Raw genomic sequence first — 144179 nt, forward strand, 5'->3', positions numbered from 1 at the left:
GCTGTGATGGAAAGGATGCGAGCAGTTAGCCAGATGAAATAGGCTAGAGAGGGTTCCGGGCAGTGGTGCAGTAGTTACGAAGTCCCTCAGGTAGGAAGGAGACAGCTGGGAGCATTCAGTGAATTAGAAGGCCAGGGTGCTGGGCACTATTGGTTGCCTCACTTCCACTCCTGACCTCACGCTCTGGGATCCCTCCTGCTTCTGTGTTTGCTGCTAGCAGCTCACCTACTCCTGCAACCTTCAGAGGCTTGTTCGGGGCACTGGAGACACCACACGCATACAGAAAGCCAGCAGTGCCTGGACGTTCACGTGCTCCTCAGGTGTCCAGCTCCAGTAACTGGCTAGCATGGAAGAACACAGGGCAAATTCTGGGATGTGAGTTCTACACCAGAGCTTTTTGCTAGATTGAGTCTGAAACTTCACCTAAATCACTCTCTGACTTGGCTTCTTCCTGTTCTTTCTCCTGCTTCTGTCGCTTTCTCCTGAGAATAGTTGGAGAAGAAACCATTTGCATTTGAATCTGTGGCTTAGAGTCCACTTTGGAAGAACTGGACCTAAGACAGCCAGTGTGGGCGAGGCAGCATGACATAGGGTGGGTGGCATGAGGTGAGACTGAGAGGGGCAGAGGCCAGGATCTGGGAGCTAATGGGTTCTCTATAGGATTCAGGTCTATATCCCAAGCAGCAGAGTTACCATTCCCCACCTACCCACCCAACATCATAACCTCATCATGCTTTTCAACATTTCTCAAACGGTCCTTTCACTACTCAGTTATCACCTTAGGCCCAAAATATGTCCTTTGTCTGGAAAGCTCTCTCCTACCTTCTCTACTCAGTTAACTGATGTATTCCACATAACTCACTTCAAGTACCACCTCCTCCAGGAAGCCTTTCTTGACTTCCACTGGTCACTATCCCCAGGGCTGGGCTAGATACTGCTTCTCCATGCTCCCCAGCATATTTCTCTTAGTTTGATCATTCATCTCCCTTCAATAAAGAATCATTTATTGGGGAAACATGCTCAAGATTTTTATTATAAATGGGGCACATAATCAAAAAAGTTTAGCAACCTTAACCCTAGATTCTGAGCCTCTTGAGAACAGAGATTGTCTTAATCCACTCTATTCCTTTAAGTGTTATTTAATGCCTGGTAAAATCTAGCAATTGCCTGCTTGCTTACTCTGTGGGAGACCACTGTCCCAAGCATTTTATATGCTATTTATTTATGTAATCCTGTGAGGAAAGTAGGTATCATGCCCATTTTACAAGTAAGACAAGTGAGGCACAGAGAAACTGGATAATTTGTCCAGGATCACACAGCTTGTAAGTGACAGAGCAACATTCAGACTGAGGCAACGTTGACTCATTCTGTGGGTTCTTAAATATGTTGAGGCCAGTCTGTATACAGCACGAGCACTCAAAAGAGCTGGAGGTGATTATGAACACCGCTATCATTAAAAGATCTCTATTTTCAGCTTCATTAACCCACTTTTCATCTCCTGCCTGCTTTTTCTTATTTTTTTGTAGCAGTCCTTGGAAGCTTCTGCCAGTCCAGCATGACTTCACAATGGAGCAGTTACGGTGATGAGCTTCCCGCTTATCTCTACATGGTCACCTAGGAGATCCTTGTCTTCTGACAAGATTTTAGGGATGACTAGACACCTTGATGAAATTGTGGAACCCCCCAAGAGACCCATCAACCATATTTACAAATCCTGTCTGTAGCAGGAGTGGGAGAAGAGAATTTCCTGGGAAGATTTCCAAGATGCTTCCAGTTGAAATCTGAAGACCCTGAGACAGACGTTCACGCTGGGCTTCAGCCTCTGCCCGCCGCCACAGCTTACACGCTGCTTGGGTTTGTTTTCTCATTTATTTGACACTCACCAGAACCTACTATGTGCTGGGCTGGACGCTGAGGTTTCAGAGATGCCTAGCTCACAGCTGAAAGGAACAATTCAACAAACAGGAGGCCCAGATTAATACCCTGAAGCAAATGCTGTGGCTGAGATTGTTGGAGCACAAGAGGAGGGACCCTTGACCCAGACTGGGAGTATTGAGAAAACCTCCTGGCCGAAGCAAAAATGGAAGAAACTTTGAAAGTGAATTTGTGCGTGGCTCTTAACATTTTCTTTAAACCGCATGTCTTCGGGAGAAGTATTTAAACCTCTTTGAGAGTGGATGATCTTACGGTAGTAATAGTATATACAGTATGGCTTAATGAGATAATTAATGAAATAAGTGTTTTACAGACACATAGCTAATATTTGAATTCTCACTAAGTGGCAGACATTATTCTTTGCAGTTTAGGCCATTTAATCCTAACAACTCTGTGATATAAAAACTCTTATTATCACCGTTTTATAGATGAGAGAGCTGAGGCACTGTCTGATCTTGAGCTAACCAACCAGAGGCAGATCCTGAGACAAGAATTCAAATGCGAATCATTTCTGGAGAGGTGCAAAGAGCATGAGTCACATCAGGAAAAGGAAGCCAGCCGATAACTGCATGATTAAGCCGGCCACTACGTGGGTAACTAGTGCTTAATCATGCAGGGGATCTGTGGAAAATGGTGCAAAACACATGCCTTGAAACTATCGCAGTCAAGAGGCAAGGGAGTTGGGGCATTTATACCCTCATTAGCTGTCAGCTATTGGTTAAAAGCTGCCCCCAGAAGACTGGGCCTGCATTGCACATTGACAAACGGGGTTCCAGAGGTCCAAGCACAGCCCTCCAACAAAGATGCAGGTGCTGGCCATAGAAAGTGGGGCTGGATCAGATACTGAAGGGAACTCACAATGTCTGCTCTAAATCCCAAAGGTCAAGGAACTTGCCCTCTGGCCACACAGCTATTAAATGGTAGAACTGGGATTTAAACTCAGGCAGCCTGGCTCCAGAGCCCACTCTATTAAATCCACACTGTTCGGCCTCTCTCAGCGCTGGCCACATACAGTGTAGCTCTTGCAGTTGTCATTGTTATCATGACTATTGTTTTCTTGTTCTACCTCTAGAGATTAAACCCAAGGTCAAGTAATCAAGTCACTCATCCTACCCTTGTGTTGTGTTGGGAAGAGTGAATTTGGGAATTGGGGCTCTTTAGTTCAAGTCCTAATTCTGCCCTGCCTAGCTAGACAGATCGTTTTTCCTTTCTGGCTCTGATTTCCTCAGTTATAAAAGAGGTATCAGATTGGATGATCTCTAAGGAAGTTTCTGTGTCTGGCATTTCTCTCATATGGTTTTTCTACTAACGTTCAAGACGTCCTCCTGGTAGGTCCCGGTCAGTGGGTGTCTCTGGATTGATCGTCTCCACCCCTTTAGACGGCCAGTTCCTGATTAAGCGGGACTGACGGTAATTTATGTACTTACGAAACCTCCTCATTGGGAACAAGAGGAAATTAAATTGCTCAATGGAGTCGGTAACAGATGGTTGGCTCCATCTTCTTTCTGACTGGGACCCCCCCAGAGAGAGTAATTGAGGGCATCCTGTCACATGAAAGAGACCAAGGGGGTGAGGGAGGCTGAGGGATGGTCGGGAGGCCTCTCTGGCACATCACTCATTCTGATGTCTCCCCATTTCTCAGTGAAGGAGAAAATCAAATAACACCCGGAAGGAAGGAAGCGGTTTGTAAATAGGGCACACCGGGGTGCCTCCAGCTTTTTTATTCTACTTTATTTATTGTGCATGCGTGTGCATGTACATGTGTGTGTGAATGTGCATGCATGTGCACATGTGTGCGCATGTATGCATGTGTGAACCCTCAAACCCATGTTGGAGGTTTCCCAGGGGTCTGACCCAGGAAACTCAACTTGGCCAGTCCCAAGGGAACCCCTGGATGCACCAGGAGGCTGACTGGGCCCTGCTTTCTCGTTCATGCACATGCTGGCCCTTCTCCAAAGCCTCCAGAATGCTAGTTTTAACCAAGGGCTGACACAAGATTTCTTATTATTGCTCAGCTGAGGGAGAAAGCGGCGAGAGATTCAAATCTACATCAACTCTGCAAACAAACATCCACCTGCAAAACTCCATTGTGCCTCCTGAAACCTTCTTATTCTTTCTCTAGGTATCCCTTCTGGCATCTCAGCCAAATGCCCAGTAGAATGATAGGACCTCCCTTTGATGTCAAATTCCAAAAAGGCTTTTTTTTTTTTTTTTTTTTTGAGACGGAGTTTCGCCCTTGTTACCCAGGCTGGAGTGCAATGGCGCGATCTCGGCTCACCCAGGCTGGAGTGCAATGGCGAGATCTCGGCTCACCGCAACCTCCGCCTCCTGGGTTCAGGCAATTCTCCTGCCTCAGCCTCCTGAGTAGCTGGGATTACAGGCACGCGCCACCATGCCCAGCTAATTTTTTGTATTTTTAGTAGAGACGGGGTTTCACCATGTTGACCAGGATGGTCTTAATCTCTTGACCTCGTGATCTGCCCGCCTCGGTCTCCCAAAGTGCTGGGATTACAGGCTTGAGCCACCGCGCCCGGCCAAAAAGGCTTTTTTTTGAGGAGATGTCAAAGGAGTATAATTTGGAATACAAAAAAAATAATAAGCTCAGAAAAACCTAGGTTTTAATCCTTGCTGTGTCACTGACAAGCTGTGTGTTTTTGGGCAAGTCACCTATCATCTCTGACCTCTCTTTGATCTTTAAAATGGGAATATGGGCCAGGCATTGTGGCTCACTCCTGTAATCCCAACACTTTGGGAAGCTGAGACAGGAGAATCACTTTAGCCCAGGAGGTTGAGGCTGCAGTAAGCTGTGTTCATGCCACTGTGCTCCAGCCTGGGCAAGAGAGTTGAGATCCTGTCTCAAAAATAAAAAAAATAAAATAAAATAAGTAATATAGATATCTTAGTTTGAGGATTCTAGGGGACAGTATATGTAAGGCAGCCAACAGAGAGCTTGTCAAACTGTAGATGCTTAATTAATGTTTGTTCTAAGAATCGTAGAAACCACTTTTGAAGAAATCTTTGAAGTTACTTCCAGATTTACCAGTTACTGGATTACAGACCAACAGGGCAGAATTAGGTACATTCAGCCCCTGCCTCTTCCTGCTCCTCCTTAGTGACAGATGTTGGATCAGCTCCCCCATCACCTGCTCCACTCAACACATACTCACACATGCTTTTCTCTCCTGCCATGGGTCCAGTAGATAATTTAAGGACCCTTCTAGTGCACAATTTGGTTTGAGTTAGACAACACCAGCCTCTCACAGTATAGGAGGCTTCCAGTAATAACATCTCCTAAATAGTTAATGTAACAAGTGTTAAAGCTTTAAACATGGGAAAAAATATCACCTATAGTTATACTGCCCTAATATCAAATCCTTATTCTATTAGCAAACAAACATTTGCATCATCACCAAGGCTTTTTGTGCACTTAGTATTTGGTAGTCTTTGGATGAGACCCTGGAATAGACAAAGAGCATTAGTAGAAAAACTGGTGAAATCCAAATAAAGTCTGGATTTTAATTAATAGTAATGCAACAATGTTAATTTCATGGTTTTGACAAGTGAACCACTGTAACGTAAGACATTAACCTTCGGGAAAGTCAGGCAAAGGGTAGGTGGGAATTCCTGTACCATCTTTGCAACCTTTCTGTAAATCTAGGTATTCTTAAAATTAAAAGGTCACTTTACAAAGAGCAAAGTAAAAAATAGTGTATGTTGTATGCAATACATGTGTAAATAAATTAGCAATCATGTTTACTCTTCTAAAAAGAAACTAATCATTAGCACATTGTTTAAACATAGTAATTACAGTTCCCATTTTTGTTGCTAAATAATAGCTCATCTTAAAATATCAAATTTCTATTTTTTCTAATTCTGCCATTACCTACTAACTGTAAAACTTCATTTCATCTTTTTTGGCCTCTATTTCCACATCTATAAAATGAAGATAATAATAACATCCAGCTCAGTGCCTAGTGAATAGTAATTGCTCACTTGTTGTTATTACTGTCGTCCTGTCTTGGTTCTCATTCAAACTCCAGTATCAAGCATCGTGTGATGCTGAAGAAATTGCTCAGCATCTCTGGAATTTGGTTCTTCACATGTTAATCAAAATTGTCTTTTGAGCAGCATATGAGGAACCTTGGCTTGCACTGTCATATGACTCTAGAGAACAAGTAAAGCAGGAGAAATAAGAATAGCCAACCTCAGAGCTTACTACATGCTAAACTGTTACAAGAGTCATACAAACATTACTCACATAATCCTCACATCAACAGCATGAGGTAGGAATTCTCCCTTACAGAGATAGGAAAATTAAGGCTCAGAGATGTCAAGCAACTTGCCCAGGGGCACACAGCTTTTCACATCAGAGCTGGACTTGAACTAGATGGTCTGACCCTGGATTTGGTGCTCTTAACCCTGCTGAGCAGAGACAGCTATGATCTGCTAGCACCTCAACTCTCACAGCAGCCGAGGAGTGTGTCTCAGCCAGCAAAAATGATATGGGAGAGGCACCAATGGCATTTACTGCAAAGAAGATGAAGAACTGCACCCTGGTTCTTGCAGGTTTCTGCCCTGAAGTGATGCACATCTCTTGCACTCACATTTCATTGGTCAAATCAAATCACCTGGTCATGCCTGACATCAAAAGATCTGGGCTCAGAAAGAAGAAAAGCGTAACTACTGATGAGTAGCACTAATGGCAGATGAGCATTATTAATAGAAAGGGGTTTTCTTAGAAGGCTAGAAGCACTTTGTTTATATTGAAATGGCAGTTCATCAAATAATGAATGTTCCTATATTAATAACATGATGCATCTTATGTATATGTTATATATAGGTATATGATAAATACATACGAATAAAATGGCAATAATAATTGTTGTTGGTTGTGTTTTTAGCAATTTTAACAAGTAATCTTCTACCTCAAATGTATATCAGCTCCACTACTTGCTAATTGTATGAATTTCTAGCTTGATCAACCATCTCAGGTTCCCTGAGGCTAAGGGATTGCCCAGGATGTGGGACTTTTGGTTCTGGGCAAACTATGACAGTTGGCCACACTACCTTGGCAAGCCTCTTAACTTCTCCAAGCCCCATTGTTCATATTTGTCAGATGGAAGATAATCAAATCCACTTTTTGTAGTGATTAAATTTAAACACATGGCATAATATCTTGTGCATGGTAAATTCATTAAATTCTGACTATATTACTACTAGTAGTAGTAAGTTCCCAATAACTGGAGGAAATAAATATCAATATTCCCACCTCACAGATGAAGACATTGAAACTCCAGCAGGTCATGAGACATGCCTGAATACACAAGCCCACTGCAAGCCTGCTCTTTGGTTCTGCAGAGGCCAGGCACTGCCCTCTGGCCCCACCCTCACCAGCAGGAAGCTGCTCTTGGGCTGAGGGCTTCTCTGGCCTAGAGGAAGTGCTGTCCTGCAGCACCCCACTGACTCCCCTCTGTGATTTACACCTCCCACAGTGAACCTGTGCAGGAGTTCCTGTTCTTGCATCTGTGAAATATGCTTCTTACTGGAAGATTTAGAAACCTGGATGTGTGGCGAGAGATGCTCTCTGAAAAACCTCTCTTGGAGAAATAGGGACTTTCCTTCAGGGAGTGACAAACTACAGTTTCCCTAAAGGAATACTCACCCCTTGTACTTAGGAAGCACGTTATATCTGGCAAAGGCTTTCCACAGGAATCACTCCACTTGTTATTCCCAAAAAACCATAAGAAGAGCGGCCAGGCGCGGTGGCTCACGCTTGTAATCCCAGCACTTTGGGAGGCTGAGGTGGCCGGATCATGAGGTCAAGAGATCAAGACTGTCTTGGCTAACACAGTGAAACCCCATCTCTACTAAAAACACAAAAAAAATAGCTGGGTGTGGTGGTGCATGCCTGTAGTTCCAGCTACTTGAGAGTCTGAGGCAGGAGAATCACTTGAACTCGGGAGGCGGAGGGTTGCAATGAGCCCAGATTGCGCCACTGCACTCCAGCCTGAGTGACAGAATGAGAATCCATCTCAAGAAAAAAAAAAAAAAAAGAGAAAGGAGACATCATCACCTCCATTGCCCAGAAACAGAAAGTCATACTCAGGGAGGTGAAGCAATCCCAGAAAACAGGTCTCCAGCATAGCAGAGTTCTCTCTGCCATAATAAGGTTTTCAGATGGCACCTCAGATGTCAGGGTCTATTAGGATAAGCAACCATTCTGATTTGCCCAGGACTATCTCGATGTTAGAACTGAAATTCACCCATCAAAGGACATCCCCAGTCCTGAACAAACCAGGATGGCTTCCCTGGTTACCCATAACCATCTCTTTTCTATCATTATTTCAATTTACATATATCTTATGCTCCTCATTATAGACTCATCATGGTAATAATAAAGAAATTAATTGAGAAATTGATTTTGTCTTGTCTACTAGACTATTATCTTCATGCAGGCATTGGCCAAATCTATATCCTTTGCTCCCAGCCCATGACATCATACAAAGTAGTCTCTCAATATATCTTTCTCTAATGAATGAATGAATAAATAAATTTCTCAGTAAATATTAGATAAGAATACCTAGAAACCACCATTGCTCACATCAGCATTTCCTAAAATATCTTTCTTCCAGAAGCTTTTGATATTAATTTTAAAAATAAGGGTTTCCTTGGTGAAATGAACACCAGAACACTGTGTTAGACAAAGTCAATTGATTTATTTATAATGCAGGGACCTTCTTAGTTACTGAGCAAATTACAGTCAAAAGGGCTGGGGGTGGGGTGGTAGACCAGTAAGTACACGCTGTTCTTCAAGAATAGTAATTTAACCACGAACCCTTTTAGCAAAGGGCATGTGAGAGACTTGTGCTCTCTTAAACATCTTCTGAGAAATGGTGGACTAGATAACTAACCATGTGCACTCTCTGCCAACTCCACTTCCTTTGAGCCTGTAATAATCATTATTGTTACTAATGCCATCCTTGTTGCTCCTTGTAAATGGATAAGAGAGAACTAAAGATAGGCTCTGCCTCTCTCCCTGTAAGCTCTAACTCTCCAAACTCCCATAATTTCTCCCTCCAAGGAAAACTAATGCATCATAAAAATAAATTACCATGGTGTGCTGGCTTGTTTTCAAAATATTCCTGAGGGATGACAAGCTGTTCCAGTTTATTCTTCCCTAAACCCTCATATCACCTTCCGTTCGTGATCCCCATGATCCCTGCTGAACAGTGGAAGGAAACTCTTTGGACATCCTATTAGGATGGTTGTTGGTGGCAAAATTGCTGTTACCTTACTATCTGAGAGCTGAGTGCTTAGTGGCGAGGTGGCCAGATTCCTCCATGGCTCAGCAACCTCCCTGGCCATTATTCACAAGTAATGACTAATCAGTCACCTAGAGGCTGCAGAGGAAGAAAAATCAAAGAAGGGGTTTGCTTGGCTGTCATGAATGCTAAAAGAATAGTAGCAAGGGGTGGCGGGAATAGCACTGGCTCCTGAGGGGATGAAATAATGGTGCATTTCAAAGTAAATTTAAAGTTGTTTTGAAATACATCAGCCAACGATTGGGTACAAAGTCATTTGTCAAGATGAAAAAAAGGAGAGAGCTGATCAACTTTCAGTCTCAGAAAGGGCACAGAGACAAACTTTCCTGCTATGCACCAGGTTTTCTTCTACTGATATTCATGTATTAATTTTCATTTTTTATTTAACAAATACTACGAATCCATTATATTGGGCGCCATTCTAGCCGCAAGAGACACAGTGGTCAGCAATAAATAAATAAATAAAATAAAAAATAAAACACTGCCAGCTTCCCCAGAGATTGTAGATTAGTGAGAGAGAGTGTGAATAACCAAATAAACAAATGATCATATGTGCTATGAAAGAAAAGAAGGAAAGATACATAGCGTTGATGGCAAATGTATGACAGAACAATATGACTTCGGATGATCAATCAGGGAAGACTTTCTTGAGGAGATGACATTTGGACTGAAACCTAAAAGATGAGCAGAAAGTCTCTTATTTGAACATTGTTTTGGCTGTGAGTAGCATTAACTCAACTGAAAATGACTTAAAAACAAACAAACAAAAAAGGTCTCGTGCAATAAGAAGACTGGAGGAGGCAGTGTTTCAGGCGTCAGTGGCTTAACAATGTTATCCAGACCTAGGTTTTCTCATTATTCTTCCCTGCCGCTCCCCTGGGGCTATGGCCCGTCCTTTTTGTCCGCCACAGGCAGCCTCATGCAACGGCTACCACAGCTCAGGCGTCACATAAGATAACAACATTCTGGAGCAGAAAAGTATGTGTTTCTTCCCCGGAGTCTCCTTTTTCTTTTGCAGAAATACTTTCCCTATGTCTCCCAGCAAACATACCCCTCAAACCTCATTGGCCAGAATTTCAACACATGCGCATTCCTAAAGCAGTTGTTGGCAAAGGAAAGGAATTACCATGATTCGCTGGGATCAAGATCAACCCACTGGGGGCTTCAGCCTCCTCCCAATATCGAGTTTGTGATTCCTTGATATCTATATAAAAATAGGGTTTTGTTACAAGGTAGATGACAGACATTTTGCCCGTGATGAATTTTACAATTAGAAAACTGAGATCAAAGAGTTGCACAACTTGCCTCATACAATTTTGGGTTGGAGCACAGATGAATCTGACCCCAAGATCATGCTTTTCTCTTTACACTGAAGCATGCAGTGAGGGCTGAACCAGATCCAGAGGGAACTGATTCTGTGCTCCAAGAGGTGGGGCTGGCCCTGGTGTTGAGTTTGCAAATGAAGGAGCTCCAATTATAGGAAGAAACAAAAGGCTAGGAGCAGCAAGGGCCCAACGCATTTTCAAGGGAGAAATCTGGGGACAGGGGGCACAAACACAAGAAATGACTATAACTAGGGATCCCATTGATGTCTCAGAAATAAGGGGAAAATCCCAGCTACTAGAATAGAGGATCAGGCAGGCAGACTAAGTGACTAACACTCCTGCATTCCTTCCCTGTCTCAACACTGGACAGCACAGCTGCCTCAGCTGTGAGGGCAGCAGGGTAAAGAATGTAGGACTAGGCCGGGCGCGGTGGCTCAAGCCTGTAATCCCAGCACTTTGGGAGGCCGAGGCGGGTGGATCACGAGGTCGAGAGATCGAGACCATCCTGGTCAACATAGTGAAACTCCGTCTCTACTAAAAATACAAAAAACTAGCTGGGCATGGTGGCGTGTGCCTGTAACCCCAGCTACTCAGGAGGCTGAGGCAGGAGAATTGCCTGAGCCCAGGAGGCGGAGGTTGCGGTGAGCCGAGATCGCGCCATTGCACTCCAGCCTGGGTAACAAGAGCGAAACTCCGTCTCAAAAAAAAAAAAAAAAAAAAAAAAAAGAATGTAGGACTAGGGCAGATTATGAGAACAGTTCAAAGGTGATCCATCCATGTGTATAGAGTAGAGAAAGAAATAGAATCCACCAAAAGAAAGTGGAAGCAATGGTTATAGAGGTAGAAGAAAATGGAAATAGCATAGAAGACAAAACAAAATTTTCATAGGAAAAGGATGATCAAACCAAGGTCTGGCATAGAAGATGAGTGGAATACACTTGGAGACATCCATGAGTGCATGAATGAATGAATTGGCCAAGCATACAGGAAGGACCAGAGAGACTGTAGGACCTGCAAATATCATGGGAATGAATCTTAGCCCCTCCAAGAGTTGGAATTGAGTAGAAAAGAGACAGATGGAAGACCCTTAGGGATAGCTGGTCCATCTCAGGACTTGGGTCCTCTTGGATTTGAACATGGGTGGTAGCCAGGTTACCCCCATCCTTTTTCAGATGCAGCTGCAAAGTCAGTCTCTGCTGCCGTTCTGCCGTTTATAGACGCTGTGTATGTCCTCTGACAAACTGGCCAGAGTCTTAGAAACAAAGCCTACACTATTGCAAATAATAGAAAACCAAGTAGATGGAACCTCCCAGGATGGGTGAGAATAGGATAGAAGAGACCAACCACCAAATGGAAATTTTTCTAAACTCAGGGATGGCCTCGGAAGAGTCCTTGTGCTCCACTCTAGGGTTGTTTTCAGTCACACCCCTGTCCTGAAATCTCAGGAATACCTAGGTCGGTGGTAAGACAGCACTTCTTCAAACGTGCCCCCTTGATTTCCTGATCCAGTGCCTCAGTGCATGCTGTCCCCCCGAAATATAGACTTGTCCCCAAAAAGGACAACTTCTGAAGCCAGGCTGTTTTCTTACATATCCCCTCATTTAAGGTTGTTGGTGCTTCCATATAGCGTAGCGGTCATTCCACCGTATTTACATCTAATAATTCATCTGTTTTCCTTCCAGTCCAAGAATCGTTTGAGATAGGAACTATAGTTCATGTATCTGCAGTGACTAGCCTAACACCTGATTAAGTGGTCAAATTAGGGGTATTGATTGACATATATATGATTTTATGAGCAAGTATATAACAATGCATACAAGGATGAGGGCTATGTGAATGAGTGAATGGGAGTAAGTGATGTGATTGGAGAATAAAAAATAAATGAGGGGTTTCCGGTTCCAATCAAGATGGTGTATGCACCCTCCACTCTGTATAGATCCTACTAAAAGCAACTGAAAACCCTGCAAAGAAATCATAGAGCAGCTAAAAAGCAAATGATAGCAGGTAAATCTGCAAAGAAAACAACTTCAAGTAACAGCAAACTGTTGGTGAGCTTCTGTTGATCTTTCCTCCAGGATTCCCCCATTGCGCCCTTGACTCAATGGTGGCCTGAAATCTAGAACCATGCACTGAGTGAAAACAGAAGCCCTCGGAAGTCTTCTAATCCTGGTAGCAGGAGTGGCTTCCCACTCTGGGAGGTGGAGCTCCATTTCCTTCCCCCGCCCCCAAGTGTGGGCTGGCTTTAGTGACTCACTTCCAAAAAACAGAATACAGAAAGGAAAAATAAAACAGTAACTTGACAGAAGAGAAATGTGGCAGACAAGTCTGTAACCAAGTGATCAAGGTTAATGTCAGCAGTCATGTTGGTATCCAGTATCCCCTGAGATGATACAATGAGGAGGGCACTTCACCTGTGCAACCCTAGCCTATCATAACAAAGTGTCAGACAACCCAAATTGAGGGAGATTTTACAAAATACCTGACCAGTACTCATCAAAATTGCGGAGATCAGGAAAAACAAGAAAAGCCAGAGAAAGTGTTACAAATCGGAGGAGACAATAACTTTTTAATTTTTAAAATTTTCATTTATTTATTTTTTTAAGGATGTGATTTTGCTCTGTCTCTCAGGGTGGCATGCCATGGCACAATCATGACTCACTGCAGCTTCAGCCTCCTAGACTCAAGCAATCCTCCCACATTAGCCTCCCGAGTAGCGGGGACTGCAGGCATGTGCCATACACCCAGCTAATTTATTTTTATTTTTATTTTTTGTACAGTCAGTGTCTCACTGCTTGCCCAGACTCATCTCGACCTCCTGGGCTCAAGTGATCCTCCCACCTTAGTCCCTCAGTGTGCTGGGGTTACAGGTGTGGACCACTGAGCCCATCCCTGACAAATGATAACTAAATGTAATAAGAAATCCTGAACTGGATCCTAGAGGCCAAAAATGTCTTTAGTGAAGAAATGAGTGTATCCAAATTAAAGTCTGTATTGGTTAACAGTATTGTGCCAGTGTTAATTTCTTAGTTTTGACAAACATATCATCATAATGTAACATGTTAACATAGGGGGAAATGAGTGAAGGATATAGGAGAGCTCTCTGAATACACAAAATTATTCCAAAATTAAAAGTATATCTTAAAAGATAAAGAATAAGAAGAGACATACTATACAAATACCAATCATAAGAAAGCTAGAGAGGCTTTAGTAAACATCAGGATAGAAAACATTACCAAAGATAAACAGAGGAAGAGACAGTGAACAATAAACGGAGCAATAGAAAACAAAAGACAAGTTAAGACTGGAAGAAAATATTCGCAACTCACATACTCGACACAAGACTTCCATTCAGAAAAATATAAAGAAGCCTCAAATCTCAACAGTAAGAAGCAAAGCATTCATTTTTCTTAAAGGGCAAAAAAAAAATGACATATCACCAAAGAAATTATTCATATGGCAAATATGCACATAACAAGATGACATTATCAGCCTCTAGGAAAATGCAAATCTAAACCACAAGGAGATAGAGATACCACTATAACCGTATTAAAATGGCTAAGAAAAAAGAAGACAAAGTCAAGTGTTCCTGATCGTGTGGGTCAGCTGGAACTTTCATTCACTGCTGGTGGAAATGCAAAATCATACAGCCACTCTGCAAAAAGTCTGCAGTTTCATACAAAGCTAAACCTACACTTGCCGTATAACTCACCAGTCCCATTCCTAGGTATTTAGCGTGAAAAAATGAAAAAGTATGTTCACGCAAAATCCTGCACCTAAAAGGTATTACTTCTCTTTTCCTAATTACCAAACACTGGAAACAATGTTGAGTGGATAAACAGATTGCAGTTTATCCATACAAAAGGATACTACTTAGCAATTAACAACAACAACAAACAACATGGATGAATCTCAAAGGCATCACGCTGAGTGAAAAGACCATCTCAAAAGATGACACAGGGCATGATTCCATTTATGCGACCTTCTGGAAAAGGTGAAACGCAGTGAGAAAGGACAGTCAGTAATCACCAGGGGACCAGAGTTGGGGGAGTGGGATTACAAAGCAAAGGGGCACCGGGAGTTTTGGGGATGACAGGCTCCTCTGTGCCCTGCAGGTGATCGTAGTGTCACTAATCTATACATGTTTTCACAGGGAAAGGAAGTCAGCTTGACTACATGTAAGCTCATATAATAATTATAATTGAGAACAGCAATAGCAATGGTGAATGACTGTATTCCTACTTGTAAGCCTTTGCTCATACTGTCCCAACCTGAAAGGCTCTCCCTCACTCCTCGCAGCCTATCTGTATCTATAGCAATCTCAACTGATTACTGGAATCCCGCCTCTGACATATCCTCTCCTTTTGAATCTCGCTGTCCCTGGTGGCCCGTGACCCAAGGGGTGCCGCAAAGGCTTTGTGAAATAAGCCCCTCTGGAGTCAGCCTCCCTGGTGTGCTGGCGATGCCATCCTTGCCTCTGCAGACACACTGCTCACTGCGCTCGGGTGCTCTCCAAGGGCTGCAGCTACCTTGGATTCTGTTTCCACCAAGATTCTTGGCTGTATGGAGGAGAACCTCCCCCACCTTGAGCTAGCTTCAACAGAAGGCGTTTATCGTAGGGCTTCACAGAGATCTCACAGAACCTGCGACAGAAAATCGAGGAGAGCCAGGCCTCAGGAATTGGAGAACTGGCCTCTGGCTCCCAGGCCTGCCTGACCTCTCCTTTTCCCCATGGGTCTGCTCCACGCCCCTGCTCTGTCTCACACCTGCTTTCTCCTGCTTGCACATCAGCTTGTATAAGACCCCCACGTCCTCCAACTCCAGGTCTACATAACCTTCGTGCTACACACTAGCAGCAGTCTCTTTCAGTTTCCAATTCCAAAGCTTGGAAAGAAAAATCAATTGGCTCAGCCCAACTTTTTAAACATGACACACACTTCTGGGCTTGGATTAGGCATTCACCTCTGGCCCAATCAGCAATTGGATAAAGAACCAGATCAAATGGCCTACGGGCTGCTCCATTGAGGGGCTGTGGCAAGGGCAGGCAATACAGTAATTGCCTCGGGAATTAACTCACAGAAATGGCAGGCTATAAACACACAGCTGTCCCTGGGGTACAAAATCAAGACCACACATCCAGCTGCAGGGGCAATTGCAGTTTGGGGGCAGCCAAAGAAGCTTCAGCTTCAGACGCATTCAGCTGGGCCAGGGCAAGAGGAGGCCCTGGGTGGGTGAGGTCAGGAGGCCTGCTAGAGCCAGAGGCTTGCAGGAGTTGTTGACCCAAACTCAGAGCTCACCTTGAGCAAGAGACAGTCACAGCAACAAAGAACAGCTTTGCAGACAGATGTTGGGGCAGGCTAGGGGCGGGTGCGGGGGCGTGTCTGTGAAGGGCACTCAAGGAGGCAAGGAAAGGAACCCCCATCCAAGGGCCACACCTCCTTGCTTTCTAAGTAGCATCAGCCTCCCCCTGCTCCCCACGACCTGGGGACCCTCCCTCCTCACCCAGGGCTTGATTGAGAGGCGGCTGCCTTGTCCCCTCTGCTCTAGGCCTTTCTGAGATTTCATCAGTTTCACCTCCTCCCAGACAAAACAATCCTCCAGAACCAGTTTGTGACAGAAAAGTGCTTTCCTCCTTTCTCAGGAAAGAAGATATGTGGTCACACACTCTCCCTACCTTTGAATATTTATTTTTTTCTGTAAAACTGGAATCCCTGCCTTCTCCTACCACCCGAAGAGCAGATTTAGCCTGACCTGCCCTTGTGCCACCTCCAGGTCACTTAGTGGTGACTTGTACCATTCTCCCCTGAATTCAGGGTAACACTGTAAGGGAGGGTCAAGTGGGAGAGAACAACTGATTTCAAAGACTGGGATGCTGGGGATTCCCATACACCTAAGAGGGAACTGAAGCTCAGAGAGGTCATGAAATCATCCCAGATCACACAGCTCAGTGTGGGATTAGAACCCAGACTGTCTGGCTACAGACTCTGCCCTCATCATCACTATGTTTTACTGCTTTGTCTGAGAAGGGGTTGTGTGAGTTGAATCCTAGAAGTGGGAAGGTGATGAACTAGGTTCTTTCTAAGGTAATAACGCAGAAGTGCAATAACTATGGTCCAAAGCAGAGCAGGCAAGGGTGGGAGTGGAATGGAGGCATGAATAGGAGGGATGTGGCAATGGAGGAGTGTGAGGACTGGGGAAGGCTGAGGCAGCAGGGGAGAAGAAAGAAAGGATCAGTGAGGGTTTGAATTTGGCAAGCCTGTGGCTGGGTTTTGGCATATTTAATTTAGGGCCAGAGAGCAAGGTTTGCAAAAAGTTGATGACACAAATGATTTTTAGAATATCCATTGAGTCACCAAATACGAAATTCCAGCTACATGTAAGCTCCACCACCTCAAATTAGGCCTTAAGTATAGCTCAGAAATACCTGAGGAGCTCACTGTTAAAATGCTAGCACTCTGATGTTACTTTAGACAATTAATATCTCCGGAGGTGAAGCTATGGGCATTGGTATTTTTGAAAAACATTCTGGGTGATTTTAATATGCATTCAGGGTTGAGACCCCTGGAATTCAATATCTCATTTAATACTTACATTTAATTCTCATTTAATCTTTAAGGTTCTATTATTATTATCTCAGAGAGGCTATGAATCAGCTTAGAAGGAGCAGAGCCAGGGTTTCATTAGGCTATGTGACCACAAAATCCATCCTTTCTGCCACTGCAAGCTTAGAGCTTAAAGGGGTCTTAAAGGTTGCCCTGTTCCATCTCCTCCCATTTTGCACAGTAGAAACTAGAGGTCCTAGGATTGGAAATGAATTGTCACAGGTCACCCATACCAGTAATGTCAGAGGCCAGACTCCAACTTGCCTCTCCTGGCCCTTGGCCCAGAATTCATTCTTCCCAGCCAGGTCACATTCTGTTTTAGACTAGAATATTGATCCAAGAAGTAGTGAGGAAAACTGCCTGAGAGTCAGACATGCTCTCTCACTCCCAAGGCTGGAAAGACAGGCACCATATTTCAGGGAGGTAGTGAGCAGAGAAGTCCCAGCTGGCCATCTCCTCATGTTTGCACAATAGCTGCATCTCAGTGACAGCCAAACCCCTTATTAAGCGGCCTGTGCCATCTCACCTCCTGCCCTTGCTGAACTTACACAGCGCATGTTGTAGAGATTAGGGAAAAAAACATCCCTCAACCCTGAGGCAGAGCAATAACAACATGGAAGCCAACAGGGAAGGCAGGTCGTCGTGTTGGCTTGAAAAATAATGAAGGTGACATTTAGGGCTGCTCTGGCCTCGCTGTCATGGAGTCTCATCATTAATTCAACCGTCTCTGTTACAGACAAACTTCCTAGTCAGTCTTGGAGTGGGGGTGGGGTCATCCTGTCCTCTGTGGCCCATTAAAGATGTAGGGGTCTTCTTTTATTTCCCTCTGTCCCCCCAGTCACCTGAAATTTAGTCTCTGTCCAATTCCTGGCGCTCACATGACATTTCTGCAGGAGAGCATAATTGGCTGCTGTTGACGGGGAAAGGTGGGAAGAAAAGGCAAGAAGGGTCCACTACACATCAGTGCTCTGCCTGGCTGATAAATGCTATTCATTGAAAGCCCATGATGGACCACTCACACATTCATACATTAATTCATTCAACAATTGATTACAAGTAATTAATTTGTGTCAGGCACTGTACTAAGTGCTGAATATGCATTTGATCCAAATAGGCATGGCTCCTGTCTTCCTGGAGCATAGAGTCTAGCGCTACCCAATACAGTGGTCACAAGATTCAGGTGGCTTCTTAAATGCAAATTTATCTAAATTACATATAATGAAAAATTCATTTGTACTAGCCACATTTCAAGTGCTCAGTTAGCCACATGTGGCTAGTGGCTGCCATATTGGATAGAGAGGAAACAGTTCCATTGTCACAGAAAGTTCTATCAGACAGCGCTGGTCTAGTGGGATAGGCAGGCACTTTCTGTATATTCTTGCCTCTACCCCTCATAGATCCTTTTGAGATGGGTGTTGTTTTCCCTGTGTTAGAGAGAAGTAAACAGTGATCAGCTGGTCAATTTAGAGCCAGGATTTGAACTCAGGTTTGTTCTACTCCAAAATCTGTAAGCAACTGAAAGGTACCAGGATCAAAGCTACAGATAGCAAAGTGGTTAAAAGAATATGGTTTGCAGGCTGGGTACAGTGGCTCATGCCTCTAATCCCAGCAATTTGGGAGGCCAAGGCAGGTGGATCACTTGAGCTCAGGAGTTCAAGACCAGTCTGGTCAAAATGGCGAGACCACTTCTCTACTAAAACCACAAAAATAAGCCGGGCATGGTGGCATATGCTTGTAATCCCAGCTATTCAGGAGGCTAAGGCAGGAGAATTGCTTAAACCCAGGAGGTGGAGGTGGCAGTGAGCTGAGATCGTGCCATTATACTCCAGCCTGGGGGACAGACCAAGACTCTGTCTCAAAAAAAAAAAATTAAAAATGGTTTGCAGTCCATTTATCGAAGTCTAAATATTAATGTGCATCAGGTTTTTTTTAGCCTCTCTGAGCCTCCGTTTCCTCATTATGTAAGAATAATCATATGGTCACCTCATAGAGATGAGAAGTAAGATAATATATGTGTGCATGATACCTGGAAAGGAGAAAGTCCTCGATGTATGGTAGCTGTTGTTTTGGATGAGAAAGCTGAGCTTAAGAGAATTAATAGCAGTTTAGGACCAGAACAAGATTATCCCAGAAACCATTGCTTTGGAAAACTTAAGAAGACAAAAATTAAAACCACCGATGAACATGGAGCGTGAACATGGAGAGTGAGCTCCGATGAACATGGAGAGCGGGCTCAGGATTTTGAGCATTGTATTATCTACTACAGTGTTACAAAATTGCCAAAACCTAGGATCTTAAAACAAGAAACATTATCTCACTGTTTCTGAGGTTCAGGAACTGGGGAGCAGCTTAGCTGGGTAGCCCTGGCTGAGGATCTCTTACAAAATAACTGTTGACTGGGGCAGGAAAATCAACTTGCAAGAGGACTTAGTGAGCAGGCTGTTGGCAGGAGGCCTTGTTCTCTCTTGGGCTGTTGGTGATCATCCTGGATCTTCACCACATGGGCCTCTACACAAGGCTCCCTAAGTACTATTAAGAATGGCAGCTGTCCTCTTCCAGGGCAAGAGGTCCAAAGGAGAAAGAAAGAAAATGAGAGGGAACAAAAATAGGAGTGCAGAGAGAGAAGAATCCAGTCTTTTTATAATGTAATTTCACAAATAGCATACCATCATTAATGCTGTATTCTATGTATTAGATGCAAGTCACAGGGCCAAGTATGGTAGCTCACACCTGTAATCCCAGCACTTTGGAGTGCCAAAATACAAAATCAGCTAGGTGTGATGGTGCATGCCTGTAATCCCAGCCACTCAGGAGGCTGAGGCATGAGGATCACTTGAACGCAGGAGTCAGAGGTAGCAGTGAGCTGAGATCATGCCACTGCACTATGGCCTGGGTGGCAGAGTGTGACTGTGTCTCAGAAACAGAAAAAGAACCAAGTCACAAAGTCCAGTTCAACCTGGACTAAGAGAGGATTTACACTCCACATCTTGAAAGGAAGTATATCAAAGAATTTGTGAACATATGTTAAAACTACCACAAACATGAACTGGGATAAGTACCCAGAGTTCCCTTTGAACAGAGAGCATGGATGAATCCACCAGAGATGAAGCACAAACTCTAGGCATATATATACCACTTTACTGTCCAGGAGCTCTGGGTCAGACCCAGAGGGTATTAAGATGCCCAACCCTATCAGATGAGGAAACTGGCACCAGTAGGACATATCTGCGGTAGAGATGCATGTATGTGGGACTGGGCAGGGAAGGAGGGTGCATGATCAGTATTTTAATAGGATATGACATTCAGTACCCACACAACCTTTCTTCTAATTGGGGTGTTATATTTGGAGAGGTGGGCACCAGAAACACAGCTACTGAGAAACATTTCCAAAACTGCATCCTTTTTTTATTTCTGGCCAGAATATCTGGTCCTGAATTTCTGTCTCCCTTCCTTCACTTGGCATCAGGTTGAATAGTGAGAAAGAGAGGAAGAAAGGAATAGTTACTGAACACTTATTGTGCCGTTTTATTTATTTCTCATGACTATCTTATCAGATAGGTGTCACAGGCAGATTATTAGAAACAGGGTCCCCTCCCACGCATGTGTGTAGCTGTCCGTAGTCCTGAATCTCATTTTTCTCTAGCTCCAAACGCTGTTGACCTACCCAGACAGTGTGTATAATGATTCATGGGAGCTATGGAGGAAAACGTATTGGCCTTCCAATTTAGATATTTAAATTTAAAGACTATGAAGGTTTACTAAGATGCAATTTACAGACGAAAATTAATGCTCAGTATTTGTCACCTACTGTTAGTGAGAGACCCCAGAGAAAGCCTAAGTGCCCCATAGTGCAGAGGAGTCACCCAGGACAATCTCACTCCATGTTTGGCTTTCAACATTTTATGGTTGATTAGGGTTGACTTGTGCCCAGTTAAATAGAGTTACAGATTACATTATTTAAAATACTAGAACTGAGAAAAAATTATGAAAACCTTCTCTACCAGACAGAGGTTGTTCACTGGTTATCCCAGCGGACTGGGTACTTAAAAGAGTCATCTCAACATAAAGATAAGAAAGGTAACTGTCTTTCAAAAAGACATCGGTTCACAGTTTCCTCACCCTTTCTGTGACGAAACTCATTGTTTTCTGTGAATAAACTAGTCTCTTACAGCTAAGACAATAACTAAACTCAGCCTTTGGTATGCACTGAACTCTGAACTAGATTTTTAAATAATTGTTTCAGAAAGTGTTGAATGCAGGTTTTCAAAAACATAGTATTTTAGTATCAGCAAGCATTTTTCTTTCATTAATAAATTATTTTAAATTACTATTTATTTTTATCTCATGCTTTAAAAAATCTCCAACTTAAAAATGTCCACTTATGTATGTTTTAGAAATAAAATATTAGTACAGAAGTTAACTATGTACTGTGTTAATAACGACATACATATACATTGGTACTAGAAGCTCAAACTTTTTACAGCCAGTAGAGGAATATGACCAAAAATGAGTGAAGACCACTGCCTTAGAGTCTAGTTTTTTCTTTTAATGTGATTGAAACTTGCTTTCATTCTTTTGAAGCAATTAAAAGGAAGGAAAAGGCAGGGGTAGTTCGAAGGGAGAAAGCAAGGATGGAGACACAGAAGGAATGAAGGCTTTGGAGGGCCAGCGCAACTCAGGAATGGCCCAGGAGAAAGCAAGAGAAAAATCTGTCTGAAGCTGTTTTCACGTAATCACAGTCGCCAAGGACAAAACCACAGTCAACTCCTACTAACCTACTAAGCAGCTAAAAAAGGGTCAGAAAGGTACACGTCAAAGGATGCAGAGCCAGCAGGTGTGGAGATGAACAATGGTAGTTCTGCGAGCACCCCAAAGAGCAACGATGAAGACACTGAACTCTCTCTGTGGCTGAATTATTCCCAGAGGCTCTGATTTTTTCCTGTTTATATTTTCTATCCTGATGAGAAATGCACTGATTTTCACCCTGTCTCAGGACAAATAGAACTTTGACATGTACTTCACAATGTATGTAACTGATTTCATATACTTCTGCCAGCTCTATCACATTTCTGACAATTACAAATATTTCTCTCCTCACTCCAAGGAATTGTGGGGCATCCATAATCATGCTGCTATCCCTTGAACGCTACAGTCTGGGTGCTATTATTTCCATCTGACACTGCAGGCAAACAGAGGCTCAGAGGGGTGATGTTGCTTACCCAAGGACCCAGGGGGATAATTGGTAGAGCCAGGATTGGTACCCAGGTCGAACTGAGAAGGTACCTTAACTAAATTCTTTTCTGTGTTCCAGGTGTCAGTCTGGATACCCTCAATCCCAAGGTATCTCAACCAGTAGCAATTTTTAGAGGTTCATGGTACCCCCAACTGTTCTCAAAACTTCAAAAGTCTCATTAAAATGACACAATACAGGTTATTTCTTAATGAATACAGTGTTTGTATTGGATGAAATCTTTCAAGGGTGGAGTTAATGATGTAAGAAAATCAGATGTGTGGTCATCGGTAGTCAGAATATGGGGAGCCACTGCTTTAGATTTTCACCCAGAAGACAAATATCCCGCATTAAATCCCTTTAACTTCAAGAGTATACGACTTAGCCAGACTGCTTCCTAAGTAGAAAACCTCAGGCTGTTAATATGACCTTAGGTGCTTCAGTTTCCTCCTCTGTAAAATAGGGGTGAAGACAGACATACCTCTGAGTGTTATCGTAAGGACTAAAAAAACTGAAACATGTACGGCCCTTAAAACTGCCGACACACAGCAGGAAGTCAGGGACAACTGTTGCCCTTGTTGTTGTAACCTCAGTTTCCTTGTCTGTAAAATGGGGATAGTTTATGTACTATATACGCCATAGAATGATTGTTAAGACTCAAATGAAATGGCGAAAAAGTGTTTCATAAGCAATATCATGCTCTGAAGATGAGAATGCATGCTCTAATTTTCACTCGTATATCTCACATATGAAACAAGTCTAAGAACAGTGTATTCCAGCCAAGAAATTAAAAGCTTTGTTCCTTTGGAGTCAGAGTGTGGCCCTGAACAGATCAATGTCACCGAAGCGAAAAGAGAGAGATTTAATTACCTTGAGCCTTAGTGCCTTCCCCACTGAGAGCTCCTGGTGAGAGGAGTAGCTGAGTGGAGAGGTGACAGGTCGTCATATGAGTGCCTGGGGACTCCCAGACATAAGCTCCGTCACCTTCCTAGGGCCAGACAACTTGACAAAGGAAGAGCTGGCTCCAAGGAGAAGGTGTGAACCTGTGTCTTTGAAAGGCCGTGATCTGTGATGAAATCTGTTTGAGGGTGGCACCCTGGGGAGAAAGAGGCTAAGGCTGCTTTTTTGGCTCTTGCATGGCTGTGTGTAAATCTTCATGTTCAAGGCATATGGTGTTTGCATACACTGGTATCCACATTCTAAGAGGTATGTACACTCACATACTGAGTCTTATATGCATAAGGTTGTATGCATACTTGAGTCTGTGTGTACATGTATCTATGGCCTGGGCACATTACTGCATGCATAAATGGGTTTGCATGTGGATGATGGTTCTGTCTCCATGGGCAAAAATGTTCATCTGTGTCTCTGTACTTGGTCTGGAGGATATGTACATATCTGGATGGCCATGTGGACTCACGTGTGTAAGTCCCTGGCTTCGCAGGTATATGAGTCTGTGTACGTCCTTGCCATGTGTTTCAGTAGGGCCTGAGAATCTGAGACAGGCTGTGGGGCTGTCCACTGGGACCATCTGGGGAGCTGGGTCTCCAAGACTGTGGGTGAATGACCCAAAGCTAGGAAGAGATGGGAAGGTTTGCATGAGGGAAGCTGAGCTCACAGCTCCAAGCAAATGGATCCTGCATCCAGCCAGAGGGGTCAAGGAAGACCAGATACTAAATGACAGGAGGTGCAGAGCCTGGGCTGTGAGGAGGAGAGTTGAAGAGCAGGGAGAGCACACTGCAGAAATGTGGAAGCTAATGCTCTGGCCACCAATCCACAGTTGCTAAGCAGGCACAGGCAGAATAGCATTTTTGTTGTTTAATTAGAGATGTTTCCTTAAAGGTATCATACCAGCTGCACCATGTGTATGCATGGAAGACATCAATGTGTGTATTGTCATGCATACACTGAGGTCTGTATTTGTACAGGTCCTTACCAGGGCTTGACATATGATGCGATTGCATCTCAAGGATTTCCACTGTTACTCAGACAGCATTTAGACAGCGCTTACCGTGTGCATGCTGCATTCAGGAGAGAATGGAATGAAGTGGAATCATGTCCCTTGTCCTTGAGGTTTTTATATTCTAAATGGGGCCAGAAACAGAGAAATATGCAATGCAGAGAAACATTATAAGCAGCATAAATAAGATGAGTAGGAATTCTTCTGCCTAGATTTGTGTTCAAGCCTGAACCTGGCCTTGTACTAGCTGTGTGGCCTTGGGAATGTTATTTAACTTCTCTGAGTTCCTTTTCCCTCATCTATCAGATATAACACCAATATAACACCCAGGTCTAGCACTAGGTTGCTGTGAAAATTAAAGGAAATAACATATCAAAGTCACCTAATAAAATATAAAGTACAAAGCAAATACGATGGATGTAGGCTTGCTCAGGGAGGCTCCTTGGAGGAGGAGGCAAGAGCTGACCAGGGTGATGGGCAAGGCTAACTATAGCCCAGGAGAGGATGCGACTATTCTGAACTCCATTTCGGGCAGCGCTTGTCCTCACACCTCAGCGGTATCAGGGCAGGAGAGGAGCTTAGAAACATGAATCTAAGGTCAGGCGTGGTGGCTCACACCTGTAATCCCAGCTCTTTAGGAGGCCAAGGTGGACGGATCACAAGGTCAGGAGTTCAAGACCAGCCTGACCAATATGGTGAAACCCCACCTCTCCTAAAAATACAAAAATTATCTGGGCATTGTGGCAGGTACCTGTAGTCCCAGCTACTTGGGAGGTTGAGGCAGGAGAATCACTTGAACCCAGGAGGCGGAGGTTGCAGTGAGCTGAGATCGCACCACTGCACTCCAGCCTGGGTGACAATGTGAGACTCTGTCTCAAAAAAAAAAAAAAAAAAGAAAGAAAAGAAAAGAAACATGAATCTAACCCATCATATTGCTAAGGCAGAAACACTCAGAAATGCTCATCAAAGCCTTTCCAGAAGTTTGCAGGAGTACCTGACACAACGTGAGACACATGCTGGTGCTTTTGCACACATTCTCAGCCTGGCTTATTGACAGAGCTGTTGTTAACCAAGACAGTATCTTTCTCAAATAAGAAAAGGACCTTCCTCTGGACAGATGCAGTCCATCAGAGACTCATATGACACACTTTAAGCAATGTTGTATGAATGGAAACTAGAACACTGTGCCTCCTTCAGGCAGGCACAGCCCCTGAGCACACCACTGGGCCCCCAGCCACCAGGTGGACTGCAGCCCTCCTCTCCTCTCAGGCAAGCGCCCTGCATGACCCTAGAGAGTGGCCCTGGGTTTGAGGCAGGGAGGGCAGGGGTCAGCCAACATGTAGGCACTGATGATGTGGCAGGAAACAGGACATCATCCTCACCCCCACAGGAGCTCTCAGTTTATTTCAGGAAATGAAAACAACAACAAAACATGCAACTAATCATTGTAAAAAATTCGGTGGGAAAAGGAGGCTACAGGTTCAGAGGAGGACCCCAAACCAAACCTCAGGGTCAGGAGCAGCTTCGTGGAGAGATGGTGAAGCATTCAGGACAGAGTGACATGCAGGTATATTCGGCACACAGCAGTGGTGGGAGTGCAGGGCTTTTACATTTTGATGTAGCCCCATCAAACCAACGCACTGAAATGGCCCCTAAATAAAAAATGGATCCATTAAAATAATAATAGATATCATTTATTGGGCACTTACCATGCATTTTAAGTACTTCTGTAAAAACCTTAGGAGACAGGAACTGTTATTATCCACACTTTCTCACAAGGAAACTGGGGGGATCAATGCCTTACCTGCAGCACCCATGGTCAGTGGCAGAAATGGGGGCTGCTGTGAAGCTGTGCCCTTCATCACTGCCCAATGCCACCTTTGCTCAGGACTGTTTCTCTTGGCAGAACCCAGGAAGAGGGGCTGAAGCTGAAGCCAGATTTGGGAGTATATCAAACCTAGGGCAGTATGTTGGCCATGGAGAATACTCCTCTCAGATACCGAGCTTCAGGGAGCATGACTGCCCAGTGGTCCCCACAAATGCTTTCTGAAATTGAGCACAAACTGCATCCTGACTGCCCCTGGCCACCCCCAGCCAATGAAGGAGCAGGGCAGGGATGCTGAGGAAGGGCCCTTCCTGGAGACTTGGGACTCCTCTCTTGGGCAACTGTGGCTCCAGGACTCCCAGCCTTGCCAAAGTTTCCTTAGGATTGTCTGAAAACGCTTCGCTTGTCCCTCCCTCCCCTCCTTTGCTCCTTCACTGGGAGTCAGGCCTGCACTGTGGACTTGTGGCTTTTCCAGCCTCCCCCGGCCTCTGCATTTTTTCCCACGGGCATTTCCTCTAACAGATTTCTTGCATGTTTAATCCTATCTTGTTTCTGCTTTCTCAGAGGACCTGGACGAACACAGATGGGATGGGTAGGTCTGTGTGGAAGTAACGTGGGGGCCCAGGGGAGGTCCCTGAAGCCAAGGACTTGGAGCCTGGAAGGCAGGTGAATAGGATACTCTGAGAGAATGCACTATTGGCTATCACAGGAAGCCCTGGCACTCTGCTCTTTCATCTTCAGGCCTCAGAGAAGATGCTCTTTCACGAAAGGGATAATCCTCCTCCCCTGCCAAACACCCTCCTGTCTTCCCTCCACCTACCCTCACCTGGGTCTCATCTGGAGGTCATTCTTCCAGGAAGCCTTGACATTCAGCACTGGTGACGTTTTTCTGCCTTGTGCCACCACGGCCCCGTTGACCAGCACCTGTCCCAGAACCAGTCTGTGACTGCAAGTGTAGCCGTGGTTGTGCATCTGAGCCCTCGCTAGTTGGGGGGCTCCCTGGGGTGGGTCTCAGTCTGAGCCATTCATCATTGTATCCTAGTACCTGGCGCAGTAGTGCCCGGAATGCAGGTGCTGTTGAGTGGACGAATACACGAATACCTGAGTGAATGGCCTCACCGCAGATCCGCAGCTCGCCTTGTGTGACGCAGATACAAATTTGCTGACCCTTAGTTTCCTTATCTGTGAAAAGCAGTGATAATGCAGAACTCTCCAAGTTGTGAAGATAATGCCCAACTCTGTCTGAAACATATAACCAAGTGGCTGCCACTGTAACAGGACCTCACACACCTCAGACCCTCTGGCCTAGCCCCCAGCTGCCCCACTGTAGCCCTACTGCCCATATGTAGCAGCACTCAAACAAAAGTGGAAGCTCTGCTTTTTCGATTATACTGAAAAAATAGTGACTTAGGTTTTGCCATCTGTACTACCTGCCATCTCTCTCCCCAGTCCCTGGTTTCTCTTCTCCTGATTATTAAAAACATAATAAACACATATTGCTCCCTTGCTACTGTCATAGCCACTGGGGATTCAGAAATAAGGAGATGAGAGTCTTCTTTCTTAGAGCTCATGGTCCAGTGAGGGTTGGGGAGAGAAAGAGAACAGAAACAAACATAAAAATAAATAATTGCTTCTTGGTGTAGTAAAAGCCACAGTAGACTAAGACTCAACGGATGGCATGTAACAACACATATCCAAAATTTCCCAAAACATAGCCAATTTCAAATTATTTTATCATTTTTCACTAGAGACAATTTGTTGGGTATGACTTAATATGTTTAAATTTTTTATTATGAAATATTTCAGGCATATAAAAAGCATAGGTATCATGAACAACTGTGCACCAAGCACACACAGCTTAAAATACAAAACCCGTTTGCATTTTTCTTTTTCTCCCCAGTGGTAACCTCTCTCCTGAATTTGGGTTTAGCTTTCGTGTGTGTGTGTGTGTGTGTGTGTGTCTGCTTTGTTTTGTTTTTTTGAGACGGAGTCTCACTCTACCACCAGGCTGAAGTGCAGTGACATGATCTCGGCTTACCGCAACCTCCGCCTTCCAAGTCTAAGCACTTCTCCTGCCTCAGCCTCCCGAGTAGCTATTACTACAGGCAGGTACACCACGCCCAGCTAATTTTTGTATTTTTAGTAGAGATGGGGTTTCACAATGTTGGCCAGGATGATCTCGATCTCTTGACCTCATGATCCGCCCACTTTGGCCTTCCAAAGTGCTAGGATTACAGGCCCGAGCCACTGCCCCGGCCCTTAGTGTATTTTTATGCTTTATGTACTCATCTACAAATTACATATGACATTGTTTGACAAGTTATAAAACTTTATATAAATGTTACATACTGTATGTATCACTCTGCAACACTTTGGGTTTGTTCAACATGATGTTTTTCAGATATATCCATGTTGATGCCTCTGTCTCTGATTCATTCATTTTCACTGCTCTATAGTATTCTGTTGCATGATGATATCACAGAATTGATCTGTTTTCCAGGTGATAGACATGTGGGTTGGAGAAACAGAATCACTGTGTCTTTCCATTAGTGTTCTTCAGGAAGTAGACACCAAGATGGGATTAGCTGTGCATGAGATGTATTGGAGAAGTTCTTGTACATGGCAAAGGAGGGGCTCAGGATGAGATAGGAAGAGCCTTCAGACCATGATGTGGGTCTGACACATGAGAAAGGAGAGTGGGAAGGAAGGAGAAGGAAGTAGGAAGAGCTGTGACTACAGTGCAGTTCTAAGAATATTCTGGCCAGGCCAACAGGGAGTCCTCATGCAACAGTCATCCATGACACCATCTCAAGTGCAGAAGGAATGGCCCAGCTTTAGTGCCCCTGACATACCCAGTTACTGTGGATCTGAAGGTGTGGCAGCTGGAGCATTTGTCAGTTATGCATGCCACAGAGGGCTCTCTTGAAGAGTGATCTGAGTGATGTCCCTCCATGGCCGTTACACGGTATATGAGCAGAGAGGAAGCAGACACATTCTTCCTGGTGGACCTTCTTTCATTCATGCATCCTCTATCTTATGAAAAAAAAAGTTGAGATATTAGAGGCGGCCATCACAGGACAGTCTCATTAAAGCTGGGTCCTAAGGAACTGTCTCAGGCATCATTGCTGGCCAGCAATCACAGCAAGCATTATGTGATTCATTTATTTTTTTGTATCTATGTCGAGTTCTGCTTCCAGGGATCTGCCATCAATGATCCAAGAGGCTCCTTGCTAAGGCTTTGGAATCACACAGACCTGCATTTTATCCATCTCAGCTACCTGGGCATTGCATAACATTGTGTAAGTCTTTTCACCGATTTGGGTCTCACTTTTGTTATCTGATAAATGAGGATAGCCAGACCTATCTCATGGTGTTATTATAGGGATTAAAAAACATGATATAAGCATACAGTCTGGCACACACAGTTAGGTGCTTTTAAAAAGAAAATGTTAATTCTTCCCCATCCCACTGTGATATTATTAGGGGAAAAGAAATCTACTCTTAGATGTTGTAATTTTTCTCAAACTGAGAAATGTTTAAAAACTTAGGGCCTTAGTTCTGTAAATTCCAGCTATCTATAGCAATTGGGGTGAATCAGAATGATCTCCACGAACCTTCTAATTCACACCCATCACTCTTTCTAAAGCAGCAATTTGTGATTAATCTCACTCTAGGGCTAAATCAGTCCCAAGCGCTTCCAAGGCACTTGATAAAGACGCTCTCTGATTTATAGCAAACACCATTATTGAGCGGTGGCAGGGAGAAGCCATTGGGGATTTGTCTTGCTGGAAACTCTGTCTGTCGGAGCCGTTTCTTCTATTTTCCTGGGTAAGAGCTCAATTTATTTCAAAATAGATGAATGGAGTCCCTTGGTAGGGTAGGAGAAAGAAGAGGACTTAGATTAATTTTTAAAAATAAATAATAATACTTAATATTTTAAATTTGTGAAACTCTTTCACCTTACACAGACATCAGGATTTGAAAGAAGGCGAGGCATATAGCAGGTCTTCAATAAACATTTGTAGATGTGTACAATTATCTCATTTAATCTTCACAGCAGCCCTAGGAAGTACCCTAAGCCATTCTTCCCATTTGACAAAGAGGAAATTTGAGCTTGGTAGCTAAGAAATAGCAAAGCTGGGACTTATTTATTTATTATTTATTTTTATTTTTATTTTATTTATTTTTGAGACAGAGTCTCACTCTGTCACCCAGGTTGGAGTGCAGTGGCGTAATCTCGGCTCACTGCAACCTCTGCCTCCCAGGTTCAAGCAATTCTTGTGCCTCAGCCTCCCAAGTAGGTGGGAATACAGGTGCGCAGCACCACACCCAGCTAATTTTTTCATTTTTAGTAGGGATGGGGGTTTTGCCATGCTACCCAGGCTGGTCTTGAACTCCTGACGTCAAGTGATCCTCCCACCTCAGCCTCCCAAAGTGCTGAAATTATAGGCATGAGCCACCATGCCTGGCCAGAGCTAGGACTTTCATGCAGATCCAGGCCTGACCCTTACCTTTCACATTGCCATTACCCTCAATGCCATTACCCTCAGTTGCCCAGGCAGGGCATACTGTCACCTAAACAAAATGAAAAACAAGAGGAAGAGTGGTTGTTGGCTGGTGATACGGTTTGGATCTATGTCCACATCCAAATCCCATGTTGAATTGTACAGAATCCTCAATCCTTTTTTTGGAGGTGGGGCCAATGGGAGGTGATTGGATCATGGGGTGGGTTCTGATTACCCAGGATCAGCACTGTCAACCCCATTCCTGGACCACAGATGTCTGAAGCACTGTCTCATCACCAAACTGGAAACCTGGTCAGCCAAGACCGCAGTTTCTTTTTTTGCCTATTCTTTGGGCCCATGTTCTATTACAGAACACATTATAACACATTAGCATCTTGCACGCAGTCCATCTTTCTGACTCCTGTCTACTTAGAGCCTCTCCTTCCAGTGACCTTCCTGGATGGCTGTCTTTTCTTTGCTTCAGTATCTCCTATGACCGAGAGCTCCCTACTCAGTTGCCCAGTGTCAAGAGCTCTTCTTACGTGATTGAACCAACCTATCACCCCTGGAATATAATTCCTTGGACTGTAGACTTGGATCCAGGCAGAATTGTAGTAGTAAAAGCTTATTAGGCCTTCCCACTTACAAGCTGGGTGACAGAGGGAAAGTGATTTAATTTTTTTATGTCCTGGTTTTCTCAATTATAAAATGGAACCAATACTATTTTATCAGTAGGAATACTTTTAGGAACAAGTAAGAAAATACCCAATTAATAGTGGCATAAATAATAAAGACATTTACTATGTCACTTCATGAAAAGTTTTGAGGCAGGCAATGCCAGCATTGCCCCAGCAACCCAGTGACACTGGGATTCTGGGGTTCTGGGTTGGTATCCCCAGGATTCCCTAGGTCATCATATCTTTTATCCCTGGCAAGGCAGGGATAAAAGACATAGGTGAAAATAAGCAAACAAACAATTTAAACAGAATCTTCTGTGCCCTCTTTCTTCTCAGGGAGGAAAATATTTGCTATCCATGGAAAGTACTTGACTTTGCTTTCCTTCCTATTCACCATATCTAGCTACACATCTGTTCTTAGACCTGGCCTTGGCTTAGGTGAACAGCGTTAGACAATTGACTTCGATATTCGCAGGCAGGGCATACTGTCACCTAAACAAAATGAAAAACAAGAGGAAGAGTGGTTGTTGTCTGGTGATACGGTTTTGATCTGTGTCCCCATCCAAATTTCATGTTGAATTGTATGGAATCCTCGATCCTTTTTTTGGAGGTGGGGCTAGTGGGAGGTGATTGGATCATGGGGTGGGTTCTGATGAGTGGTTTAGCACTATCCCCTCAGTGCTGTTCTTGTGATAGTGAGTGAGTTATGAGATCTGGTTGCTTTTAAAGTGTGTAGCACCTCCCCACCCCTCCAGCTCCCACCACGTGAGACACCTTGCTCCTCTTTGCACTTCTGCCATAATTGTAAGTTCCCTGAGGCCTTCCCAGAAGCTGATGCCACCGTGCTTCCTGTACAGCCTGCAGAACTGTGAGCCAATTAAATCTATTTTCTTTAGAATTTAGTCTCAGGTATTTCTTTATAGCAATGCGAGAACAGACTAATGCAGCTGGGCAACAACAGCATTATGGCGGGTGCAAAACTGGATAATATATGCAAAGTGTTTAGTAGCATCCCCAACACCTTCTGCTTCATAAATGCTAACTATTACTATTGCCTACTAGTATCATAAACATTCATAAAAAGTAACTAGGGTCTTCTCCCATCTAGGACTTCTGTTCACCTTCAATTATGCTCTACCTTGCTAGTCATGTTAAGAGAGGAAGTAGTCCCAGGAGAACAAAATAAATCAAATGACATTTCCCCACACGGCACTGTATTGTCATGCTTTACAACCCATCCAACCAGCCAGAGCCAACCTCCCAACACTTAATGCCTCCAAATAGCATTTCCTCTGAGACCCAAGAGCTTGCAAGGTCAAGGTAAGTCTTACCTGGGAGGCCTGAGTCAACTCACTCACACTCTCTGAGCTCGATTTCCTCATTCATAAATCAAGTGGGACAATTTTATCTGCCTCACAGAATTGTTGCAGGAGTCAAGCGAGCTACTGCATGTCAAGTGCTTTCAGAGCTTGGTTTGTAAGAGGTCTCAATAATGAGTGGTGGCCATTATTATTGCTCTTGTTACTGCTCTTATTGTTAGGGACTTGATCTTACCAAGCACTAATGACCTCATTGCCAGAACAGTCTGACCCAAGGGCACTCTGCAGAGAAAGTCTGAGCACCGCCAAGCATGCCTCCCAAGACTGGTGTGTCTTCCCAGCCTGCGTTTCCTTCACATTTCAACTCCGACAGATTTCTGTGTTCTGGATGAAGCTGTTGAGTGTTAACTCTGCAATCTGTTCTGGCTGTTCAATAAACGTCTGCTCCCAAACGAGCTGTCACATACATGTAAATAACACTTTATGTCTGGATTTTGATTTCCAAGTCAAACTTCTACTTCACAGAGGCTATTAGGGTCATTCCAGATACAGAGACTAGGAATCACTGATAAAGTATCAAGCATTCCTGTGGACTCTGAATGAAAAAGATGGGGATGCCAGAGCTCCTGCTTTCTAGGAGCTCCCAGGCCGACAGCCAGCTTGCAGGGGTAGGTACACTAACAGAGCTCTTTCCATTGCCACAACATACAGGTAAGGATAAATTGAGCTTTCAAGAGGCGTAGTGACTTGCTGGATCCCACAGCTGGTAGGGAAGGCAGGATGTGAACTCAGATCTTCTGACCTTGAATCCTCAGTGGTTTCCTAAACTATAGGTTGGTGCAAAAGTAATTGCCTTTTTTTTTCCCGCCATTTAAAAATGGCAAAAAATGCAAGTACTTTTGCACCAACCTAATGGTTCTCCTGAAAGGAGGAGTTAGTTCTTCGTAATGCACTCAAGTCAAAGATGGTGGCTCATGTGACTTTGGGTAGCTATTAGGGTCCAAAAAGTGCCCTAACCCCTGCATTGTCAAGGGTCAACTGTAGGTTCCTGAGGCTGCTGGGCCTTTTTCATGAATATCTTTTAGTCAGCTGATTGGCTTATTGCAAAGGGAGCTGGTGTTTAGAGAGGAGACTGTGGAAAGTTTCACGGACTATGGAGGAGAAATGCTCTAGGCACTTGAACAAAGCAGGGGTCCCAAATAAATGTTTCCCACATTGTCCTGCCAATCGCTCCCATTTCTTTTGTGTGAGGGTAGGCATATTAAAGACAGTGAAAGCCTCTGAGTCTCATAGACCTAGCTAAATTCCTGGGCTACTGTGTGACCTCTATAAAGTTACACAGTCCTGTGAACCCCCATTTTCTTATCTGTAAATCAGGAGAATAAAACTTGCCTCACAGGGTTGCTGTGAAGATTCAAAGGAGAGGAAGGTTATAGAATCTTGCCTTAGTAGGGCTCAACAAACACTAATTCCTATTTTCCCAGCCCATCATCTGGTGAATGGATTGGTGATTCCAGGAAAAGCCTGGCCTTATTTCTCCAGATTTAAATATCAGAATGTAGAAATTGATGGAAATCAAGAACATTCTCCAGACAAGGGCCATATGGATTAATAGAATTAGGTTAATTATTATTATTATTATTATTGAGACTGAGTCTTCCTCTGTTGCCTAGGCTGGAGTGCAGTGACATGATCTCATCTCACTGTAATCTCTGCCTCCAAGGTTCAAGCGATTCTCCTGCCTCAGCCTCCCCAGTAACTGGGATTACAGGTGCCCGCCACCAAGCCCTGTAATAAAATTTTGTATTTTTAGTAGAGACAGGGTTTCACCATGTTGCCCAGACTGGTCTTGAACTCCTGACCTCAAGTGATCTGCCCATCTCGGCCTCTGAAAGTGCTGGGATTACAGATGTGAGCCACTGCACCTGGCCGAATTAGGTTAAACACACACAGACACACACACACACACACACAACTAAAACAAAACATGCCACAAATAAAAGTTTCCTTTCTTCTCACACTGAAGTAGGAAGAGATCATCACCAATTCTGAGTTGTAACAGATCAGAACCAACCTTTTGGAAATGACCTCTCTTAATTAATAATCTTATAGCCCAGATGAAGACATGATAGAATATGTTGTTAAGAATCAGCACAGTGTAGCATTTGGGATGTTCAGCAGAGCATATACACATTACTATATTTAAACCCATAATAATTCTGGGGCAAATATTACTATCCCATTTTCCCAAATAAAAAAATGAGACTAGTGATGTTGCCCTTGATTCTTTCAAGGCTCCAATAACATCAGACAGGAATAATTTGGAAAAACTAAACTCAACATTTCTGTGCAAAAGCAGTTACTTAAAGAAATACAACCTTAAATACAGAAGAACAGAATTCTTAAGTAAACCATCCACCATTTCTAACCTACAAAAGTATGATTATACTTTAATATATTGGTCAAAATTAATGCATGTTAACTTTAATATTCTGAAGGAAGAAAAAAAAAACCCAAATCTTATTTTAGACCAATGCTGCCCAGGATGAGGGCCCAGGCCCCTTGTGGTCTACTAAGATGGTATTGGGAGCCTGCCAGCTATACTTAATATTTCAGAGCTTAACTAAAAATTTTATATTTTCTCTCACATAATTAAGCGGCTCAAACTAATTAAAACAACCATTTTTTTTTTCTTTTGGCTGGAACTTCGGTAACACCAGAGATCACATGATGATCAGAGGCCCTGCTTGGTCTGTGATGATATCAGAGATATCCTAAGACCTGGAAACAGAGGTGCACTGTGACTTATGCTCCACACCCCACAGTCTCCTAAACAGCCAGAGCAGTGAGAACACCTGGGTATGAGTCTAGACACACCAACTCTTCAAGATAGAACTCAGAGGTGTGAAACCCCTTGCAGGCAGAGCCAGGTAATATAAAAGGAGGCCTGGATGATTCAGAACCTGGAAGCCACTAGCCTAAGTTTTCTGATGGAGGTTAGGGGGCAAAGTGTAGATGGGCAGAACACTGATAAGAGTTTTCTTCCCTGTAATGAAGTGGGAGATTTATCTCATCTTACTACAGATTAAAGAATTCTCTCAGGCATCCCCAAACTTTTTACACAGGGGCCAGTTCACTGTCCCTCAGACCGTTGGAGGGCCGCCACATACTGTGCTCCTCTCACTGACCACCAATGAAAGAGGTGCCCCTTCCTGAAGTGCTGCGGGGGGCCGGATACATGGCCTCAGGGGGCCGCATGCGGCCCGCGGGCCATAGTTTGGGGATGCCTGATCTAGGTTCTCATCAAAATATGTTATGAGGTGATTAACAAGAATTTTATCCTTCACAGGTATACATATGCTTAAAACGGATATTTTTCCCATCTGTCATCAACTATTAAAATGGGTGCTTTTAAATAAGGGAAAAGATGTGTTGGTCCTGGTGTTCACAAGTGAAGGATGAAGGGAATGCACATTTTTCATCCTCACTTTCTATCTGAGATTTGTTCACGGAAGTGGCAGTACATGGAGGACAAGGAGTCAGAAAATGAGAGGGTCTGAACCAGTTCTGCCACTGAGAGGTGAGTCGTGCCGGGCACACGTTGACTAATATTTCTGAGCTTCAGTTTCCAGGTAAATGGAGGTAACAGCTCCCTCTCCAAAGAATGTAGTATTGCAGAAAGAACACTGGATTACAAATCAGTGGATTCTTCAGTTCCGATCCCAGTTCAGCCATTTACCTGAACACATACTTGGATCACTCGCCTAATTCCTCCAGGCTTTAGTTTTCTCCCCCATGAGTAAATAATGCCATTTGTCCTTCCAATCTCATGGATTGGTTTTGAGGATATAATTCAGTACAAAACAAGACAAAACAAACAAAAAAATTTACCATTTACTTTTAAATGGTAAATTGCTATCATATCAATATAACATTTGTATTACATTTTATCTCAGGTTAAATATCGTTTCAGATAAAATTTGTTAAGGAATTATCTTGTTTTGCCTGCTGAAAGGATAAACATACGGTTTTGATTCCAGTTCTGTCACTTACTTCATTAAGCCCAGTGGTCGCATCTCTCCCACCGCGCAGTAGCCGTTCTGTTTGGGTGGTGTTGAGTCGTACCCATCCTCAGCTCCAGTGTTGGATCCGGACAGGTCCAAGCCAATCAAAATAATGCCATCCCCTGCCATGGCAATGGCTTCAGGGGTGCAATTAGTGTTAAAGGCTTTGTTTCAATAGTTGGGGTGTGAGTCAGTCACTCATCGAGCTGGATGGGAAAGCATGCAATCCTGGGAGTGCTGGCAGCCATCTTGACATCACCAGGGAACATCTGAGAAAGACTGCAAAGAAAAAGAGCCCGTGCTCTGATGCCATCATGATCCCCTGGATTAAACTGTGCCTGAAGCAGAATATTTCTGGGCTTTTCTGTTAGTTTGAGGGAACAAATTTTCTTGGTTGGGTTTGTGTTGGATTCTCTGTTCTTGCAAGTAAAAAAAAAATATTAAGAACTATACCATGTAACCTTGAGCAACTTCCATTATCCCTCTAACCTTCAGCTCCCTGATCTACAATAGGGCATAGCTGAATAGAATACCTACCATAAATAGGGTAGCTGTGGGGTTCAACAGTGCTTGCAAAATGCTTAGCACCATGCATAGTTGATAGGTTTGGCCCTGTGTCCGTCCCCACCCAGATCTCATCTCAAATTGTAATCCCCATGTGCCAAGAAAGGTGAGTAGGTCAAGGGAACAGTTTCCTCCATGCTGTTCTTACGATAGTGAGTTCTCACCAGATTCGATGGTTTTAGGGGGTGGTTTTCCCTGCTCTTGCTTAATCTCTCTCACATGCCACCAATTGAGATGTACCTCTTCCCCTTCCACCATGATTGTGAGATTCATGAGGCCTCCCCAGCCACGTGGAACTGAGTCAATTAAACCCCTTTTTTTTTATAAATTTACCCAGTCTTGAGTATGCCTTTATAGCAGTATGAAAATGGCTAATAGTACAAAGTATGCATTCAGTATATGGTAACAATTTTTATTACGTTTGCAGCTCTAGACTTTGTGTTAAATGCTATATCATTTCACTTGGTCAACCAAGTCAACCTAGGAGAATTTTTTTTGCCCCCATTTTACAATTAAGGAATGAAGATTAGAGAATTTATGTGACTTGTCCAGGGTTCCACAACTACAGAAGCAGAGATTTTAGAGTATGATTGTTTCTCCTTTTTTTCAGTCCTTTGACCAGATGATTGTTGTACAGTGTCAATAAAATATCAATGCCTATAATGTGCCAAGAATTATAAGCATATAGAAGTAAACATACACGCTGTCCTTTAGTTTTAGGGGATAGTCTTACACTATCAGAATAATAAAAAAATTCCGGTTGAGTTTGTGTCTGGGATTTATTAGCATCAACCTCCCAACAACTAAGTTAACCACCAGCCTATCATCTAAATCCTATAGGCACATTAAAAGTATTGACAGGAACAAAGTAGTTCTGCAACTAAGTGCAGAACATAGAGCTTATTTCCATATAAAATTTATATATATATATATATACACACACACACACACACACACACACACACACAGATACATACCTTGTATTTCAACTGCTATTTAATTTCTTCTAAAACACTGAGCTGAACTGTAACATTTCTTTTGCATTTGATTCCACTGGTTGAAAAGAGTCTTTTTGGTATATTATAAAGATATTATCTCTGCTCCTTCTGACATGGTGTCAACTTGTATATGTTTCTAGCAAGTCTGAACAACACAATTAGAAGTGACAACAGTATAGAAGAAAAAATAGAGGTCTTTGCTACACTATTTTCTTAGGAAATCTGTAGGAAAATCTAATGCTGTGTTTTACTGTTTACCTTTAAGTGACATTCTCCAAGTGCATATGTTATGGAGTGTCTTTATATGTTATGGAGTGTCTTTCAAATACTCCAATTACCAGGCGTGTAAAAAATGATTATATTGAGAATAGTTAATGTGAACCTCTTCATGACCAATGATTGTCTTGTGGGCAGATCAGGAAATTCCTTACGAGTAACGTATAATAAGCCCTGAGAAACAAAAACAGCCTCTGAACTTGTCTTAACAACTAGGTATTTTGTCTAAGAAGATTTAATGGTGACAGGACACATCCCAGATGAGATTTCACAGGCTTTCACAGGCAGTGGGAGAGCTTCTCTCCTACACTGCCTCATATTAAGCTTTTCATGTCAATTTTGATAGTAGAGTCTGAGAACCTATAAAATCAACCTGCAGGAAACACAAGTGGTCCCTGATTTCATAATTACGAGATTTTTACTTGTATTGTAGCCGTATGTGGGGCAGCTAATGAATAACTGAGAATAGTTTGTTCCTTGTTTCGATAGCTTACTCTTAGATATCTGAGCACTGTAAAAAATGGACAGATTTGTAGTCAGATAGATCTAGCTTTGTTCTATCTAGGTGAGAGACACTGGGTATATTATTTAACTTCTCCAAGCCTATTTGCCATTGTAAAATAAGAATAATGAAACCTAGCAGGGTTATGGAAAAAAGATAAATACAGGGCCCAGCTCATAGTAGACATACAATACAAAGTAGTCCCTTTCCTCTGTAATTCTCTAAGAAAATATTTATTTAATATAATGTGTTTCAAGAAAAATGTCCTTCTTAGAAATACAACCTAAGCATCACTAGACTTTACTAGTTTGGGAATATACATATTAAGTCATATTTCCACATTTATATAATGCAGCAATTTCTGGGCACCACTGCGGGTGTGTCTTGTGCTTCTTCTCTTGTCATTTTCCTCCGGTCCCCTCGTTGATATCTGCGGCTCAGGAAGGTCAACTTGGGGGCAGTGCCTTGCCTCTGGCTCTTTTGATGGTACCATCATAGAAACAGAATGGTTGTCTTCTCTGGGAACCCCAGAGATTCCCAAATGGTAATCTCATGGAGCAATCAAATGACACAACCTTCTGTTAAGACATTAGTGTACCAGGAACACAGTATCTCTGTGGAAATGCCCTCTCCCCCGATTCCGTTTCTTGCTTTGCTATCTGAACCACAAACTCTACTCCTTGTGTCTCTCTAGGAAAATAGCTTCTGCCTGTAGCATTTTCTCCAGTCATCCACAGGCGAAGATAAGATAATTCTCTATCCTGAGGTCCGCTTTTCCACATAATCCCACCCCGATGCTAACAATTTCCTGCAAACAGATACCTTCAGACTATTTCCCACTTCATCATAACCACCCAGACTTGGAAATCCAGTTTACGCTCAGTTGAAACCTTCTCTACAATAAAAACTACTTGTGTGTTCTCATTTCTCATCCACTAGGGGTCTGCCTTCTAAATCAAAAGCAAGTAGAAGATAGACTAAAATGCGTAATATAAATTTATTCTGTGACATTTTCCTCATTGAAGATATTTTAACATAGATTAAAATACATCAATATTTCATGAAAAATAAATTCTAGAAGAATTTAGATAATATCTGTAATGTACATGATTTGACCCTGAATATCCTTTTTGTTCATTTCAAACATCATTTTTTTAAAAGTAACATAAAATGATAAGGACTGCAACATTCTTCATATATCTTGTGTCTCATAAATTTTAATTCAATTGCCAGTTCTTTTCTCAACTAGGTATGCTAATGGTATTTGCTCCTGTTTTTGAACAGGGAGAGTATCCATTTTCTGTTTCTTCATAATATTTAGGTCTTCTTTCTCTGATTCTTCAAGAAAATGCTTCATGCTGAGTTTGAATAGTAATCGAGGGTCTGGTTTAGACAGTGGTGGGCAATTACACATCTCTCTAATTTTGAGAGCCTATAAAGAATAAAATTTAAAAATACTATATATAATCGATGTATTCAGATTGTTTCAGTAATCCTTAATATGTTTCATATAAAACAAAGAATGCATTCTGTATTTTTTGAATAAAAGGTTTTCTTGATTATAACACATAAAAGGAAACCACTAATGAATTTACAGTGAATAGTTGTTTTCATGATTTGGTCAAATAATATTTAAAAAACAACAATAATATTTAAAAAACAACAATAGTATTAATATCTGTAACAACTGCCCAAATGCTCTTTTGAGAGTAAACAAATCTTAGAGATACCTCTATGGTATCTCTAGGAGAACTGAAAACAATCATTCAGATTTAAAAAGACTCTATGAGAGACTTTTTCAAGAAAAGGAAAACTGCAGAATATAGATGACTGAATATACTGAAAAAAGATATACAAAACTGATACAGTCTTGGATAGAACTGATGCTAATAACCTAGTGATATGGTTCGGCTATGTCCCCAACCAAATCTCATCTTGAATTGTAATCCCCATAATTCCCACATGTCATGGAGGGACCTGATGGGAGGTAGATCCTTCCCATGCTGTTCTCATGACAGTGATTAAGTCTCACGACATCTGATGGTTTTATAAAGGGCAGTCCTCCTGAACACACTTCTTTGCCTGCCCCCATGTAAGACTTGACTTTGCACCTCATTCACCTTCCACCATGATTGTGAGGTCCATCCCCAGCCATGTGGAACTGTGAGTCAATTAAACCTCTTTCCTTTATAAATTACCCAGTCTCACGTACGTCTTCTGTCTTTATTAGCAGCATAAGAATGAACTAATATACTTAGAAAAGTAAACGAATCAAAATCATGACAATTTTTAACTTTAGGAAAAATAAAACATTACAAAGGAAGGGAAAGTAATCACAGTGTACTATGGGGCTCAGCTATGACTAGGGCTTACAGTTTAAAATATCAAATCTTGATGAAACCAAAAGTACAATTTAATCATACTGAGAAGGGGAGAGCTGCATGTGTGTGTGCATGTACAGGGTGTGACACTGGGAAGACAGGGCTTATGGCTCATGGGCTTATGGCTCATCCTGCACAGTGGAAAATGAGTAAGGCCCAAAATTGAAGTTAGGTCGTAGCAACATAAGCATGTTATTTAGACACAGTGCGAAATACCAAAAGAATCATCCAATATAATTGGAAATAGTTACTCCTGAAACTGCCTGCAGTAACTAGTCTTAGAACTATTTAACTCTTTAAAGTGGGTGTGTGGGTAATTTTAAAACATAACGACCAAAATAATTTTTAAGGAAAAATGGTCTTCATGGTTAAGGAGTTTTAAAAGAAAGACATTTAGGGGAAAAACTAATTTAGTTTTTTACTACTTCTGGCTTTTTGATATTGATGTGTCTTAACAAGGGAAGTAAATAAGGTAGTAGAGGGAACAGTGTTTGGGGACTGGTAAAATTTTAGAAAGACTATCCAGGCAAGGCCTCACTGATAAGATAATGACTTTGGGGGTCAAGAGGAGGACAGACTTGAAGAACATGAGGAAAGAGACCATGTAGCGACCTAGGAAAAAAACATTCCAAGAGGGAACTGTGAGTACAAGGGAGAAGGGAGTGTGCCTAGGTGTCTTAGAACAGTGAAGAAGCAGGTACAGCTGGGTGGAACAGGGTAGAGGGCAGGAACGGATTATGTAGGACTGCACAGATCATGCTAAGAATTTTCAGTTTTACTCTAAACAACCTGCCTCTAATATTTGTGGGGTTCATGGCAAGAATGAAAATGGAGGCCCAGATACCATGTATCTAAACACCTAAAAGCGGTTAAGTCAAGCTAATACCCTACTACATAAAATCTGTTCATTCTCCTCCTTTGAGGAATACACATTCAAAATTACCTGGAATTCCAGGGGCAAAATTAGAATTCTTGAATTTTAGAACACATAAGATTGCAGGGAGCTTACTGTAGCTCTCGCCACTAGCCTGCCATCTGCCCCCTTTCCCAGGCCCAGCTTATCTGGCACTGTAAAGGGCCTTGTGTGCATGCATTCAAGGAAGAGGTGCACATGGGCCCTGAAAGCAGGCTCAAACATGTTTGGGCAAGGAATTCCATCATCCCAGATACCTTGAGTTGGGTGTGGTAGGGGCACTGGTTCTTGAGTCCCACAGGAGAGGGGGACTTGCAGTTAGAGGCAAGCCAGAGAGGCGTCCTCTAAGTGGATGGGGTCAGGGCAGAAGCTTGGGTCTAGGCGCACTTCTAGCTCTGATGAGGCTATGAGTTACCAAAGTAAGCAGAGAGTTTGAAAAAGCATTACTTAATGTGAAATTCTTTGGTGGCAGGGGCCTTGTCTTATTTTTCTTTGTATTCCACAGCAGATTTAAGACACTCCTTATTTCGACCGAGTGTCAAGTAAGTGTTTAAGTAAACTGAATTGATATAACAAGAAAACGTTTCCCAACTACAACACTTACGGCACTTAAGTAAACAGAAAGTCAGACCATCAGCTAAATAGTGACCTACTGTCCAAATGGGGATACCTTTGACAATGAAAGGAGATACTAGTGAGATTTACAATGAGACATCAGGCATAAGCCAAGACTGTCTCCACAAAACTGGGATGTAGTCACTCTTGCCTTAGCTCCTTTACAACATGTTAATTTTCTTTCCCAAGGAGTTTACCTGTTGTGGCTGCTGTATCAGTGTAGTGCCTATGTCTAAGCACTGCACTGTTACCAGTAAAGGGGGAAAGTATGGAGTCCAGCAGGTACCAGCCGGCACAGCTGAGTTTGGCAATGAGAGATACAAAGCAACAATGAGAGGAATAGGATGTCATCTCCTTTGATCTTTGGGTATTCAGTAAAAACTCTTCTCTTTTCCTTAAATTCTCTTATTCAGTCTTTTTAATACAACAAATACTTAGAACACCACAGTGAGTAAGGTGCCAGGTACACGTCGGTCAGAATAGTCATGGTCCCTGCTCTCATGTAATTTACTTTGCATTTCTCCATTACTGGGTGTTAGAAATGTTCCCACAGTTGTGTCTGTTTGGCTTTTATAAATTACCCTGCTATAAAACCTTTGTTAAAAAAAAAATCTTATTTTCTTACCTCCATTTGAAGTTACATGAAGTCTAACCCTCAAAATAGAATGACCTAATCAAAGAGTTAAGAGCAGATAAATTATAATTTTATTATATAGGGCCAAACTGCTTTCTACCAGAAAGGCTTTATCAACCTTTAATGTCACCAGCAATACAGGCATACTTGAGTTATTCACAGTTATTCACATAAGATTTCATTACTTTTATCTAGGTAACTACGTAATTTCAAATCTCAGAATCCTTAGATAAATATCAGCTCAATTTTACAGATGAGGAAACTGAGTCTCAGAGAAGGTAAATGCCGGTCAAGGAACAAAAAGCTGGCTTGGTAAATTTTTTTAACAGCTTTATTTGCTAAAACTTGGAAGTAACCAAGATGTCCTTCAATAGGCGAATGGATAAACTACAGGATATCCAGACAAAAGAATATTATTCAGATCTAAGAAGAAATTAACTATTAAGCCATGAAAAGATATGAGGAACTTAAAATGCATATTGCTAAGTGAAAAACACCAATCTGAAAAGGCTACATGATTCCAACTATATGATATTCTGGAAAAGGTACAACTGTGGAGACAGTAAAAAGATCAGTGGTTGCCAGGGGCTTGGGGGAGGGAGGAATGAGTACGCATATAATGTATTTTTAAGGCAGTAAAACTACTGCGTGATATTATAATGGTGGACATAAATCATTATACATATATCAAAATGCACTGAATATACAACATCAAGAGTGAACCCTAACAGATTTTGGGTGATAAAGATGAGTTAACATAGATTCATCAATTGTAACTAATATTATCACTCTGGTGTGGGATTTTGATAGTGTGGGAGGTTGAGAGTATGTGGGGGCAGACATATAAGGGAAATCTCTATACCTTTGACTCAACCTAGAAGTTGAGGCTTTAGAGTCTAAAAATAAAAACTAGAGTCCACTATTTAAAAAAAACAAACAAACAAAAAGCTGGTCTGGAAGTAAAAATGCTGGGTTTAGAACCTGTTTTGTTTTTACTGCTTTTGCCCTACATTGTTTGTGCTCATGGTTTTTTGCACCAAATGATATTTCTTGAGTAAATTTTTTACTGAATAAATGTACTCTGGAGACGTCTGAGCTAGGTTTCTTTAATTGCTAGAAACACCATATATTCTTCACACAGGTTTTCTATCACTACTTCTTCATATGTGAACTGTTTCTCCTCTCCAACTATTTATCAGGCAAAATCCTGTTATGACCATATGTATTTCTACCAAATCTTCATCTATTTTGCGTAGTAAGATTTTATTGGATGTCTTGGTAACTTATTTTTTCTTTTTTGCTTTCCTTTCCATATTTATCTTATTACATTTCAGGGGGGCAATGTCTTTTTATTTTTATAAATTCTAATCTATTTTATTAAATATACCTTCATCTCTTCCAAAGTGAGCAAAATTTTCCCACCATATAGCTAGAATATGCCTTTCCACTTCCTTCACTTTGTTTTCTGGGTTTCACTCCATGCACTGTACATAATAGGCACTTAACAAACGCATGCTAAATTTTAAACAAACATTTATAGAACACTAGTTATGAATAAATCATTACGATAAATGTCATAGAGAAAATACTCTTAGGAGTTTACAGTTTAAGAAAAAGCAGAAATGTACTCTAATAGCAAGAATATACGGTTCTGAGAATCCTAAGGAAGATTTGAAGTTAAATATAGAATTTACCAGCCTAAAGACTACAAATAAAAGTGAAAGAAACATCTATTGTTCACTTTCTATGTGCCTTTCACTGTGTGAGGGATTTTACACGTTATCTAAATCAACAACGGAATTTGAACCACTTTTGAAATCTTGGGCCTGGCATAGAATACTTGAAGTGTCTATGCCAAAGAGAAGGGGGACAAGGGAGAGAAGGCAGCAGGACCTTACCTACAGAAATGCACATGTATGTACATCCACCATCTAGGAGATGTTCCTATCCTGATTTCACATATGAAGAAAACTGAAGTTTGGATTAGGAAACTTTCTTCAGTTAGATGTCTGAGTGAGAATTAAAACCCAACACTCCTAGGACCACTGTTATCTTTACATTACTATTTCCTGTCAGCATCTTTCTCCCATTACCAATTATTAATTTTCTACATGCTAAATTTCTATAACGGAGTTGAGGTACTGTTCAATTCTACTGCCAATTTTTCTACTTTTCACCCACTATTGTATTGCTTATCTTGCCTATTATTACACATCATGCAGTCATTTAGCAAATACTCACTAAGCATCTCAAATTGTCATAGGTGCTACAGATACAGCAGTATACAAAGGCCTTACCTTCTAAGGTAAAAGCCAATAAACAAAGAAGGTAATTTCAGTCAGTGAATGAAGAAACTAAACAGTGAGGTGTGGTGGACAGTGAGTACATGGAAGCGAGGCTATTTGAGATTGTGGGATCAGAGAAAGCCTCCCCAGGACAGTGACATTTGCCTAAAGAACAGAAGGAAGAATGTTTCAGACAGAGAAATCAGCAAGTAGAGGAGCTGTAAGGAGGACACTACCTTGACGTGGAATGGCTAGACCAAGGAAAGACTAAGGAAAGGGGCATATGGAGAAACTGGAGAGCTAAGCAGTGGCCAAACTACGTGAACGGAAGACCTAGGAAGAGTCTGGATTTTTATTCTAAGTTAAATGAGAAGCCATTAGAGGGTTATAGGCAAGGAGAGGATGTTACAATGATCACTCTGGCTACATACTGAAAATAGGTTGTCAGGAGTTGAGGTGAAACGTGACATCAGAAGATTAAAACAGGAAATGACTGCGGTAACTTGGGAGGAGGTGATGGTGACTTACGAGGAAAGGAGCAGAGGTGAAGTTGGGAAGGGCACAGATTCTGAACGTACTTGTCGAGGCAGTCAACAAGATATTTTCATGAACAGGATACGGAAGTGAAGGAAAGAGAAATTTAAGATGAGTCCTAAATTTCCTCTTCTGTGTTAACAGCTTTTCTTTTATGATGCTTCTCATGCATCTGAGGATAACTGACTTGCTCACAGTAAATAATTATTGTAACGTAATACAGTACTGTTTGTCAATAATGACCCCAGCCCATAAATTATTTTAAAGTTATTGTCTTTATCAAATTGTCAAAACAAAATCATTTATGCTCATAAAATGAATCAGAAACTTAATAACATAGCTTTCTATACTTTGAAGGTAGAACTAATTAGTAACTAGGCAATTGTTCTCTGAACTTTCGAAAAAATTCTCCAAATGAAATCCCATCAGAGCTAGGCGTCCTTTTCTTTGCTAGTTTATTATGACTCTATGGGTTTCTAATACAGTTTTTAAAATTTGATTTATTTATACCTCACTTATTTCTAAAATTAATTTGAGGAGCTTCATTCTAGCTATAATTTCTACTACTAGCTGCATCTACTCTGGCAATTCCCCCCTCCTCCCCGCCAACACAAACAAACTTTAATTACTTCTGATTTTGACCTGAGCTATTAATCATGTAACTAAAAATAACACTCTCTCAAATATTTTGGTTTCTTGTATGTTACTGTACCTCTTCTCCTGATCCTATTTACATTTTACTTTGTATAACTAAGCTAATGATTATGACTTTGACTAAATTTCCCAAAGAATCAACTACTGTCGTTTTGCTTATTTCTGCTTAATCTTATATATATAATATTTCCCTATTTGAAACACGTACATTTCCATGTTTCTTTTCTTTTTCTAATATAGACATTTAAGAAAATTTTTAAAATACAAATTTAGTAAAAGCTCATGAAAATATAACTACATCATTATAAAGTTTATTGAATTTAAGGCATCCTTTTACTGTCTATAGATTTCTCCCTTGCTTTACATGTGTGGAATTTTAATTTTCATGTGGTTATCCGTCTTTTAATTTTTGTTTTATTATTGGAACCAAAACTTTTCGTATGTGTGTATGTATATATGTATGTATTTATTATTTCAGTAGGTTTTTGGGGAACACGTTGTGTTTGGTTACATGAATAAGTTCTTTAGTGGTAATTTCTGAGGTTTTGGTGCACCCCTCACTCAAGCAGTGGACACAGTACCTAATGTGTAAATCTTTTATCCCTAACTCCCTTCTCACTGTTTCTCCTGAGTACCCAAAGTCCACTGTATCATTCTTATACCTTTGCATCCTCATGAGTGAGAACATTACATTTTTATATTATGTACAGATATTTTTGTCTAAGTTTTATGATCAATATTTTCATGAAAGATATGTGTGTATTTGAAAATATATTCCTTTTTCAGGATGAGTTCATGTCCTTTGCAGGGACATGAATAAAGCTGGAAATCATCATTCTCAGCAAACTAACACAAGAATAGAAAACCAAACACCACATGTTCTCACTCATAAGTGGGAGCTGAACAATGAAAACACATAGACACAGGGAGGGGAACATTACATACCAGGGCCTGTTGGGGGTGGTGGCAGGGTAGGGGAGGGATAGCATTAGGAGAAATACCTAATGTAGATGATGTGTTGATGGGTGCAGCAAACCACCATGGCATGTATATACCTATGTAAAAAACCTCCACGTTCTGCACAAGTATCCCAGAACTTAAAGTATAAGAAAAGTAATTAAATAGAAACTATATTCCTTTTTCTTAGCATTTAGTTTCTTATGCCACTTAAATCTTATTTTTCATACTATTCAACTGAATTATTTGGTAATTCCTTACTTGATCTATGGTTTTCTAAGAATGGCAGGGTGCAAGCGACAGTTACAATTATATTTAAACAAACAAAAATGTTTATTTTATCTAATTCCTGATTGTCAGTAGATTCTGGAAAGAGCACTGCTGCAACTGAGCACTTCACTGACATATTGTTCTATGTGTTTCATTCACTATGGATCTTCCATCATAAAAAGCAAAGCTAGTTTTGCTAGATATCATACCAAAGTGTATTAGTCCCACTGTTTTTGTTTGTTTTGTTTCTTTCCTCCTAAACTCTTATACTTCCTCCAAAAGCAAGAAGTATAAGAGCTTAGGAGGAAAGAAACATATTCCTTACACTTACGAAAAGCAAGGTATAAAGTCATTCTTATTCTTGCGTGTCTTTAAGTTTTGTCTTTTTACCTAGGTAGCTTGTAAGAGCCTGTCTTTGCAATGAAGATTAAACACTTTATAAATTTAAATATCTAAGCATTGTCATTTCAGGGCATCACTTGGATGATACTCTGGGAATCTTCTAAAAATCCATCTTGAGAAATGTTACCTAAGCCAAAAAATGTGATACAGAAACCACAATCAAAGAAATGAAGACATGTATAAATGAATGAATATATCTTTCCCATTGTTATATGCAGCTTGGATTTCCTGGTGCCTTTTCAATATTCTTTCATTTTTTTAGATTTTTTTTTTTCGGCATTTTAATTTGGTTGTGCTATGTTCCTCTATCTTCCGCATCAACGAGTCTTTGCTCTGGGGCATCACTTCTGCTTTTTACAGCCTCCACTGAAAATTTTACTGGCTCTCTGCTGAATTCACAAGTTTAACAATTTTCTGAAATGGATGTATCTTACATTTTTGAAGTTGTTCTTCCAGCTTCTGTCACTTTCAGTGCAGTTAAATCAACCTTATCATGCCAGCTTCAGGTGGCACTGCTTCCATGATCTTGCCACCTTGGCTGTCCTCTCCAATAAAGTAAAATGTTTAAGTTTGAGCTGAGATTTGGTTTTGTTTTTCATATTTCTGCTCTTTAAAGCTTATCTCAATCGGGAACAATGAGTATTTCAGAAGCTTTGTTTTGGGTTGCTGTTGCTGAATTTAGTTTACATGAGGGTCCTTGTGGTGTTATTAGTTAAGGGTACTTAGATATTCAATAATCTTTTAAATAAGATTACCATCATTTTCCCTTTCAACTCTGTTTTTCCAAGTCTTGTAAACTTATTATTCTGATTTTTTAAGTCTCTCTTACCTACCACTTAAATCTATTTTTGAATAAGAGAAAAGTATCAGCAACATCTTTTATTCTATTAGGGTTAATTTGGCTGGTCTGAGTTCTAAATAGATTCTACATACATTTCTCGAGAAGACATACTTCTCAGGTTGTTTGAAAACTGACTATTTGTAGGGTGGTGCTAAATTACCACCACACAATCACTTGCTGGTCACAAGGAAGAAAATCACCTTTACAAGCAGAGGACCAGGCAATCACCATCCAAACCACTGATGGCCTTCAGTATGACCAAATGTTCCAATGCAAAGTACTATGAAGCATAGTTGCATCACCTATAAAATATCCTTCCTAAAATTGAACTTCTATTTACAGACATATAGAAACAACTTAGAAATATCATGAAGAAGCAATCAAGTAAATCCAGAATCTACAATGTGGATTATATGTAATCAACAAGTCAATGACAAGTTTTAAAACAAAATAAAAGAGAGAGGGGCACTGTTCTAAAGTCAAAAGGACTTTAGAAATGTAAGGACCAAATGCAATGTGTGGATCATGAAGTATCCTAATTTAAACAGGCCAATTGTAAAACTGCTGAGATGGGGAAATCTGAATATAGACAGAATATTTAATTTTAAGAAATTACTGAGTTTCCTTAGGCATAATGTTATTATAGAAAAAAATGATACTACTTTCTGAAATGCATACTAAAGTTGATGGAGTTCAGGACATATCATTCCAAAATATGGCTCCAGGAAACTAGACTATGCCACCCCAAATATGCCTCTTTAGCGTAATTCTCCACCTCTTGGAGAATGATTCATTTCGTATCTCCCAGTTATACAGGAAATATACATGTTAATAAACTTCCGTTTCTCTCTTGTCAATCTGTCTTTTAATACAGGGGTTCATCTCAACTAAGAACCATGAAGCATAGAGAGAAAATTATTTTTCCTCCCTATAAAGCAATTAGGGGTGAAATGCCCTGATATCTGGGCTTTATATCAAAATACTTCTGGGAAAAACAGAAAGGACAGATGAAGCAAGTGTACAAAAGGATTATACTGTTGAATATCAGTGAGTGAAAAATAGGGGCTTATTAAGCTATTCAAAGTATTCGCTATCTTGACGTGTGTTTTAAATATTTACAATAATGGTAAACTAAAAGTTAAAAACAAAAAACTTTTTCCACTGTCTTCCATTCTCCTCTAACATTTTTGCATTCCTATAACTTCACCCTTGATTTTACGACATTTTTAGATCTAAATAGCTTATGAGAGGTTTAAATGTTTTCCTGGAAAATTAAACTAGTCCCTTTACTACCACCTCTATTTCCAACTCTCTTCCTTAATTTCTAAAAGCAAGCATATACTTTTCAGAAGGCCTAAGAAGTTGGGTGTCAATGACCCTAATCCAAAGACGCACTATGCAACAGATTTAACAGAAATTAGTGAGAATAGTGGGTAATTACTTTAAAAGACACAAAAGAAATATAACAAGGATAATGCCTACATGGCTACTTATTAACAGAACAAAAACTTTATAAAGGAAATCCCTAAGTCACTTCAGCATTCCTTATTGCCTATGTATATCGGTTTCTTGAATTCTCTTTTGAACTAGTTATAACATATTATGGGTCACTCATTAATGAGTTAAATAAAATCTCAGAGACGTGTTCATTTTATATTTGAATGATTCATGGTTTCACCTTTTAAAAAATTATCCTTTAATTCATTTCATTTCCTTTCAGAAACACTGCAATGGAAATTGGAGTCTGACTAGTTTTTGAAGTGTTCTAAAGTAAATAAGTATAAATAACTGAAGTAAATAATTTAAAGTAAATAAATATAAAAAATTAAAAATTAAGGCCACCTTGACATAGGGCAATTATCCTCTGGAATGATAAAATAATTAGGAAAGGTTTTCAAGCAAACCTATGAAAACATTTTATAATCAAACACTCCTAACATACGAACATAATAAAAATCCTATCATTTGCAACAATATGGATATATCTGGAGGACATTATGCTAAGTGAAATGAGCCAGGTACAGAAAGAAAAATGCTATATGGTCTGACTTATATGTGGAATCTAAAAAAGTCCAACTCAGAAAAATTGCAAGTAGAATAATGATTACTACAGCCTGGGGATGGGCGAATAGGAATGGGGAGGTGTTGGTCAAAAAGGACAGAGTTTCACCAGCCTGGGCAACATGGCAAGATCACATCTCTACAAAAAGCAAAAGAAAAAAAGAAAGAAAGAAAGAAAGAAAGAACAAAAAGAAAAGAAATGAAAAATCAGGCATTGTGGCATATTCCTACACCCTAGCTACTCCAGAGGCTGAGGTGGGAGAATCGCTTTAGCCCAGGAATTCAAAGCTACAGTGAGCTATGATCACACCACTGCACTCCAGCCTGCGGGACAAAGCTAGAGACAGATGGACAGAGAGAGAGACAGACAGATAGATAAATAAATAAATATTAAAAAGTATAACGTTTCCGTTAGGAGAAATAACTTCTGGAGATCTACTGTACAGCACTGTTACTATAGTTAATAAAAATGTACTGTATACTTGAAAATTGCTCAGAGAATAGATTTTAAACAATCTTGCCACAAAAAATAAGTATGTGAGGTGATGAATGTGTTAATTGGCTTGATTTAACCATTACACAATGTGTACAAATACTGAAACATCACACTGGACTCCATAAATATACACAATTTAAGAAACTAAAATAAAAAATAAACACTTGCATTAAAAAAATAACTAGCTATATTTATTCCCAGTAACAACTGAAGTATTTATGAAACAACTGCTAATATACATCAGTACTCTGGCAGGCACTACATATCAAGTAAAACAGCAACTACTTTTTCACAAAAAATAAAAGTAAGTTTTTTTAAAAAATGAAAAAAATTAATGCCAGGGAGTTTTCATGATTGGATTAAAAGCTTTCTTTGAAAACAGAAAGCAAGACATTTCAAGGGGAAAAAAAAATCACCTCTGTTTATTTTAGCATGTTTTTCTAAAAATATCATTACTTTCCCCTTTCCCCTCAAAAGCAATTTTTTTTCTAATAGCCCATTCATTTCAGCTTCAAGTAGATACATATCACATGCACCATAATGTTTTTTTTAAGGGTTTAGACAATGTTACTGTCAGGCTTCCTGGCTTTATATGATTCAGAGGCCAATTCAATTACAGTAGCTGCTATGATATTTGCCTTCCTCAACACTCTCTATGTCAGACAAAATGAAATTCTGCAAGGTGAACAGTGTATGTTTGTGTACATTGGCCAACAACGACATTTCACTTCAATGTTAAACACTCTCATATTTTCTGGTCATGAGATGTATAATATTAATGATTTATTCATTTACTTTGTCCAATTAAAAATGCATAAGAATGATTTACACATGAGTTCAAACCCCTGGCTTCCTGAAAGTGTAAAGGATAAAAAATAAAATGAGATTAATATGAATGTAGCCATCAAGTGATTCTGCTATCTAAAAATTGAATGAAGTGAATTTGATAAAGATTTTTTAGTTTCTGAATAAAACTGGCATTGAAAGCTCTAAAACATTTAAAAAATATATCCTATTCAAATTATGATTATAAACATAAACCTAAACAATGAATATGTTCAAATTAAATATTTTTCCTATATGTTCTATCATTCTCCATACCCTTCACCCAATGAAGAGGGGATGGTAGAAATAGCATTGATAAATGGAGAATAAGAAATCTAGTTCTAAATGCTTTCAGTTTTAAAATAAATCTTTGAAGCACATTTCTCTTATATCTAATCGTATTTTATAAGAATCCTTATAGAAAAAAGTTAAATAAGGTGTCTCTTTCAAGGGCAAATTATAGTATATATATAAAGTCTGAACAGGGTAACTATAATTTTAAAACTGTCATATTATTAAACATCAACAAATTGATACAACATCTGCTCTTCATTTTTTCACCCAAGTTGTTATGATAATCAAAATATATGGAGTATGTGTTTAACTGATTATTTCAAGTACATAAAATTATAACATATCAGCTTATTAACTACAAATAATATTACTACAAACCTGTATTTATCCTTTTTAAATGTTAGTACATCACAAGATTATATTTAACCAGGCAATCTACATGTTTTATCTTGAAATTCACATTTAAAAAAATGCAAATGTGAAAAAAGGTTTGCTTCTTTTTCTAATGTGTTATCTTGACTTAAAAACAAAGCAAAAAAGGAACTAATCTATTTTCTGAACAATATACTATGCTAGAATGATCCAAAACTATATTATTGTACTGCTTTTTAAGTCACATCCTTATCAAACATAAGCAACCCTGTCACTCCTCCAGTCCTCTGCTCAAATCCCTCCACCAGTGTACCATCTCTGTGAACAAAAGCCAAAGTCCTTACAGGGGCGATAAGCCTCATGCCCTCCCCATTCCCTTGCTCACCCCATTAAACCCACACTGGTTTTGTTGTTGTTGCTCCTGCCTCATGGCCTTGAACTCTTCCCCAAGACAGCCACAAGTCTGGCTCTTTCACTTATTTGAAGTCTGTGGCCAAGTATCAGCTTCTCAGTGAAACCTTCTCTGGTTGATGACTGACCTCATTTTACACTGGTATTCCAGCACCTCTCCCATCTCTGCTCACACATAACTGTCTTCTAAGGACTCATGTGTTCTATAAAATTCACATTTTGAAGTCCCAACCTCCAGTGTAACTATATTTGGAAATAAGGCCTTAAAGGAAGTTACTAATGTTTATTGAGGTCTTAAGGGTGGGGTCCTGATCCAACAGGATTAGTAGTTTTATAAGAAGAGATATGAGAGAGCTGTCTCTCCCTCTCGTTTGCTCCCTACTCCTGCTCCCAGTACCAAATTTACTATCTGTCTCCCTTTATTGCAGAATAAGCTTCGTGAGGACAGGGATTTTTGTCTATTAATATCACCTACAACCTGGCATATAACAGGTGATCAATAAATATTTGTTGAATGCATAAAGAATATATTTAAAACATCTTAAAAGTTGATAAGCTACAGTAAGAAACAATATATTTTTGTGACGCTCTTCAAGGGATCTAATAAGAAATAAAAATACACAACCTTCAATAAGCTGAAGTTTAAAAATCAAATGATCAAAATTTGTGTTCTAATCACAGAATCCTACTTTCTTGGTTCTCCTTCTATGAATCTGATCCAACATAGGCTCTGTCTTCCTCCCACCCATAAATGTGGAAAATATGTAATACTGTTACTTTGAACTTTTTCTCTAATCACTTCCTACATGAACTCATCCATTCTCATTGCTTCAACTATCGCTTTTTTTAAAGATGACTCTGAAACTCTGAAATCTTCATCTCTGGCCTGGACCAGTCTGTGCTCTCTAGTGCTGTATTCACAACTGCCTTTGAAGGGAACATCCCTTCACCAAACTGCTAGAGATGTCGAAGGGCAGAATCCTTACGTAGAACATAATGCACTCAATTGCGTAGGAAAAAAAAGCTACATAAAATATAATTTTAAAACGTAGTAGTAGTATAAAGACTCACTTAATTCTATATACTGCCTGAGAAACTGCCTTCTTTCATTATAGAAATTAGACTATGATAATAAGGAATTCCAATCTTTGAGTTATGACTGTGTATTCTAATTAACAATATACCTGTGTACTATCAGTTTCACTTCAACCACTGAGTTACTCCCAATATTGCAATAAAGTTTTATTACCTTCAAATTGAATTTAATCACTTGGGGTGGGGAATATAAGAAATTATATGAGGTTTTCAAATTAAGTTTCTGAACTAGGATAGTTTATTTTTAGAAGAAAAATGTCTCATGTCTTTGCCTTCATCACTGGCTCCCAAATAACATTTGTTTCTTTAGTCATTTTTCTTCCTACTCACTAATCAATTCATTATTAAAGACTTCTCTAAAGCACAGTTTTTACCCCTCTAAAAATGCTCAGTAATTTGATGATGAAATGACAATTCAGAATTTAGAAGTCTTCACATTAAAAGTTGGCTAACAGAATTCATTATCCAATTTAAACATTCTAAACAAACCACATATTTTTAGAATTTCATTGAGCAAAAATGAAAAGAAAAAAAATCCAGGAGGAAATCATACTGTTACTATGCCTTTAGAGATAGGCAGGCCTTCCAAGGTGCAATAAAGTCCGTGGGGCCTTGGATAGCATGAAGGGACCTCTTATAGTCATTGATCCTCAGTAAAATCAGTTACTGATTAAATACATGATGTCCCATGCCTATACTACCCTTTTAAGAGGAATAATTACTACATTTTGTATCAGGTAAATTTCACTGCTATTTCTTTCTCAAATATTTTTTCTTCAAATTAAGAATATAAATTAAATCTAGTTAAGATAGATACTGACATAGACTGAATGTCTGTGTCCCCCCAGAATTCATATGTTGAAATTCTAACTCCCAATGTGATGGCATCAGGGGTGAGGGCCTTTGGGAGGCAATTAGGTCATAAGGGTGGAGCCCTCATAAATGGGTTAGTGCCCTTATAAAAGAGGCTACTGAGAACTTTCTTGCCCCTTTTAGCATGTGAGGTTATAAGAAGATGGCCGTTTATGAACTGGGAAGTAGGTCCTCAGTATATACCAAATCTGCTGAAACCGGATCTAAGATCTCAGAGCCTCCCCAACTGTGAGAAGTAAGTTTCTGTTGTTTATAAGCCACCCAGTCTATGTTACTTTGTTACAGCAACCTGAACAAACTAAAATAGGTGTTAAGAAGCCATGCTCGACTGTCCTCAATGCTCACAAAAAGAACGAAGTATGCCTAAACTACCAACAAATCCTGTCATCACTCCTCTCAAAATATATCCAGAATCTGACCAATTCTCTCTCCATTTTCTGCTACCAGGTATCTTGGTCCAAGCCACTGTCATCTGTTACCAGGATTATGATAAGAGTCTCCTAAATAATCTCCCTGACTCCATCATTGCCCACTACAGTCTACTCTCCACACAGTAATGCCAGTGATCACAATAAAACATGAGTCAAATCAAGTCACTCCTCTGATCAATATCCTTGACTAGCTTCCCCATCACTTGAAGTGAAAGTCAAGTTCTTACAATGGCTTAGAAGAACCTTCGTGGTCTGGTCCCCCTTCAACCTCATCTTAAACTGTTCTTCCTCTCCTTTCCTCCCTTCAGCCCCAATGTCTTCCTTGCTACTCCTTGAACACATCAAACACACTCTCACTTTAGGTCCTCTGCATGAGCAGCTTCCTCAGCCTGAAAGGCTCCCTCTCCCTCCAGACAGCTACAGGACTTGTTCCCGTGCTTCCTTCCAGACTGATCAGCGAGGCCTTCCTTGAGAACAGAACATAGACTAGTACCCCTTCTCTGCTGCCTGCCCTTCTCTAATACCTTTCACCTGCTTTATTTTTTCCCAAAGTGCTTATTATTGCTTGGCATACTATATGTTTGTTTCTTATTTGCATTACTTAACTAGAATGTTAACTCCAAGAGAACAGACTGTTGTGTTATTTGTTCATTCCCTAGCAAGAGAATATAGAATAGTAGATTATCAATAAGTATCAATAAATATTGATAAAATGAATGAATGGATAAATCTTGTACTAGTTTCTTATCCCAAACTAGATGCAGATTCATCTTCTTTCAAACTGCATACCACTAAATTTTTATTTTTCTCAGGATAAATCACATCCTTGAATTAAAAATCATTTTGTATGTATCTTAGCATCCTGTAAATATCAATAACCATGTCTTATTCCTCTTTGTATACCCCACATTTAGCATCATTTCTTTCTTTTAAGAGGTACTCAATATTTGTTCATTTGTTGGGCTGAATTTGAAGTCATACTGAAAGAGACTTCTTTTTTTTTTTCTTTTTTTTTGAGACAGTCTCACTCTGTCACCCAGACAGGAGTGCAAAGGCACGGTCTCAGCTCACTGCAACCTCTGCCTCCAGGGTTCAAGTGATTCTCCTGCCTCAGCCTTCTGAGTGGCTATTACAGGCGCACACCACCACGCCCAGCTTATTTTTGTATTTTTAGTAGAGACGGGGGTTTCCCCAGTTGGCCAGGCTGGTCTCAAACTCCTGACCTCAGATGATTCACCCACCTTGGCCTCCCAAAGGGCTGGGACTACAGGCATGAGAAAGTTATTTCTATAATATACCTGGATCTATTGTGCTATCCATTAGCACATGGCCCACTACCAATTCTTAAATTGCTAAAAAATTGTTCTGCTTTCATAACAAGCCACCAAAATTTAATACAAGTGAGATAGAAGAGAGTGTGTAAGCTGGCTCAGAGATGCCTAATATCCATTTTGTACTGATATGGAAACCATGAAACCCATCTGGAATGATGTCAACAAATCAAAAGCCTTTCAGAGGATACTGAAAACTACTTGGAAGAAAGCTGCCTCAGCTTGACCTACTAATGAATTCTACAAAAAGAAAAGCCAGAGAGCAAATGGTTCACTCTTAACTTTATAAAGAAATAAACAACCAGAAGCAAACTAACATGAAGACATTTTTCCTAAAAAAAAACAAATTCCAGCATCACTACTACAATTAATATCCACTTGACCCAAAACTTTTACACAATTCCTTAACTGGTATTTTTAACAAAAAGCTTAAATCGAGGAAAGATTAAATTATCATCAATGTTTAAAAAATGTAATATGCCTTGAGTTTTCAACTTTCATCAAGTCAGTTAAAATTAAAGCCTCAGATTAAAAGGGTTAAACCTTCACTAGTAAGAAAAGTCAATCAAACACAGTAATTTATTCTCTAAGACTTGTGGACAAGCAGAATTTTGCTTTTCAGTCAAACTTTTTGAAAACTAATCATCCATAATTACAGTAATCAAAACAGTTAATAGACTAGTACTCTTTTTACCAAGCAAAAGAAGTGACAGCATTACAAATAAATGATACAGTAAAAATAATATCCTTCCTTCTAAAATACCTTCAGCTCACCTGAGGTATAAGTCTATCCAAGTGCTCAACTCGATTGCCATGAGAAGGGTGTGTAGATAACCATTCTGGCATCTTGGGTTGGCCATGCAGGCTATCGACAAACTCCATTTGCTGCCAAAACACTGAACTGGCCCTTATGTCCACACAAGCCTGAAACCAAAATTAGTAAAGCCACACGATGAGCTCAGTTTTGAGAATATTTTTTAAAAACATGCCTTTATGTCACCACATGCTTTAAAATCATTTTCTATCATCATTTTAATAAAAGTAGAACATACTCATTGCTTAGAAAAAGACCCACTTCAAACAATATGGTATCACAGTATAGAAATAAGAGAATGCCTGTCCTCCCCACACGCAACATTCACAATAATCCTGCTCCCCAAAGATAACCCACTATTTTCAGTATGATGGATATAAAGAACATATATTAAGGATAAAATATTATACACAAATTAAAAATTTGTTTTCATAAAAATAAGGTTTTAAAAATATAACTGTTATTAAACTACATTCAAGAAACTTTACTTCTATGCCACTAGATCAGAAAAAAAAACTTCAAATAAACATAAAAGAAGACATTTTTATCGTGCACATCAATTTACCCACTTTTCCCAAGGTATATGGAGAATATACTTAATTCATATCATACCTTATACAACACCTTATAAAAGTACAATATAAAAGTACATTAGTACTTTTTAAAAGACTATATGTAGATCTTGTGTATATGTATGCACAATTCCATCATACGCTCATATATATACCCATACATATATACTTGTATATGCACAGAACATATCTGGAAAGCTATTGAAGAAACTGTTAACAGTAGCTACCCTAAGAATGTACCTGAGCTATCTGATAGTAGAGGGGGAGCAGGACTTTTATTTCTGAACTATAATAAAATGCATTATTTTATAATTAAAATTATTTTAAAATCCTCCATAAGGTAGATTAATATTTTATTAATTTGTTCAATTTATTCACATTTCTTAACTTATTCTTTCTATAAGATGTAATTGGAAAACAAGTGATTATATTTTCCAACCATTTTACCTTTGATTAAAACTAAGAAAAATATGTATGTACTATATTAACTAAAATGTACTCTCAAAAACACTTACAATAACATAATTGTGAAACCACAAAGGCAAATATATTAATAGAACACTGCATGCTAGTCAACATCCAACCTACACAATTTCTTAACAAATACCACTAAAACATTTCCAAATGTTAGCAAAATAAATGAAAAAATTTTAAATTCAAGTAAATCTTATTAAATATTTAATGAAATATAATTCTTCAAGATCTCTGAGTATTTTAAGTTGAAAAGAAGTCATGGTACTTTATACACTACTGCACAGATATGGATATACACATTTATATGTATATAAACAGGAATATACAAGATAAATGTATATCACAAACATGAATATGATTCACGTTTGTACACATATAAGTACATATCTATATATGCAAGATGTGTGCGTGCTTATGTATAAAATATGTGTGTAACATACATACCTACACAAAAATAATTATTTGATACTGAATTAGAAATACACACAGGAATATGCCCCTCAATAATAGGTAATCATATTCACAATAAAAATACAAGCTGAGGGTAACAAGTATTCTTCTAAAATAATCCATTAAAATATAAAATGATTTGAAAGAATTCTAACACAAAAAAACCCTCTGAAAACTGGAAGATAAACATTTCAATGGACTACAAATTCATGAATTATCTAATATGAAGTCTGCCTGCTATACAAGCAAAAAGCATACTTATCTAATTTTTTTAAGCCTAAAACTGTTAATCGAAAGACAAAATATTTCCCTATTCAATCTCTAAGTAACACAGTTGAAGGGAATCTTTAAAGTAATATTTGATAAGCAGAAATAAAAAAGAAATTAATTATCCCAACAGACTAGAAAGTATTCCAAACTAAAAATATTAAAAAGGGACTTGAGATGTCTACTTTAATGTTAAGATAAGCGTGTTGAGTTTGTCTATATTTCTCAAATCCAGTTCAAAGACCCGTTAAAGTCAGATAATTACGTTTCCAAAATGAGTATTTGATTTACATTTTTCCAACTTAGGAAAAATAAGTAACAGGGTGCACATCAGCAAGATGGAAAAATAGGAAGCCCTGAACCCTCCTTCCCCATATAAACATATTGATTCAACAATAATATACAAATCCCCTTTGTGAGAAATCCTGAAACTAGGTGCAATGCTCTGCACCTGTACAAGTATGAAACAAGCCACATCAAAACTGGTAAAAAATTGGAGATGCCCTCTCACCATAATCTCCAAGAGCAATTATGTACCTCCGATAGAGCACCATACGATCATAAGAACCTGCAGCTCCCCACCACTCCTTAAGGAAGGAAAAAGTTGGCTTGTGTATCTAACATTCCAACTTTTCTAAGAGCTGCCCTAGGAAATGGCTTTTGTCTTGACACCTTTGTAGCACTGATGGAATCTAGAACACTCTAGATGACGGGGCCAGTGATACCAGCAACAGCAGTTTGAACAAGCACACAAGCAGTTGCCATACTCACTCCCTAAGGCTCCGCATGAAATGAGTTGGAGAAAAACTCCAGAGCCCAGCTTCTCCCACGGCAGGGCTGGGGGAGAAGCGGTAGATCACATGTCCAACATTCTAACATTTCTGAGGGTTGCCCAAGGGACTGGTTTCTGTCTCATCTGTCTTGGAGCACTGATAGGACACAGCATATGGACCAGATGGAACAGATAGAACCCTAGATGCCTAGGGACTGCTAAGAACAAAAATAGCAGTTTGTACTAGCATGAAAGTTTGAGAGATTCTCAGAATCTCTGCTGTGCTGACTAGTGAAGATCTTCTTCTGTACAGAGTCTGTAAAGACTAAGAGAGGTTGCTGTTTTTTCCTAATGTGTAGATATCAACAATAAGAGTCAAAAAATAAACAGAGAAATATGTAACAAAAGAACAAGATAAATCTTCAGAAACTGACCCTAATGAAAGGGAAATATATTATTTATCTGACAAAGAGAATTCAAAATAACCATCATAAAGACACTCAATGAGGTCAGAACAACACATGAACAATGTCAGAATTTCAACAAAGACTCAGAAAATGTAAAGAGGTACCAAACAGAAATTCTGAAGCACATTCTCAAACAATATGCTCCTGAACAGCCTATGGGTCAAAGGAAAAAAAGAAAGGAAAATCATCTTAAGACAAATGAAAATGAAAACACAATATAACAAAACCGATGGGCTACAGCAAAAGTGCTTCTAAGAGGATAGTTTATAGTGATCAACACCTGCATTTAAAAAAAAGAAGACAAAAGAAAACAAACAACCTAATCTTATACCTGTAGGATCTAAAATAAAAAAAAAAAAAGAAAAAAAGAAGCCCAAAGTTAGCAGAAGGAAGGAAATAATAAAGATTGAAGCAGAAATAAAGGTGAGAATTTAAAAAATAGAAAAAAAAATTTGAAACTAATAGCTTTTTTTGGAAAAAATTTACAAAACTGACAAATCTTCAGAGTAATTAAGAAAAAAGATTTAAGTCAACAAAATCAGAAATGAAAGAGGACACATTACAACACATCATTATAACTGATACCATACAAAGGATCACTAAGAGACTACTCTGAAAAATTATACTACCACGAATTGGATAACATAGGACTGGACAAACTCCAAGAAATATATAAGCCACCACGACTGAATAATAAAAAAATAGAAAATATGAACAGATCTACAACTAATGGGATTGAATCAATAATAAAAAAAACCTCCCAACAAAAAAAAGCCTAGAACCAGATGACTTCACTGGTGAATGCTACCAAAAACATTTAAAGAATTAATGTCAATCACTCTCAAACTCTTCCAAAAAATTGAGGAGGGAACACTTCCAAACTTATTCTATGAGGCTAGTATTAACCTGATACCTATGCCAAAGACACTACAAAAAAAAATTACAGGCCAATATCCCTGATGAACAAAAATGCAAAAATTCTTAACAAAATACTAGCAAACCAAATTCAAGAGCACATTAAAAGGATCACAACTTATGACAAAGGAGAATTTTTTCCTTGTAATCAAGAATGGTTCAACACACAAAAATCAATTAATGTATTAATGTGATACACCACATTAACAGAATAAAAAATCACATGATTATCTCTATAGATGCAGAAAAAGCACTTGACAAAATTAAACACCCTTTCATGATAAAAACTCTCAAATACTAGAAATAGAAAAAAATTATCTCAACATAATTATGGTTATATATGAAAAGTCTACAGCTAGCATCACATTTCATAGTGAAAAACAAAAATTTTTTCCTGTAAGTGCAGGAACAAGGCAAGGATGTCCAATCTTGCCACTTCTGTTCAACATAGCACTGGAAGTCCTAGCCAGGGCAATTAGGCAAGAGAAAGAAATAAAAGGCACTGAAATCAGAAAGAAGGAAAATGATTTATCTTTTCAGATGATATAATCTTGTAAGTAGAAAACTAAAGACTCAGGCTGGGTGCGGTGGCTCACGCCTGTAATCCCAGCACTTTGGGAGGCCGAGGCGGGTGGATCATGAGATCAAGAGATCGAGACCATCCTGGTCAACATGGTGAAACCCTATCTCTACTAAAAATACAAAAAATCAGCTGGGCATAGTGGCGCGTGCCTGTAATCCCAGCTACTCAGGAGGCTGAGGCAGGAGAATTGCCTGAACCCAGGAGGCGGAGGTTGCAGTGAGCCAAGATTGCGCCATTGCACTCCAGCCTGGGTAACAAGAGCGAAACTCCATCTCAAAAAAAAAAAAAACTAAACTAAAGACTCCACACACAAAAAAAAACCCTGCTAGAACTAACGAAGTCAATAAAGTTAGGATACAAAAATCAGCATACAAAAATCAGCTATGTTCCACACACTAAGAACAAACTATCCAAATAGGAAATTAAGAAAACATTCCACTTACAAAAACATTAAAAAGAATAAAATACTTATTAAACCAAACTAAGGAGATGAAAGCCTTATACACTAAAAACTATTTTTAAAAACTGACGAAAGAAATTAAAGACAACTCCAATAAATGGAAAGACATCCCATGTTCATGGATTGTAAGACTTAATATTGTTAAAATATCCATACTACTCAAGGTGATCTACAGATTCAATGAGTTCTCTATGAAAATCCCATTGGCATTTTTCTTACAGAAACAGAAAAAACAATCCTAAAATTCATACGGAACCACAACTGACCCAAAATAGCCAAAGCAATCTTAAAGATGAGGAAGACTAGAGGCATTATGCTTCCTGATTTCAGAATACATTGCAAAGCTACAGTAATTGAAACAGTTGTCTTTATTTGCATAAAGACAACCATTCAATCAACAGAAAACAACAGAGAACTCAAAGTTAAGCCCACACAAATACAGATCTTTAACAAGGCTACCAAAAATACACAATGGGAGGCCAGGCATGGTGGCTCATATCTGTGATCCCAGAACTTTAGGAGTCTGAGGCACATGGATTGCATGAGACCAGGAGTCCAAGACCAACCTGGGCAAAATGGTGAAACCGTCTCTACAAAAAATTAGCCAGGTGTGGTGGTACATGCCTGTGGACCAGGTGGCTGAGGTGGGAGGATCACCTGAGCCTGGGAAGTCAAGGTTGCATTAAGCCATGATCATGCCCTGTACCCCAGCCTGGATGACAGAGCAAAACCCTACTCAAAAACACACACACGCATACACACAAACACACACACATACTCTTCACAATGAAGAAACAGCAGTTTCTTCAACAAACGGTGCAAGAAAAACTGAATATCCACATGCAGAAGAATGAAAGTGGACACTTATCTTACACTACAAACAAAAACCTACTAAAAATGGATTAAAGATGTAAATGTAAGATCTAAAACTATAAAACTCCTAGAAGAAAATATAAGGGAAAAGTTTCATGACTTTGGTCTTGGCAATGATTTTGTGACTATGACATGAAAAGCACAGAAAATGAAAGGCAAAAATACACGAGTGGAACTACATCAAATCAAAAAGCTCTGCACAGTAAAGGAAACAGAGTGAAATGGCAATCTATGGGATGGGAAAAACCATCTGTATACCAAATATCTAATAAAGAGTTAATTTCTAAAATATATAAGGAATTTCTATAACTCAACAGCAAAAAAACTAAAATCCCAATTAAAAAATGGGCAAAGGGGGAGAAGATTCAAGATGCCAAATAGGAACAGCTCTGGATTGCAGTTCCCAGTGAAAACGCAGAGGGTGAGTGATCACCGTATTTCCAAATGAATTTTTACTGCCCACACACCAGGAGATTCCGGGGCAGAAAACGCCACGAGTCTCCAGCATGGCTGTTTTAGCCAGCGCAGCAGATCTCCACACAAAAACTCACACAAATCTGGGCACAGTTTCAACTGGTGCCTGTAAGGCCTGGGAGACAGAGTCGCCCAGAACTGAAAAAAAAGGGACTGCAACAGGGAGCCAGGTGATCTGACTCAGTTGGTCCCACCCCCACAAGGACCAGCAATCTGAAATGCTCTGGACCGAGAGTTTCATAGCAAGCACAGCTGGACACAGGATGCTCCAGTTTTCTGGGAAGAAGGGCATCCGACATTACCAAGGCAGTCCACCACTACCAAGGCAGTCCGCCATTACCAAGGCAGTCCACCATTACCAAGGCAGTCTGCCATTACCGAGGGAGTCCACCATTACTGAAGCAATCCACTGTCACTAAGGCAGTCTGCCGTTACAGAGACAGTCTGCCGTTACTGACGCAGACTGCCATTACTGAGGCAGTTCTAACTATTCCTCTATAAACAAAACTGCTAGGAAGTTCACACAGCAGCTGGGCAGAGCCCATGGCAGCTCAGCAACACCTCTGCTGGCAGACTGTGACTAGGCTATCTCCTTGCTGGGCAGGGCATCCCTGAAAAAAGGCAACAGCTCATCAGGAACTTATAAATAAAGCCCCAACTTCCCAGGACAGAGGATCTGGGGAAAAAAGGCATTTATGAGTTCCGCTGCAGCAGACTTAAATGTACCTGCCCAGCAGCTCTGAATGGAACAATGGAGCTCACAGCTCAGCACTTGAGCTCCTATAAGGGACAGACTGTTTCCTCAAGCAGCGCCCCAACCCCCATATATCCAAAGAGACACCTCATAAAGGAGAGCTCAGGCTGACATCTGGCAGGTATCCTTCTGGGACAAAGATAACAGAAGAAGAAACTGGCAGCAACCCTTACTGTTCTGCAGCTGCTGCAGGCAATCCCCAGGCAAGCAGGGTCTGGTGTGGACCTCCCTTAGTCCTATAGCAGCGGGACCTGGCTGTTAGAAGGAAAACTAGAAAACAGAAAGAAATAACTTCAACATCAACAAAAAGGATGTCCACTCAGAGATCCCATCTGAAAGTCAACTACAAAGACCAAAGGCAGATAAATGCACAGAGATGGGAAGAAACCAGTGCAAAAAGGATGAAAACACCCAAAACCAGAATGCCTCTCCTCCTCCAAGGGATCACAACTCCTCACCAGCAAGGGAACAAGGCTGGATGAAGAATGAGTCTGATGAATTGACAGAAACAGACTTCAGAAGGTGGGTAATAACAAACTTCTCCAAGCTAAAAGAACAGGTTCTAACCCAATGCAAAGAAACTAAGAACACTGAAAAAAGGTTTGACGAAATCTAACAGGAATAAACAGCCTAGAGAAAAATATAAATGAACTGATGGAGCTGAAAAACACAACACGATGACTTTGTGAAGCATATACAAGTTTCAACAGCCAAATCGACCAAGCAAAAGAAAGGATATCAGAGATTGAAGATCAACTCAATGAAATAAAATGAGAAGGCAAGATTAGAGAAAAAAAGAGTAAAAAGAAAGGAACAAAGCCTCCAAGAAATATGGGATTATGTGAAAAGACCTAATCTATGTTTGATAGGTGTACCTGAATGTGACAGACAGAATGAATCCAAGCTGGAAAACACTCTTCAGGATATTATCCAGAACTTCCTCAACCTAGCAAGGCAGGCCAATATTCAAGTCCAGGAAATACTGAGAACACCACAAAGATATTCCTCAAGAAGAGCAACCCCAAGGCACATAATCATCAGATTCACCAGGGTTGAAATGAAGGAAAAAATGCTAAGGGCAGCTAGAGAGAAAGGTCAGGTTACCCACAAAGGGAAACCCATCACTCACAGCAGATCTCTTGGCAGAAACCCTGCAAGCCAGAAGAGAGTGGAGGCCAATATTCAACATCCTTAAAGGAAAGAACTTTCAGTCTAGAATTTCACATCCAGGCAAACCAAGCTTCGTAAGCGAAGGAGAAATAAAATCCTTTACGAACAAGCAATTGCTGAGAGATTTCATCACCACCAGGCCTGCCTTACAGGAGCTCCTGAAAGAAGCACTAAACACAGAAAGGAACAACCAGCACCAGCCACTCCAGAAATGTACCAAATGGTAAAGAGCATCGACACAATGAAGAAACTGCATCAACTAATGCGCAGAACAACTAGCTAGTATCAAAATGGCAGGATCAAATTCACATATAACAATATCAACCTTAAATGTAGATGGGCTAAATGCCACAATCAAAAGGCACAGACTGGTAACCTGGATAAAAAGTCAAAACCCATTGGTGTGCTGTATCCAGGAAACCCATCTCACATGCAAGGACACACATAGGCTCAAAATAAAGGGATGGTGGAAGATTTATCAAGCAAATGGAGAGCAAAAAAAAAGCAGGAGTTGCAATCCTAGGATCTGATAAAATAGATTTTAACCAACAAAGATCAAAAGAGAAAAAGAAGAGCATTACATAATGGTAAAAGGATCAATGCAACAAGAAGAGCTAATGACCCTAAATATATATGCCCCCAACACAGGAGCACCCAAATACATAAAGCAAGTTCTTAACGACCTACAAAGACACTGAGATGCCCACAAAATAACAGTGGGAGACTTTAACACTCCACTGTCAATATTAGACAGATCAACGAGACAGAAAATTAACAAGGATATACAGGACTTGAACTCAGATCTGGACCAAGAAAACCTAACAGACATCTACAGAACTCTCCACCCCAAATCCACAGAATATACATTCTTCACAGCACCACATCACACGTACTCTAAAACTGACCACATAATTGGAAGTAAATCACTCCTCAGCCCATGCAAAAGAACGAAAATCATAACAGTCTCTCAGACCACAGTGCAATCAAATTAGAACTCAGGATTAAGAAACTCATTTAGAACCACACACCTACATGGAAACTGAACAACTGGCTCTTGAATGTTGATTGGATAAACAATGAAACGAAGGCAGAAATAAAGATGTTTTTCAAAACCAATGAGAATGAAGACACAACGTACCAGAATCTCTGTGACACATTTAAAGTAGTGCCTAGAGGAAAATTTATAGCAACAAATGCCCACGTGAGAAGGAAAGATCTAAAATTGACACCCTATCATCAAAATTCAAAGAGCTAGGGGAGCAGGATCAGAAACACTCAAAAGCTAGCAGGAGACAAGAAATAACTAAGATCAGAGCAGAACTAAAGGAGATAGAGACACAAAAAAACCCTTCAAAAAATAAATAAATCCAGGAGCTGGTTTTTCGAAAAGATCAACAAAATAGACAGACCACCGACCAGATTAATAAAAAAGAAAAGAGAGAAGAATCAAATAGATGCAATAAAAAATGATAAAGGGGATATCACCGCAGAATCCACAGAAATACAAACCACCAATCAGAGATTACTACAAACAAGTCTGTGCACATAAACCAGTAAACCTAGAAGAAATTGATAAATTCCTGGACACCTGCACCCTCCCAAGGCTAAACCAGGAAGAAGTTGAAACCCTAAACAGACGAACAAGGGCTGAAGTTGATGCAGCAATTAATAGCCTACCAACCAAAAGAAGCCCAGGTCAAGATGGGTTCACAGCCGAATTCTACCAGACATGTAAGCAGTTTCCTTCTGAAACTATTCCAAACAATCCAAAAAGAGGGAATCCTTCCCAAATCATTTTATGAGTAAAACATCATCCTGATACCAAAATCCAGCAGAGACTCAACAAGAAAAGAAAACTTCAGGCCAATATCCATGATGAACATGGATGCAAAACTCTTCCATAAAATACTGGCAAACCAATTGCAACAGCACATCAAAAAGCTTATCCATCACGATGAAGTAGGCTTCATCCTGGGGATGCAAGGCTGGTTCAACATATGCAAGTCTATAAACGTAATTCACCACATAAACAGAACCAGAGACAAAAACCACGATTATCTCAATAGATGCAGAGAAGGCCTTTGACAAAATTCTATAGCCCTTTATGCTAAAAACCCTCAATAAACTAGGTATCGACGGAATGTATCTCAAAATAATAAAAGCTATTTACAACAAACCCACAGCCAATATCATACTGAATGGGCAAAAACTGGAAGCATTCCCTTTGAAATCTGGCACTAGACAAGGATACCCTCTCTCACCACTCCTATTCAATATAGTATTGGAGATTCTAGCCAAAGCAATCAGGCAAGAAAAACAAATAAAGCGTATTCAAGCAAAGGAAGAAGTCAAACTGTCTCTATTTGCAGACAACATGATTGTATATTTAGAAGATCCCATTGTCTCAGCCGAAAATCTCCTGAAACCGATAAGCAACTTCAGCAGTCTCAAAATACAAAATCAATGTGCAAAACAGACTCAAAGAGAGCCAAATCAAGAATGAACTGCCATTCACAATTGCTACAAATAGAATAAAATACCCAGGAATACAACTAACAAAGGATGAAAAGGACCTCTTCAAGGAGAACTACAAACCACTGATCAAGGAAATAAGAGAGGACACAAATAGATGGAAAAACATTCCATGCTCATGGTTAGGAAAAATCAGTAACATGAAAATGGCCATAATGCCCACAGTAATTTATAGATTCAACAGTATCCCCATCAAGCTACCTATGACCCTCTTCACAGAACTGAAAAAAATTACCTTAAACTTCATATGGAACCAAAAGAGAGCCCGCATAGCCAAGACAATCCTAAATAAGAAGAACAAAGATGAAGGCATCATGCTACCTGACTTCAAACTACACTGCAAGGCTACAGTAATCAAAACAGCATGGTACTGGTACCAAAACAGAGATACAGACCAATGGAACAGAACAGAGGCCTCAGAGGCAATGCCACAGATCTACAACCTTCTGATCTTTGACAAACCTGACAAAAACAAGCTATGGGGAAAAGATTCCCTGTTTAATAAATGGTGTTGGGAAAACTGGCTAGCCATGTGCAGAAAGCAGAAACTAGACCCCTTCCTGACACCTTACACTATAATTAACTCCAGATGAATTAAAGACTTAAACATCAGACCTAACACCATAAAAACCCTAGAGGAAAATCTAGGCAAAACCATTCAGGACATAGGTGTAGGCAAGGACTGCATGACTAAAACACCAAAAGCATTGGCAACAAAAGCCAAAATAGACAAATGGGATCTAATTAAACTCCAGAGCTTCTGTACAGCAAAAGAAACAATCACTAGAGTGAACTGGCAACCAACAGAATGGCAAAAAATCTTTGCAATCAACCCATCTGACAAAAGGCTAATATCCAGGATCTACAAAGAACTGAAAACAGATTTACAAGAAAAAAACAAGCCCATTCAAAAGTGGGTGAACGATACGAAGATACTTTACAAAAGAAGACATTTATGAGACCAACAAACATATGAAAAAATGCTCATCATCACCGGTCATTAGAGAAATGCAAATCAAAACCACACTGAGATACCATCTCATGCCACTTAGAATGGTTATCATTAAAAAATCTGGAGACAACAGATGCTGGAGAAGATGTGGAGAAATAGGAACACTTTTACACTGTTGGTGGGAGTGTAAATTAGTTCAACCATTGTGGAAGACAGTGTGGTGATTCCTCAAGGACCTAGAAACAGAAATTCCATTTGACCCAGCAATCCCATTGCTGGGTATATATCCAAAGGATTATAAATCATTCTATTATAAAGCCACATGCACACATATGTTCACTGAAGCACTGTTTACAACAGCAAAGACTTGGAGCCAACCCAAATGCCCATCAATGATAGATTGGACAGGGAAAATGTGGCACATATACACCATGGAATACTATGCAGCCATAAAAAATGATGAGTTTGTGTCCTTTGTAGGGACATGGATGAACCTGGAAACCATCATTCTCAGCAAACTGACACAAGAACAGAAAATCAAACACTCACAGGTGGGTGCTGAACAATGAGAACACACGGACACAGGGAGGGAAGCATCACATAGTGAGGTCTGTTGGGGGGGATCAGGGGAGGGACGGTGAGGGTTAGGGAGTTGGGGAGGGATAACACAGGCAGAAATGTGAGATATAGGTGATGGGGATGGAGGCAGCAAACCACTTTGCCACATATGTACCTATGCAACAATTCTGTATGTTCTTCACATGTACCCCAGAACCTAAAGTGCAATCTCCGTCTCAAAAAAAAAAAAAAAAAAAAAAAAAAAAAAAAAAAAAATATATATATATATATATACATATATTTTTTTAAATGGGCAAAGGACCTGAATAGACATTTCTTCAAAAAAGACATTCAAAAATAGGTAACAGGTATTAGAAAAAATGTTCAATATTGCTAGTCATCAGGGAAATGCAAACTGAAGTCACAGTGAAATATCACCTCACACCTGTTAAGATGTCTATTATTAAAAAAAAAAAAAAAAAAAAAAGAGGTAAGTGTTGGCAAGGATGTGAAGAAACTGGAGCTCTTGTCCTCTGTCAGTGAGAATATAAAATGGTGTGGCCTTTACGAAAAACAGTATGAATATTACTAAAAAAATTTTTTTAAAAGAATTACCATTATGATTCAGCAATCCCACTTCTGGATATTTATCCAAGAGTTGAAATCAGGGTCTCAAAGGGATTTGCAGCCACATTCATTGCAGCATTATTCACAATAGCCCAGATGTGGAAACAACCTCAATGTTCATCAGCGAATGACCAGATTAAGAAAATGTGGCATAAACATACATTGAAATATTTTTTGGCCTGAAAAAAGATGGAAATCCTGTCATATGCAACAATATGTGTAAACCTTGAGGACATTAAGCTAAGTAAAACAAGCCAGTCACAAATGGACAAATGCTACATGATTCCACTTACAAGTGGTATGCATCTAAAGTAGCAAGCTTGTAGAAACAGAGAACAGGAGAAAAAAAAAAAAAAAAGAAACAGAGAACAGAATAGTGTTTGTCAGAGACTGGAAGTAGGAGGAAATGAGGAGTTGCTATTCAATGGATATAAAGTCTCCGCTATGCAAAACGAGTAAGATCTACAGATCTAATATACAACATGTGTCTATAGTTAAGTATATATTGTACAATCAAAAATTTAAGAGGGTAGATCTCATGTTAAATGTTCTTACTAAAAAGAGAAAAAAAAATGATAGATTAATTTTTAAAATAAATATTCAATGTATCTAAGTGTAATTCATTTGCTTCAAGAAAATTACTGAAGAAAACTAAGAACTTATTAAGCAACTGATAAGGTTTGGCTATGTCCCCACCCAAATCTTGTTAACAATTGTAATCCAAATTGTAATTCCCATGTGTTGAGGGAGGGTCCTGGTAGGAGATGAGTGGATTATAAGGGCAGTTCCCCCATGCTGTTTTTGTGATAGTGGGTGAGTTCTCATGGGATCTTACGGTTTTATAAGGCAGTTTTCCCTACTCTTACGTACTGTCCCTCCTGCCATCATGTAAGATGTACCTGCTTCGTCTTCCACCATGATGCTAAGTTTCCTGAGGCCTCCCCAAACATGCAGAACTATGAGTCAATTAAAACTCTTTCCTTTATAAATTATCCAGTCTTGGGTATTTCTTTACAGCAGTGTGAAAATGAACTAATACAGCAACAAATTCAGAGTAACTCATTGCTTCAATAAAATTACTTAAGTGAGCTAAATAACTTATTAAGCAACTCTAAGTACATGAAGAAAGAAATTAGACTCCAGGTAACTTTTCCTTCTTAAAACAGAATAAATAATGGCTACCATTGGACAGAGAAACATAAGAAAATATGTGCCAGTGAAATACTTTGGCCCTAGAATATTTCTTGAGACAGTAAACTAAGATAATGGGAAGACTACAGGTTTTAGAACCAGAAATATGTGAGTTCAAAATATCAATTATTTTATTTATTAACAGTAATTTAGATGACACTACATGTCAGGAACTGTTGTAAGTGTACTACAAATATTAACACATATGGTAACTCATTTAATCCTCCCAATAACCTCATGAGGTAAGTACCGTTATGACCCTCTCTTTACAGATTAGATGACGAAACCAAGATCCATGATGACTACATAACTTGACAAAGCTCAAACAGCCAGTAAGTGACAGAGCTATAATTTGAACCTAAGTAGTTTGGTGACAGAGTTCGTGCCCCTGGGTCAATAATTTAGTCTCTAGGAGTCTCAGATTCATCTGTAAAACTCAATTAAAGCAGTGAATTATCAAGCTAAAATGTGGTAATTCTTACAAAGCAGTCAGCCAGTCCAGGACTCAGAACATAGTTGACACTATTTCTACCCTTCCTTTCCCCTGGTGAGCGATTGGAGGACTACGGTAATGGCAAGATGCTACGTTTGGCCCTAAGTGATGATGTCATGAATTTAAAAGAAGGTTCTAGTACAATCCAGAGTAGAATACAAATGTATATGAATATGCATTAAGGAACATGTTAATTCAGAATTTGCTACTATTAAATTAGAAACTCAGTGGGATATGACATTCTTAACGAGTACAGCAGTATAAAAATTATTCTTTTAATTTCAACATTTCCCAATGTCAAAACAACAGTAGAGAAACATGTATAAATAGATCTAGACCAAGTAAAAGCCTAACTGTACTGTTACCTGCAGCCAACATTTTCATTAGAAATGCAAAGATGAAAAGCATCTCTGAATTGTGCTGTCTATATTCATTAGACACTCCAACAAAGCTGTTAGCCATCACCTCGCTCAAGAGGTAAATCCTGACATAATGAATCTGAATCTTTTTTTAGGAAACCACTGACACCCTACACTCATCCTAGTCAGTGTGGCATCCTCTCCTGTATTCCACATAGACATGTGACAGGTAAAATAATCATCTGAGGCAATACTACAAAGGATTATGGCAGGGGGAGTTGGGCTCCTACAGCTAGAAAAATACACTGAGGCTAAGGTGCCAAAACAGATATAAAAATGATCATTATTTTAGAGGCAATACCACAGAAAACCAAAATTATTTCCAGCAGGTAAAAATAAGAAAGTTCCCTTTCAGAAATGAATGTTCCTCCACAATGGGAGGAGAAAATCTTACTGTCTGTGAGAGCTTTGACAAGTTACTTAACTTTTCCATCCCTCAGTTTTATCCATAACTCACAAAGTTGTTATGAAGATCAAATAATGAACACATGTAATAACACTCAGGACAGTGCTCAGCACATTAAAAATGTTATCATTATACACAACCATCATTATTGTCATCATCTACCAGAAACTAGTTCATTTCAGTCTCACATACTTCCATAGGTTCATCATTTTCCAATATTACTGATGACATCACTTCTTAAAGCTCGTTTTATTTTGTAACCCACCTATTCTCTAAACAATATTTTTCTAGTTAATAATTTAAAACTGCTCTTTTCCAACTAAATGCAACATAATCTTGAGATAATCTCAGATAAGCCATTCTCAGTATCTGCCAATCCCTCACACTGAAAACTTATCAAAAATATTTCATGTGCTCCAACATAGAAATGAAAGATATTTGTTGTTCATTTCATTTTAATTTTTTGCTCAATTTTTTGCATCTTTTAATTGCCAGCATGTCAGTTAACCAATCAATATAATAAATTAAGTTTTCATGTTACTTTTTCCCCTTTATCTTAGGTAAAGTTTTATCATAAGACTGAACAGTTCAAATCATAGAAATGAAAAATCACATGAATACACAAAAGCCTGTCATATTTCTCCAGGTGATAAAATTAAGTTCAAAATAACGTATGTATTATGAAAGTTACAACATACCTATTAAATAAGATGGTCTCATTACTTACTGGTTCTTTGCTTTCTTAAAAGAATCATTAAGCAAAGAACCTAAAACAGTAACCCAAATAAAACACAAAGACAGTCTGCTGTGATGAAAGCTCAGAATACCAATCTGAAAAACAAGAACTAAGGCTCTTCCTACTAACTAGGTATAGGTTATTAGATAAATCCCTTCACATCTTTGGACTCTGGTTTTCTTATCTGTAAAATGAGAAGGTAGATTAAATTAGCTCCAATTTCCTTCCTGTCTAAAAGTCTATATGATTCTACAATTTACTATTTGAAATAAAGTTTAGAATTTGAAATTTTCTCATTTCTGTGATGAAAAGTAGATTTTGCTTATTACCTAATGCCCTCACTAGATGGTGCTATTGGCACAGTTATCTTAGGCTACTTAAGAAACCAGCAGACCATGTTTCCCAAAAGGGCCACTAACAGACTTTGGGGGTTACTCACAGTGAGCGCTTTCCAAGCCACTGCAGAATATTTATTACCCCTGTTCCTCTCCCATTAAACACTCATAATTCCCCACACCACCCCAATCACTGTGACAATCAAAAACAATCATACACAATGTCATCCTAGAAGGCTACCCCAGTTCAGAACTACTAAAAGAAAATCAGTTTTCTTTTTCAAACTTAAGAAATTGTCATGAAAAAACTAAAACCGATAGCTTAGTTGCTTGTGAAATTTTTTAGATTTTCTATAATGACTGTAAAGTGTCAAAAGCTCTTTACAGTGACAAACAAATATTCATATCCCCAAAAATCAAATGCTTAACACGACATCTTTTATCAGCTGATAAACGAGCAGCTCCTTATTCTATGCTTAATTTATATGTTGGCCCTACCAGTTATTACTAACTCTATATTAATCATTCTGATAATTTATATGACAAATTAAATGCTTTCCAAATGAAAAATTAAAAGTACTCCTATAAAAATGTAAATATGCAAAATAAAATCACTCATAGCCAATAGCAGAGGAGCGGCAGGGAACCCTAGAAAGTGGGCTGTCTACTTTGAAAGAGGCTTCATGAGTAACATACAGAGATATATTTTATACATAGAATTGCCAAGACTTGATGAAAAAATTAAATGTGAACGATAAAGAAGAAGGAAGAACTAAGGAGGACTCCAGGTTTTTGCCTAAAGCAACTGAATAGAGGGTAGTGTATTTATTGGGAAAAGGAAGACCAGAAGAAAAACATGTGAGAAGAAATGAAGAATTTAATATTGAACATACTGGGTTTGAGACACTGTATTTGTGAAATAAAGAGGAGATAGCAGTCATCTGAAGATAAATGATTAAAAGACAGGAGCTCTCTGAATTTTAATTATATTAAGTGTATGAGATAGGTCCAAGTACTGTTCCTATCCTACAGATGAGGAAAGTTCAAACACAAAAGGAATAAATAACTTGATATTCACACAGCTAGTACTTTCTCTAGAGCAGATTCTCAAACTTAGGCAGTATAGTTCTAGAGTTCATGCATTATCTCTACACTTATTGCTTGCTTCTTTGGCAATTGCTTAATCACCCCACACTACAGAGACCCCAGAAAGATATAGTATTTGACATCCAAGAAAGAAGGGTGGAGGTATAAGGTTCGTTAACGGAGAATTTTTAAAAGTCTCCACAGTGAATGGGAAAACCCTACTACTCCCTTTTCCACTGCCAGTCCTCAAACAATGACAAACCAATGTTTTTTGCTTATTTTTCATTTTTGTGGGCACTTAGCAGTTAATAAATTTATGGATTACATAAGCTATTTTGATATAGACATGAAATGTATAGTAATCACATCAGGGTAAATGGGATATCCAACAGCCAATTTTTACAGAATTCATCTGCAGACATTTAAACAACCACAGAGAAAAGGCCAATATATATTCTATGGGAAGGTTCCCCAAAGAAAGGGCTAGATCACTGTCCTATAATCTCACAGTAGAGCTCATCATCCCAGCCTATGCAAACTCAGCTCAGGCTCTGAATGAGTGAAGATATCTGCTATGCTCTAAGTGACCACTGGACTACAGGGAGAATGCTTCTGATGTATATATATACCCATATATCATTCAGAGCCAACAGAACTGTCTGTATGAAATATCCAGCATTCAATCAAAAATAAGCAACCAAGCCAAGAAACAAGACCAAAGGCAAAAAGAGACAAGATAAACAGACCCAGAGATAATACAGATACTAGAATTAACATGAATTAAAAAATATATATATGATTAACATATTCAAAAAATATAAACAAAGAAACATAATGACAAACATGGAGAATTTCCCCAGAGAATTGAAATTTATAAAAGAAAATCAAAGGGACATTCTAGAATGAAATGACAAAGTAACTAAAATTTAAGACTCAAATATGAATTTAATGTAGAGCAAATACAGCTAAAAATAAGCTTCATGAACTTCAAGACAGGTAGTAGAAAACATACATGCTGATACGTGGGCAGACCATTAGCCTACCGCATGTTCTCACTCATAAGTGGGAGCTAAACATTGACTCCCCATGGACATAAAGATGAGAAAAGACACTGGAGACTACTAGAGGGAGGAGGGCAAGAGGGGAGCAAGGGTTGAAAAACCACCTATTGGGTACTATGCTCACTATCTGGGGGACAGGATCATTTGTATACCAAACCTCAGCAACAAGCAATTTACCCATGTAATAGACCTGCATATGTACCCTGAAACCTAAAAGTCGAAAAAAATAAAAAATAAAATAGCAAGTCACAGAATCAAATAAAATATTTGCAACACACATATCTGACAAAGAACTTGTACCTAGCACATGTGAAAAACTCTTACGACTCAAGAATAAGAACACAAACATCTTTGCCCAATTTGAAAATGGGAAAAATACCTGAGAAGATAATTCACAAAGGAATATAAACGAAGAGCCAACAGACACATAAAAATGTTCCATATTATTAATTATAAATAAGAAATACAAATTAAATAGACTAATTTTTCCCCCAAAAAGGCAAAGATAAAAACAACAATAATGTTCTGCTTACAAGGTATACACACATAAGAACACAGAAAGTTTAAAAATAAGAGAATATTGAAGATTTATCATGCAAGCACTAACTAAAAAAAGGCTGAAATAACAATACTAAAAGAAAAAAGTGGACATCAGACAATAAGTATTACTAGAGATAGTGATTTTATATTGAGAAAAGGATCAATCCACTAGGAAAATCTAACAATCCTAAGTACGTACACTAACGATACTTTTAAGATGTACAAGGCAAAAATTGGTAGCACTAAAAGGAAAAAAAGAAAAATCTACAACCATAGTGAAATACTAACAAACCTCTCTTGATAACTACAGAAAAAGGGAAAAAAATTTCAGCAAGAACATAGAAGATCTGAAACAACAAAATCAACAAACTTGAAAAACCTGATATCTATAGACCACTGCACCCACAATGGCAGGATTCACTTTCAAGTGCACATCATTTCAACAAAATTAATCACATACTGAGCCACAAAGCAATATCCAACAATTTTCAAAGGATTACAATAATTCAGTGTACTATCCAATCAGAGTGTAATTAAGCCAAAAATCGAAAACAAAAGTTAACTTTAAAATCATCAAATGTTCAAAAACTAAGCCACATACTTCTAAATAACCCATGAGTCCAGGAAGAAACCACAGTGAATATAAGAATACATTTTAAACTGAAGAAAAAATAACATATCACCACTTGCAACATGACAAGTAAAGATGCTCTCAAAGGAAAACGTATGGCCTTAAATGTATGTACTAGAAGAAAAGCAAGAGTTTAAAACAAATGATGGTAGTATTCATCTTACGTTAGGGAAAGAGCAATGTATAAAACCCCAAAAACGAATGCAGAATAATGGGGGGGGAAAAAAAAAACCATGGTAACTGACATAACAGAAAACAATTATATAATAGAAAATACAGGAAAACCCAAAAGATGGTTTTGAAAAGATTAATGAAAGTGATAAACTCTAGCAAAAAAAAGACACAGATCACCAATATTAACAGAAGAGACATTTAAAAGATATATGTAAAATGCAGGCATTCTTCAGACATTAAAATATAACAATATATTAAAAAAAACTTTATGCCAATTTTGAAAATTTAAACAAAAATTCCTAGAAAAACTACAAACACTGACACAAGATATAGAAAAATCTGAATAGTTCTTTATATATGAAAGAGACTGAGGCCATAATTAAAGACAAACTCACAGAGAAATCTTCAGGCCCATATGGCTTTACCCAGGCATTCTCCAAACATTTAAAAAGTAAATACAGCTAATCTTACAAAAACTCCTCTGGGGTAGAGAAAATGAAGAACACTCCCTAATCAATTTTATAAGGACAGCATAACTTTGATTCCAAAACCAGACAGGATATTACAAGAAAAGAAAATTCTAGGCCACTATCTCCTGTGGACATAGAGGTAACATTCTAAACTAAGCATTAAACCAATCCTAGCATTATATCAAAGGATAATTGACAAAATTGAGTTTATTTCTCCAAAAAAGCAACTTAACTTCAAAAAAAAATTAATGTAATTTGCCATATTAACAGATTAAAGAAGAAAAATCATATAATCATTTCAATAAATGCAGAAAATGCAGGAGGAGAGAGAACATCAGGAAGAAGAGCTAATGGATGCTGGGTTTAATACCTTCGTGATCTGTGCAGCAAACTACCATGGCACACATTTATCTATATAACATACCTGCACATCTGCACATGTACCATGGAACTTGAAAGTTGAAGAAAAAAATGTAGAAAATGCATTTGATAAAATTTAATATACAGACACAATTTTTAAAAATCTTAGGATATTAGAAATGGAAGAGAAACTCTTTAGATAAAAAGTATCTACAAAAAGCTTACAACAAACATCATAATGGTGAAATACTGAATGCTTTCTTTCCCCTAAGATCAGGAAGAAACAAAGTTGCCCACCAATGACTTTGTACTCAAGTTTTTCACTATTGCAATAAGGCAAAAAAAAAAAAAAAAGTAGTTGACTCTTGAACAACACAGAGGTTATAGGCACTGACCCCTCTGTGCAGTCAAAAATCCACATACAACAAAAACCTAACTATTAATAGCCTACTGTTGACCTTGCCAGTAACACAGTAAATTAACATGATTTGTATGTTATATGTGTTATATACTGTATTCTTACAATAAAGATAGAGAAAAGAAAATATTAAGAAAGCCATAAGGAAGAGAAAATATATTTACTATTCATTAAGTAGAAGTGGACCATCATGTCTCCAACCTTGTCTTCACATTTAGTAGACTGAGAAGGGGAAGAGGAGAGTTGATCTTGTGGTCTCAGGGGTGGCAGAGGTAGAATGGGAGACAGGAGAGGCAGGCACACTTAGTGTAACATAATGGAAATACTTTGTAATTTTTGTCGTAAAATAAGTCAAAAGTAGTCTTGAATAATCAGAATCCTTCTGCTAGATTGTCTAATGTCAATTTGTTTTCTGGCACTACTATGTCTTTTTTACCTAGCACCATTTTGGAAGCACACATCTCCATCAAGTCATCTGCTGTTAATTTCTCTGATATGGTGTCTATTTGCTCTTGAATTTCTCCAAGATCTGTATCTTGAAACCCTTCCCTCCCCACCTTTTTTGTCATATCCATAATCTTTTCACCATTTCCTTGACTGGCTCTGTGTAGTCACACACAACATCTGGACAGTTTGCTTCATCAATGATTTATTTTAGGTTTGATGGCTTTCATGGCTTTTTCTATAACAATGATGGAATCTTAAATGGTGTAATCTTTACAGACTTTCATGATGTTCTATTGGGGTTCCCTTCCACAGCACTGACAATCTTTTCCATAAATTACCCTGTTGTATGACACATAAAGGACCTTATGGCCCTCTGATCAGAGACTCAATTAGGAATGCTATGTTTGGGGGCAAGCAGACCACTTAGATGTTTTCAGTGTTGAACTCATGGGGTTCTAGGTGGCCAGAGGCATTGAGAATATAAGAAGAAATGGCAGTCCTTACTGGCAAGATGCTTCTTGACTTTAGAACAAAGCATGGATGGCCCCAATCCAGAAAAAGTGTTCTCACTGCGTAGCAGGCCTTTTTATTATACAACCAAAAGACTGGCAACTGGTATAATCTTTTTCCTTAGAGGCTCAGGGGTACCAGCTTTATAGATTAGGAAAGTACTTGGAAATCCAACTCCATTTCCACAGAGTTAGCACATCCCTTTCCACCTTAAATCTTGATGCTCACTTCTCTTCCTTACTAATAAATGTCCTTTGTGGCATTATCTTTTTTCTAGAATAGGACACTTTCACCTGCATTAAAAACCTGTTCAGGCAGATATTCTTTCTTCTCAATGATTTTCTTAAAGCATCTGGAAACACACCTGTTGCCTCTTGGTCAGAAGAAGCTGCTTCTCCTGTTATCTTGACATTTTCAAGTCAAATCTCTAAAACTATCAAACCATCCTTCGCTGACATTAAATTCTCCAGCTTTAGATCTTGCATCTTCCTGTTTTAAGTTGTAATGTAGTGACTGCTTTTTCTTGAATCATATTAGAGTCTATATACAAGCCTTTCTTACAGCAATCCTGCACCCACATAAAAGGTACATTTTCTACACAAGATAGAGACTTTTGCAAAAAGTGCAAGGTTTTCATGCTTTCTGGCATAGCTGCAGCTATGACTTCATAAATTTTCTTTTCTTTTATTCAATGGTCCTTACTCTGGATTCATTTATTTTGAAATGGTAGGCAACCACAGCTGCACAGCTCAACCTATAGTATATACCAAGCAACTCAACTTTTTCTTGTAATGTCATGAGTTTACTTCTTGGAAGCATTTCCAGTATCACTAGCAGCAACTCATATGGGTTATTCAAGATATTTACAGCATTGCACTAAACACGATGAAAAATATGCAAGAGTTGTAAGAGACCATTTACTGAGATACTCAATTCTTTGGAAAGAAAGCTGCTCATATGGAGATGATTAGCATCTCGTGGTGTTTTAAGCAGATATTCACAACACTTGAGATCACTGCAATAGCAACAGGAAGTAAATACAAAATTATAAGAGCAGTGCAATAGGTACTACAGTTAATACTATGTAGTTATGATTTAATACTGCATCTTTACACTTGTTTACATTTCTCCCAACTGCAAACAGCGCTATGTATGGTCCACGTATGCACACATTTTGATAAATTTTCTTAAAAGATTTGTATTTTATGGTAGCAAATTATAAAACAGATGAATATATACATGTATTTTATGCATTCATGACATATACCTTTTTCTTAACTTTTTCAATATTTCTAGGCTACGTAGTTCATCTGTTTTTTCAAATTGTTGCAAATTTCCAAAAAACTTTCCAATATATTTATCGAAAAAAAATCCTGTGTATAAGTGGATCTACACAGCTCAAAAACATGCTGTTCAAGAGTCAACTGTATACAGATTGGAAAGGAAGAAATAAAGATTGTTGGGTACAAGGTCAGTTATAAAAATCAATTGTACTTTTTTAAAAGCAGTTTACTTTTAAAAGGACACTATTTATCATGACATCAAACACTTAGCAATAAACCTAATAAGAGATGTGTAATTCCCACACACATAAAAAATTTCAAAACATCGAGAAAAATTAAACATTTAAACAAATGGGAAGATATATCATATTCATGAACTGGAAGAATCAGTATTATAGACCCTAGTCAAGATGTCCCCAAATTAATGTAGAAATGCAATGTAATTCCAATCAAAAAATCATGTGTTTTTCTATGTATGTATCAATTTAATAAGCTGTTCCTAAAATGTATACAGAAATGCAAAGGTACACAGTCAAATCAATTCTGCAGAACAGCACTGGAGGACAGAAGCTTCAGGTTATTGTGATAATATGGTATTGGCTGAAACATAAACAATAGGCAATGGAATGGAATAGTGCATCTAGAAAAATACCCCATGTATACTTCCACCTTTAAGACAAAGAGACACTGATGTCTGATGAAAAAAAGATGACTTTTTCAATGAACAGTGCCGTGTCTATTAGCTATCCATATGCGGAAAAAAAGATGTTGCCCTCTTCTTCATATTATATATTTAAAAAATAACAGTAAAGTTTCTTAGAAATAAAGCAGGAATAACTTACTGAGATAAACAAAGATTTCCTAACCAGAACACAGAACACACTTAACATACAGGAAAAATCTGACAGACTGCAGTACATTAAAATTAGGAAATTAGGCCAGGCACAGTGGCTCACACCTGTAATCCCAGCACTTTGGGAGGCTGAGGCATGCGGATCACAAGGTCAGGAGATTGAGACAGTCCTGGCCAACACGGCGAAACCCTGCCTCTACTAAAAATACAAAAATTAGCTGGGCTATAGCCCCAGCTACTTGGGAGGCTGAGGCAAGGGAATCGCTTGAACCCAGGAGGTGGAGGTTGCAGTGATCCGAGATCGCGCCATTGCACTCCAGCCTGGGTGATGCAGGGAGACTCCATCTCAAAAAAAAAAAAAAAAAAAAGATTAGGAAATTCTTAATACAGACATTCTGTGGCCCTCTTATTTGGGAACTTCTCAGTGTATGCAGTCTGATAATTCCCTTAACCATACTTATTTAACATTTAAAGAACTGCTTTTGCTTTTGTGAAGGAGTAATATCTTGATTTATGAAATTAAATCCATAAAACTTATGAAAGATTCAAATAAAATGATTAATAGTTTTAATAACTACCAGAAACATAACAAAGGATCAAATAAAATTTGAATTTAATATGGGAAGTGGCATTGTTTTCACTCATTTTTTAAAATGCAGTTTTGCTTTTTTAAAATGCAGTGTATATTAAATGCTACACTCAAGTTATCACAGGTGATTAAAAACAGATGCCAAGTGCCCTATTCTGTAGATGGGAGCAAAATCAACTTAAACATAAGTAAAGGCCCAGAGGTGCTCTCTATGGCTGGCAAAAAAAGTCATCTGCCACAACAAAAATAACCTAAATGTCTGGTTCTTCTACTGTTTATTTAAATGGCAGAAACTAAGTTTGCTTAGCCAAGATCATAATTACAACAGAATTAACAAATCTTCAAGTGGGGGAAAACTACCTATCATCTTGTTTACTCAAAAAGCCTCCTTAGGGCGTAGGTTGCAGTGAGCTGAGATCGCACCACTGCACTCCAGCATGGGCGACAGAGTGAGACGCTGTCTCAAAAAAAAAAAAAAAAAAAAAAAAAAAAAAAAGCCTCCTTATTTCAGAGAAGCAAGAAGTAAAACACTGGAGTACTCGAGTAAAATGAAGATAGCATTAGCTTTCCAGGGGGCACAAATGTTAAAAAAGGCCAGAAGGGATAACACATTACATAACCAAATGTTTTAAATTTTCAAGGTATATGTTTTATGTCTATATTCAAAAAATGTATATATGGAAAAAATTATTTCTAATTAAAAAAAACTTTAATAGAACCTAAAAATTATTATAATCTTATGGATTCTGTCTAAGGCATAATACAGCTTCATATATAGAAGGGAATTGAGTATCTTCAGTTATACATTCTTTCAAGGTCCATAATCTTTCAAATTTCTAGATTAACAGAAATTACATACAGGGCTAATACAGTCCAACTCTTATTCTCTGCTCATGCCAAGCATCATTAAAATAACAGACATGTATCTTTTAGCCTGTGAAGGGCACTGTGTATTCTCAACTACTAAACACTTTACCTTTGCAGCAAGCAATAGTCCAATTTTGTCAGCTTCAGCCTCCAATTTTCTGCTGTATGGTCTATTAAACATATACTAAGAAGAAATAGGACAGAAAAGCTCCATTAAGACAATTTATTTGATAACAAAAGGAGTAATAAGGAGAGGTTTTTTAAAAAAGTTTCATGGAGTATCTAGGATAAAATTCTTATACTCTGTCTACTAACATTAAAATAACTCCATGATACAAGATATAAACACAGTCTTTATTTTCTTGATTAGAAATTAATACTTTAAAAACATGATAAGAATAGAAGTCATGCCTACAAATTTCTAGACAGTCTGTAGTATAAGTAATTTACTTCTATTTTTCCAATTATAGTCTCCACCTACTGAGTACAGGATTCACTAAGAAAGCTTATTGATGAAGGCTTTTAATATGGTCAAGGAACATTTTGACCTTGCAGTTTAAAAAGGAAATCAAGAAAATGTAAGTCTATAATAGCCAATGACACTACTAGACAATTTATTTCAGTACGAAAATTAACCATATAGCAGAATGCTCTTTCTTTGATAAATTAACTTAATTTCCTTTTTCTTTTCTAGGTATTGATTATCTGGGAAAATGAAATTTTCTTCTGACTTCAATAAAAAACACATATAGATATAGTAACTTTAATTTTCCTAATTACTTGTATTTATGTGAATGCTTTCCAGTTAAATTCTAATTTTCAGTAAGTACTAAAACTTTGTAGGAGATGAATCAATAGGCAGAACTTTTGAGAAAAGAGCTATTAATTGGGGAAGCAATCTTTCAAAGGTAGCCACATGTCTGTTATGGCCTGAAATAATATAATAAATCTGATATACAGTATGTGACCATTAGAAAGACTTTCTTCCTTTTCAATCGTGTCTGTTTTAGGTTGATAAAGTATATCATATACTGCTTTCAGTCTTCATGACAGGCTACAGGTGCCCCCATCAAGTCTATTCACAGCATATAGATTTAAAACTTTGACTTTAAAAGGAGAAAAACTTAAGTTCAAGTCCTAATACTGCTAACTTATCGTTAACCCTGAGCTAATTGTTTAACCCCACTAAGTCCATTAGTATCTTATGTAACATGGAACTAGTAACAGTGCCAAGCAAACATAGCAGCTCATATTTACTGAGTCCTTACTTTGTGCCAGGTACTGTGCTAAGTGCTTTATATAAATGATTCTAAACCAAGTGTGATTTTGTCCTCCAGGGACATTTATCTAAGTGTTTGGAAATATTTATGACTGCCATAACTGAGGGGAAGGAGAGCTATTGGCATCCAGAGGATGAGAGTCAGAAATGCTACTAAACACCCTACAGTGCACAGGACAACTCCCCTGCAACAAAGAATTATCCAGTCCAAAGTGTCAGTAGTGCTGAGATTGAGAAATCCTGCTTTAAATGTATCACTCAGCCCTCACAACAAATGAGGGTCAGCAATTCCCACTCCCAAATGACTTCACTATCAACATTCTGCTTAGCTCTCCAATCACAGTGAGCAGCTTTTTAGAGAAAAACATCTCCTTGTCACCAAAATTATTGAGGGGACTTGATTTAGGCAAAAAAAATTCAAACAGAATCATTCCTACTTTATTCTCATTTTAGAATTACAGTGAAGTAGCAGAATTTATCAAGTATTTCAAGAAAGAAACAGCTACATGTTATCTTTCTTATGATCAACTCTGCTGATTCCATTACAGAAAAAGCAATCTATAGATAGATGGGGAAAACAACTACATTAATTCTTTTAATTTCCCGGCAGGTCAGTGACAGAAACAGAATTCAAAATATGAGGTCCTATGACCTACGCAATAGCCATTCTTTTGCTTTCTCTTTAAGAACCTTTACTTCAATATAAATGAACCAAATGATACGGTAATAGTGAATAACAGACTTAGTTATCCAGTCTCTAAAAGTTTGTCTCACTGAATTTTGCACATTAGATTTAAACAGCACCCAGATGGCACTCTGATGGGTGCTCCACAAATCATTAAATAAACAAATAACAGACTGTTCCTAAACCACCAAACCTCCCGGGACAAGAGGAAATATTCAAAGATGTAAAATAAAATAATCATAGTTAACAAATTAGTTATAAAGACAGCAAATCTACTTTCAGTAGTACGGTGTTTTGAACAAAATGAAGCACTTAATAAATTTTTGAGATGATTATTATATATAAGCACTAAAAACAAAAGTTAACAAACACGTAGTAAGACTTTCCTTTCAATACTTACAAAGCAATGATAGTTTAACAGAGTAAGAAGGAAGGAAGGGTGGTAAAACGGCTTTAGCCAATTCTGTGCCCATTAAAGTTCAAAGGTTTTACTAGAGCCCCATCAAAATGCAAATATAGTTGGCTCTCCATATCTGTGGATTATGCATCCAGTGGATTCAATCAATTTGGATAGAAAATATTTACAAAAACAATAAAAAACTACAAAAAACAAAAATATATATAGTTAAATAACTATTTACACATTTACATTGAATTACAAGTAATCAAGGGGTAACTTAAAGTATCTGAGAGGATGTGCATAGTCACATGCACATGCATGCCACTTTTTATCAAGGACTTGAGCGTACTCAGATTTCAGTATCCACGAGAACTACTGTATACCAAGGGATGGCTGAATTTGGGGGTTGGGGAGTCATTCATTTACTACGAAAGGAAGGGTCAGTGACTGCGTTTTTCTCTCTGCAAAACCAATAAATATATTTTAAAAAATTACACTAGCCACAATTTTCCAAGCCCCTCTAACTCATCCATGCCCATCATTTGAGAGATGTTGCTCTCCTTAATTTAAATATTCATACGTAAGAATATCCCCCCCAAAATGAGAAAACATAAGACACTAAAAATTAGTACCTGTATTTCAAAGTAAAATGGAAAAACATCTCTAGATTTGCTGCTTTAGAACAGTATTAAAATATCCTCACCACAGGCTATGATGAACTCAAGTTACTGTCTCAGACCTACCTCTTGCAATTTAGACTGTATCCACTGGCCCAAAAGGGCCAAACTATCTCGAGGACAAATGGCCCAAATCATCGTGAGGAAAATCATACCTAGGAAATCCAATAAATGAACCATGCCAGCCTTTTCTGCCTGAGAATAATGGAAATAATAACAATTACATTTCATACATCAAGATAGTGTATGCTTACATTTTCTAGTTCATTATGTGTTATAATTACCTGACCTCCACCTAAGACTGAGAGTTCTCTTTTTTTTTTCTTTTGCTTATTCTTTCCTGGTCTGTTTTTCACTTCCTTTGTTTACTTATATACCTATTCATTCATTTAACTACTATCTACTGAGCCACTTACTATTAGTCAGATATTACCCTGAATTTTCTTATATTAAGAAGCATAACCTTGTGAAATAGGTACAATCATCCCTATATTTATAATAATGAAACTGAGACAGAAGTTAAAAGAGTTGCCCAAATTCACACAGTTATTACTAAAGAACCAGAAATCAAACCCAGTCAGTTTTAGTTTTTAATTTATTTGCATCACTTAAAAAAAATCAAATACATGTTTTATTTTACTAATTTTTTGGATAAAGATTAAACACTACCTAACATATGAAATACTTACAACAAAAAAAAACTCAGAAAAAGACTGGAAGTTTATTTTAAATAAAGGTATTCTGGTCTTCAAGACCTAATATATGAAACATTATTCATTTATACAAGTTTGTAATTTTTAAGTCTAATATTTCTCATGAGAGAATTGGGTTCTATGAATTTCTATATGTACTTATATTAGTTACCAAAAAAGATTTTTCATAAAATAGTTGTTGTGAGTAGTAATATCTAAATATAAGTTTAATGAACTGGATTGTTCATGATTTGCCATTAAAGTTGATGAGTAAATGTTACTGTTGTAAATGCTAATGATTATCAGCTGAAACTGATAAAATAGCAGTCCTTACTTGAAAGTATGAAAAATGCCTGAAAACTAAAAACAATGACTTAGAATATTGTCCCTTAACAAATCCTGTGCCCTCACAAAACATACTTCACCTCATTATATGTGTCTCATTACTTTGCCTCAAAACACAACTGTGTTTTGAAAAACAATTACGAAATTATTTCAACATGAGAAAGTGAAACTCAAAATAAGTCATTATAGAAGAGAAAGCTCTTGTTATTAAAGAATATAATTGCTATTACACAGTCTTAGAAAACTAGAAATACACACAAAAAAACCTGTATTTGTAGAATGAAGAAAACCTAAAAGCCTAGATAAAATAAAAATTGAGACTCCCAAAAGAGAAAATCTAGTGCTGACAATATTTCAGATCTCTGCAAAAACATATTAATAACTATTTTCCATTTTAAGGCTGCTGTTTGCTTTTTACATCTCATCTATTGTTCCTGCACTGATAGAGATGACAATACACTGAATATGAGGCACTGAACTAGATGCCTGAAAATCAAATGGACTGAATGGTACCACCTTTTCAATGCTAAAATGGACAAAACTGATTGATTTTGCAGTTATGAAGCCATTACTTGAAAGATATTAGAGTGCATATAACAACACTATTTCTACTGCTTAGTGTATACTTGTTTAAGAAAAAAAGATTTTTTTTCTTTTTTTTTCTTTGAGACAGTGTCTCACTCTGTCACCCAGGTTGGAGTGCAGTGGTGCAATCATGGCTCACTGTAGCCTTGCTCTCCCAGGCTCAAGCAATCCTCCTGCCTCAGGCTCCAGAGCAGCTGGAACTACAGGCATGAGCCATCATGCTCAGCTAATTTTTAAATTTTTTTTATACAGACAGAGTCTATGTTGCCCTGGCCAGTCTCAAACTCCTGGGTTCAAGCAATCCTCCTGCCTCAGTCTCCAAAAGTGCTGGGATTATAGGTAAGCCACTACGCATAGTCAAGAAAAAATGTCTTACAAGAAATAAAGGAGATAATTACTCTTGATGCTTCAGAAAAACACCTCATCTTATTACTACCCTAAGGAATAGGTAGAATTTCGGATGACTTTTAGGAGGATTAGAATCATTATCATTTCCATTTGAAGTTGTTAACGTTACTTGTATTTCTGATTTCGCATTTCAGTCATTTCACTATTTACCTTTGCGTTTACAATTTTAAAAAATACTTCTAATGTAGACAAAAGAGCCATTCACATTTTTAAATGAGTAACAATTTAAAAATGTGTGAAACAGATGTGTTATTTCCTTCAACTCATATCAAGATGAACAGACATCTATTCACAGGAGCATACATCAATTCGAATTCTATGATCTATAAGAAAAATGCTGCCAAAAACCAGGGAGCTATGGTGAAAGGAAGAAACCCTGGACTAACATACAGAAGACCCAGGTTCAAGTCCCAATTCAGTTACTTTGTCAGGTTAGTCATGTTACTAAGTCTTTCTAAACATTAGTTTTCTCTTATATAAAATAGTAATAATAAATACACACCTCATTAGGTATTAAAATGAATGAGAAGCTTCTCATTACGAATGAGAAGCTACATATACTAAAAAGCCCAGTAAACTGTAAAACAGCAAGGTATCATTATTACTCTGCATTAATTATACATGACACATCATTCTAGACATTTTCAATGATGCTCCAAGCTATCCTCTGAGAATGAATAAGAAAAGATGATTTACCCATTTAAATACTATTATCACTTCCCCACAATTAATTTTCTGACTAGATTACAAGTATATTAATAATTATAGAAAGTTTAAAATTTAATTTGAAATAATTAGGGGTTGAGAATAATTACTTTTTAGCAAAAGAGAGAGGTGATAAAAATAGTATTTAAGAGAAATTTAATTATTCAGTATCAAATACTAAAAACCATAAAAATTCTCAAAATTAGTCAAACCCATTTTTTCAAGTAGCAGATTACGGCAATTCCTCAAAACTAAAATTCCACCATTTAAAAAAAAAAAATGAAAAAAAATCAATTCTTTAAAAGATTTAACTTGTTAACTTCAGAGCAGTTTTTCCAAACCTGAACATTCATTTTAGGTACTTACAGCATGCCCAAGTACTGCATGTGCTATTTCATGGCCCAGAAGGAAAGAAAGTTGATGAATATCGGTTACACTATTTAAAAATCCAGTGAAAACAAACATTTGTCCATTCTGCACCACAAAGAAAATAATATAAGCAATTAGAAGATAATAAAAAATAAGGACAATAAATTTAACAATTACAATGAGTTTGAGAACATTTACTTACTGGAAGCACAAAGGCATTAATAACTGGGGAATCAACCACATGAACAGTCCAATTGATCTGAGAGATCCCTGGAACATCTTTATTGGATTCAATTAGATGACAAAGCACTTCTTTAACAGCCAGGTATCGGGCATCTTTCTCAGTCAGCATATGATTTTTAAATTCTTCCATCCACTGAAAGATTAAAAATCACTTCTTATTTCAAAAGAGCACTACAAAATGTTTACTCTGCTTCACGGAAAGTTACATGGCTACTTATTGTTAAACATTGTAACTTTCAATTATATAAAAGTCTGCACATGCCAGGCGCGGTGGCTCAAGCCTGTAATCCCAGCACTTTGGGAGGCCGAGGCGGGTGGATCACGAGGTCAAGAGATCGAGACCATCCTGGTCAACATGGTGAAACCCCGTCTCTACTAAAAATACAAAAAATTAGCTGGGCATGGTGGTGCGTGCCTGTAATCCCAGCTACTCAGGAGGCGGAGGCAGGAGAATTGCCTGAGCCCAGGAGGCGGAGGTTGCGGTGAGCCGAGATCGGGCCATTGCACTCCAGCCTGGGTAACAAGAGCGAAACTCCGTCTCAAAAAAAAAAAAAAAAAAAAAAAAAAGTCTGCACATATTAAGCACTCAAATTTCTCACATCTGAATTATTCATGCAAAGGCAATGTGGGTTCTGACAAAGGAATAAATTCTAATACTAAGATTTTTTATGGATTGAATACATTGACATCAAAATTTCACTCTTTTGATTAACCTTCAAATGCATACTTAAGTATTATTTCTACTTTCCTAAATATTTTAGAAAACACTGCCTAGGCCAGGCAAATGGCTCATGCCTGTAATCCCAGTACTAAGGGAGGCCAAAGCAGGAGGATCACCTGAGCTCAACACCAGCCTGGGCAACATAGTGAAACTCCATCTCTACCAAAAACACGAAACATTAGACAGGCGTGGTGGCATGCACCTGTGTTCCCAGCTGCATGGGAGGCTGGTGGGAGGATCGCTTGAGCCTGGGAGGCAGAGGTTGCAGTAAGCTGAGATCTCACCACTGCACTCCAACACTAACCTGGGGGACAGGGTAAGACCCCATATCAAAAAAAAAAAAAAAAAAAAAACCCTGCGTAGAGAACCTAAGATCTCATCTAAGTAAAATATACAAGAAAATTACATTCACAATGTATTAAACAGAAAAACACTTTATACTTAAAAAGAAAGTTAAACTTTTACCAAAATAGGTATTTCATTAATTTTAAGGTGTTTTATTCACACAAGTTGAAATTACTGAAATCTCAGAACTAATGAGCATATCACTGTCTCTACATGATGTTGATTAAAACTAGCCACCATAGAAGATACTTTTTCTGAAGTTATATTAATGAGAGCTCTTTCAAACATACTGAGCAAACTACAAATGTTCTGAAATATTACTTTAACATTCATAAAATGTATACTTTCTTTCACTTAAGAATCAACAAGTGGCTGGGCACGGTGGCTTACACCTGTAATACCAGCACTCTGGGAGGCCGAGGCGGGTGGATCACGAGTTCAGGAGATGGAGACCATCCCACCCAACATGATAAAACCCTGTCTCTACTAAAAATATAAAAATTAGCCAGGCGTGGTGGCGCATGCCTGTAGTCTCAGCTACTTGGAAGACTGAGGCATAAGTACTTCAATTGAGAGGCAGAGGCTGCAGCGAGCCGAGATTAGCACCACTGCACCCCAGCCTAGGTGACAAGGTGAGACTGTTTCAAAAAAAAAAAAAATAAATAAGAATGAACAAGTTAGTAACTTTTCTCCTTGAGATACATTACAAAGACATTATTTTATATTATAGAACATGAACTTACAAGTAGTCATCTTAAAGACTTTTAAAAAGCATAATTCACCAATGTGAACTGCCTAAAACAAAAACCCCCATTATCAACTCTCCTGAAGGAGATAAAACAAGAATACATGTAATTATAGCACTTTATAATATCCCTGTAAGAACATGTATTTAAATTTTCCTATCACAAGTGGTAATTGTAGCTAAAATAAGAAAAAAAGACAAATGCATCTATGTCGATACAGAATTTTTTAAAATGTCTTAGGAATGTGAGTGGTAAAAGATGCACTAATACTAGGCCTGTCTCAATCTTTCCAGAACAATTTCCTCAAACCTGCCTCTGACTAAATCCTAAGAAACATCTCAAGTCTCCATATATACTCTACTATGAGATTGCACCCTGATTAAGAGAAATTTTTATACTAAGAAAATATTATTTCTTTTTTCATAGTAGCTTTCCATTGACAAACTCAGAAGTTGATTTGGAATAAAAAGACTTAACCATGACGGGTGTGGTGGCTCATGCCTGTAATCTCAGCATTTTGGAAGGTCAAGACAAGTGGATTACCTGAGGTCACGAGTTCGAGACCAGCCTAGCCAACATGGTGAAACCCCATCTCTACTAAAACACAAAATAATTAGCCAGGTATGGTGGTGTGCGACTATAGTCCCAGCTACTCAAGAAGCTGAGGCCAGAGAATAACTTGAACCTGAAGGCAGAGTTGCAGTGAGCCAAGACCCTGCCACTGCAGTCCAGCCTGGTTTAAAAAAAGATTTAACCATGCCAAAGGTGTCGAGTGAGGCTACTGGACACGAATTCAACAATTAATTTGAGTGACAGGGCATATAACATGTATATGTGCTATGAACTGGAGATAAAATGATGACCTCCGTCCCTAAGAAACTCACTAGGATTCAAAATGTTTAACTATCTGAATTATTATACTTTCCAAAGAGGTAAGTCTTCTAAACTCCAACTTCAGTTTGGATTCAAAAAATATAATAAATTGCTAAAACTGATGCTTAGAAAAAACGGTCTTATATTACTTGATTTTCAAGGTATAAAAATTCTGACTATAAATCTATTTATTCAATACATATACACTAAGCACTATACTTACACTCTGTATTAAAATAAAACCATAAACAAAACAGGTAAGATCCCTGCCCCTATGAAGCTTAATCTAATAAGAGAAACAGACTATCAAATAAATAATTGTGCAAATAACTGTTACTCTCATGAGTGCTTTGAAGGAAAAGTATAGTATGCAGAGAAAAAAAGCCTAGGAGACCTAATCCCAGTATAGTCAAGCAATGGGCACAACTACAAATGAGTTGGTTCATAATTCAGTCGGTATGAAGGATACCTCCTAGGGCCTGATCCAGTCCCCCTACCTAACCCAGTCTGGATCATCAAGGAAGGCCTTCTTCAGAAAGTGACATTTAAGGTGAGATGTGTTAAGCAGGAGTTAGCTGGGTAAATGCTAGGAAAAGCAACGTCGGCAGCAGTAGTACTAAGTGTGAAAGGTCGGAGGCCGTCTGGAAAAAAAAATGCTAACTTCATGTCAAATACTAAAATTAAAAAGCAATGTATCTTTCATATTTAAGAAACTTTCCTACTTTGAGTGTTATATTAAGCAGTCTAATTAAAAACAATTCTTACTACTTACTGCTTCATATTCCAGTTCTGATAAAAGTCTGAACTGCTCTTTCCCCAATAATAGCAGCCTGCTTCTTCCTGTGATTGGACTTACTTCCAGGTGAGTAAAATAAAATACCACAAAGAGCAATCCAAAACTACTCAAACCAAGGACTAGCTTCCATTTATTCTTCCTTATACTTTCTTTAAATAGTTCCTTCTTGTTAGGAGGAAGTGCCTGCCACCATTTCCTTATGCCCCTAAAGCAAAAAGAAAAATTCGAAGTTCTGATCATCATTCCAGCACATATCACTAAAGCTCAAATGCATACACTAGAATTTTATGTCCTCAAACACGTGAATTTGTGTAATGTATTTTGCTGAACACATGGCTTTTCCAGTTAATAAGGTTCTTAGCTAAATGATGAAAAATAATTAACTATGCAAATTTATAAATAAATATTCTAAGGCTCATCAAAATTTTCTTCTTCAGCTATTTTAAGGTTAAACACTAAATGTTTGGCTCATGCGGAAGTTAAGGCGCTAGAAGGAACTTCAGTCATCAAACACAAGAAAGCTTTCTGAGGAAACAGTGATTAGCTTTCTTCAATCTCCATGAAACAAATGAGAGAAAAAAGATTAAAGTATTACCAAGCTGTGAAAATAGTATTATAAAATACCACCAAGAAAAAACAAAAATGTGTTTGGAACAAAAAAAAAAAAGCAGCATTAATGATTTAAGAGTTAACTAGGAGTGAGCCCACCGTTACTCAGTTTTATTATTTACTGCCTCAAATTGCACAAATTTAAAAAAAGTGTTCTTCTTATATATGAGCTATAACCAACATTTCTGATCCACATATCCTATGATCCTGTAATCATAAATATAAGATTTTCTAAATGTCTATACGATAGGTAAGAATAACTTTTTAAGGAGATCAAATTAATATGCAACAATAGGTCCTAATCTTGTTTCAAGATTATTAAATCATGCATAACAAAACTGAGTAGGACCTATTCTTTAGAAACTTTGTTTTGAGCTAAATGGGGGGATACAGGGGAGATTTCTTTACAAGTCCAGTTTTATAAATAAAAAGTTTAGTTTCTAAAAGTTAATATAACACAAAATATTAATGCAAAAAGTTAATACAGAAGTTTATTTTTCTAAAAAAAGCATTTTACCTGCCTACAATGATTGCAAGTAACTTCTGCACTGGTTTAAGAATCATCAACAAGAGAGGAACCGGAGCAGCTTGAAACCGCGGAGAGGTGTGGAAATTCCTAATGGCTCTTACAGGAGAAGGGCTTAGAGGATGCAATACTAACAGACTAGGAACTGCTCTAACTTTTTTTATTAATAGCTGTCTTGAAAAAGAGTCCTTCCATACAGTATATTTGCTGGCATTCATCCAAATTTCCTTACTTTTGGTACTTGAGAGGCATCCTGTTTTTTTGTTGTTAAAAGTCCTATAAAAATGAAAGTTTCCGGGCAGCAAAGTCCACCTATCACACTGATTTACTCCCAGTCCCTGAGACTTATTTACTACTTGATGACAGCCCTCTGAGGTTGATGCTAACGTGTTACATTTTCTCCAGTTAGCCAGTGAATTAAACCGGAAGAAAACATGGTTTCTAACAGCAGACTGCAATCCACAGATGAAGCTCATACTTTCTACTTGATTACCTGAAACACAAAAAATAAACTATTAATATCTGCAGAAAATATTTACTTACCAAACTGGGAATATAACACTTATTAAATAGGTGTGTTCTTTTAACACATCTCTGGCTAAATCACCTTGGGTTTCCACTCATCATCCCTACAGCAACGCCTTCTAGCAAGATAAACCAGAGTATACATAACATTACATTTACTATGCAATGTGTACTTTAGAAGCTTGAATTTTTTTCATTTCAGTTTTAATTTTTAGTTAGGAAAGGGCCATTTTTATTTTAATGGCAAATTATTCGAGCAATAAGAAATGGATTAGGTAAAAACAACAGTAAAACTTTATCAGTTTGCAGTAACTGGGGGTAAGCATGAAACAGAATAGTAAAATCCAACTTAAGAAATGCACTGGACATTAGGTGGTGAAGAACAGGGATCCCTGAGAGATGGGAAACGGAGGCCATGACAACCAATTGCCCTAGCTCATTGCCTGGAGAGTGCTTCCAGGTCACAATGCAGACAGGGTAAACCTAGGTGGAGCCCAGTGGTTTCCCTAAATCGAAATGATAAAGCTGGGAGGTCAAGTAAACCAAGGCTGCTAGAGCTCACAGGACAAAAGACAAGAAAAGACGAGCGGCACTGAGAAAGAACTCCTGAGTTCTGCAGAGAATTACCTCTCATATTCCGCTGAGTCCTGTCTGGGCTAACGAAATCCCCTGGAGCCGGGAAAGGACCAACTGAAAAGACTGGAGGAAACAATGTACAGGGCTCACACAGGGCACAATATAGCACCTATCCCACCGCATCAAAGTGGAAAACCTTATCATTCATGGGTAGAGTACCCAGAAGGGTTTTGCCTCAACATTAGAGAAAGATGAGTCCTAGGCCAAAAGCTGCTCTGGCCCCACCAAACATTAAAAGCAACACCCAAAAAGTCAAATGCTTCCAAGCAGCAACTGCATCCCAGGAAAAAAAAAAAAAAAAAAAAAAAATCAACAACAACAACAAATTCATGAACCGGTATTAGGACAAAAAACTAGCGCTTAACAAGGTACAATTTACAAGTAAAAATCACGAAGCATGCAAGAAGCAAGACGTGATCCATAATTAGAAGAAATTTCAATTAGTGGAAACTAACTCCTAAATAAACAAGTAACAGCATTAGTAGACAAGAAATGTTAGTTATTATAACTATATTCCCCATGTTTAAGAAGCTAAAGGAAAATATGAGCATGTTATATAGAGATATGTAATATATTTCTTTAAAACACCTACACTAAACTTTTAGACAAGAAAACTGTAAGATCTAAGATGGAAAACATACTGGATGAAACAATAACAGATTAACATTGTAGAAATGAAGATTTGTGACCTTGAAGATGTATCAATAGAAACCATCTAAAATGAAATGCAGAGAGAAAATACAATTAAAAAAAAGGCACAGAGCCTCAATGAGGTATGTAATAACTTCAAGTGGCCTAATATTCATCTAAATGAAGTCCCCAAAAAGGTGGTGGGGAGAGGGGGAGTGCTGACAGAAAAAAAAATACTTGAAATAATGGCCAAAAATTTTCCAAACTTGATGAAAACTAGAAACCCACAAAGTTTAACAAACCCTACACAAAAGAAAAAAACTGCAAGGCACACAGTTTCTTAAAATCGATAAATGATAAAATCTTAAACTTGACATCTTAGATGAACTGTATAAACTCATTAGAAAACACAAAAAAGGCTGGTCACAGTGGCACATATCTGTAATCCCAGCACTTTGGGAGGCTGAGGCAGATGGATCACATGAGGCCAGAAGTTCGAGACCAGCCTGACCAAGAAGATGAAACCCTGTCTCTACTAAAAATACAAAAATTAGCCTGGTGTGGTGGTGCTCACCTATAATCCCAGCTACTCGGGAGGCTTGAGGCAGGAGAATCACTTGAACCTGGGAGGCAGAGGTCGCAGTGAGCCGAGATCATGCCACTGCACTTCAGCCTGGACAACGGAGCAAGACTCTGTCTCAAAAAAAAAAAAAAAAAAGAAAAACACAAAAAAGTATATCCTCTAATTCCATCTCTGTAATATAAACTGCAAAAAATGCAAACTAATCCAGAGTCACAGAGAGATCAGTGACTGCTTGAGGAGTGGGAGGAAAAAAGGGGCAGTGGGACAGATTACAAAGAGTGGCACTTGCCTGCAATCCCAGCTACTCACGGGGCGGAGGCAGGACAAGCGCTTGAACCAGGAGGTGGTGACTGCCGTGAGCCGAAACCGTGCCACGACACTCTGGCCTGGGCCACAGAACGAGAACTTGTCTCTAAATAAATAAATAAATAACAGATTGAGAGAATCTAAATATGAATTGAGTTTTAAGTTGTTTTAGGTAATTATTACTTGTTTTCTTAGGTGATAATATTGTGATTATGTTGAATATTTATTGCTCGGATACGTGGTGATAGATTTATGATAAAACTCAAATTGTACAGCAAATGTACACACACACACAGAGGATGAGGACATAAAATCAATAAATAGAGTATCAGCTATCATTGTATCTAAGTGATGGTTATATACGTGTTCCTTAAATTTTTCCTCAATTTTTTCTGCATGTTTCAAAATCTTCATATAAAAGTTATGGAAAAAACATGCAAAACTCAACCTAAACTAATACGATATTATCTAGAAAGATGCTTCAGGACTACCAGTTTTAATAAATAGTACTACCTCTACATCAAACTATTTTTAAATTACTCAAATTTATTTTTTATGTAATTTATACATTCAGCCCTTGCATTGTTAATGTATAATGTGAACAAAGGGCATGCTAAGTTAAACATTAACTTTGAATTAACCCTTTCTGAAATACTACCAATTTTAAATTAGTAATGTCTAAGGTGATATATAATAGTTTGACATTATAAAGAAGCTACTTTGTTTTTACTTTTCTGATCCAACATAGAAAATGGTAAAATAATTTATGTCCAGAAATCATTTCAAAATTCATACTGGAGTAGCTAGTAAGGTTTTCATTGGCTAGATAGCATGAGAGTTACGCAGCACAGAAAATAGTCCTGCCCTCATCGATGTTATAATCTAGTTGAGGAGACAAAAGTGAACCTAAGTAAAACTATTAGAGGATAATAAAATTCAATTACTAGATACTACATACTGTATGCATTTTTAAAGAGATATCCATGAGTAGCTGAAAAGTTCAGGAAGGCAGTAATTATTTTTCATGCCATTTATTGGCAGATACAGAAAGACAAAAAACAAATGGAAAGAACTATTTTAAATGGGAAAGTGTATTAAGGTTTAAATGTAAAGTCTTCTAGAAGTCAAACTGCAAAAACAACACAAGCCCACTTTCTTTCCTTTCCCTCAAATCTGATGATTTACTGTAGTAGGTAAGCTTCAGACACTTGACCAAGCACAATTCCTTTTTCAAATGTGTGTCTTACAGCCTCAGTTTAGGGGATGGGCCCAGATGACTGCATTCATCCCCAGCAACCCCTACCAGAAGCCACAGAGCTAGGAGTTGGTATTTGACACTAAAAAGATTTTACATAAAACAGTATTCTGCACAGGAACATAAGGGCATGTCATGTGCAAGCTGGGTCTACAGCAGGTACTATGCCCAAACAAAGCAATATGTAAGCAAGAACTACAAACAAAAAGCTTTTAAAAGAAAAAAGTGGATCCACAGAAAAGACAATGGAATGTATGTGTAGACAGAAGGTAAGTGAGAGACGACAAAGCCAGAGAGAGCATGAGAGAATAAAACCTCCCTCACTGCCATGAAACCACTGTATTTCCTACATTTAATTGAGCTTCTTGAGCTTTTACTTTATCCCAAAACTAATTCTCTTTCTTCAGTGCGTTTCTGTATTCTGCAAATGATCTCTAAGACATTTACATGATATAAAACAGTTACACATTTGTTTTCATAAATCGATAGCTTTTTAATATTATACATGTTGTTTACTAGAACTAGCTGAGGGATCCTTCTACATTTCTGCAAAGCCAAATTTACAAATTTTCAACATTTAATCAGTTCCAGAAATACTGGATTATCGCTACAGCAACTTCAGCATCCAAAATAACTCAGCCCACGTTAAAACAGTCATATCAATTCCACCTCCTTATCTCACTCTAGCCCTTCCTGCGCTTGTGGTCTTATGCTGTTGCACCACACACCTTATCTCCCTGCCTATTTCACCACCAACCCCTCTCACTCCAGTCTGACCCCACCTAGACCTAAAGCACTCTTTCTAAAATGCAAACCTACCCCCACAGTTTACATACAGAATCCTACCCCCACCATTTACATACAGTCTTACCCTGATAAATACCAAGTAACCATTTAAAATATGACATGGAGCTGGGCACGGTGGCTCATGCCTGTAATCCCAACACTTTAGGAGGCCGAAGTGGGTGGATCACGAGGTCAGGGGTTCGAGACCAGTGTGGCCACATGGTGAAATCCGGCCTCTGCTGAAAATGCACACACACAAAATTAGCCAGGCACAGTGACACTTGCCTGTAATTCCAGCTACTCCAGAGGCTGGGGCAGGAGAATCACTTGAACCCAGGAAGTGGAGGATGCAGTGAGCTGAGATCGTGCCACTGCACTCCAGCCTGGGCAGCACAGCAATACTCTGTCTCAAAAAAAAAAAATTAAAAAATTAAAATAAAATAATTTAAAAAGATGACACAGTGATCTATAAATCTTTTAAGGATTTAAAAGCTAGCAATCTGTGGCAAAGGGATATGCAAACTTAAAAATAATAAATGCTACCTGAAAACTTCCATATAACAGAGGTGGCAAACTCAAATGTCTAAAGAAGCACTGTCTAAAGACCATTCTGCAATGATGGAAATGTTCACATCTATACTATCCAAGAAGGTAGCCCCTAGATGCTGCTACTGAGCATTTGAAATGACTAGCACATCTAAGGAATAAAATTTTTAACCAAGTTAAATGGCCATATGTGGCTAGTGTCTACCGCACTGCACAGCACAGGTTCGTAGGGTCCAGGCAGGTGAGCATCAGCAAAGTGATACTGAAGTGAATGTGGATTCATGCCCATCTAAAGGAAGTACAACCGGTATGATGGAATTTGAACTTGCAGTGACCAAATGATTCAAAACTTTCAAGTAAAATGAGAATTTCAGATTTTTTTTTTTTTTGAGACGTTGTTTCGCTCTTGTTGCCCAGGCTGGAGTGCAATGGCGCGATCTCGGCTCACCGCAACCTCCGCCTCCTGGGTTCAAGCAATTCTCCTGTCTCAGCCTCCCAAGTAGCTGGGATTGCAGGCACGTGCCACCACATCTAGCTAATTGTTTTTGTATTTTTAGTAGAGACGGGGTTTCACCATGTTGGCCAAGATGGTCCCGATCTCTTGACCTCGTGATCCACCCTTCTCGGCCTCCCAAAGTGCTGGGATCACAGGTGTGAGCCACCGCGTCCGGTCTGAATTTCAGATTTTTATCAATTTTTAAATGTTGGCAAAGAACTTAAACAATTTTAACAACCTTGACCAAACATTCAGATTTTGTGTTTTTGACATCTGAACTGTATTATCATTCATTTATTCTAAAAATATTTAATGAGTGCCCACTAAATGCTAAGCCTTATTATGGACGTTAGAGATACTGCAGAGAATAAAATAGATTTTTAAAAACCTCCACAATTTGCAAAAATAGTAATGACAAAATATGCTACTATATACAAAAATAAACACAGCAAACTATTCACAACTATTTTGAATGGGAGGTTGGTGGCTGAAAGGGATTATTAGTATTTTCACCTTATATATTTCTGTGCAGTTCAAACTTCCACAGGATGTATTATTACTTTTTAAGCCTCCACTCAGGCAACTTTTTCTTTTTTTTTTTGAGACGGAGTTTTGCTCTTGTTGCCTAGGCTGGAATGCAATGGAGCTCACAGCAACCTCTGCCTCTGGGTTCAAGCCATTCTACTGCCTCAGCTTCCCGAGTAGCTGGGATAACAGGCATGCACTACTACACCCAGCTAATTTTGAATTTTTAGTAGAGATGGGGTTTTCTCCATGCTGGTCAGGGTGGTCTTGAACCCCCGACCTCAGGTGATCCACCCACCTCAGCCTCCCAAAGTGCTGGGATTCCAGGTGTGAGCCACCATACCCGGCTGCAACTATTTCTGTAATTTCCTTTTATTTTTTTCCTTTTCAAGACAGGGTCTCACTCTGTCATCACTCAGGCTGGAGTGCAGTGGCGCCTTCCCGGCTCACTGCAAATGCAACCTCGCCTCTTGGATTCAAGTGATTCTTGTGCCTCAGCCTCCTGCGTAGCTGTGATTACAGGCGTGCACCACCATGCCTGGCTAATTTTTGTATTTTTAGTTGAGACAGGGTTTCACCATGTTGCCTAGGCTGGTCTCTAACTCCTGGTCTCAAGTGATCTGCTCACCTTGGTCTCCTAAAAGTGCTGGGATTACAGGCCTGAACTACCGCAACCAGTCAGTCCTGCTAATCTTTTAAAAATTTTTCTGTAGACACGGTGTGGCACTATGTTGCCCAGGCTGATTTTTAACTCCTTGGATCAAATGATAGCACTGCATTGCGAAGTGCTGGGATTACAGTCATCCCACCACGCCTACACTTCCATTGGTTTTCCATGGCTTCCATAAACTCCTTCACATGGTAAACCAGGCCCTCCTACTACTCCTCCAAGCACCTTCCCCAACCCTCCTTCACCCATTCCTAAATTCCAAACCCCCTAATTTACTTACAGCCCTCAGAAAAAGGAAGGTCTCATCCCTATGGCTATGCACATCTATTTACACTCCTCAGCTCTGCTCATGACAAGCAAACTCCTTCTCATTTCTCATGACTTGAGTGATAATTTTTAAAAAGAATCCCACTGACACAGAAGGCATAAACAAAAGCCCCAACACCACCCGTATATAATTAAAATCATTATCATTTCTATCACTGACAACTAAGTGTCATTTTGACTAGAAACAGTGCCTGATAGTTTGTAATCCCGTTTATCCTTAAAAAAGGGTAAAGAATGAAGAAAGAAATCTTTTCATGCATTTTCACGAAGCCAATCACTAGACGACAGAGCGCACAAGAAAAAAAAAATCAGGGCTGACACATTCTCTTCAAAGAGCTGTGGCAGGTCAACAAACATAGCTGGCAGACTTCTAGGATTACAAAATTAATGATGTGAGAAAATTAAACAATTTGGATTGTTAGCCTCTAAGAATATTTCAGATCTTTAATTCTTTAAGTACCATCTCAGAATGAGCAAGAGCAGCACTCACTGGCACTCACAGCTGAAGCCTGGAAGACAGTGTTAACAACTCTTGCTGAAAATGACTATTTCTTCTCCAGTTTCTATGGAAACAGCTGTCAGATTGGCAAAAATAGGACATGTACTTTAAAATAATCATTCAAGCAAAGTACACACATGATGGAAGGCTTTAAAAAAGAATTGGACGGCAGCAGACTTGGTTCTTAAGCTTCCAAATGTCAGACTACACCCCTTCACCCTGGCTGAGAATGACAGAGATGAACCTAAATCCTTTTAGCGAGGGAGGCATGACCTTGATCAACGCCTGAATGCCAAATAAGGGATTTTCATCTCCCTGGACTACAATTTCTTGTTGAGGATTGCAGGGCACCACAAAACTGTTGCTCCACACACAGGCGACACTTAAAGAGTATACAGTGAGTTCTGTAAACGAGTTGACGGGGAAATTGTTAAAACTCCCCGGAACTGCTTAGACCGGGAACGTTCCGGTTAGGCGGGACACGTGTTCAAGCTCTCCTGGAGAGTTGGGGGCGGGCGGGGCAGAGACGGACGCCCGACCCGGCGGGAGGCGGTCCCCTGGGGGGTGGGGGGGGCGCCGGGTGCGCGCCCGAAGCCTCGCGGGTGAGAAACGCCGCTCTGGGAGCCGAGCCGCTGAGGAGGGCGGGCGGAGGGGGAGGGTAGGCGGCACCGGAAAGTACCGCCCCGGCGCCAGACACCCGCGGTCCCCGGCGTGCCCCGGCCGGGCGAGGGCAGAGCCCGGCTCTCCCGGAACAGACGCCCTCCCCCTCCCGCCCCGGGCCCGCGCCCCGCCCCTCCACGCAGCCTCGCCGCCCACCCACGGCCCCCCCCCGCACCCCTCCCCACGCATCCCCGCTCCTCGCCGCGGCGCCCCCGCAGGCGCTCTACGCTCCGCCCCCTCCCCGCTCCCGCACTCTGCCTGCTCCCCGCCACGCGGTCCTACTCGGAAAAGCTGGGGAAAGGCGTCACCGCGAGGACTGACTCTAGCAGAAGCGAAAGCGGGGACACCGCCGACCCGACCTACGCGCAGGCGCGCACCCGCACTTCCTGCCCTCCGTACGGCCTGGGCGCCCTTCGCCCCGCCTCCACCCGGCAGTCAATACCGCCGCCCGGAGTCTGCTCCCAGCGGCGCCGGCCCCCGCGCGGACTGCGGCGCTCTGGCGCCCCCGTGTGGCTGAAGGAGGGAACGTGGCCCTGGGCTGGGCTGCTTGCATGGGGACAACTTGCCCGGTCCGTGGGGAGTTGGGTCCTCTAAAGAATGATCTGGCCGGGCGCGGTGGCTCAAGCCTGTAATCCCAGCACTTTGGGAGGCCGAGGCGGGCGGATCACGAGGTCAAGAGATCGAGACCATCCTGGTCAACATGGTGAAACCCCGTCTCTACTAAAAATACAAAAATTAGCTGGGCATGGTGGCGCGTGCCTGTAATCCCAGCTACTCAGGAGGCTGAGGCAGGAGAATTGCCTGAACCCAGGAGGAGGAGGTTGCGGTGAGCCGAGATCGCGCCATTGCACTCCAGCCTGGGTAACAAGAGCGAAACTCCGTCTCAAAAAAAAAAAAAAAAAAAAAAAAAAAAAGAGAGAGAGAATGATCCACGCAAAGCTGTGTCGGTTGTAGACTCTACTGGCCAAAAGCGGAGAGACTCCAAAGGCTGCGAAAAGACGAAGACTTCCTGGTTCTAAATCCGCATTCATAGAAATGCTTTGGAATGTGGGAACGGTGCTTTCGTATGATTTTTGGAGGGACTCATTTTTAAAAAGATGAAGTATAACCTTAAGTGTGTGGAAGTTAGTTGAAAGTAGCTGGCTACAAAATGATGTGTATAGTATGTTTGATTCATTTCACCAAAACATATTTATTGAGCATCAACTACATGTTAAGTGTCGGGGATGTGGCAGTGAACAAGACAGACCTGACTTTCGTGAAATTTGTATCACAGTGAGGAAAGGCAGGCAATAAAAAAGTGTACAAATTAACAAGCAAAAGATTGGATTGTGATGGACCAGGAGGAAGGCCCGTATTAGTTTATTGTGTTTATACTCTGTGCACAATGAAAACATCTCAAATGACGTAAACACTGAACAATTCTGGGTGTCTCTTTGGGAAGATTTGTAAGTTATTGTTTATCTTATATGTATTTTATAATTTGCCTTTCATTTTGAAAAGGATAGCCTGGCAAACCCCTGACCACTGGAACCCTAAAAGAACTGAAGTAGGAGGTCCTTCAGTCTTCCTAAGGTTTATCTCCCAACCTCTGGAGTGCACGTGGCTTATCAAAGTTTCCAGCATGCTAGCCACCTCTTGCTCATCCTGCCTGATCAGCCTGATGTCAATGTGTAATGTTGGGGTTCAGGGACTCAGGGGAGCCCTTGGTTCCCTTGAGAGGACATTTCTCCAGGTTCTTGATGTGTCATTCCCCAGAATGGGAGAGGAGACCACGGAGCAGTGTGCTCTTAGAAGTAAACGCCTCGGCCGGGCGCGGTGGCTCAAGCCTGTAATCCCAGCACTTTGGGAGGCCGAGGCGGGTGGATCACGAGGTCAAGAGATCGAGACCATCCTGGTCAACACGGTGAAACCCCGTCTCTACTAAAAATACAAAACATTAGCTGGGCATGGTGGCGCGTGCCTGTAATCCCAGCTACTCAAGAGGCTGAGGCAGGAGAATTGCCTGAACCCGGGAGGCGGAGGTTGCGGTGAGCCGAGATCGCGCCATTGCACTCCAGCCTGGGTAACAAGAGCGAAACTCTGTCTCAAAAAAAAAAAAAAAAAAAGAAGAAGAAGTAAACGCCTGACTCAAAAGTGTTTGTAGGAAGTGATTTATTTAGGTAGAGAGAAAGAGAAAGAAGAAACCGCTACCTCACACTGATTCAGAGAAAGAAAAGCCGCTCTCACACTGAGGGAGAAGGGTTCCCAGAGGGGGAAAACCAGAGGAAAGCTCCTCTCACACTGAGCGAGGGAATCCAGAAAGATGGAATCCAGGAGAGGAAAGCAGCTCCCACGCTGAGTGGAAGGGAACAGAGAGAGAGATGGGGTTTAGGAGGGGAAGATGGCTTCCACCAGAGAGTGTGGGGGGGACTCCAGAGGGGAAATCCAGGAGAGAGAAAGAGCGCTTCCACGAGGGCAGAAGGGGATCCAAACACGGAGTCTGAAGGGGTGTGGGAGAAGGGGATGTTTACCCTGGGAGGAACCCCACCTTCTCTAAGACCTCTGGCCAATGAAAGCAGCTGGAGTGATTGACTTTTGACCCTTTCTCAAGCCCGACCAAATTAAAACATCAACTGTTAAATCTCCCGGGTTTAGAGAGATGGGAGGGGGGCATGGCGCCGGGAAGTTCTTGCCCTTAAAACTATGCCTCCTTGTGGACTTTTGAGGGAAAGAGAACACATTCCCTCAATTGGTGTGTTCTCTGGAATTTCCAGGTGATCCAGCTCCTTTGGGACTGCAAAGAGCCATTATGGCATTCTCCTGGGCCCGCCTGATTTCCGAAGGGGCCGACTGGCAACTTAAATAAGAGAGGATAAGGATAACCAACCACCGTTGTATACTTTAGGTCTTTAATTATGGCATTAATCTCCATCGTCATCCCCTATCCCCTCAGATGAAATGTTGGTTTTGATTTATTATCTTGACTTGGAAAGAACAGCTTCAAAGGCTTCCTGGTGGCTTTCCCCACCGTGATAATTCAAGACCAAGGATCCTGAGCTTCTTATCAATGTGGAGATTGCTCCAGCCACCCAATATGTACTTCCAATCATGCAGTCAGGAACTAAGGAAATGACTACAGGATGGGTCCACGTATTGCTGGACCCACTGTAAGCCGGACATTATTTAGGACTCTGCGTATTACCTGATCCCCATAAGCCCTCACACTTAGAGAGGAGCCATATGTGTTACACATATTGGGTGTCTGGGTAGCACCTGTGAAATGTCTGGGTATTCCTCTTTCCTCAACATATAATCAGTTGAGAAAATGGGCATGGGACACAGACCAAAGAGTAATCATTACAGTAAATATTTGTTTCGGTATTGCAGGATTCTTCTTTCTAGGGACCCAACAACCTCTTAAGTCACAGATTCTGTGGTCTCAATGTGAAGATAGGCTTGGTTCTGAGACTTGGGCAATGAGCAGTGCTTTTTATTAAGCAATTACTCCCTGCATGGGGTAAACAGCTTCTTTTCTTCCAGTTGTAGATGTTAAGCAACACCCTTTTTGGCTGCCCATCTATTTTTTCCCCAGGGAGATCTTATGCTATTAAAGCCCTCCACAACCTCTGTGGATCACGCCCCCTTGGCTGCGCCTCTGCCATCGCCAGGTGTTACAGAAATTACATCCTCTGGGCTCATCATGGTTAAAGCCACCACCTGGCTGCTACTACTTCAGGATCCTATTATTCCAATAGGTATCTTCAAACCCAGCCCTGTGATCGCCTCTCACCCTCATCCCTCCCCTTCAGAGGAGAGCCTTCCCTGAACTTCTTAGTGATGCTAGTGCCCTCTTGCCAGTGCATTCCCCATTGCCATAGTATATGAGGCGTCCTCTGGGCCTCCTGTGGAGCATTCTTCTCTGTCTGGCCTTCTGGCTTTACACAATAAATTCAGGCAAGTCCACTTCCCTCAGCTCCTTCTGTCCTTCCTCTACCATTTGCAAGGGCAATTCAGACGTTCTCGCTTTACTCTGCACGGACCATGGCTTTCTCTCAGCTTCTAATAGTCACCTAGCAGTGAGTTTACCCCATCTTCTACAGTCCCAAGTCCCGAGAAAGTGCCCCCAAGACAGTGAATGTTTATTTAGCCAGGATTGTTCCTGTCACTTTGATCAAGCACCTTCAGAAATCCAATTCCAGGGGTCCTCTCCTGGCTTCTGCTGGTACATGCTAGGTAATTCTTTCATGCAATCTTGTCCCTCCCTTAAGAGGCCCAACACATCCCCAGCTGGGTGATGCTGGGATTTAACCTGAGTTATCACCCTGGCAGATATCTAAGAGGAGATGGGGCAGCTCCTGAGTAGGCATCTGTTTATTCCTTATGCTAGAGGCTTCCACACTGCCGTCCCACATGAGGGAAGTGTTAGCCTTCACTAAGGAAGGGTCAGCCACCTCTGCAAGCTCAGAGGGTCTGCAGAGTCAGTATCCTCAAGGATTCTATCAGGTTGTCCCACTTCATGCTTCATGGTTCCAAATTTTCCCAACCGGGGTCCAGACCCGCCTAGGCTAAGCATTTGAACAGCAAATCACACTGCCATGTGTGTACCTATGCAACAATCTTGCATGTTCTTCACATGTACCCCCAAACCTAACATGCAATACAAAAAAAGTAGCAAATCAATATAGGAAGGTTGGTTCTGTGAATGGAATCTGATCACGTGTCTCAGTTCAGGTTGCTTCAACAAAGTACGATAGACTGATTGGCTTCGGCAACAAACATTTTTCTTACAGTTTGGGAGGCTGAAAGCCTGAGATGAAGATGCCAGCATCGTTTACCCCATCTGAATTCAGAGGATTGACATTAATAATTTCCTTTGGCTATGCCCTTGGGAAAAGGGCTTCATTTCAAGCACAGCTTAATGAGGTGTGGGAAGTTTTTGAAGGTGTTCTTTACTGAGCACTCACGGTAGGAGGGTTGTTTAAAGGGTTACGTGAAGACTGTCCTGTGACAGCATCGTGAAGTTGGACTTTGGCTATAACACTTAAAGTCGATGCTGTGCTGCGCCAACAGACCCCCATTCCCTGAGGTTCTCATGCTGGCAGCTGCCTACCTCCCTAGAGATTTCACTTGGCTGGAGACACCTGCTTCATCCAAGGATAGGCCCTCTGCCCAGCGACAGCACTTACCCAACAAACATTGATTGGGAATACACAGTCCTGACTCCTTTGCTTCAGCTGAGGGTCACACTGCCAGGCCATCCCAGCTGGAGAGCCCTCCACGGGACTCCACTTCTCCCTCTACCCAGTCTACTTTCCCTTATTCCCTTATAAGTGTTGTTCCTTGGCTGGGCACAGTGGCTTACACCTAATATCCAAGCTGGAGGCTGAGGTAGGCAGATCACTTGAGGTCAGCTGTTCGAGATCAGCCTGGCCAACATGGTGAAAACCCCGTCTCTACCAAAAATATAAAAACAAACAAACAAACAAACAAAAAAACCCAGGTATGGTGGCTTATGGCTATAGTCCCAGCTACTCAGGAGGCTAAAGCAGAAAATCGCTTGAACCCGAAAGGCGGAGGCTGCAGTGAGCTGAGATCGCACCACTGCACTCCAGCCCAGGTGACAGAGCAAGACTCTGTTTATAAATAAATAAATGAATAAATAAATGTTGTTCCTGAGATCTCTTCCCTATAACCCTGCACACAAAGATTTATCTCAGAATCATTTCCAGGGAACCCAGCCTAAAACGATTCAGTCTTCTCCAGTGGAAAACTGTTAAATGCTATGATGCAGAAAGACATTCATTCGCATCTCCTATAGGAAGTGCCAGATGCTGAATATTGAGTTAAAGAAGAGAGTAACTCTGAACAATTATGAGGCATAGCTTGTCTTATAACAGGTTTAGACAGAAGTTCAACAGACAGCAATCAGACCTCTGATGATGTAGATTCGGGTTGAGAACCAGGTGAAATAGGCACAGGATTTGATGAGGGTCACATACTTGGAAGGCTGCAATGTATGGGTGGCACCTTGACTGAAGTGGCCTTTCATTTTTCTTGAATATGTGCCAGGCATGACTGTTCAAAAGGGTTGAAATGATTGATTGTGAATTTGAAATCACTCCAACACAGAGTTTCAGCATCTTCATTTAAATGTTTCACTCCAACAAAAATCAGCCCAGTGCTTTCTTCAACCACATATTTAACTTCTTATTTCTTGTGTCATTCCAGCCCTTCTTCCAACATACCATGAATAAATCTGCCATTTTCAAGTAAATTTTTTGCTTAAAGAGAATGATCACACCGAGTTCCAGTGTGTTATTTTTACAAATTGCCGTCTAAATTATTAGTACACTAGTATCCTGACTGGTCTCCCTGTCTCCAGCCTTGTTCCTTTTGTCTGAACAGCAGCCACTAGGACCCAGCTCCGGAAATTAGGTGTGAGATAATTCAGTATGGCTCAGCAAGCTCCACGGAAGGCCATGGGGAAAGGTCTCACCTTGGCCATAGCCTTCTCACTCCTCAGAGATCAGTTCTCAGAGATGGCAGGCGAGCACTTTTCTAAGTGTCAGTGCAACTATTAGTATTTCAATGTATTGCACAAGGGAAATACTAATAACACGGAAAAGCAAAACAAAAAAGAAAAAAAAAATCACCCTTAGCCTCACTATCCCAAAATAACCACTGTTAACATTTTGATAAGTAACTCACTTGAAAAGCAAGACTAAAATTACTTTAAATATTTAGAAGATTGATGAGATAAAAGCTTCCTCATTGTTGTTTTGATGTACATTCCTTTGATTCCTAATAAGGTATATGCTTTTTCATGCTTATATAATGTTTGGATTTCTTCTCTAGTAAATTGCCTGTTCATGCCCTTAACGCATTTTTCTGTAATATATTCATTTGTATTTTATAGACTTATAAAAATTTTTAGATGTTTAAGAATTGTCTGTCATTTATGTAGCAAATATTTTCCCCACATGAACTTTGTCTTTGAATTTTGTTGATTCAGGTGAAAAATATACTTATTTGCTAAAATTTTGATACAGTCAAAAATATCCATCTACCTCTGAGATCCTATCTACTGTCTGTCTCAAACTTAAGATTAAATATTTATCAATATTTTCTTCTAGAACTTTAATTTAATGACTTTGTTCTTTCTTAAATCTTGTAAAATCTTTAATTATTTCAGCATAAAATAGGAGGAAAAAAAATAACGTAGGCTGGGCACGGTGGCTCACACCTGTAATCCCAGCACTTTGGGAGGCCAAGGCAGGCAGATCACCTGAGGCTGGGAGTTCAAGACCACCCTGACCAACATGGAGAACCTGTCTCTACTAAAAATACAAAAAATTAGCCAGGCTGAGGTAGAAGAATTTCTTGAACCTGGGAGGTGGAGGTTCCAGTGAGCTGAGATTGCACCATTATACTCCAGTCTGGCAAAAAGAGTGAAACTCTGTCTCAAAAAAAAAAATAAAAATAAAAATAACCTAAAGTATTTTCTGAATGATTAGGCCAGTGGAGTTTTTACAAAGGATATATGCATGTGCCCTCCCCATGGTTAGAACTTCCAAAATAACTGTGACAACCATTAATTTAACTCGTCCTGATGGACTTAAAGCATCATTGTTTACAATATGCTAAATTCCTGTAAATATCTACACATGTTTCTGTGGTTTCCCTTTTATCTCTTGGTCTGACTGTTCTGGAGCTAGTGCATGATCGTAACTTTGTAATATACATTTTGTTTTCCAATATTGTCTAGCTCTTATACATTTGACCTTCAAGATGAACTTTTGAACAATTTTTTTCAGCTCCCTTCCAAAAAAAAACCATTGGGATTTTAATTCTGTTATTATTTTTATCTTGGATTAATTTGGGTGAGATGTGTATCTTGCAATTTTTTTCAGCTCCCTTCCAAAAAAAAAAAAATCATTGGGATTTTGATTCTGTTATTGTTGTTTTTATCTTGGATTTATTTGGGTGAGATGTATATCCTTGACTATCAATCAAGGAAACATGTGCATCTCCATTTATCCAGGTCTTCTTTTATGTCTCTACATAAAGTCTTACACTTTTCTTATATGGGTCAAAGCAGTATATTTTTTAAAGGAACTATAAACTTTACTTCTTAGGATTACAGAATCTCAGAGCCGGAAAGGACTTAAAAATCACCTCACAACTCCCACCCCATCTGCTGCTGAGTCCCCATCTTCACCAAAGATATGCAGCATATTTTGGGTGATTTTTTTAACATAATGGTATCACACTATGAATATTTTCCATAACTTCCAGGTTATGTCTTGCACAACATGCCTTGGAGAAATGTCTTTATCAATACTTAGAGATAAATTTAATCCATTTTAACCACTGCATGATGTCCTCTAGAAAAGATTTCATATCGTTTACTTTATTACAGTTGATGGACATTTAAACCATTCCTATCGTTTCGCTCTCACTAACAACTCGGTTCACAACTTTGAGCTCTAACTAAAGAGCACACACCAGTGGAGCACAGTTCCCCTCCTCATATATCACTACCAAGTGGCACAATGCCTGTTCGAAGAAAGGCATTCCTTTACCTTTCCATGGAGTCTCAATTCTATTTAACAAACATCTATTGTGCTCCTGACTCCTCTCCAGCTTATGTCAGTTCTCCTTGCTGGATGTTCTCATAAGGCCCTGTATTTCCTCATAACACTCACCCCATACTATTGTGATTACTTGTTTCATTTATTCGTGACTTCGTTTATTCCCCTGTTCCACCACTACTACCACACTGAGCTGTAAGATCTTCCAGGGCAGAAAAAAAATTATGTTCATTGCTATATTCCCATTTCGATTGTGATGTAATGAAGTGAGTTGTCTGTTCATTCATAAGTTTTAAATCTTCATTTGGTTTTCAAAATTGCAGTAAAATGAATTATGAGCAAGTGTGTTTTTGAATGGCTACTAGACAATTGTAATATGTTCTGATTAATTTTTAGCATAAAAGCTAGTAATTGCTTTTACTTAGGGAGTTCTAAATGAAGCTGTAATAATTTTTTTAAAAACTCCCCAGGCTGATCAAAGGGAATTATTTGAAGAAGATAATTATACACATGGAGGATGAAGATTATTGCTTTAATAGTATTTAGCAGTCTGATTAGACTAAAGAAAAAGAGAACCCAGTCTGTTAGTTCTTTGAGCATTTTCCGAAGATCTAGATTGAAGTCTAAAGAGATTCCTTTTCTTTAATTTCCATAAAAACAACACTACCCATATAGCACACTTGCTTAGCCAACTTAAACTGAAAATTTAGGGGAAAAGACAAAAAGGTGTTTATATCACAGTTCCATATACATCATTCATTCATTCATTCATTCATTCAGCAGACATAATCTTTAAAATAAATGAAACATTCGAATTCCTTTTTATTAGTTAAGTCACGAATTTGGGGTCTGACTGATACAGGAGTTAAGAAGAAATCACTTAGACAGCAAGGGCATGGCTTTTCTTTTTAAAGAAAAGCAGCCCCAAATCATTTTCTAACCAAGAGCAACCTGCAAGCTGGGAACTTGCATGGGTGAATGACGGCAGGACCTAAGAACCAGACGTGTTGAAGATTGCGGCTCCATCTTCCCTTCTCTGCCAGCCATGTGTACTGTAAAGGACCAGACAAGATGGTGCGGGTCAACTGGAAAGCTACTTTGCATAAGATTAGGGTGGGGAAATCAGCCTTCCTCGCGCACTATGTAACCGTCATACCTGATTGAACCAATCTATGACACCTAGGTAAATCAGACACCGCCTCCTCCAACCGGACTATAAAACTTGGGGGATTCTCCACCAACCAGTCCTTTCCTCATTGAGACCCCTTCCTCCATAGAGGAAGCTGTTTCTCTTTCTCTTCTTTTCTACCTATTAAACCTTTGCTCGTAAATGCCTCTTGTGTGTCCATGTCCTAGATTTTCCTGGCATGCAACAACAAACCGCAGGGGTGTATACCCCAGATAATGTAGCCACTTCATGATCTTGGTTGAATAGTATCCTCCCTAATTCATGTTCACCTAGAATTTGTGTATGTGATCTTATTGGAATAGGGTCTTCGCAGATGTAATCAAGTTAGGATTTGTTCATACTGAATTAGGGGGGCCCTCATTTGGCGACTAGTGTCCTTATGAGAAGCTGAAGATTTGGACACAGAGATGCTCACAGAGGGAAGACAGCCATGTGAAGAAAACAGAGATTGGAGTTATGCTGCCACAGGCCAGAGACTGCCCAAAACCCCCAGAAGCTAGAGGATACAAGGAAAGGTTCTTCCCTAGAGCCTTGATTTCAAACTTCTAGCCTCCAGGACTGGAAGAAATTAATATCTGTTATTTTAAGCCACTGAATTTGTAGTAGTTTGCTATGGAAGCCCCAGAATATTAATTCATGGCCCAATCCTCTGCCAAGTGATCCTTCCTTTCCCCCCACCACCCAGCCTCCATCCAATTCCAAAACATTTCCTCCTGTGTCTTTTTTTGTTGTTTCCTTTTAAAAGCATTGGGTTTTGCCATGTTGCCTAGGCTGGAATGTAGTGTCTATTCAAAGGCATGATCCCTCTGCTGATCAGCACGATAGTTTTGATTTGCACCATTTCTGACCTGGGCCAGTTCATCCCTCCTTTTAGGCAACCTAGTAGTCCCCCACTCCCTATATTGATGCCGAACTTGGTGCCGTCATCCAATCAACACAGTGCACAGCAACCCAGAACTCCTGGGCTCAAGCAACTCTCCTGCCTCAGCCTCCCCAGGAACTGGGCTCCAGCCACCAATCCCAGGTCTTTATGCAGAGCAGTTAAGTATCTTTAGCTCTTCACCTAAGCAAAGGGACTCCCTTTGCATAAAGGAAGGCTCAGACTCTGCCTCACCAAACGGGAGGTGCCTAGAGATAGCAGGTTTTCCTTTCCTCCACTCTAGCAGGCTCTTCAAAGGGAGAAGAGTGCAGTGAGATTGCGTGTACTACAACAATTGATTTCCCCACTGATTAAAATTATACTATTCCCTTGAAGTTAAAAAAAAGAAAGACAAAAAATAAAAGAGAAAATGAAAGCAGTTACAAACATTTTGGATTTAAAACAAAAACTTTTGCATTTAAAATAACAAGTTTGTTCCCATTTTTAAAAAATGAAGTGGAGTCGTGTAATTTTATGACTTTTCCCCCTCCACTCAACAGTAGATTGTGAGCATTTTCCCACACTAGAAGTCCTCAAGGATTATACCATAACATATACAGACCCACAATCCCTTATCCACTGTTGGGGACAAGGGAAGCTCCTTTTCACCTGCTGAATGTTCCCTGAAAAGTCAGCTTACAAGGGCTGATTAATTGGACAAAAGGCATACAAATGTATTTAACATATAGGCATGAGAGTCTTCAGAATGAGGACCCAAACCCCTAGTTGGGTGCAGAAATTTGTACACCATCTTGAGGTTACAGAAAGAATGGGGGCTCTGGGATCCTGGCAAAACAGGTATGGGAAAGGAAGTCAATGGACTTGAAGAGTGTACTATGCTCTGTTGGGCCCAGAGTGAAGGATGAGCTATGACAAAAGTCTATCCAGCTTTGTTGACAGACTTTAGTCTTCCTTCCTGTGATATGGGTTCAGTTAATGAAACCTCAAGGAAGGGACTGAAGTTAATTGTTTTCTTCTTTGGTAAATCTGGACTTTAGGCAGAGAAAGAAGCTTTGGAGAGCAATTTTATTGCGTGCTTTGGTAGAGATGGAGGTTGAGGGCAGAGATGGAGAGAGAAGTCAGAAAGACCTCGAGGCTCCTTTTTCAGTTTAGCATGTACAAAGCACTAAATTTTGGGATATTGATTTCTGAGCCCCAATACCACAAATCCAAAAAACTGAAAATACAAGAGCTGTTTTAAAAGTCTGGCAGCGGCTGGGCACGGTGGCTCAAGCCTGTAATCCCAGCACTTTGGGAGGTCGAGGCGGGTGGATCACGAGGTCAAGAGATCAAGACCATCCTGGTCAACATGGTGAAACCCCGTCTCTACTAAAAATACAAAAAATTAGCTGGGCATGGTGGCGCATGCCTGTAATCCCAGCTACTCAGGAGGCTGAGGCAGGAGAATTGCCTGAACCCAGGAGGCTGAGGTTGTGGTGAGCCGAGATCGTGCCATTGCACTCCAGCCTGGGTAACAAGAGTGAAACTCTGTCTCAAAAAAAAAAAAAAAAAGAAAAAAGCTTGGCAGCAAAACTGACCTGAAGTGACCTAAGCCTGTTTATGGTCTATTTATACCACTTAGTGTGATGGTTAATGTTTTGTGACAGAAATCGAAATGTGTTGATTAGAGATGCTGTCACAGACCCTGCTGAAGGGATTAAAAAACATGCACCAAATCATTCTTCTAAAATCCGAACATTTCTGAATTCTGAAACACACTGGGTCTCAAGGAGTTGTGAAGCTATATAATCACCCTCCTGTAGTTATTTATTTATTTTCACCTTTTTACTATTATAGAAAGTGCTGCATGCAACATGTTATACATGGGAATCTTGTTTGCATCACTGTTCATGTCCTTAAGATAAATTCCTTGATATGGAAATAGAAAGTCAGCAACAGAATATTCATATTTGCTTTTTTTTCTTGAGAGCACGTATCTCATTTTTAAATTGCTTCCTTACTTACATGATTGTGTAGTTAATGACTGTCTATGCTGTAGCCTTTACATTCATTAAAGGCAGAGACTGTACCAGCCAGGATTCTTGGTTGTAAGCAACAGCAAAGGATTTGAGCTAAACTTAAAAGAAATTTATTGGAGGATTTGGATTAAGTTCACAGAATCACTGGGAAAGCTGGCGAATCAGACACAGAAAATGACCAGGACTTAAGGTTGCTTAGGCAGCAGGGAATGTGGCCAGTGTCAAGCTCTGGGGCAATGCAATTGTGATCTTCTACCAAGGTTTCTGCCACTGAACTTTGGCACTCATGGAGCAGCTGTGCTCTTGACAAAGCCGATACCGTCATAAGAACATTTCTCAGTTGGCCTCATGTGTGGCTTCATGTCCTCTAGATTTCTGTCCCAGGCAGGAGAGTTCAATTGGCTGAGCCATGTCACATGCCCATATTCCACCTGCCAGGGAACAGGACCAGCAGGCCTCCCATCAAGCTTCACACAACGTGGATGTTTCCCCACTGAAAATATTGTGGAAATCCCACAATGGTAAGAAAAAATAAAAGCAACAGAGCAGTTCATCATATGTTCCCCAAACTAGTATGATATCTGGCATCAAATAAGACAAAAAATATTTAAGGGAACAAATAAATGACCAATACTGGGTCTCTTTGATGATGCAGACTGTCCTGCTTGTGCTTACTTCAGGGTAACCACTCACAATCACTGGGGCCTTTGCACTCCAGCTAGAGCCAACACTGGTCAAACTGGCTGCTCAGTCAAGTTCACCCCAGTTCCATTGAGGTCAGATGAGCCAGGAGCTTTATGAGCTAGGGTGAGCAGATATTATTAGACCTATTTTATAATGCAAATATGACATTCGGGGAGGTGAACTGTCATATTCAAGGTCATACAGCTGGAAAGCAAGAATAAGGACTTGAAGCCTCACCTGCTGGCATAGTTTCCCACCTTCTATATCATGTTGTTTCCATCGCATATGACAATGTGCTTCAGATAAAAATATTTGGGTGGCCAGGACATTTCCTCCAACAGTATCAGATAACAAGGGAGTTGAGAGTGCTGAGGCCACTGAAGAGACTCAGCTACATCCAGTACGGGAGAAGGGTGGGTACAAGGATTTCAAAGAGTTAATGCTTATCTAGGCCAGATCCCTTTCTTGCAAGGAGACAAGATGCCTTGGTGAGCTGAACTGCCTGCTGATAAGCTGCTGGCTAATGTGTCCAGGCTATCACTCTGGATCATTTCTCTTTCCCTTCTTACTCAGATCGATTTTCCCTCCTTGTAGAGCATGGACCTGAGAATTTCTACTGAAATCGAAGACATATGGCTTGCTGTGGTGCCAGGGGACACAATCCCCCTGTTTACAGTATGATTCCCTAACAGTAAATGGGCCCCGCCACCCTACCCATCACCACCCCTCCCAACAATTCCTTCTTTGAGCTCACTATAAAAGGCAATAATGAAACCTCTAATGATATTTAGTAATGGCAGGGAATGGTTCCAGGAGGGAAATTACAACTCGAAGATGCCCACCAGCACCTGCTAATCATTGTAAAGGAAATCTACTCAGTTCTCAAAGAGTTTTTTGTTTTATATAAACAGGAGGTTTCCAAGGTTGCTCTAGCCCCCCTAATAGCAGAAGCCTGTGGAAAGTGCAGTGGAACTTCAGTTCACATCACGTTAGAAAGAACCCACTCATTACTAGTATTTTCCCCCCATGTTCTCAGGGGACCTTGCTCTAGTTCTAACAAGAGTGACTATTTACTAAATACATCATCAGCAGACTAACCAAGGAGGCAAGTGCAACATTAGACAGGATAGAGTCAGGGTGTTAGAGCTCTCCGGTGGCTCTGCCCCTCTCTGTCTGATTTGGGTAAATCCATTCTCCTCTGTGAGATTCAGTGTCTTCATCTATAGAATCAGAATATTGAAATAAATGACCCTCTAAGCTTTTTCCAGCTCTGACATGACATTCTGTGATTCCACTTGGAAAATGATAAAGCAAAAAAATATGTAAGCAGAGAGAAAAATGGGTGATCTCTAAAAAATTGCTTCAATGCCAGAAACAGCAAGACTGGATACAGTCCTGGTGACCTACACAAAGAAATCAGTTGAGCCTCCTCAGGAGGCTCAGAAGGCAGGCTGCAACTTGCTGGGCAGGCCACACCTGCTCCTCACATTCCTCCCAAGGGCAGCCCCAGGTCTGAGTTCACAGCAGTGAACCAGTGAACCATAAGGTATCCATTTGTTTGTTTGTGGTGGTGGGGAGGTGGGTGGAATCTTGGACATAGCTGCTCAATCCCTGAAGATAGCTGGTTCTGAAGTCCTGACCCCAGCAGAGGCAAGCTGAGTTTCAAAACTGAAGCATGAGGGCGCTCTTCCTTGGAAGAAGTGAGTTAAAAAGGCATCTTAACCTGCTGGATACCCAGCAGGAAAAGGAAACAATAATTGTAATGGATTCATGTGGTTTTTACAGCTAATACGTATATGCAGGGTGTGTGTTCATGAGTTTACTCAGTGTCTTTCAAATCTCATTTTGCTGACATGTGACATAGATGTAATCTAAACAAGAGAAAATTTAAAATACACAAAACTTTCACTAAGTGCCATATTGTTTCATACACTCATGTCAATAACCTCATTTAATCTTCTCAACAGTGAGAGAGGGATTTACAGTTTCATTTAACTAATGAAGAAACAGGGGAGGTAAGTGACTTCCTGGCCCAAAGGAGTAAGATTTGAGCTCAGGTTTGTCAACATTTGGGTTACTTCCAGTAAGTTGATGGCTCAAAAAAGATTATATGTGTGAAAATGCCGTGCAAATTATATATGGTATAAAGTGTAAGAAGTTACAGTCCTGAACTAAATGCACAAACCTAAATATTGCCCAGAAGCAACATTCTGATGGAGGAAGGGGCTTTTTGAGGGAGGCTCCTTTGTTCAGTTGCCTACTGGATCCTTTATTTATTTTCCAGGCAGACAAGTGTGTTTTTAAAAGTGACTCTTGAAACAATGAGGCTTTCTAAGTCCAGCTGTGCTACAGAAACATCAATCTTAAGTCACTTGTTCTTTTCATGCATGAAATGAGGTGTTAGGTCATGGTCATTTCCATCAAAGCACTTCGGTGACTCAGAAGTGAAAGGCACCCGGAGAAACCTAGAGTAGGGAGTCAGGTACTTTAGTCATCCTTCCCACTGTGGGAGAGCCTGCTCACATCCACCCTCTCTCCTTGGTAAGTCCCAATTGATCCTGGAAGGAAGTTTGGAGCCCGGAGGAAGTTTCTCCCTTGATGAGTGGCTGCAGACTGGTATCTCTGGCAATCCTACAGAATCCACTCCACCAGCGCATACCAGCCACCGCCCCAAGTTGACAAGCCAGTGGCTGAGAGCTGCCTCTCCCCAATTCTTACTGGTGTTTCAGTCTTGAGAGGCCATCGTAGACTGTAGATAGGATGGGAGGAGGGGCATGAGCCGGATTCCAGGGGAAGAAACTGAAGTCCTAGATCTAGCTTAGATCTAGCTTAGCAACAGCTAAGCTAGATCTAGGACTAGATATACCAACCACTCCCTCTTTGTACACACTCAGTGTTGCATCAATTTCTCAGTTACTGTAGTAACTTGTTTACTTGGGGGGTACCCCACAGCCACACACATAAATGAATGTGAATGACTGAGTAAAAAGGAAGAGATAAGTGTAACACAGACAAGTGGCTAGTTTTTACAGCTAACAGGTAAAACACGTCTTTAAAGTACAACAATAAAAATTGCCAGGCCTGGTGGCTCACACCTGTAATCCCAGCACTTTGGGAGGCCAAGGTGGGTGGATCACAAGGTCAGGAGTTTGAGACCAGCCTGGCCAACATAGTGAAACACTGTCTCTACTAAAAATACAAAAATTAGTTGAGTGTGATGGTGGGCATCTATAATCCCAGCTACTTAGGAGGCTGAGGCAGGAGAATCACTTGAACCCAGGAGGCGGAGGTTGCAGTGAGCCAAGATCACTCCACTGCACTCCAGCCAGGATGACAGAGCAAGACTCTGTCTCAAAAAAGAAAAAAAAAAAAAAAAAGTAAAAATCTTACGAAAACAACCTATGCACACCCAGCAAGAACATAGGGCCCCCTGAAGACTGGCTTTAATTATGTGGGAAAGTCATTTAATCTTAGAGCCACAACGCTTTGAGATTAAGTAATTTCCTCAAAGCCTAAATGGAAATAGCACCACCTATTTCAAAGTAGGGCTTGAATTTAAAGGAGATACAACTCTTGAAACAAACTAGAGTTTTCTGTTTCCACTGGTGAGAAGTCTTGTTTAGAGATGACCAAAGGCTGGCACTGTTTTTCATTAAAGTAGCTGGTTTTAGCTTCCTCTCTCATGCTCACCCTCCTGCAGTCTAAAGGAAGTTTCCAAATAATCTTATTTAGAAAGAATAGCATGTACACTGGCCCGTTAGGATATCTCAGGACACACAGGAGTAGCAACACGAAACACTCATTTTTTGGGGAAAAAAAAAGTGTTATAATTTGAAATTAAAAAAATACAAGTCTTGGGAAATTAGAGGAGACCAAAGTGATAGAAACCTGGAGGAACTTTTCACAAATGCCAACTTGTGGTTTGTGCCTTTCCCATATTTTATTAAATTCATTTTTTAAAAAAAAAAATCATGGCAACATTATCAAAGACAACCTATGTACAAACATTTTACAAAAGAGAACATTACCAATGTCAGTGGTAGCAAGGGCAAGCTGAAGAATAAAAAGACTGAGTTTCTGCACAGTGTCTGTTCTCAAAGACATCTAAACTGCGTTCAGGCAGCTGAAACAGGCTTCTTTCCGGGTGACAAGCATATGTGGTCGGTAATACAAAAACGATGGTAAATGAGGCTACTACACACGCCCAGTTAACAAACTCCTCTTCTGGTCGGGTAGGCCATGACACAAGTGGAACTCATCAAATAACTTAAACCCAAGATGGCAACAACGCTGTTTCCCATCAAAGTCATTTAAGCCTTCACAATGACACAGTGGATTCCATCACTTGCAAACAAACGATGCCGGCTGGTCACACAGACACTTGCTTTTTACACATAACGCTGCGCCATCCCTTCCTTCACTGTCCCAGTGAGGTTTCTTGTTGTTGGATCGAAAGGGGAGACATTTCAGAAATGTTTCCTTCAAGGCAGAAGTGAGAAAGAAAAGCGACCCTGAGGCCAGGGCGGAGGGGGAAGGCAAGAATTTGAAAGGATAAACGTCTCTTTTGCACCCACCGAGAATCAGGAAACGTGACTCACTTGGGTCTGGGACGATACAGAAATCCGGGACCCCACCCCATCCCCTGCCCCGCCGGGTACCTACAAGCTCGGTTCCTTTCTCAACTCCCCGAGTTCCTTGATCTCCACCTTCTTGTACTTCCCCGACTTTCTCCGGTTGGTGATCACCAGGACGACCAGGCCGGCGACGAGGGCCACCACGACCACCACGATGACCGCGATGAGGCCGGCGGTGAGGCGTTTCATGGAAAACTTCGGGGGCTTCTCGTCCAGGTAGTAGATGAGCGTGCGCTCCACCTGCAGGGGCTCGCCGCGCACGCGCAAGTCCAGGCCGCCGCGGCCCTGGAACAGAGACTCGCCCTTGATGTCCCTCTCGAAGTAGTAGGCGGCATCGCCGATGTCCACGTCGCCGGCGATTTTCTGCGACGTGTTCTGCTGCAGCTCGATCTGGATGGTGGGCTGCTCATAGTGCACGGCCGCCACGAACTTGGGGTGCAGCCTATAGCGCTCGCGGAAGAGCCGCCGCAGCTCGGCGTCCAGGTCAGAGTGGTTGAAGGCGCCGGCGGTGGGGCGGTGGCGCAGGTCGATGAGGATGTGGTGGGTGCGCACCAGCTCCTCGCAGCGCAGGCTCAGGTCGCCCTTGTCGGTGCGGCGCACGCCCACCGAGTTCACGCACCAGCACACCGACGTCTGGTTGCACTGGCGCGCCTTGAAGCGGCCCTCGGGGTCGCAGTCCGGGTTGTAGAGGCCGTCGTTGTCCACGAGCGCGTGTTCGCTCGGCCCCACCAGCTTTCGCGCGCTCTTGGGGGCGCTCATGCGCGCCTTGAGGAGCAAACACTTGGAGGTCAGCGTGGAGCAGTCCACCGCCACGTTCGAGCCCAGCGCGCGGCACTGGCAGCGGCCGCCGGGGCCGTCGGGGCTGCACACGGTCATCTTGTTGGTGGGACACGTGCAGTTGTCCTGCGCGGTCGTGTGGCCGGTCACCACCGCCAGCACCACCAGCAGCAGCCGCAGCGGTGGCGGCGCGAGCCCGGGCCCCCGAGCCATGCTGGGGCGGAAGAGTGCGGGCCGGACGCAGGCGGATGAGGCGCGGGGGCTTCGCGGGGCTCGGGCTCCGGAGTCCGGGACAGTCTGCGGGCGTCTGTCACCCGGCCGCTCCTTCGGGCTCTTATACTCTGCCCGACCTGCCCGGCTGGTTCCGCCACCAACGTGCCCGCTGGTATTTGGGTGACACATCCCGCCCCCCTCCCCGTCCCACGGAAGGCCCAGCCGGCCATGCGCCGCCCGCGATAGGATCAGAGCAAAGGGAGCTGCTCCCGCCTCCTCCGGACCGAAAGCCGGGGAGGGGAAAACCGATACTCACCTGCGGGCTGCCGGGGACCCGCCCTCGGCGCGGCCTCCCGCTCCAAACCTGGCGCGTCCGGGCCGCTCTCCCGACAGAAAGTCTGAAGAGTCCCATTGCCAAGTGTGGCTCGCGACTGTCGCGCTCTCCCCTACCCCGACTCCTTCCTTTTCGTTCTTTCCCAGCCCCTAGCCCTCCCTTAAGTTCTCTGACTCCCCGTCTTCCTTGTCGGGTTCTCACAATAACACACATTTATATAGTTTACGGTTCACAAACATTATCTCATCCTCACACCAGTCCTGACAGGTAGGGACTATCAGACCCATTTTATAGGTGATGCTGATGCGGCTTCAAGACCTGAAGTCACACAGCTGTCAACTTCCTCATATTCCTGAGAGGGATCTTTGGCACCCTGCCTGGCAGTGATGAGACCTAAAAATGTTTGTGGACAGAAGTGGCGCAGAATCGGAAGGGAAGTTAGGGAGGCAATTCTGGTACTCACCATATCAAGGGTAAAACACAGGTATCCTGGCGTCCAAAGGGTTAAAAGTTCTGTTAAGCACTAATTTTCTGGCGCCCGCGCGCGCGCACACACACACACACAGGCGTGCACGCACATAGTATTTGTGTGCACTGGCTATAAAGAGGCAAACAGGAACAAATTCTTAAAGAGCCAGCAAGACTATAAAGAGTTTTTTGTACAATTTGATTCTAACACAGCAAATCATTGCGTTTCTTTTTCTGCATCCCACGTGAGTAGCTGAACTGCGTAAATAATGACAGAATGGAGCCTGTGAGAAATTGCTTGTCTGCCACTGTGTGGCCACTTTCATGGCACAGAGGGGTTGCGATCTCTTTTTGAGTCATTGAGAAAGTCCAGAGTTTCAAAGCTGTGGTAAAATTAACAATAATTAGCAAGCTATAATTATTCCCAGGTCCGCCATCAAAGCACATTTTATATGTTCAGCATTTAATGTGCACTGCCAGTCGTGTGAGGGTGGTGTTTAGCAGATGAAAGCCAGCTGGGCCTCTGTCCCATTAATTTTCATGCAATTCCTGAGGCAGGAAGATTGAAATACAATATTCTGCCTTGACAGAGGAAGCAGAGATGTGTGAGGGACAATTTCTTATCCACAAACACCAGGAACTGTGGGATAGTCCTCTACTGTCTATCCCCACTGTCTCTGTTCGGGTCTTCCTTGGACAAATATCCGAGTCAGGTTCAAAGTTTTTCTTCCCCCTCTCAGACCTCGGTCCACCCAAGAAGCTTTTCTAAATCACAAGTCTGTGCCCCCCTCCTCTCTGCTAAGTTCGGAGTGAGGGGGTGCTCCCGGCTCTCCAGATAAAATTCATGTTTCTTATATCAGCCTGTAAGATCATTCCTATATGATGTTACGGGCAAGCTACCTGTAACATCTGTTTTTAGTTTTGCATCTGTAAAATGGGGATAATAAAAGTACCTACCTTACAAGGTAGGTGTGGTAATTAATGTAGGTAAACTGCTTTGAAGAGTATCTGTTCTAACAGTATGTGCACATAGTAAGCAATGGATAGATGTTAGCTTCAGTCATTTGTCATCATTATTATCATCATCATCATCATCATCATAGTCATCATGCTCCTGCCAACCTCTCCAGCACTCCGTAGGTTTTCAGGTCTTTGCAAAGTCACATACCTGGAGTCTCCCTTTCTTTATTTAGTGCATAATTGTGTTTTTCTACTCAGCTCTTGAGTCACCTCCAAGAAGCCTTCCCTGATAAGGTCCTCCCTGTTACACTCAGGGATATACCTCTCCTCTATTCTTTCTTAATCTTAGACATACTGAAACCTCAACATTAACTTTCCTGGGTTTTTGTCCTCCCACTTGTAAAATGGGCAAAATACAGTCGATTTCATAGATTATGCTGAGAACCAGATACAAAGAAGTGAGATAGCAGATGCCAAAGTTTTGCAAATGCTAAGACTGTAAAAATGTTAGATTTCACTTTTATTTCTAAAATATATGTACCCTCTTCTCACTTTTCCAGATATTGACTAGGTAGCCACAATCCTCTATAACTAGCAGACTTCTCTATTTGTCATTCTACCAGGTCCCAGGCTGGCAAGAGGAAAGCTGATGAGAGAGGGTTCTCAGGGCTGAGGAATTTGTGTGATGGTGTCATTGACTACCAAGCTAGGACAGCCGCAGATGGGTGTGCATCACTGGGGCTAGTGCTCTGAGGCCTCCAAGCCTTTGTTTCTTCCAATTATATTAGGTACTGAGAGGACAGAAATAGAAGCTGTCCAGACTCAATATCTTCTGGGGAAGTTAGAGTAAGTCAAAGATGCCCTCCTAATACCCCCCACTCCACTTGCTTAAATTCTGTGGTTCTGCCAGGCTTCCCCCAACAGCATGCAAACACCACAATGAGTTTATTAGGTAAACACAGTATCAGGTGTGATTCTCCCTTTTCTCTTCGTCCTTTTTCTGCCAAGTTCTGAAAAATAGCATGTATTAGCCTTATCTATTTATCTTTTTTTTTTTTTTTTTTTTTTTTTTTTTTTTTTTTTTTTTTTTTTAAGATGGAGTTTCACTCTTGTTGGCCAGGCTGGAGTGCAGTGGCGCAATCTCGGCTCACTGCAACCTCTGCCTCCTGGGTTCAAACAATTCTCCTGCCTCAGCCTCCCAAGTAGCTGAGATTACAGGTGCATGCCACCATGCCCAGCTAATTTTTGTATTTTTAGTAGAGACGGGGTTTCACCATGTTGGCCAGGCTGGTCTCAAACTTTTGAACTCAGATGATCCGCCCGCCTTGGCCTCCCAAAGTGCTGGGATTACAGGTGTGAGCCACCACGCTTGGCCTGTATTTTTAAATTTTAATTTAAAAATATTTAACAAAAGCATTTCAGGCTTGTTGAGTGTTTATGAGGGATAGGAAGCACATCTAAGCACTGTATGCAGCCTCAGCACCCACATATATTAGGCACTAAGTAATGTTTATTGGATTAACACTGAGTTGTGCCCAGAAGGTTTCAGTATTAATATATTCTCCTAGGAGTTGTCACGTGAACCATTTCAGTACTTCTCTCCTTGTCTAAGTCTCACCACCTGCCCCAACCATGAATCTCTGTCCCTACCCTAACCCACCCTCCAAACACCCAATTTCAAGGAAGATGGGTAATGATGCCTTTATTGTCACTTTTGCATGATCCTTAACTTTCGTCAGCCTTGTGCCTGTAGGGATGAGGGATATGATCTGAGGGTGCCAAGAGCATTCAAAGATTCTGTAAGCAGTGTATAATGTAGTTGAAAGAAAATGGACTTTGGATCCAGTGAGACTTAGGCTCCAGTTCTGGCTCCACACCACTCACTGCTATGTATTTTTGAGCAAGCTGTTTCAGCACTCTGCCCTTCAGTTTCCTTAACTGTAAAATGGGGGTAATAGGGCCTACATTGCAACAATGCCTGTGAAAAAGGTGATTTCCCATCTTGTAATTAAGAATATATTTTTCCCCACTGAACTTCACACTTCAGCTCTTCTTGTGCTCTTTGATAAACTCTTGGTGATTATCTGATTCTCCTTGGTATAAGACCGATACTAGCATGTGACTTTTATATTAAAGGGTATGACATATAAAAACAAAATATAAAAATAAAACTGTTTTAGTAATTAAAAATAAACAGCACTTACCATCGAGAATTATTTTAATGATTCCAGATAAACAACATAAGATACTCAACATAGTGTTTGGCATGTGCTAAGAAGAACAATCTTAGCTATTATTATCAGCCGTCTCAGGAATGTGAAGATGCTTTAAGGTTATTAAGGGGTTCTTCACAAGGCTGGTGATTATGGGGATTGCTGAAGATCGAGTCCAGGGAGCTGGGTGCTAGGCAGGAGAGCTGCCCCAAAGCCCCCGTCATCTCTTGACCTCCAGGATGCAATATGGAGAGTGTCTATATACAAATAGTGCTTTAGTATATTTGCTCCCATTACCTTCTGGGATCCCTACAACACCTCTGGGGGTTAGGCAGGGAAGATATTATTATCTCTATTTTACAGATGTGGAAATAGAGGCCTTGGGAGGGGAGGGGAGGGACTTGCCTATGGTCACATGCTTATAAAAGGTGGGGTAACAAGAGCGAAACTCCGTCTCAAAAAAAAAAAAAAAAAGGTGAAGCCAGGCCTAGAATCCAGGTCTCCTGACTGCAAATGTATACAGAAGTTAACAGATGGAATTAACACGGGGTTGAAAGAGGTTACAGATTCATCTCATGTTCCTCGGGTTCTGTTTTACTTTTCATTCTTTCCCTTAGTTGCACAGATTATTTTTAGGAAGTTCTGGTTTCAGGAAGAATGATTAAATAATTTATTGTGTAAGACACAACTGTGAGCCCACATCTGAAAACCCTGATGCCCAGTGCTATGCAGGGAGGAGTCCTCACTCTTCTTTCTGGCTTGACCATCATTGGCGTCAGCCTCTTTTAAGGAGCACCTTTTGAGACAGTGGGCAGTGCTGGAGGGTCACTCAGAGTTTCCCTTTTTTTTTCAGGGGAAGTTTGCATTCCTAGAAGAAGCAGGTAACTCTTCAGCCAGAATACCAATAATGTAGAGAGAGAAGTTGGCTGTGGTGATTATTAGTTCAGGCTGGAGGAAGAAAGCCCCAAGAAACAGAACACAGAAAAAGAAGTCCGACAGGGTCCAGAGGGTAGACGTGTGGAGAAAAGATAAACAAGGGGTACACAACTTATTTTCAGTGTTTCATTTCTTTAAAAATGTGACAAGTAAAATACTAGAAATCAAGAGCTAGGGAATGGGTATACTCTTCATATTTTCTTCTTTGCTTAAAATGTTTATAACTTAAAAATTCACCTCAATTCCTCAAAGTTTTGGAGGAACCGTTCGGGGGTAATATTTTCTGATTTTGCCTCCACTTATCTTTTTCTCCATTTCTGTTGTTAATTTTATTAATATAAGCTGCCACTTATTGATCGTGGTCTTGTAAATTCCCTGTAATTCCCCCCAGCAACCCGACAAAATAATTACTCGTGTCCCCATTCACCTGATCAGGAAGCTGAGGCTTAAGTCACACAGTTAGAAATGAGTCTAGGATGCATTCGAGCCCAGGTCTGGTGACTGGGACATTTTACGATGACACAGTTTAATCTCTCGCTGATGGGTCTTGAATAAGCAAGAGAGGTCAAGGATATTCAGCTGGTAAACTGGGTATGGCTTGGGCCCTGGCTACTTGGGGTATTTTGATCTTTTCACTTTTCTGAGAAGACAGCACATTTCTGTTTGCGCTTGCTCATTTGGGTGGGGCCTTCTCAACTTCTTTCAGGAGAGGTTGCCTGTGATGTGTACAGTTCTGCTGGGTTTTTGTAGTTCATCTGGATTTGAAAAGTGACCGCAGTTTCACCTTACAAGTGTGTGTCATGGTTTCATTTCAGAATCCTGCCCATAATCGTCTCTTCGTGATGTGCTTGTTCCAAATTGCAAACCATAAATGGCCTCCTTCTCATTCTGGTCTCTTTTTCTAGGGGCAGCTGGCTGCTTCTCTAAGGGCTTTACACTCCGGGGAAAGCCAGTAAAACACTCAATGACTTTTTTAATTTCACTGGGCCCAGCAGCTTCTGGAGAGATTTGGCAACAAATGAAGAGGGATTAGGAAATCTTCTCCCTACATTCCTGAGGCAGCCACACTGCTCGAACCCCACACTGATGAATCACAGTGCTTCCCTTCTCAGAGCTGGCCCAGTGATGTGTGATGACCTGTTAAGGGGGTGTGGAGGTGTTTGCTGTTTTTACCCACTTCCAGCTGTCCTCTAGGTAAGGGCAAGTGATGAGAGGTCGTAAGTGGGCTGCTGCCACTGACAAATCTGTCTTTCTGAACAGTCCTGATCCAAGTGATGCTCCTTAGAGTTATCAAAAGGGGTTTTAGAGAACATGTATTCCAGTCTCCCTCCCAAAGAGAGGTATCTCAGAATGCTAAACAGCTGCTTATAGGCTACCTATGATGATGAAACATCCTTCCCTCCCCACAAGACAACCCATTCCAGTCCCAAGGAGCTCTACTAAGAAGTTCCTCATAATAATTAGGGAAATTCAGTGCCTCTGTAATTTTCACAAGCTGATCTAAATTTCTACTCTTGGAGCAAGAAAGAGTAAGTAATTTTCCCCTTTCACTCCCTGGTTCCTCAGGAATTTGAAACCAGTTCTCCTGTTCCCAGTCTGTCTTCTTTCCTGCTCTCTCACTGCCTCTTCCATTGCCTTTCTCTAGTGGAATGTCCCTATCCCATCATCCTTCCTCCTGGCCAGCCTCACACCCTGAGTGGTGGCAGGCACCATCTTTGCCAGTGGCCCAGCCCAGCAAATGGCATTACAAGAGATACCAGCAGAGGATTCTAGGGAAGCTTTGGGGATGTTTTACTCCTGTTGTCTTGCCTCTCTACTCCCTTGTCTAGGAAGGCAGGAGTAACCCCAACAGTCCCTTACCTATCTACCAATTTCCTCTTTCCTAGGAACAGATGGTTTCTGGGCAATACTTAACAATAAATATATATAATGTATTTGAGGGCCTATTGCCAGCCAACAACTCAACATGTGTTACCTCTATCCTTATAGCATCTAATGGTGGGTTTTGTTATTCTCACTTTACAGGAAACAGGCAGAAGGAATAATAAGGAAACAGGCACAAGGGCACTTGTCTAAGAATATACAAATAGTAAACTGCAGAGCTGGAATTCACATTCCCTTCTAAACATATTTTAGAGACGGGATCTCTCTCTGTTGCCCAGGCTAGAGTGAGGTGGTGCAATCATAGCTCACTGCAGCCCCAAACTCCTGAGCTCAAGTGATCCTCCCACCTCAGCCTCAAGTAGTTGGGATTACAGGCATGTGCCACTGTACCCAGCTCACAATCTTTTTTGTCTGGTGCTGAGATGACACTTTTTCTGTGACATCATGCTGCTATAGACCATCTAAATTTCCTGAACCCAAATGTTGAAAACTCCAGCACGATAGTGTAGAAGTTCACTGGTATACAAGTTCAAATTATACCCTAACCTCTCTTAACTCCTGCTGAATCAGAACATCAAAAGTAGCCTCTTAAGAGAATCCAAGTAAGGATAAGTCTTTGATTTTATCCAACAACTTACTATCTTTAGATTGTAAGGATAGTAAGTTTTGCTATCTTCCCTTTTTGGGAAGACAGACAAATATTAGGACACTGTGCAGATGAATACAGTACAGCCTAGCGCAGGTGAATTTTGTTTTGTTTTGTTTTGTTTTATTTTGTTTTGTTTTGTTTTGTTTTGTCCAAAGCAAGAAAGCAGGAAGGAACCTTCCAGCATTCCTGCTAGAAGATGCTCTCCTTAGCTCCTGTGCTGCCCCTCTCACAGGCATCAGTACCCGAGCTTTCTCCCTGGCATGGCTTGCCCTTCTGCTCCTCCCTGGCCCGGTTTCTGTCCATCTGGAGACCTCTCCAGTCACATCAGTCCAGGGCTGAGTGTGCTGAGGGGCTCAACTCCGCTCCTCCTCTCAGTGGTTATGAGTCATAAGACTCACACTGGGGATGGAAGTAGAGGCGAGGAGGAGTGGGAGAGAGGAAAAGTTCAGAAGCCTAGAAGAATGAGGCAGGCAGGAAAGAGGAGACTTCATTGTTCTCTAATTCTGGGATGTGTGGGCCCAAGACAAAGGGCAAGAAAGTCCTTGTTGTTCCTCTGGCCTTAGAGGGATGTAAGAAATTGGATTTATTTCTTCAGATTCATGTGAGAAGTCCTGGCTCAGTCAGCTGTTCTTCAACTAGCATCTTTCAAAGCATGACTGATGGGAAAATGGGGACTGCCGTGAAAGGCTTCTCCAAGATCATGGGAGGCCACCGATTCGAAAGTACCAGAAACTAACACAACTAAATTGCTCAGCACTGTGAAGCTCTTTCTCCACCCACATTACTGGTTTTTCATATACCTTCCAACCTTCTATTCATCCATCTCTTCAGCCAGCCAGGCAGGCAGGCATCCTCACTGAGTGCCTCCCAGGTGATAGGCCTGTACTGCGCTGAGGGGGTACAATGGCAAATAACATCTAACCACTGGTTCCAAGGAGCTTATAGTCCACACAGCAACTACCACCTAGTGGGGGCTTAGTATATATTCGTTGAATAAATATCATGGAAACATATGAATTACTACAATAAGGATTTATAAACCACACCTCCTGTTCCTTCCCACTAATACAGATGATTTATCTAGAGCTGCAGGATACATCAGTAGAAAAACCTCACTGTCTCTTAAGCTTGTCTGTTTTTCTAATTTTTTAAAAGCAATGAGTATGTGTCAATTTGGAGGTGGAAGAAAATACGATCCAATACATGCCATTTGCATTTTAAAAGGCATTGGAAATAAATAACATTTGGGCAGAAAAGACAACCTCAAGAGATAGTGCATGAAGAAAAAAATCCAAATAAACAACATTGAAGAATGTTAAGGATGAAGACAGCCTTCCAAGAAAGCTAGTCTAGTAGTTCGAATCTGTTTTGAGTCACAGAGTCCGTGTCTAAAGACAGTGATAGATCCTTTCTTCAAATAAATGCAACTGTGCACAACGATGCTATATTTTATACAGATTCCAGTTTCACAGATTCCCTGAAATTCATATCAAGGACCTTCCTGACCTCAGTTTAAAATCTCTGATGGAACTCATCACCTTCATCTTGCTTAACAGGCATAGTGACATGACTTATTCAAGATCATTCACCAGTTAGTGAAAACATTAGACAGTTTGATCTCATGAAATAACTCAGAAGCCATTTGCCTGAGTTCAAATTCTGCCTTTGCCATTTACTAGAGATTTGACTTTAATAAATCATATAACGTCCCCCTGCCTCTATTTGCTTATCTGTAAAATGGGGATAATAATAGTTAACCTACTTCACAGGGTTATTGTGAGGATTAGGAGTTAATCTATGTTTAAAAAAAAAGTTGGAGCTGGGGTTGGTTAGTAAACTATTTAGTTAAAGGCTAGATAAACAATTTAGCCTTTGTGTGCTAAGGATCAAAATTCAAGATGGTACTGGGTGCAGTGACTCATGTCTGTAATCCCAGCAGTTTGGGAGGCTGAGACAGGCGGTAGCTTGAGCCCAGGAGTTTGAGACCAGCCAGGGCAACATGGCAAAACCCCATCTCTACAAAAACTTTAAAATTTATCAGGTGTGGTTTTACGTGCCTGCAGTCCCAGCTACTTGGGAAGCTGAGGTGGGAGGATCACTTAACCCCAACAGGTCAAGGCTGTAGTGAGCCATGTTGGCACCACTGTACTCCAGCCTGGGTGACAACATCCTATCTAAAAATAATAAATAAGAAATGCAAAAAAATAAAAATTAAAAAAAATTAAGATAATTATGAAGTGCTTATATAACTATTTAACAATGCAAACAACATCTCGGCCGGGCTCGATGGCTCACACCTGTAATCCTAGCACTTTGGGAGGCCGAGGAGGGTGGATCACATTAGCTCAGGAGTTTGAAACCAGCATGGACAACATGACAAAATCCCATCTTTACAAAAAATCCAAAAATTAGCCCAGCCAGGTGGCATGTGCCTATAGTCCCAGCTACTTGGGAGGGTGAGATGGGGGGTTAGCTTGAGCCCGGAAGGTTGTAGTGAGCTGAGATTGTGACTGTGGCACTATAGTCCAGCCCAGGTGACACAGCCAGACCCTGTCTCAAAATTTAAAAATGTCTTAGCCCATGGATCACACAAAAACAGAATTTGGCCAGTGTAGTTTGCTGACCCCTAGCTGAGAGCAGCAACCTGGCACACAAGAAGTACTTGATAAATGGTAGTTTCTATTATCCAAATCAGGGCTCTTTCAATTGCTCTGAACTACTTATGCTCCATGCAGCATAAATAACAGGAAACACGGTGCTAGCTGACCAACTTAGCCAACCTGTTTGTCTAAAAATAAACCAGACTTACCAGGATGTATAGCGTCTCCCTGCACCTCCCTGTGTCAGAGCCTTCCCATTCGTGTCCTGCTCCCGTAGGTAAAGCAGCCAATGCTCATTATTCTCAGGGAACCCTCAAGTCAGGTGCCCCATGAAGGCAGGTGGGAGTAGCTGGAATGGTTTCTGGGCAGAGGTAGAGACCGGAGAGGGAGAGAGGGGCACATCCCACAGCTCTGAGGTGTCCCAGATTCTGGAGCACTCTATCCTCCAACTGTGGCGTCCTGGACACGTCTTGCCTCTTGTACCTGTAGAAGGCCATTTCTGTCCATCAGCCACCTCCTTTCCACACCTGCCCTCCATTAGAGAAGCCCTGCCCAGGGCAGCTCCAGACATAACTTCAACCACAGCTCTTAGTTGGAAGGGACCCCATCATCTACTCCCAATCACCCCATTTTACCAATAGGAAAATTAAGAACTGGGTTAGAGAAGTGACTTGCCTGAAGTCACACAGCAGTCACAGTCATGCTGGGATTAAAAACCCAGGTTCCTGCCTCCCAAGCCAGTGCTTTTTTTCCTGCCTGAGTTCCTGCAGGTTTCTCTTTGGCACGTAATGGAAATAGCAGAGGAGTTGTCTGGTGCAGTTTTTTATGCTTATCAGAGTGCCACTGGATTTGACCTAGATGTAGCCCTTTTCACAGTGTATTCACTTGTTTATCAACATTCCTTGAGCTCCTTCTACATTCCAGGCTGTGTGCTGAGCACAAAAGATGAAAAGAGAGCCGATGTCTTCTTTCAAGGGCTCAGTTTACAACCGGGTGTGATTATTGTTTCTCATTGGTTGGTTTGCATATTTGTTTGTTCATTCAACAAACATTATTGAGCACATACTTTGCATCAGGCATGGCACTAGATGCTGGGAATAAGCATTAGTAAAATCTCTGCCTTTGTGAAAATTATGATCTGGTGAGAGAGATCCACAATAAACTAAATAAACAGAGAATAGTGTGCAGGTAGGTGTTTGAAAACGAGTTCTCCAGGAAAAAAAGAAAGTACCCGAATTTGCAGCCTTTGGTGATTTTCAAGTAGCTAATAAATGGTCAAGTCAGGATTTGAACTCAGGCAACTGGTTGCTGAGTTCCTTCTTAAGACCAAATGGCCTAATGTTTTCATTAACTGGCTGTGTGACCTTGAACAAGTCATTTCACTGTCCCCATTAAGTGAGATGAAGGTGATGAGTTCCATCAGAGATTCTAAACTGAGGGCAGGAGGGCCCTTAGTGTCCTCTCCTTGTGGCCAATTTCAAGCTACCAACATGGTGTCACCGAGTGCCAGTTTGGGAGTGAGTCACACAGTTAGCTCTTGCAGCCCAGTATTGCATGGACTGTAGACAGATGACAATGGCTCTGAAGGCAAAGAAGCAGGTTACAGGGCAGGAGGGTGAGGGATGCTGTGCTATTTTAGATTGGCTGGTCAGGCAGGACTTTCTGAGACGCAAGATTTGAACAGAGACCTAAATAAAGTAAGGAAGCCAGCTATTTAGTGAATATTTAGGAAATGAGCATCCCAGGCAAAGGGAACAACACATGCCCTGAGTCACGACTGTGCTTGGCCCTTTGAGGGATGGAGAGAAGACCAGTCTGCAGTGAGCACAGGATTTAGGGGAGCACACAGAGGGGGAGCTTGAATTCAGTCGGTATGTGCAGCAGTAGTGAGGGCAAGAGCTGCTACCTGGACAAGGTGATGATAGGATGATATTCACAGGGAATCTTAAAATATGAGGACAGGTTTAACCAGAAGGGCTGGAGTTTGGGCAGAAGTGGAAAAACAAGAGAGCTCTGAAAAGAAAGAATGGTGTGAGCAAAGGCACCAAAGGGTGGAATAGAAGAATATGGCTGGGGTTTGGGAGCATGTGGTCAGTTAAGCCTGCACAGGGAAGTGAGAGCCACATTGTGAAGCCAGTGACAACTTTTCACCTGGGACAGACATATAAGCAGGCATTTGTGGAAGATAAATTTGACAGGGAGACACAAAAGGCAAAGAGACTACTCTAGAGGCTACTGGTGTAGGATAGAAAGGATAGGTGAGTACCTGATTTCGGGAAGAGAGAAAGGGATGAATATGGAACAAGACACCCATGTCTCTGTCATGATATCTGCTAAGGGCTTTCATGCATGCCATTGCTCCTCATCTTCACTACAGCCCCATGAGGGACATGGGATATGCGGTGTGATGGGTTCAAGATGGTGGCAAATCTCTGACTCCTCCCTTCACTTGCTGTTGAATCTAGACTGGCCCCATGTCTCACTGATAGCCAGCAGAATGTAGCAGAAGTGACACAGAGGGACGTCCAAGCTAGGTCAGAGGTAACCATTTGGTTTCTGCCTTGGCATCTTGGCATGCCTGCTCTGTGGGAAGCCAGCTGTCTTGTGAGAAGTCTGACTACTCTAAGAAGTCCCAGCTAGAGAGGACATATGGCAAGAGAGGTGTCCAACCAGCCTCCAGACTTTAAGCCTTCCCAGCCCAGGTGATTAAAAAAGCCACCTTGGACATCAAGCTCAGTCTAGCCTTTGGATAAGTCCAGCCCCAGGGCCATCTGACTGCAGCTACACTAGACCCCAGGCAAGAACCACTCAGGTGAGCCCAGTCAACACGAACCCTGAGAGGTAATAATTGTTGTAAGCCATTAAGGTTTAGGGTGGTTTGTGATTCCACAATAGATAATCAGAAGACACCTGATATTATCCCCATTTTAGATGGGGACCTGAGGCTCAAGGAGATCATGAGGGCTTGTCAAAAGTCACATGACTAATGAATGATAGAGCCAGAGCTAAAATCCAGGTGTGCTGCCCTTTAAAATTGCTGTTTGAACTCTTTTCTGCTCTATCATTACCATCTTCTCCCAAGCCCTGGGCCCAGAATGATTGGGGAGTGAGGGAGCCAGCCATCTGAGTCTTTTTGCCAGCCCAAAGGAAAGGTTCACTCTTGCCATGTATAGCAGCCCAGTTCTCAGGATGGGTAAGAGAAGTGTGTTCCCTCCAGCATCCTGATGCCCAAGGGGTACTCCCTTTTGGCATACCCCCAGGTTCCTCTCTCTATTCAAGCCCTCTGTCAACCAGCTGTCCCCTTGGGAATGAAGAAACTCACATATACTGAGCATCATCTGGCTAAGCATTTTTATGCACTGTTAGCTCATATAATCCATACATCATGAATACCAAGTAGGTATGCCACAACTGGTGGGAAACAGGCTCAGAGGGGAAGAGCTTTGCCCAGACTGACACAGAAAATGAGTTTCAGAGCCTGGATTCCAAGCTCAATTTGTCTATTCTACCATCTGCATTCCTTCCACTGGGAGATGGGGCTAATGTTACACAGGCTTGTCCTGGGGTTTGGGTAAAGTAACTCCCAAAGACATGCCAGCACAGCATCTGATATGACACAGGTTCTCGGTGCATGCCACATTCCCTTTCCCTTCCCTCTCTCTATTTCTGCTCCATCCAGAAGAAATTCACAACCTGCCAAAAGGCAAGAGAAGTCCCTGAGTAGAAAAATAAGACTCAACAGTTATTGAACTCTCTGTGGAGTAAGCTCATGAATTATCTTATTTTCACAAATACACTGTGAATGTAGGTGCTGTTATTAGCTCCACTTTACATCTGATGAAGGCAAGGCTTAGACAGATAAGAAACTCGCCCAAGATCATAACAGCAAGTAAGAGATAGACTCAAGATCAAAGCCCTGGTGTTGTCTGTGAAGTTCATGCCCTTAAATAGCAAAGCCTGCCTCAGCCCCTGAACCAGAAGCTCCCATACCAGCTGCATGCCTGGCAGCCTGCCTGATGGAGCAGGACTGGGCAGGCAGATTAATGAGGGGACCGACCTGGGGAAGGAATGAGGTCACATTCCATGAGACTGAGGCAAGGCAGTTCACGCATCATTTCAAATACTCACTCTCTTGGAAAAGTACTGGTAGCGTTGGATATTCATGCCAAATAAGAAAACTGGATATACAAAATGGATATTAGGACTGAGCATAGTATTCAGCCTTCCAGGATTATAGGCCTAAAGGGGACCAATGGCTCAGCCATGGGTCATAGCCTTCCAAGGACTCGTTCATGTCCTGCTCCATGGGTCATAGCCCTCCATGGACTCGTTCATGTCCTGCCCCATGGGTCATAGCCCTCCAAGGACTCACTCATGTCCTGCCCCCTTCCCATACTTATCCCCAGTCTCCAGAAGATCAGCTGGGAAGTGGGAGGAGTTGCAATATGCCAAGCCTTCCCTCTGGCTTCCACCCCTCATTGTATGTGACTTAAACACATAATACATTGTTATGAATGAATTAGTTGACTTTCAAGATATTTTGGGGGCACCTACTTCATGTCAGGCACTGTGCTAGGAGTAGTGAATATGACACATTAGTTACTACCTTGCCCCTATAATCTAGATATTAAACTGGAGATGAACATTTTGATAGGTAAGTATGGGGTTCTATAGGAACTAACATTATTCCTTTCTTCTTTCCCTCTCCTCATTCCTTCCTTTTTCTATTCTTTCCTTCCTTCCATAAATACTTATTAAAAACCTACTATGTGCTGGTATCAGTCAAGGTGCTAGAGGAGAAAGTAATGAACAGCAGAGATGCCAGCCACCTTGGAGCTTACATCCTGGTGATCACTGGGGAATATTTGACCTGGGGTAGGAACAACTTGTGAAGGAACTTCAACTTGTGAACCATGCCAGAGCTTGAACTTTATCTGCTTGGTAAAAGAGAACCTAATATTGAATTTAGGCAAGGGAATAGTCTAAGCAGATTTGTGTTTCAGAAAAATCACAGGAAACTACATGGAGAATGAGTGGCAGGAGGTGAGACTGGAAGCAGTAAGATCAGACTGGAAGTTGCTGGGAGACCATGAGAGAGATGTGTTGGTACCCTAGACCAAGTGGGCTGCTGGGAAAGGAAGAGAGCTCCACAACTCACTCCCACAGGGCCAGTAGTGATGGTGGCACCTTGGACAGGATCAAAGCAGCACCTCTTCAAACTGATGTTTAAAAAAGCATGTACATATCTATTTGGTGGGCATAGAGAGAAACGAATGACCTGTTATTAAAAATTGCATTACATTGCTTTACATTAATTATGCATACTGAAGAGGCTATTTCAAATCATTTGAATTGCCTTTCATTTCACAATTTCTCTATCACTCATAGAAGGGTAGCAAACTGAGATACCATGGGATGAGTCCATCTACCCTGCTGGAGGCACCACATGGAGAGGGGGAGGGTTCCAGCCAAGCCCAGCCCAGTCTCCAGCTCTCCCCACCAGGGCGCCAGGCATGTGAGTGATGACATCCCAGGATCCTCAGACCAGACCAACTGCTATGTAAATACCACTGAGTGACCCCAGTCAATGCTGTGTGAAGCCTAAGTATCTCCAGGCTAAGCCCTGCCTGAATGTATGACCCATAGGTGGTGAGATATTGTAAGATGTTTGTATGTTGAAGCCAGGTTTGTTGTTTGCTGTTCAGCAATTTGGTAAACAGAACAGCCCCATTTGTTGGGGGTTGAGCAACATCAAAGTTGATAAGCCCCTGCGCCATCTGGAAGCCTTGTCATGTGATCCCCACAAAGGCCACTGTGGTTGAGTCTCTGGTGTCCATTACATGCCAGCTGATTGTTCTAAGCAAACCTTGCTAACACCATTCTCCTTGCCAGGTGGATATGAGGAGGCTTGAGACAGTGTGAGCCCCTGTGTCTTGAGGGGAGCTCCTAAAGACCTAGTAAAAGATTTTTCATGGTATCAGGTCTCTTTCTCTCCTTCACCGGATATGAAAGACACACATTCCCAACTGCCATTAGCAGCCACCATCTGATCACAAGGGGAGCTGGATTTGGGAAGAAGCCTATGCTATTGAGGGTAAAAGGAAGAGATGGAAAGTACCTAAGGCCATAATAACATCATCAAATCAATGAATCAATCAACCCTGAAGCCCCCTCTACAGTTGTACAGATGCTAGGTGAACTAATTCTTAAGTTTCAAACTTAAGCTAATTTGGGCAGGATTTTTTTTTTGCTTGCTGCTCAAGGCAACCTACTTAATTTAATGGTATGGTTTCTTTCTCTGAAATATGGATGTTTGATTGGTAAATTCAATTTCTTAATTTCCAGATTATCCTGAACTCAACCTATGCTCACTTGCTGTAGTTAAAGCCCTAGAATGGAGATGAGCGAGAAATATTTTTGAGCCAGCTATCATTTAAACCATAAATTTGACTTACTATACAAAATCCATGAAAGCAGTGCCTCTAAACAGAATGCTACCAATGAATATTAATAGCAATAATTACAAGAAGGATAACAAATATCATGGAGGAGTTGCAATATGTCAAACATTATTTTAAATACCATATGGATTACCTCATTTAATTCCCACAACACTTCCATGTGGTTAGAGATATTTTAATCTCCATTTTAAAGAGTAGAAATGGAGACAGGAAAAAGTTAATTTTTTTTCTAGGTCACACAGCAGCAAGCGGTGGAATTGGAATTTGAACTGAGAAAGTCTGACTCTAGAGCTCTGTCTCTTCATTATTCTAAACCAAGGAAGTAGTAATAGTAGCACCAATAAAAATAAATAAATAAAACGTTTTATAGATTTGTTTAGTAAGAGAGGATGACTCATGGGGGATGTGGATTTGGGAGTGAATGAATCAATTATGAGGTACAAGTGGACACTCAATATTTTACACATGCCCATGAACACTATTTATTGATGTTTTACAAATAGCTACATAATTACATATTCACATATATATATAAATATAATGGATTTATTCATTCATTAATTTATTTATTTGACAGAATCTCGCTCTGTCATCCAGGCTGGAGTGAGTACAGTGGTGCAATCTCAGCTCACTGCAACCTCCACCTCCCAGGTTCAAGTGATTCTCGTGCCTCAGCCTCTGGAGTAGATGGGATTACAGGTGCATGGCACTATGCCCCACTAATTTTTAGTAGAGATGGGTTTCACCATGTTGGCCAGGCTGGTCTCACACTCCCGACCTCAAGTGATCCACTTACCTCGGCCTCCCAAAGTGCTGGAATTATAGGCACGAGCCACTGTGCTTAGCCCATTTACTGCTAATGCTTCTTTTCTATGTGACCTTTCGAACTTCAGTTTTGTTGATCATGGTAACATATTTTGGGAGAAAGCTGTGACCCTATACAACAGGTGTCAAAACCAAGCCCCATAGCAGTGGTTTTCCCTTATCAGCCCCAGTTGCTTACTCTGGCTGCCTCTGAACTCACCATGCTAACACTCTCAACTGTAGTCAGGTCACCAGGGCAAAATGCAGAGGGGCTGGCTATCCCAAAATGAATTCTGCATCTGTTTGAGAGAAGACCTCGGTTCCTCCAGTGTCACTGGATGTCTGCTTAGAGGAAAGGGGCTCCTGACAGGCTGATTTTACCACCGATTTTGCCAGAGCCTAAGCATTGCTGAACCACACATGTATCTGCTCTTCAGGCTTTCTTCTGAGAAGTAAAACTCTTCAGTATCATGGCTAGGCTTCCATACAGACCAGTCTTCACAAACAAACAAGCTGTCAGGTCAAATCCTTGGAGAAGTGAGTCTGTATTCAAATCAGAGCCCTCCAAGGGCTGCATGGGAAATATTCCCTTTCTGAGATTCAGTCTGTTCTAAGGACTGGACAGTGGGCAACCTCTGAACAAAGACAATTCCTGCATCTTTGAGGCTCTTGAGCATCTCATTGATCTTAGGGAGTAGCCAGGCACATGCCAGCCTCCTCAGAGGCAAATACTCCAGGGAACATTCCTATTGACCACAGATGCCTGTGAGTGGGAAGTGCCATTCTCTTCTGAGAATTTGATTTCATTCAAGGCTACTGAAGAAAATTTGTTTTTTAAAACATGATAGATTTTTCCAGATGATATCTAGGTTTCCCAGCAACTTAAAAGACCTGCTACATTTTATATGTAGTGTATCCACTCCTTGCAAACAACAAATCATAGAGATTGCAACCCTCCCCATGGTGAAATAACTTTTCTCTAACTGATGTTGTTATCACCTTATTTCAAGCTGTTCCCACAAAACTCGCCCCGATCTTCTTTGTGCATTTGTTTATTTATACATTCAACACATGCATTTATTTCACATGAAATAAACTATCACATTCCAGGCACTGGGCAAGCTATTGAGGATACCAGGGTGTACGAGACTGATATACTTCCTGCCATCATGGGGCTTAGCAGGGAGGGCTAACCAGTTCTTAGAGGCTGGGAAGTATAATTTGCAATGGAAAATCACAGGGCAATATGGTGGGTATTCTCAGCAGGGACTGGAGATGAGGTGGGACATCTAGACAGACTGTGGGGCAGGGAACATCTTCATCAGCAGGTGGAGTGTAACCCAAGACCTAATGATGAGCAGTACTGGGCCAGGGGAAGAGGTAGGGCAGAGCGTTCCAGGCTATGCAAATGCAGTCCACTGGCATTCAGTATCTACTCCAACCTCCATCTGGTGTGTTAGTCCGGAAAGCTAAAAGCCATGTTTTCCAGGTTTCTTTGTAGTATGAGTTCTGAATGTGAATTTTTTCCATCAGTCAGTGCGTTCCTACAGGATTTGGAAGATGGGAGTGCTGCAGCTGCCTTGCCTCCCTGCTTCTGCAGCTTCTGCTGGTTGGTAAGCTCCTTGTGGATGGAGGTCTGGCCGTCACAAGGCACCTCTTGATTTTGGTGGCTTCCTGGTCACTTCAGTTTCTAGCCTGTGGATGTTTGCTGATTTTGGTGGGCTTTTGATCCTGGCAGAGAGCTGCTACAGAAGCAGCTTCCCAATTTGGCTGCCAGCTCCCTGATGACAGAAGAGACAAAAGCCCCCGAGGGGGCCAGAGCTATCTGTAGCTCTTGAGGTTGTTTGAGAGTCTCATTTTCCCCGCTTGCCATTGCTTCTGGAACTATATAATATCCTGCAATAAATAAATCCCTTTTCTACTTAATCTAACTAGAATGGCTTCTCATTCCTATAATTGATCCTTAAACAACTTACAGACCATAGGAACCACATACGTAAATGTCCACTAGGAATAAAGCTGGTAGCATTCCAAGGATGCCCCATGTGTCTGTGGTAGGGCCATTTACAGGAAGGAAAGACTGGAGGGACAAGAAAGTGTTAAATCATGGAGTGTCTTCTGAAGCAGGCTGAAAATCTCTATTGAAAAGGCAACTGGCCGGGCGCGGTGGCTCAAGCCTGTAATCCCAGCACTTTGGGAGGCGGAGGCGGGTGGATCACGAGGTCGAGAGATCGAGACCATCCTGGTCAACATGGTGAAACCCCGTCTCTACTAAAAATACAAAAAATTAGCTGGGCATGGTGGCGCGTGCCTGTAATCCCAGCTACTCAGGAGGCTGAGGCAGGAGAATTGCCTGAACCCGGGAGGCGGAGGTTGCGGTGAGCCTAGATCGCGCCATTGCACTCCAGCCTGGGTAACAAGAGCGAAACTCCGTCTCCAGGAAAAAAAAAAAAAAAAAAAAAAAAAAAAAAAAAAAAAAAAAAAAAAAAAAAAAAGAAAAGGCAACTGATTGTTTTCAAGCAGTTTGACCCCAGAACCAGAATTGTACTTTTCAAAAGCACTGCCCACTAAGTGGAAAAGAGATGGAAGGCCAGGAGTGAACACAAGAACACCAGTTGGAATCAACTGTGTTAGTCCTGGATTCAGAACATGCCTCAGACAGCAATGCTCAATTCCATGTTGAAATACAGGTAGTTAAAATTAAGAGATTCTTAAGTTTATTATTTGTGTAAACATTAAATCTTCCTTACTTCCTCTTCTCACTTATTCCAAATAGATTGCGACCACCATTCGTTCCTTGTTTTCTTTTTCTTTCTTTCTTTTCTTTTCTTTTCTTTTTTTTTTTTTTTTGGAGATGGAGTTTTGCTCCTGTCGCCCAGGCTGGAGTGCAATGGTGTGATCTCAGCTCACTGCAACCTCCGCCTACCGGGTTTGAGCGATTCTTCTGCCTCAGCCTCCCGAGTAGCTGGGATTACTGGTGCCCACCACCACACCCAGCTAATTTTTTTTTTTTTCATATTTTTAGTAGAGACAAGGTTTCGCCGTGTTGGCCAGGTTGATCTTGAATTCCTCAGGTGATCCACGCGCCTTGGCCTCCCAAAGTGCTGGGATTGCCAGCATGGGTCACGGTGCCCAGCAGAGTGTGACAACCATTTTAACCATCAGTGTGCAATATTTCTTGGCAACTTTGTTTGGTCTTTCAACCCAAGGTCACAGCCACTGTTAAGAGGCCCTCTCCATGGCTTCCTTGTGTTCTCTCTCTTCCTTTCTTCCCTCTCTCTCTCCCTATGTATCCTCTGTTACAGTAACTACAATCTCCCCTGTTCCTTTCTCCCTAAAATGGTAATGTCTCTTAAGGTGTAATTAGCTCTGGGATCCTGTGCTATCTTTTTTTACCTTGTGGTTTCCCTGTATCTCACCCAAATCTTTGTAAGTAGTCCTTTTACTAAGCCCTTCTCAAATTACCTAATTTGAATGTGCCATCTGTTTCCTGCTGGGACCTTGATGGATACACTGAGTCATTTGTCATGTAGAATTTTCCTACTTTTTGGGTTTGGTTAATTGTCTCTTTGTCGTATCATTTAACACATTTCTTTGTCCTCTAGATTTCCTGCCAACTAGTAGTTAGACCTAGAGGGCTTGATGAGATTCGATTCAAGGTGTTTTTGGCAGGTGGTGTGGGAGCAACAATATTTCATAGGCGGCTTCTTTATACTTCTACAGCATGTCATTAGAACCCACATAAAATCTGATTGCCTTTTTTTTTTCTGGCAGAAAGCTTGTTGTCAGCTTTCTATTTTAATTTTAATTTTAATTTTATTTTTTATTTCAATAGTTTTTGGGGAACAGGTGTTTCTTTTGTTACACAGATAAGTTCTTTAGTGGTATTTTCTGAGATTTTGGTACACTTTTCACCCAAGCAGTGTACACTATACCCAGTGTGTAGTCTTTTGTCCCTCATGTACTTCCTCCCGAATCCCCAAAGTCCATTACATCATTCTCGTAGCTCTGTGTCCTCATAGCTTAGCTCCCGTTTATAAGTGAGAACATCTATTTGATTTTCCATTTCTGTTTTACTTCACTTAGAATAATGAT

General features: G+C 40.5%; 2 protein-coding genes across 21 annotated transcripts; both read right to left on the reverse strand.

Moving 5' to 3' along the window:
* Window positions 1–25749: 25749 nt before the first annotated feature.
* OMA1 (OMA1 zinc metallopeptidase) lies at window positions 25750–104209 on the reverse strand. 20 transcript variants are annotated; one of them, XR_012512425.1, is made up of 15 exons: window positions 104090–104209; window positions 100370–100487; window positions 98027–98149; window positions 96516–97847; window positions 95355–95856; window positions 94205–94433; window positions 90707–90880; window positions 90502–90609; window positions 87467–87595; window positions 84469–84543; window positions 83009–83248; window positions 58551–58700; window positions 36751–37040; window positions 29049–29229; window positions 25750–27378 (listed from the first exon to the last, which is right to left on the reverse strand). XR_012512425.1 is itself a non-coding variant. In XM_074380889.1 (14 exons), the coding sequence occupies exons 5-14, from the start codon at window positions 96520–96522 to the stop codon at window positions 40324–40326; spliced, it is 1824 nt and encodes a 607-aa protein (XP_074236990.1). In that variant the 5' UTR covers window positions 96523–97239; window positions 97729–97847; window positions 98027–98149; window positions 100370–100487; window positions 104090–104209; the 3' UTR covers window positions 39307–40323. The 20 variants fall into 20 exon arrangements, 15 of the variants coding, with proteins under 15 accessions (XP_074236997.1, XP_074236990.1, XP_074236988.1 ...); XR_012512424.1 differs by having other exon boundaries at window positions 25750–27438; XR_012512426.1 differs by adding an exon at window positions 38303–38468 and having other exon boundaries at window positions 25750–29229.
* A 16857-nt stretch (window positions 104210–121066) lies between these two features.
* On the reverse strand, window positions 121067–123023 carry TACSTD2 (tumor associated calcium signal transducer 2). The gene has a single exon (XM_003921502.3). The coding sequence runs from the start codon at window positions 122962–122964 to the stop codon at window positions 121810–121812; it is 1155 nt and encodes a 384-aa protein (XP_003921551.1). The 5' UTR covers window positions 122965–123023; the 3' UTR covers window positions 121067–121809.
* Window positions 123024–144179: the final 21156 nt, after the last annotated feature.

Source organism: Saimiri boliviensis, chromosome 11 (genome assembly GCF_048565385.1).
Source record: "Saimiri boliviensis isolate mSaiBol1 chromosome 11, mSaiBol1.pri, whole genome shotgun sequence".
Lineage (NCBI taxonomy): Eukaryota > Metazoa > Chordata > Mammalia > Primates > Cebidae > Saimiri > Saimiri boliviensis.

Bases quoted from the DNA above. Each gene is read 5' to 3' on its own strand.
- TACSTD2 (XM_003921502.3), bottom strand. From the start codon at position 122,964: ATGTGTCACCCAAATACCAGCGGGCACGTTGGTGGCGGAACCAGCCGG.
- OMA1 (XM_074380891.1), bottom strand. The intron at 94,434-95,354 runs GTAAAATGCTTT...TTTTTGCTTTAG, and splicing joins CTTGCAATCATTGTAGGCAG to GGGCATAAGGAAATGGTGGC. The intron at 90,881-94,204 runs GTAAGTAGTAAG...TTAATCTTTCAG, and splicing joins CAGAACTGGAATATGAAGCA to TGGATGGAAGAATTTAAAAA.